The following is a 116,239-nucleotide window of genomic DNA, read 5'->3' as shown; positions in this document are numbered from 1 at the left end:
TTAAAAAAAAAAAAATGTTTTTAAAAGTACATTCTGCTTCTGTTTGTTGTTTACCTTAAGCAACTACATTATTTTTATAATTAAAAAAGCTTCAGCATGTTTTAGCTCAATGTTATGCTTTCATACTGCACACAATTTAAACTGATTTGATTCGGCATTACCACCTCACAGAAAAGATTTGAAATCAGTCATTCTCCTCTCCACTTCATGCTGACGGAAAGTTGGGGGAAGATTCGTAGCACCACAAAACATTTCTGGAGCGTCACAGTAAAACAGTGTTGCAGTGTTCTCCTCAGCAGCTGAAGCAGATGGGTACTTGATTTGAAACATTAAAAAAAGACAACCAATAAAAAACACAAGATGAATCCACACAGCTTGTCTGGCATAATCAGAGTCTCTGCAAGCGCCAAGATCCTAAATTGATTTAAAAGAATGTTATGAACAACCTTTTTTTTTAGGCTGAAGTCTTCACTGTAACTTCCAGTCTAAAAGTATTAGCACACACTCCAAGGTGAGCAGGAACACAACTCCAGACAAATTGTAATGTAACTGTGTGTTCTCTGAGTATGTAAATGAATGACCTTCTGCTACCACGATCACCATATCAACCTTGTAGGCTTGAGGAAATGTTGAATGTCAGAGTTACTTGAATCGCTTGTAACAGAGTGTTTTCACACATTGGTATTGCTTTTTCCAGTATAAATTAACTAAATTCTCCTACCCCTGATTCTTTATTTGCTGTTTAAAAAAGGAAAATACGTTAAATACTGTAACATATTTAAGATATGAGGTCGAATCTGATCCCTCTTGCTCGGGTAAAAAAAAAAAAAAAAAACTAAAGCCTCTTGGCTGTCATTATCCAAAAAGCTTCATCCTCCCAGATGTTTCCTCCCCATGAAGCCCAATCCCCCTCCTTGTCTGCCCTGCCCCTCAGTCTTTGCAGTGGCGAGCACACGTGACAAATTAGGTTTTTCGGAGGCCCCGCTGCCAGAGCCGCTGCACTACTAATTGTATGTCTCCAGATATTCTGCTCTACTTCCTTAATCCTTAAAGCTGTGTCAGGGCTTTTCTCCCCTGTGAGCAACATTCACCGTGGCCGCCGGTGCACATCAGCGCTTCTGCAGGTGTTCACCTAAGTGGGAACAGTTTGGCTGGATTGTTCCCACTTAGTTTTTTATTAAGTTCACGTTCCCTGTAGGCTTTGTTAGCACACTCGCACTGCTTGCATTTATTGCACAGAAATAAAATATTCATATCACTGCAGCCCTTTTTATTGGCTCTGAGATGCCGGTCTGGACCTCTTCAGAATAAAAATGATGTGTTTATTTGTGCAGGTAGACAAATTAAAAATTCATGAAGATGTAAAATAATTTCAGGTGACGCCCAGCATGTGCCCTATGCACTATTCAGTGTAATTTGAAGTGCCAGTGGTGATTTAGCACCTATGCCGCCTCAGAGTGAATAAGATTTATGATGCTACAGTGTGTGTGTGCAGGAGACTGGAGGCATTTACATATTCTGCACCTCCTCATTGATGGAGCATCATTGCTTACGGGCATTGGGGAGGAAAGGGCAAAAAATGCTTAGTCAGCAAAATGAGAGCTCAAATCTACTATGGTGTGGTGCAGAATGAAGTGCACAGACACAGCTGGGTACAGTCCATCATAGGAATGTCTGACTGACCTTTGCTGTTGAGGAGCTGAGAGAACGCCAGGCAACCAGAGACTTAAAGTGTCCAGTGCGCTTCAAGCTTTCCAACGTCAGATCAGCACGGTGTGTTCAACCACGCCTGTTACTTCCCAAAATCAACGACCTGACATTCACACTCAGCCAGCTGTGCTGAGGTGAGAAAGGAGCCACACTTTGAAATGTCACCACCACTTCTGTCTCTTTTCATGTGAGCACACAGGGGCAACACCGTGAGCATCCTCCAGGAGAGACTGTCGAACACTGTAAACCATTCCACCCACATGCACCTAAAAGTCAATACAAGGAGGAAGCTTCTTAAATGAATGACTATCAAAACAATGAACTGCTACCTGGAAATAATGCGAAAGTTTCTCAAACTAATGAGTTAGTGTCTCAAAATGATTAGAAACGTTGTCAAAATAAAAACAATAATGACTAAATATCTAAAAAAAAAACAAAAAAAACTGATGACCTAGTATCTCAAAATAATGATGAATCATCATAAAATTGTTGGAAACACCTTAATGTCTCATAGTAACGGGAAACTTTCTTAATGTGAAACTCAAAATAACATGTCAGTATCACAAAGTAGTAGTAGCTCAATGCATAACGAGATGTCTCAAAATAATGACGTAGTAACTGAAATGAAGGATGCATCATCTAGAATTATTAGACATTTTCTCAAATTAACACATATTATCTGAGAACAAGGACCAAGTGTCCAAAAGAATTATAACTTAATCTCAAAATAATTAGAAATGTATCAGATTAACATTTTAGTAACTCAAAATTATGAAGTAATTGAAATTATTGATGCGGCGTCTAAAAATAATTAGATATGTTCTCAAATAAACAAATACTATCTCAGAATGATGACCAAGTGTACAGGTGCAAAACAATGAGTTAATCTCAAAATAATTAGAAATGTGTCAGATTTACATCTTGGTATCTCAAAATAATGTGAAGCTTTCTCAAACTGAATAATGATTTAGTAATTGAAATCCTTGATGTAGTAACTAAAAATAATTAGAAATGTTATCAAATTAATATAAAAAAGTAGTTGGTATCTCAAAATAATTTTAAAAAATATTCTCATAATAATCAATTAGTTTCAAAACAATAACTTCATTGAACAAAAGTGGAAATTAAAGCTGAAGCTTGACACATCAAAAATAGCCCAGAAAATTATACTTTTTTGGAACTGAGATGTTTATAAAACTTTTTATAAAAATCAGTCCCAAAAATGTTGCCATATCGTTTTGTTTATGATATATTTTTTGAATCACATTCGATACATTGGGCATTTTTGCTCAAAACAATGTCAATTTTAGATAGAAAACAAATTATGCCCATAACATTTTAAGAATATAGTACATTTTTTTACACATAAAACTTTTCACAGCCCTTTAATTTCACTTTGTGGTCGGCACAAAAACAGTTTATGTCCTTGTTCAGGCAAAGATGCACCTTACACTTCTCACAGTAAACAAGTGAGAGGCTGGCTGCAAAATAGTGCTGCTTGTATTGTGGTAGGCATGATGTAGATTACATTACAAAAATGTGACATGACCATTCAGGGATAAAGAACCTTGTATACCTGCAGTTTCAAATTAGATACACACATTTTTTACACAGTTTAACTGTAATATAAAGAATAAATCATGAAGATGTATGCATTGATTCAATACAGAACATATCTACTTGAAAACTGTAAGAATATAAATGTTGTTCTTACTGTAACTTCTTGAAAATGATCAAAGATTTTCCTGCCAAAAGTGTGTGGCTGAGTTAATGACAGCGGCCATTTTGAAAAAGCCAAAAAGGCCCTTCCACTGCCTGCAGTGGAATGATAATCCACTAGTGGGCAGAATACATGTATCAGGTGATATACAACAGGTTTGTAAGGAAAGTATTGATTATGTTAATAAGATAGAGGTCTCAGCAACTTAGGTATCAAATATGATACAAATGGTGATATAGGTGTGTATCCATAAAGTTTGGAACCTATACTTTGTTTATATCCTGGTCTAACAGCAATCAGCCTTCGTCTCAATGAATTCATGAATCTAAAGGACGCTTAAAGTCTCTCAGTGAGTAGTGACAGAGAAGCCACAGGGCTGTTTGTATTTTGAATGAGATCAGTGAAAGTCAATTTTTCTTACACCAGCACCTTTTTGAATCCTTAACGTAAAATGTGTGGGCTATAAAAATCCTCAGTCATCGCATTGTGTGTGTGTGTGTGTGTGTGTGTCCCTTTTATAGCTGGCATATGGCGCCTTCCTCGACCTGTGCCAAGGGTTTCTTAAGGTGAGGCCACTGTACTTCAGGACACTCCATCTCTGCCTCAATCAGTATTCTGTACATGAGCCGCAAATGGTGGAAATTCGATTTCATACATTTGTATGTGTGTGTGTGTGTGTGTGTGTGCGAGAGAGAAAGAGTGTGTGTCTTCATGTCTGATTGTCTCCTCACACTTTTCTCAATTGGATTACCCTCCTTCACTTCCTGCTACTCTTCGTCCTGTCCGACTCGGCAGCTCCTGTTGCACCTCTGCCTCGCCCAGAAGCCCAATGTCTGCCCCTCCCATACAGCCTGGGACTGTACTGCACACACATACACACACACACACACACACACACCCTCCCCAACAAGCATTGCTGCTCTGGCCACGAAACAGACAGGGCACACACTGTAGCTCAGACGGCACCAGAGACTAACAGTGGCTGATTCAGCGGCTCAGTGATAGATAGAAAGGAAAAGAGGGAAGACTTGAGTGACAGCAGGTCTGTGTGTGCTTGAGTGTGTGTGTGTGTGTGTGCGTGTGTGCGTGTGCTTGAGACAGTCTGTGCCCCCAGCAGACAGCAGCTCACAGGTCATCAATGGAAATGTCAGATGATCCAAGGTCGAGGGGGCCGGCGGAGGCTCCCCCAGCACTCCCGCCCGGCGTGACCCCGATGAAAGGCAGCAGCTACAGCGCGGTCCAGCAGCAGGGCTACTCCGCATCCATCTTCCTCAAACGCAAAGACAAGCTGGAAAAGGTGAGACGAGCGCCTCTCAGACATCACGCCGCAGTTTGATCACCTGTGTATCTGTCTTTCGGAGGGCGAGGAGGTGAAATTCAAGCTTTGAGGAGGGGCACAAAACTATTAGAAGTGCGCAAAAAGTTCATTCCGAGAAATGTATTCACCGTGCCAATGTGCGTCGTGGTATCTTGTGAGCCCAGGAGAGGTGTTTTGGAAGCTCATTCATTCTGCATGCGCGCGGTGCATCACTGGAGGATTGCTACAGGAGAGGTGTGCAACTGAGCTCTGCTGCCTCAAATGAGAATTGATTACCACTCGCTGCCACACACCCAGTGCCCTCGCACAAACACAAGAAAGGGGCGCAAAAAGGAGAGCTTAAACAGAAGTTGGGTCAAGAGACTCTGTTTTCATTTCATTTTTAGTGTTAGTATGTTTAAGCATTTGCAAACCCTCTCCTTCACTCCAAAGCATGTTCTTTAAAAGCCGGCATTGCCAACAGTGGAGCAGTCTTGGATGTATGTAAATCATCTTGGTTACAGATACAAAGTTTCATGAGCTAAAGGGACTAAGAGCTAAAGCAGAGCAGAGCAGAAATCATTAGCTTTGTACTAAATTAGTCCAAAGGCAAAAGTTAATGTGCAGCACAGTCGATATAGGCCAAATGAAAAACATTTGCAGGTTTCAGGCTTTGCTGCTTTTCTTTCCTCGAGCGGGACAAACGTAATATCTTTGGGTTTTGGGCCATTGGTCAGACAAAATAAACAGTGTGAATATATTACCTTGTATATTGCTTTGGGCTCTGGGAAATTGCGACAGCCACGCTCTCTTTATGACATCCCATAAAGCAGAGATTTATATACAGTATATTTAAAGCCCGTCTATGTTGTAATCCGGTGACATGACCGGCTGATGTGAGCTCACATGTTCACACCAGAACAATCCAAAAGTCAGACTCTGAAATGGAAAAAATACAATTTACATTTCACTTTTGACTTTGAAGAGATGGAAGGAATGAATACAAGGAAACCAGGCCTGATGTTAAATGTATGCAGTGCTCATGGTATGACTGCATGAGCAAAACGTGATGTTTAGGGTTACTGTGTGGGTCTGTGCATCTACTTGAAACAAGAAGCCAAGACTGTCGCCTTTTTATGCATTTTTATCAATATGAATGTTAAATGTTGATCATGAATAGTTTTTTTTTGTATTAAAGGTGATTTTCCTTCTTTCACTATCCCCACCACAGATGTTATGTTGCAAGACCAGCATGTTTGTTAGTTAAGCTGCTCTCCAGACAACGTCCGAGGTCAAAACTTCCAACTTTTGCTCTCAAAGCGTTCCAGGTGCAAGTTGCCAAAAGTGAACAAATGGTCTTTGCTGACCGTGACGAAATGATGTCTGTCACACTTTGAACCCTCAGCAGTGCAGCCTCCTCGCACGATTAACGAAACAGAGAACACACGTCATGTATCTCATTTTACAGCCCTTTAATACTGGGACATTTCCCAGTATTAAAGGCAGAGACATTTCTGCATTCAGAATTAGTTAGCGGGATGGCTTTAAACTTGCATTACAGAGTTCAGCAATATTTGGTGGAAAGAACTGATTAGTTTTTGGTGCAGGTGGTCGTGCCATGCTGTCGTTCACTTAATGTGCTCATAAATCCTGAACAGCAGATCAGCCAAGTTCACAGAACAAATGATGTTTCAAACATCTTTCTGCCCAAAAGGACCGTCCATGATGAAATTATATTGCAAACATACATGTCTTCCTCCATCACATATATTTGAGGGAATGACTTTATTTCACCTTATTTTATCACTGCTTTTGCTTTCGTTTCTTTACACGTCCCCACCACTTTTTGAAATAGTCAGTTTTGTCCCGGTCACTTTTCAAAAGCATAGCTTGCACCAATAAAAAACTGTAACCCAGGACCTAATGTGTACAGCGTGACGGAAAACAGTTCACATTCATTTAAAAATCCACAGAAGAAAGAAAAAGTTGCCGATTGTGAGGGTTTTCTGGTTGTTTTTCCTCTAGTTTTTTCCACATCCAGCAAGTGCTTAGTCATGAAAAAAAACCATTACCAAACAATCAATTACACGATTCATTCCTCATCTCTCCTTTAGTCATGAGGCCTGTGTGTGTGTGTGTGTGTGTGTGTGTAGAGGCTGAACTCATACTGCTGTGGACTCACTGATGGACCTTTTTAAACGAGAAAACCCAACGCGATCGTTTCTTTCACCCCTGGGTTCCCTATCTGCACCCCATCCACTGTCGCTTTGGCACGTGGCCCAGCGGTCTCCCGTGGCGTTTCACCCAGTAAGCCTTCACTCAGCACATATTACCCCGAGTGTGACGCCATGGAAACACTGAAGTAAAAAAAAAAAAAAAAACCTGTGCACATATGGAAACCTGCTGTTGAGTTTTTGGTGTGAAGGTGAAACACCTACAATGAGGCGTCCTCTATTGGCACTCACAGACGTGTTTGGATTGGGCGTGCACCATAATTCATGCATGACTAAATAGCAACAAAAGGTCATTTGGACTATCTATAAATGTACACCAGTAAGGTCACTGACAGGGGATAATCTAGGCTTCTTCATTGAATTAGGTTAAAAACTCTATTACAGCAGTTTTCATGGAATTCTGCGACTTTATTTCTTCATGAAGTAGGACAATGCTGGACTCAGGATGTTTGAGGGTTAGGGGCAAAAAAATAAAAGTGGCACCTGACGTATGCAGGGGGGCATCAATGTGCAGGAAGTGGTGATACATTTATAGTGAAGAGAGGGCACTTCACCATATATTTTTCAGTGAAACGGCACCATAGAAGGCACTTTATCATGTTTTATCTACTGTATTGGCATACAATGGGGCACTTTTGGGGCATTTTTTTCAAACATAGCGGCACCGATGGATTAGGAAATAATAAATACTGAGATACCGTCACTGAATTTCTGTTGAAATAACCAAATCCAACCTTACTAAAATGGTAAATACATGGATCCAGTTGCCAGTCTCACATAAAAAAAAGTAATACTTGAAAACCAGTGGAAAAAATTTAAACTTGAGGTCCTTTCAGCACCATATTTTTGTCACATTCACAAACACATCAACACTGCCCATAAAAGACTTGGCGGGCCCATCTCATTATGGTTTGCTCATTTTGTCTTTAAAGTCTGCATGTGCCTCGCGGTGCGTCTCTTACAGATGAGGACTGTTTATAATTGGTCCCTTGTGTTTGAGAACTGTGCCGCACGTTATCAGATAATGACGTCCCGAACAGAGAGTCAGGAGGTCGCACAGATAAACTGCGACGGCTTCTGCGACCTTTGAACTGCTCCCCTACACGCATCCTCGCCTGAAAATCGAAAAAGAGCTCCGCGAGAGCTCAACAAAACGGAAAAGAAAACGGACGGCTCAGCGTTTCATACATTAGCATTCAATGTTGCATCACGGTGGTGACTGTGCAGTTGGTGAAATGTTTGTGTCAACAGTTTCCCGGTGTGACCCTTAGCTATGGATCTCGTCGACATTAATAGTCAGATAGAAATTGCCTTGTGGTTATGTCTCAGCTGTATGCGCTCATGATGGTCAGGTGAACAGCCGCTGTCCTGTCTGTCACTTCTCCCCTTGTGTTTTTGCCTGACCCCCATATATGCAGCTGTAGGAACATTCACCTCTCCTGGGAAGTGGTCCAGACATTTCTGTTCCCTCTGTCTCTTTCCCACTCTTTCTCTTTTTGCTCACAGGCGGAGCGACATGCAGAGGACACCTGCGCCTGACAGACACAGCAGGTTCCACCGCCATGACTTTTGTCCTCTGATATCGGCATCTCTCAGGAAACTCAGGCGGTGCCCCACAACTCACCCTTGCGCTGTATCTCCTTTACATCATTGCTTGTTTCATTGATAGAACTTCTTAGTTTGGTAATGAGTGTGTAAAGGAGATAATGTGAGACACTGCCACAGGCTGCAATCTTTTCGCAGCGCAATTACTGTGTAATTTAATATACTGAATGTAACAAGAGCAAGAGTCCATAGACAGGCTAGAGGCACTGTGAGGCTGTACCCGGGAACAGCTCTGCCTTAAAGGATGAACTCACCCAATAATGAAAATTCAGTCAGTATCTACTCAGCCTAATGCTGATAGAACGTCAGGGAAAGTTTCAGAGTTGTCAAAACCTTTGTGGAGCTTCAGAGCAAGGCACCACTGCAGAGGTCTCCTTGATATCTAAAGTAGAGGGGGACTTGTTTTAAAACCGGAGATAACCTGATGAAGGTCTAAGAACAGAAACACTGTAGTCATTAAACCTGCAAGTGAAGTGGACGTGTTTAAAATAAACACAAAATGGCTTCATACAACTGATTGATCGTAATCCAAATCTCAGGAAGCCATGAGAACCCAAAGTGATTTGAAAAGATTTGATTTACACGATTCTCGTATGGCTGTACAAGTACAGTTTCTTTTGCATGGGTGTGAGTTGATAATGACAGAATTTTCATTTGTGGGCAAACTTATCCTTTAAGCTAAATGCTAAAGCATGGCAACAGGCTCACACTGACAATGCTAACTGATTTTTAGCCCGTAAACAGAACAGAAGTTAACACGTTATGTCCACTCCTGTTTTAATAACACCTTCTCTTTTTTTTTTACTTTAGTTGTTATATCAGCTGTCTGAACATTTCTATGGCCTTCAGACTTTTTCCCGCTGGTTACAAAGACATGTCAAGCTAGCCCTCAACTCACTCATAGACACAAGCTAAACCAAGCTAAAAACACCATGTAGGGTTTAGGGGTAATGGTGCTTATCAAAACTATATATATATATATATATATATATATATATATATATATATATATATATATATATATATATATATATATATATTTATTATTAAAAAATGTCTTAATGTCTCAGGTGATGCACCAAATTAGGTAAAACTCTTATGATGTTTTTCTGACATCAAGAATTTGTCTGTGATAGAAAAATCCACTGGTGGACTCGTGCCCTGTTGGATGCCCCTATGTTAGATCAAACATGATGAAGTGCCCTCTCCGGGACCCTTTCAGCAGACAAAATGCAATAAAGTGCCCTCTCTTCATTTTAAATACACACATACATGTGGAGCCCTTTCTGTTTTTTCGCCTCTGCCTCTCAAACATCCTGAGTCCGGCAGTGAAAAAATCTGTTGTCATTTGGTGTAAGGCCAGAAAAAAAAGTCTACTGAGGGCAAACCCCTGCTGATTTAACAGCATGGACAGGGCCAACAGTCACTGAACTCACAACTGCTGGGATAGTGCAAATTTTTGAATCAATCGCGTTCATTTCTGGGGATAACTGGCTGCCGAACAAATGGGTTTTGTGTCCCGAGGAACTATTGGGATTTATGAACAAGGGGCCATCAGAACACTGGAAAGTCTCCTGTGTCACTTCAGCCTATTGAATGCCACTATATATTGTATGTATTTTGTATGCCATAAGTTATAACAAAAGTTAACTTTTAAACAACTCTCCCATCCTCCACCTATCCTTTGCTCATTTCTCTCTGAGGTCCTTCCCTTTCTCCCTGTACGGCGCTGTGATTATGAACAGCAGCAGCTTGCCTGCAGTCAGCAGCATATGTTGTTTTCTGCTGTTAGGCAACACTATATTCAAAAGGGCTTGGGCGAATGAAGCGGCGGAGGAAAGTGTTTGCATATTTCATTTTCCCTGCCGCGGCCCTTAATGTACTCAGCGTGCATTTGGGAGAAGCAGAGCTTTAGATTTTGAAGCTATGAGCAGTGGAGGTGAAACATGAATGAGTGCATCACTGAAAAGCACATTAATTACAATGACTTTAACACACTGGGGATTACAGCAGACAATACTGCTGACTTACATGTCATCAGTCGAAGTTATTAATGGGAGCTACAGGGCTGCTTTAAATTCTTTTGTCTTCTCTGGGCAGAAATTGGTGTGTGTGTGTGTGTGTGTGTGTGTGTGTGAATGTCTGTGTGTGTATGTGTGTGCGCTGTATGAGTTCAGAACAATTTGGTAGTCTTGCAGCAGCTGTCAAACACAGTGGATTACTGGTGGCATGTTTCAGCATTCCTCCCGTCTAAAGTCAAGCCCAAATGCTTTCAGCCAGATGAGGTTTGTTCACAAGCCAGATAAAAGTGGACGATAAAGAGAGAGAGGAGGAAGAGGAGGGTGGAATCGACAAGGAGGAGATGGAGGAGGAGGAGAAGGAGGAGAAGGAGGAGGGGGGTTGCTGGGGCTCGGAGCTTCAGCTCTGTATTGGCCGTTCGAACGAGAGGGGCTGGTCTTTCTCCATCTCTCTCACCACCTCCACTGAGAAGCAGAGAGTTAGCAGCACACATATACAGCTCAGACACACACACACACACACACACACACATACAAACACACACACACACACACTCAGAGGCTGGAGGAACCATGTCAGGACATGGGACGGACCAGGAGCTGAGATGCACACACACACACACACACATCTTCCAGGACAGTGAGGAGGCAGCAGGATGAAGGCAGTGTCAGAGAGTGGAGACATCAGAGAGGGACAGACTGAGGGACGGCTGATGAGAGACAGACGGACAGAGGTGTGTGACTGAGCTGCTGTTTTCCCACCTGTCAGAGAAGTTTGAAGCGCTGCTCTCATGGCGGGACCGACCCCACAGGAGCCCATGAAGGTGACGTTTACAGCCCTCAGCTGCGCTCCTTTCACCCTGCATTCGATTAACATGTGATATTATTCTCACTTTGTCGTAGTCGGGTTTCAGTGCATGTTGGCTCTCAGCTTTTCTTGCCGGCTTCCATCCCATCATTCCTTCATTGATTCATTTGGATCAAGCTTCAAATGTATTCCATGTTTTCTTCAATGATCCACTTGACAACACAGATGTGTGTGAAATAAACACAGAAAGGGGCGACTAATGATTTCTAATGCCAGATGATTTCATTATCCGTTAATTGAGCGACTGTTTCTTTGAATGATCGATTTGAGTCTGTGAAATGTCAGAAAAACATCTGTCACTATTCCCCCGGGGTGCAAGGCGATGTCTTTAAATTGCCTTTTTAGTCCAAAGAACATTGTAAAATTTAAAGATATTGAATCAACAAGCTTATAAAACAGAGAGAGGAAGATAAAAACACAGTTAAGGGGCTGGAACCAACTAATATATTGATATTTGCCTTGTTAAATGAGTGAGATGATTCCACTGATTTTCAGAACTGTAGCTAATTCATTTTCAGTTTATCATTTAGTCAACAAAATGTCAGAACATTTCCCAGAGCCTGAAGGTATGTCATCAAATTGCTTTTGTTGTCCAAAAAAGGCATTTACAAAATCCAATTTTAGATTGAGGGATGACAAAACAGAATTCTTTTAATCATCAAAATTGCTACCAGTTAATTACTTTGTCAATATAACATTACAAAATCGAAAAGATATTCCTTTTACTTGTGTGGAAAAAAATAACATACACGAGGCTCAAACCAGATTCTGTGATCCAATTTATCTCCAGAAAATTTTCACTTACTGATTTATTCTTTTAAATGCCAGAAAATAGTGAAAGAAAATGACCAATTCTTAATTTTCAATGAATGATCAGTCTACAAAATGAAATCAAAGCATCTTTGACAACATAAAAAATCTAAAGATAGAAGCTCAAAGCAGTTTGTCCAAACAACTTGACAAAAAGTCATTTAATTTACCATCGTAGAAGACAAACTAAATCCACACATCTGAGGAAACCAGACCCAATGGCCATTCTCCCTTTTTCTCCCAGCTGACTTTCTTTCAGTCAGATAATTGATTTATCAGTTTGGTGCTACCAGTGGGCTTATTTTGACAGCACTGTAAACAAATGGTGTAACATGTGTCCGGCGTTTTGTTGTCTTTTTTGACGTGAAGGGAATATTGTGTCTTACTGCGCGGGTGGCTGTCGACTGACCCGCCTCGCTCTGTCAGTCACGCTCTGTATCATGAGGCTTTATTTCCGAGCGGCCGTGTACACATCCACAAGTCGAGCACGGTTCCTGACTCTGCTAACTGTGATGAAGAGCTCGGCGGGCTCAGCAGACAGCAGAGGAGGTGTAAGGTCCATCCGGCTGGCTGGCACTTGTGTTTCAGCCTCATTGCTTGAGACAGACAGCGTAGAGACGGCTGACAAACATCCTCCGACCCCCATCTTCTCTCTGACTTGGTGCTGAGCAGTGTTTCCCCTTTCGTTTAATGGTCAAATTTTCATCCATCCATCCATCCATCATCTGTACATATTCTATGTACGCCGCTTAATCCTCTGCAGGGTCGCGGGGGGGCTGGAGCCTATCCCAGCTGACTTAGGGCGAAGGCAGGGGACACCCTGGACAGGTCGCCAGTCCATCGCAGGGCCACACATAGAGACGAACACTCTCACACACTCTCATTCACACCTACGGACAATTTAGAATGATCAATTAACCTCAGTATGTTTTTGGACTGTGGGAGGAAGCCGGAGTACCCGGTGAAAACCCACGCTTGCACAGGGAGAACGTCAAATTTTCATTAAAAAAAAAAAAAAAAAACTTGTAGCCGGGAGTTGTCTTTTTCTTATCAGTGGGACACAACCCATGTGATTGATCAAACGCAACAAAAGAGAATATATAATGTGACGTGATGACAGGCTTGCAAACAGGGCAGGGAATGAGATGTTGAAAATGTGTGGTGGTAAGCAGAACAGAAGTGCCTAACTGCACTTTTAAAACAGTGGAAATCAAGACTCCTCGGGCTGGATCGGGGCAATAAGGCTGCTGCATCATAACCTCGGACCACCCTGGCTGTCACTCCATCCCCATTACAGCCGGCATATACCATGTACTGCACACACATACATGCACAGCAACATGAAATGGAATATTGCTTGTCAAGCGTGCGACGCTGGGTGTATCCCTTATGGCACAGAGGTCATAAAGTATCTTTCAGCTGGGATCTGCTTGAACAACAGAGCCGACAGTACACACAGTTATATAAATCAGAGCCTTCCAATGCTCCCTATAGTTGGGCTTTAGGTTGTGTATCAATTTGCCTTGAGCTGGAGAGCTGTTCCACTTCACTTGTCCTCTGCTCTGTGGCATAAAGTGAGATTTGTGAAGCTTGAGGGGCTCAAGAGTTCTGAATTCCGCAGCAGCCTGGTTGTCAAACCGAGGCTTTCTACTGTTAAAAGAAGACGTACAGTTGTTGTGATTGATCATGGATCCTAACCTCTAATCAATTGGTATTGACTGAGGACATTAGCATTAAATGGCTGGTGATTTCCCTTTTGTGCACCACCACAAACTAAGTGCCACGTCAGGGTCTTCACTGCGGGTTGTTAACATGGTTGACAGGTCGGGCCATTGACTTTTGCTCAGTGCGTATGTGTCACTCATCTTTCCAGAACCAGCAGAAGTGCATCGCCATCTTCGCCCTTCTTTGCTGCTTTGCCGTGCTGGTGGCGCTCATCTTTTCATCCGTTAATGTCTGGGGGGACGATGAGGACGGGATCACAGAGGAAAACTGCAGCAGCGACTGCCGGTAAGATGTTCTGTGAGCGTGACATGAGAGCATAACAAGGCAGGAAAAAAAAGTGAAGTATGCAGTCATGTTTAGCACAAAATACTGTATGTATGAACTAATCCTGACATAAGGATTGATGAATATCTCTAACTTATCGATGTCCACTGCATTAATCCCCAATTCAGAATTATTTAGACAGTGGGAACATTTCTGATTCCTTCCTCACTGGTCCCTTCAGGATTTTGGGTGCGCTATCATAACTTGAATTTCTTATTACATGCTCTACCTAAGCTCACCTATTCACAAGCACTATCACACAATCATGCCAGTGGAGTGGCCATGCAAAGAGTTGGCCTGTCCATCAAGAGCAACTTTGGGTCAAGTGTCTTGCTCAAGGACCATGTGGAAAGAACGAGCCAGGGATCTAACCAGCAACCCAGAGATTAGCGGGTCTGAGCCACAGTGTCACTTTTGTACAAAAAGAACATTCTTCCATTTTAGCATTCCTACATTCCTGTCAGACTCACCCTTTTTCAAAAAAAGGGTCAAAATTGATGTCTTCGTTATTCCACACATTCTTTTGTCATCATCAAGACAATCAACCCACAATTTTAACAACCGAAAGTCTGGTCAGAGACTCGAGTGTGTTTTTCCAGGAGCAGCTTACGTGGCCTTGGCTGTTAAATCTGTTCGAACCCTTCATTCTAACTCTTCACCCTCTGGTTTGTTTCACTTTCTAAACTGTCTTCTTCTTCGAGCAACGAGATCATTAAGGCTCCAGAAACTCAAGAAGTGTTTCTCTTTCAGCATCGTGCTTGTGGAGAACATTCCGGACGACCTCGCCCTCCACATGGACGTCAGACCCCACCTGCCCCTCTCCGCTGGCTTCCACACGCTGTTGGATCAAGCAAAGCACTCGGTCGAGGTGGTGTCACCTGTCTGGGCCTTAAACCCGTGGGACCCGGAAACAACGCCAAGCACTGCCAAACAGGTACGAAGTCACGGCAGGCCGCCTGAACATATTCCCCCCCACGCTCCTGCACAACGTGAACCGGCTGCATTTCCCTGGTGTTCTGTGAGAGGAAATGCAATTATTTTCAAGTAAATTTGTATGGAGTCTTTTAATGAGGTTGGTCCTGCGCGGATGTAAGTATCGCCCTTTTTAGAGAGACATCCAGAAACGCCGCTCGAATGCTCAACTCCGGTAATACAGAACATCACTCTCTTCCTCAGGGTCAGCTTTTGTTCCAGAGACTGCTCAGCCTGAAATCTCGTGGGGTTAAACTGAAGATTGCCAGCAGTCTGACTAACTCTGCTGAACTGAAGACCTTGGCAGCGCACAGTGAGTGGCTGTCAGACTTTCATTTTATAAAAGCAATTTGTTATGTCACCGCAGCCAACCAGGATGAAGATCTGTAGCTCCTAACTACTCAGCTGACAACATTTCCTTTGGCACAAGCCAGCATTAAGGAGAAGTTTCCTCTGTATTCTATGAAGGGCTGCACTAAAAATTATTTTATTTGATATTTCAAATACGATATGAGTTAAAGTAATAAGTGAGAATTGCAGTTAAATTGCAGCTCCGTATTGTTATTTCCTTATTATTTCAATTAATTGTGTTCCCCTTACACTATGGTAATTTCAGTACAATGGAAAGAATGCCACTGCAAAAATAAGTAAAGAAACTATGAATAAAAGGTGTTTCTTGCTTGATATAAATCCACCTATGGAACAAGTGAAAACTGTCTGAAATCTGTTTCCATTGATCTCACTCAAATGCTTTCTAGATTTCTAGGTGACTGTGTCTTATATTAAACATGCACTCTGCAAATATTTTACTTGAAAACATTTTAAAAAATGTTTTAAAAAAAAATATTTAAAAATGTGACGGAATAACAGTTTTTTATGATGACCTCTATCGCGTGATGTCTACAGAAGTTAACGTGCTAACAAGCTAGCCAGGGTCCGTTCATGTCCTCATGGTGAATATACCAAAACTCCTCTGGTGCTACAAGCTCTCAGTCTGGACCAATGGATACAAAGCTAAGTGAGCTAACTAGCGAACAACAGCTACAGTTTCTACTCTGGTGATGCGCTGACCAGATTTCTTTTTGAGTGTGCCACTCCGGCATCAGGCAAATTAGTGTTGTGAGATATCGTGAGATATTTTTGACCGGCTAGTTTTCTGCAGTGCACAGTTTCAAAGCTGTCGGTGTCGAGCCTGCAGCAGAACACTGAACACATCACACATGCAGCATCTCTTGTCTGGAGGAGAACAGATGTAGGCTCATTTACACCACGCAGCCCCGCCCAGCAGCTCCACAGCACGTGTCACGCAACCTTGATGCCTGCCAAAAAAACTTCACAGTGAAGGTCGAATAATCATGAATGTGCAAATGTACCTTACGGCTTTCCTTTCATAGCCTGTCACTCTCAGGCCACCTGCCGACTTTTGCCCACACGTCCGTCAGACAGGCCAGGGCCTATTGGCAGATGTCCACAGTTCTGTCTCATTCTTTCAGACTTTTTTTTTAACACCACCACCGCTCTGTGTCCGTCTCTGTGTCTCGCAATGTCCAGATGCAGAGGTTCATTTCGTTAACATGACAGCTCTTACCAGGGGAAGACTACATTCCTCGTTCTGGATAGTGGATCGGACGCACATTTACATCGGGAGCGCTGACATGGACTGGAGGTCACTCTCCAAGGTAACAGCAAACACCGACAACACCAGTGTGCGCGGTGAAATCAGAACAGAGGATAAATGGGCCTCTGCAGTCAGGCGTGGTCGGTCTGCAGCGCCTCAAAATAGCTTCAGTAGCGTTTGATCTCTGAGAAATAAAAGCTGGACATGCACACATTTAATTAACTGATAACCTTGGCACCCCGCAGGGATTTTAACATAACACAGAGTCTGGATTAGCTGCACTGTACACCTGTTCCTCTTTATGCAGTTACTCCAGCAACACTTCATGTGCATCTGGGATGATTTAAAGATTGCTGTCTGAGGCGGGCCAGAAAGACAAGTAGCGTTTCGCTTTGCATTTAGCGTGTAATTCACCTACAGCGGCGGAACCGCGGAGCATTAGCATACTACTACTTGAAGTGATTACCTGGCGCTTTTCATGCTTCAGCGCTGGCTGGAGGAAGAACTACTGTTCAGTGTAATTAACTAAGAAGCCAGAGGGGAGGAAGGAATGGCCACATGTATGTGTGTGTAGCGTGCACACACACACTCAAACTGTACAGAGTAAATGATTGAAGGGCAGGACAGACAGGAGCGAGGCAGACTCTTCCATACAGAAGCAGCAGAAAAGACAGAGAACCTCTGCCTGCCTCCTTCTGGGTCACTCACCAAAATAGAATTAACACAAAACAAGTTTCTGCTGTGTAATTAATGACCAGGCCAGAATACATTTGGAGCACTTGGCTCTTGTTCTCTTTTCGTTTTGCTGTTTTTAGACGTGCTCGCAGCTGCACAGAAAGTCGGTACGCCACTTTGGACCCTTATAAGATGTACCAGCAACTATCTGGTAGATTGCTGTTACATTTGCTCCATCAATCTGCCCTCAGGACGAATCCTCTGGGCGATCGCTTGACTTTCTCTGCAGCGCCACCATGAGGTTGATATTTGTGGTTCAGAGTGAAATGTCTCGACAGCCGATGAATTTGTCACAAAGTTTAGCACGCATATTATTCTCCTCAAGATGAATTGTAACAGCACTGGTGATCCTTGCTCAGGTCAAAATTATAATTTGTCCAATACAATCGTGTATTACTATATACCTAAAACTAATGACACTGCTAGTTTGCTGATGTCTTGGTAGCAAGCGAACTATACATAGTTATTGTTAATTTGTGCATGTCAGTTGCATACTCCTCCTTTAATTTGAAAAACAGCCTTCGAGTGTCAAACTCTTCACATTCATCACTCTACACAGTGAAGCTCAAATGTGTGAAGGAACAAGGAGGACATATTTCTAACTCGGGGAGGAGGGGCTTTAAAATGATTTCTATTACAATATCTACTCTGGGATCAGCATTCTGCATGTGTATCTAATAAACTAACAAACACTCACTCTGCAACTTTTCGGCTGCATCACCTCTTCCTGTGTGCTCCTTTTCTGACCCCCCGCAGAGAAAAGAACTGGGGGTGGTGGTGTATAACTGCAGCTGTCTGGCTCTGGACCTCCACCGAGTCTTTCTGTTTTACTGGCAGCTTCACGAGAGGGACTACATCCCCTCCATCTGGTCGAAGAGAGTTACAGCCATCTACGGGAGGCACGACGCCCTGGAGCTGCAACTCAACGCCACCCAGGCCACTGCTTATGTGTCTGTGAGGAACAGCTTTGTTATGCTGCAGTATATACTACATGTTAACACATAAATTGACCCTATATACAATGCACGAACCACAGGCTGGGTCTGTAATAAATTGTTAGACTGCTTTATATTCCTTTTAAGGCACCAATTTCCTGACTCCGGACTAGATATCTTTAAAGTTTCATTACCAACTAATAACAGACACAGACAGGGGGTGATTAATCATGTTAATATCACGCTGAGGAGCATCTTGAGGCTGAATATATCAGTACCTCAGCCTAATTTGACAGTAATGAATCTTGTAACCCTCCAAGCGACAAGACGCTTATCAGCTGCATTTAGGACATTTATCATCCTATAGGAACTAATGGAGCCATGAGGTCGCATGCTGCTGGCAACTGCGACCTGCTCTTCTGTCTCACTAGTAGTGATACATGGTCAGAAATGTTGCCAGTTGCACCTTGTTGCTGTTCTTGCCCTTTACCTTTTGGAAAACAGAAGTTATGTTGTCTTTATAGGTGTACAATTTCACTGGGGTGTCAACTAAAGGACAGTTTTGTCAACTTTTCATTATTGAACTGACACAAGCTAAAAGTCGTAGGTATCATATTATGGTGAAACTCGCAGTTTCTCAATTTTCCTTGTGTTTATCTAATTTTGGGTTCAAACTTGGGTCTGAGTGATGAATAATAATCTTTCTCCAGACTTCTCCTGAACTCTTCTGCGCTAAAGATCGCACCAGAGATGTAGATGCAATCTATCAGGTCATCCAGAGTGCAAAGACATTTATCTTCATATCGGTGACAGACTACCTCCCTCTGGTAACCAGGAGTTTCAGAGGAACCTCAGTCACAAGGTACATCAACACAAACATAGTTTCTTCTGACAGATTAGTTTCTTCAAAGTAGACCTTTCATGCTTTTCCATGTTTTCCTTCCCTTCAGTGTTTTATATATGTTCTTGTGCATGTAAAAAGACTAAAAAGGACAAAATCAAGACCTACAGACGCTCCTCTCTCCTACAGCTCCTGAAACAGTTCATAGTCACGCCTTAAATTCTGTGACTTTGTGACATCGCACTATGTCACCATGTCACACATCATTAATGAGAAACGGCTAATTTGGCATGTAAGGATTGATTTAGAAGAGCTGCTCTGTTGCTGTTAGTGGTGCTGGCTCAGGCGTGGGTGAACTGACCATTGAGAGCAGACTGGATAAGAGAGGATCTGTAGAGACAGGAGCTGAAACACTGAGGGGGCGGAAGGGGGAATATTGTACTGCAGCACTGGACTGTATGAGGAAACTTGAAATGATAAACCTTAAAATGAGCATGTAACTGTAGAGAAATGTAATGACATCAACACAGTGTCCCAAACAGTGTCTCATTACAACGGTTGCGTCATCAGGTACTGGTCGCTTATCGACGAGGCGATCAGAGAGGCGGTGGTGCTGAGAGGAATCAGAGTTCGCCTGCTGATCAGCTTCTGGAAGAAGACTCACCCGCTCACCTTTAACTTCGTCACCTCCCTCAAGTCGCTCTGCACGCAGCTGCTCAACTGTTCGTTAGAGGTGGTACGTGAATCAACATCAAATGTGTTTTACGAAAGCCTCCGTTTTCTTAAAGTTCATCTTCACTGATCGTGCAAATATTAGATTTGGATTCTGGACATAGTGACTTTCTTCATCTAATGTTTTGCAGAGGTTTTTCAGTCACAAGGAGCCAAAGGATGATATTCAACATGGACTCAACCACAACAAGTACATGGTGACCGACAATGCTGTCTACATAGGTAGGTGATTTTGAGTTGGTAGTGTTTGAGTGTCCTAATTTATGACATGACACACAACATTTTAAGGAACAGCTTAACATTGTGATTCATGACGTTAATACCACTCTCATAGCTACCAGGAGCTTATCTCAAAGACTGAAAACAGGGGGAACTAAACTGTAGCTCTCAACGCCTTATAAACCTGGAAGAGACTAGAGGGAAATAAAAGAGAGAATTAGAGTTTGTGGGGGGGTTCTTACAGCTTTGCAGGTGCTTGGAGCCATGTTTTCCTTCAGAGAGAGGCAGGCTAGCTGTGCTAAGCTAACCTTCTCCTGGCTGTAATTTTTCATTTAACAGACGTGTTTAATAGTGGTATTTACTTTTTCATCCAACATGCAGCAATAAAGCGAAGAAGCATATTTTTTTCAGATGTGGAACTATTGCTTTAAAATGTCGGCACTGTCACGCATGACAGTGGGCCACATTTTACAGACACGGCGTTTGCTGTTTGTCCTTACAGGTAACCATGACTGGGTTGGAAGTGACTTTGCCGTTAATGCAGGAGTCGGGCTGGTGGTCAAGATGAAAGACAGTCTTCATGAGAGGGGGGTGACGATCCTGGAGCACGTCAAGGCTGCGTTTGAAAGAGACTGGAGGTCACGTTACGCCAAGAGTCTGCAAGGAAACAAAGATCAACATGACAAATACAGACACCTGCACCAAGGGAAGATCCGTCTGGAGAGCAAGGAGGAAAACGAGTGGAGCAACCCTTTATAAGCACAGAATGTCTTTCTATATCCTAAAGCCTCATACGGCTGAATACTTATACGACACTTGTACACAATATGAGAATGTGATTCACACTGTTAGACTTGACCTTATTTGAATAGATTCAGTTACGATCAGCGAACACAAGGTTGAGGTGATACTTTGATTGCAAGTTACAGTATTAGCATCGAACTACTTAATGAATCGTTGACTGTTATATGAGCATGCTATGCTGCATGAATATTGAAGGCAATATTCAAATTCAAACTATATACTGGGACAAGCAATATGCTGATTATAAAATCAATATGCTCCATGTGAAACATATTTAAATCTGGAAAACATGACCCATCGAAGTCACCACAGAAAATCTCATTGAGTGTTTGATGATGATTATGCACTATTTTTGTTGACAGTTTTAATATGCATTTTATAAACTTTTTAATACTTTTCGATTTGCATTACAATTAGAACCTTAATGCTGTTTTTGCCTGCAATGTTAATGACTTCTTCGATGCACACAGACACACACACACAAAGGCTGAGGCAGAAGTTGTACAGATGTGACCAAAGCTGTTAGTCATCTCATTGAAAACGTCCATCTGTCCTAATAAAACATACCTTTTTTTTGCTATTTGTTGTTTTGTTTATTTCAGCATCGGTTCACTGGGGAACACAGAGCCTCCGACACTTAGAGTATACACTGACTCCAACAAAACAAGGTCAGGCGCTTCCCTGACAGACTTTCATGTCTGTGTTTCGCCTCCTCCTTAATTTGTGTCCTGTTTCGCTGAATGTAATCACCACTGAATATGTAATGCTGCACAGCCACTGTTCATATTCTCCAGATCCACTAACAAGCTGCGAGCTATCCTCTTGTTATGTTGGGATAATGAAAGTGAACGTCACATTTGAAACACAAGGAGGCCTCTTTAATCACAGAACCAGCTCGTGTCGGTTGCTTTCAATGAAGGCCCTCGTGGCTTGAATGTAAAAAAATTTAAAAAATACTATGAAAATAAAAAAAAACATGATTCTATATGTGACATGACAGTTATATCTAATGTGTAAAATGTCATCTTCTCAAATTGCTCCCACAACACATTTCAGATATTGCTTAGTTGAGCCACCATTTGGTTAAACAGCAGCTCCATGTAAGCACTCTGTTACGCCGTGTGACAATGCTTTGGACAATCCGGTGCAATACTCCCTCTGTTATGAGCGCAGGCAGAACACACGTGAACCAAATTTAGCGACCGGCTGTTTGCTGGAAGAAACTGTGGCCCACACACCACCCACCACACAGAATAATCAGCCCATCAGAGTCAAAGTCCAGTCATCTAATCAACACATTAAATGGAGGACTTGGACTTAATCTAATATTCAATAACAGTAAAAACAACTGTCTCCTCCTTTTAAACTGTATTCTGTATATGATTATTGTGTGATTGTGTGAATATACTGAATGTAACCAAAACATTCCACATAAGAGGCTGTGTGAGGCTGGCCTAGGAGCAGTGGTGCTTTACAGGATAAATTCACCCCAAAAAATAAAAAAATAAAAATCAGTCATTATGCTAACAATGGTAACAGTCAGGTGAAGTTTTGAAGGTCCATAAAGAAGCACTCCAAGTCTCTAGTAAGTAAGCACGTAAATCCAAAAGATGTGATTTACACCCTTTTTAAAGTTGAAATCTCAAAACTAGATAAAGCTGCTGTAGCTGCTAAGCTAAAATTGCTTGATGTGGGTGCACAAACTCGACAGCTTTGTCAGGCTGTCTTTCCAAATAAATGGGGCTTACTGAGACTTGGATCATAACGGACAAGACATATTGAGCCATTTTACATTTTTTCAGATGTTGGTCTTTTTTCAAGTGTTAAAACAAGTCCCTGCTTTCTTCAGTTGTTTAGAAGAACACTGTGAGGCCCAGAAATATTTTGTGGAGTTCCAAACTTCACCTGACTTTCCATCAGAATGGTGGTAAGCAGAGAATGATGCTGAATTCTGTCACATTGCTCTGACAGGCTCTGTACGGTGAGGGTGAGCTGGATAAACAAAAGGTCCCTCTGCTTAAATCAGCTCAACAGCAACACAATCTACATACTCAGCTACAGTTGTATTGTGGGAGTCACTCCAACAATTTGCATAATTAATTAACTCTTACAGTTGAATATATTCCAACATATGTAAGGATATCAGCCTCTGTGCATCATAATAAACTGTAAAATCTCTATTTCTTATTTCCACAGTATTTGTAAGAGGCATCTGTGACAGATTTACAGATTACAGCTTCCAGTGTTGAACACAAGGTGGCGCCATGGCACCATCACAGACAGTTACTACCTTTAGCAGCCAAAGTTTGGCACGATGACCGGAGGTTTGCATACAGAGGAAAGAATTATAACATTACTGCTGCAGGTCTTGGATGAAATACACACTTTTAAAACGCTGCTTCTTCGGCTCGACCAATTATTGTCGTTTCAAACACACAAGGCTTAATGGCAAAGTAAGGGAATTTACTTGGTAATGAATTAAGGGCGATGACATGAAGGGAAACTCTGTTTTGTCTTTATCACTGTGATGGACATCATCACATCACCTCCTGCTAAGTTAACGTAACGTTGCAGTGGGTGTTCCTGTTGTCGCTGGGGAGGGGAGGGATGGGGGCGCCGTCGTCATGGTAACAGATTAAAGATGTTTCGCCTCTGCTGCAGCGGCTTCAAACTGAAGACTGGGGGTTTGTTTTAAAGGCATTTAGACTTATAAGAAAACACATTTGGCTGATATAACATTTTCCTTTAGTTGTTACACGTGTCTTTAAAATCGCCCATAGGCTGCATCAGGGCTAACTTTTTGTGTGACGAGCAGGGAAGCAGAGAAGAGGAGGAGGAGGAGGAGGAGGAGGAGGAGGAGCGGTGTGACGGCAGATGCCTTTGCAGCAGAGGATCGAGGAGGATGTTGGTGTGTGTGTATGAGTGTGTATGAGTGTGTAAGTGTGAGTGTGTTGTTGCGGGACAAAATGCGGATAGGACTGAGCTTGGACGCCGACCTGGCGACATTTAAACTGCCGGATCGTGTGGATGTAGCTGCAGAGATCGAAGTCCTGTGAGTGGGGGGGACAAAAAAAAACCCGCAGTGTGCCGAGAGGAACATTTCAACTAGTTCAGATCAGATGGATGGGACGACCTGAACGGTGCACTTCTGCAGGGCCGCCTCACTTCTGAATGAGATGTAGCTGCCTGACCAGACTCCCCCTGGGTGAATCAGCTGGGATATTCTGTAGAGATCGATCGACCCCCCCAAACCCCGCTAACGATGGAGATTGGAGTTTTTCTGCCCTGCCTGGATCAATTCATGCTGAGCCCACTTGTCACCTGGGTAAGTAGCGCAGGAGAGACTCTGATTTCCCTGACAGACACTGTGCCATCAAACGTCTCACGCTCAACTCTCTCTGTTGATCAGGTGAAGACGTTCGTGCCACAGGATGGGGACGTGCACCTGGACTTCTCTGAATTACTGGATGGAGTCTTCCTGATTGACATGATGACACAAATGTGAGTCACTTCATGCCAGCTTTGTTCTGGCAGCTTATTGTCACATGTCTAATCTGGGTTGTGAGCGGTGCCCGGATGGATCCTCAGATTAGCAGTCTGTGTTTTGGAGCTGTTGGCTGTCATAGACTTGATATGGCATCATTCATTAAACAATGATCAGCTATGATGTTGAAAGGGGATGACACATTGCTATATTGTCTAATTCCAGAAATTCTCTTGGACTGCTACATATGTGATTTAAAAAAAAAATGTGATATGATGAATGGTCATTTTTCCATTGTTTTTTAAAACTCACGATGCCTTGATGACAGGGTTAGGATAGGATAGGGTTCGAGTTAGTGTTAGGGCTCTGGTAAGGCACGATTAGGGTCCCAGCAGGGTTAGATTTCGAGTTAGGAAATTTGGTGGGGTCAGGGTCAGGACCAGGGTTCAGGTTATTGCGGGGTAGGGTAGGGTAGGTTTAGGGTTCTGGGTCAGGGGTTAGGGTTGGGGATTTAGGGGATCAGGTTAGGGGTTCAGTAGAACATTTGGTGTAGTCTGTACAATGTGAACATGTTTTCTTACATCTGGAGAACAGGGCATCTCTGCAGCACTACAGTACTTCATTATAATGCTGATTTGTAAAATATTTTACTTGTTCTCTTAACATTTTGGATCCCACTCTTGGCTTTATAACAGTATTGATAATATTTTTCAATTATCATTGCAACCCTGAAATCATCGCAGCAAATCTCCTCTTTTTGAACAATTTGGTATCTTCGCAGCTACTGATACAGTATCATTTGCATTCTACATTCTCATCCAGGCACCAACAGTGCTGTCTTTGTCACCCTGCAGTCATAAAGGGGATCTTTGTCGTCTGCAGCAGTCTTCAAATGCAGCGTCCTCATTACTTACAGGTTAGGGTTTCTCTAAAGAAGCAGCGTTAACTAACTTAAAGTTACAGATTTTCAGCCTAACACTGAGGGACATCACCTCAAAGAAGAAGACTGTTATTGGACCAGATCTGCCAAGACAACGAGGAACATCATAGATACTGTCAAGAAAGATGCTACTTAAGAGATTATGATTTGGGTGCCTTATGTTCTGAGGGAATTACCCTCGCCCTTAACAAACTCTAACTTATGGCCCCCTGGTAGTTTGTGTCAAAGACTCCTTCGAGCCACTTGAGCCTCTCTGTCAGGCTGAAATGACGCTTCACGGTGGAGTACGAACTGAATTTGAAGAAGTGCAAGGGAAGGGTAAAAAAGTGATGACCCAGTGGAGTTGTGGATAACGCTGTCTGGCCACCCCAAGTCTACAGTATCCATTCATCCCATTATCCCCAAGGGCCACAATAACCAGCTCTAAATGCAAAACAATGCTGCGCCATGGGGAGGGGAGGGGAGGGAAAGAGGCGGGATAATCTCCTGGATTGGGAGACCCTGGGGGATTAGGGCCTTGCTGCTGGTGTTTAGTGGCACTGGGACACAGATGGGAGGGAGGATGAGGAGGCACAGAAACAGGACAAACAGCGCGGCGATGGCAGAGACGGACAGACGAACACATGTGATGCACTAAGCAGCATCTCTGACCCCCTTTCATCTGTTACGTCTATGTATTTCCAAGGCGCAGAATAAATTTAACACAACAGGTTTCTTTACCTGACAAACAAGGTCAAGTCTGACATGTGTAACTGCACCAAGGCTCATGAATTTTAACTGTAATGTATGACAGTTAAACCCCAGACTACAGTAGGACTGAGCCAACAGCGCAAGAATCCATCTAAAGGGTTCTCCTTTGGGTGGAAAGTCTAATGCGACCCTGTTTGGCTCAGAAACAGTCCAGTTTGTCGGCTGAAAGGACTGACGTCACCCAGGCTAAAGTTAGGAATGAATAGAGACCTCATACATGTCTTCATGGCAGTCCTTGAGCCAATACGTGCGCTAGCTCGCAGCTTCCTGTCGCTCCATTCCACTGACAACCGTTTGTTTGTTGGTGAACAAGAGAAATGTCAAATAAAATGCCTTCATGTTGTGTTTCCCGTTGACAGAAATCCCTCGGCTGCACCTCAGGGTGCGAGCAAAGTGAGCAGGGATGCAAGTCACAGGATCCAGAACCTGAACTTCCTGGTCCAGCAAATCAAGTCGTATTATCTGGTGAGTTTTGATTCTCGACCATATTATACGTTATATGGTGCATCTGAGCTTCGGGCTGCTAAGCTCTCCATCTCTCTCTACATCGGATTATGATATCTGAACATTCGATTTAGACTTTTCACCTCATCCATCACACACGCACTGGCTCACACATGCGCTAAACCAGAGAGTCGGTGGCACTCGTGTCCCAGCAGATCGACTAGTCCTTCTTAAGATGCATGCCCTAAATATCCGCCATGTACACATCTCTGTAATCAGCACAGGAGGGAGGTTATTGCACAGCAGAGAGCCACAGTAAAGCTGCAGTCAGAGCCTGACAGACATGAGATTCGTGGGCACACACCACTGATGTTGAATCTTGGATTTTCTGTCTGTGTCAGAGTAATTAAGTAAAAGCTAAGCTTTCTCCTGTTGAGATCTGTTAAGATCAGAAGAGAAGTCATTTCACCGAGGGCAGGACCATAATGCTGCTCAGATGGTTTTATAGATCTCTTTGTGCTCCACAGATTAATAGTACAAAGGTTATCATCAATGGCTTGTCTGATCAGTGTTTTTGCTGTCTGCTCTTGATAAACTCAAAGTTTGGTTACTTCTTAGTCACGCTGTTGTGACTCACTGCAGCTCTCCAGCCAAGGACATCAGAATTCATGAATGCCTGCTGCTTACTTAAAAAAAACATCATATTTGAGATAGACTGCAGCATGTTATCTATGCCTTAACTATGCCGTACTAACATAACTCTTAATCAAGTACACTTTAGTGAAAGAAGATGTAGGGCAGCTCTTTCTTCTTTTAACTGTGGCTGAACTGCACACCCGTCCTGGTCCTCTGTGGGTTATTTTTATGTTGTCAGGTCAGTTGAAGGACTGGCAGAAAAGAGTCTGCAGCCATTCTAGTGGCACTTGTAAGCTGTAGTTTGGTACAGTTGTGCTTTGACCTACATGCTAATGCCAGCAAGCTAGCTCAGTGCTAACATGATGATGTTTAGCTTGCAGGTTTACCATGGTCATCAGTGGTCACAACATTTGGTAATTAGCACTAACCAGTGTACAGTGGCAGTTAACAGGAAGAGGTATTTGGTCACAGATCAAAGTACTGGACACAACTGAACAATTCTGATTTGATCCTCTCCGTGAGAAGTCAGAGGGTCATCAAAGTTATTCGAGTGTAACCCGAGGGAAAGCATGATTGTATCAAATTTCATGGCAATCCATCCAATAGTTGCTGATAATTGAGTCAGAGCCATCTTGTGGTGGCACTAAAGGGGGATAACCAAAGTCATATCTGCGAACCGTGAATGTCTGCACCAAATCTCCCGGCAATTCATCTGATAGTCAGGATGAGACATTATACTAAAGAACAAAACATCAGCTTCATGGTAGCACTAGAGGAAAAATCAGACATCACAGAAGTCAGCATGCTTCATCCTCTGGGGGGCATGAATGCCCCGAATTGTACACACAGCACACAATAACAGTAGAAGTCCATCCAGTAGTCTTTTTTAGATATTTTAATCAGAGCCATCTTGTGGTGGCGCTAGAGGAGTGTAATCAAAGTCATTAGAATATATTCACCTGGGGACCATGAATGTCGGTACAAAATTTAATGGCAAACTATCTAATATTATGGATAGACATTTTACTAAAAACCAAAAAGTCAGCTTTACAGTGGCTCTAGAGTGAATTCAGGAACCACAACAAACAGTATGTCTCATCCTCTGGGGGGCATGAGTATCTACAAAACAGTGTACATCATAACTCTATAAATCCTCTGAAAATAAGTAAGAACAAAAGTGACATTTAGAAAGAAAATAGGTTCAACTGACAGATGAAGATACAGTACAACTGGTATACTTCATACTGGTATCAAATTGAACCCATTGATATAAAGTAAGATGCTGTTTTAAACCTACTGCAAGGCTCTGAACCATTAACACAGTTTTGTAATACCTCTAAAGGCTAGAGACTTCTGCTCTCAGTTCCACGCTCTTTAATCACACATAAGCTAGGGAGGGAGATGATGATGGGAGACTCACAGCCAGTCAGTTGAACCTTCGTTTCGGGGTCATGGTGGCAGTCACGGGAAAATGTGACTGTTGGTGCAGGATGGACTACTTGACTTCAGTCAAGTGTAGCTTTCAGTGCATGTGGGAATTAGTAATAGTTTCCTCAACTGTACAGAGTCACTTATCCTCATTAGGGGCTGTTAACAATCACAATTACGCTGCACACACACACACTGTACACATACTGTACACACACACACAGGCATGATGGCAATCCACTTACACTCCGACAGAAGGCTGAACCGAGCAGTTTTGGTGGGTTTCACGGCCGCACCGGGGAAACCGGCTCTGTCATCAACCCATTCAGAGCACTCCTCCATTTGTTGGCCGCGTTTCTATACATGTGTTTAAGCAGTGGCTATGTGCTGTACATACATACGCCCCTATCCATTCAAGCACTTTGGCTCGACGTCAAGGAGTGTTGTATTGTGTCCTTGTTTCAGTTTGGCCTAAAATGTGCTTATCTTCCCTTTTTCCTCTGCCCATCTCCCCCGTCCTGTTTCTGTTTCTCTGCAGGATAATCTGAGACAACTAATCATGATTCCCTTGCCAAACGTGTTGCTGCTTGGCAGGACTCCTTACTGTGGTACGTCCTGTTAAAGGAAACTCAGAGTAGTCCTCATCTCTCCTCTGTAGTGGAGCTGCTAAATCAGTGTATGGATGGAAGCCTGATGAGTCTGTTTGTAGATACTCAATAAGCACTGCATTGATTTCCTATAATTGGCCTTCGATTCGGATATGTGTTTGACTTTGTGTCCTTTGCATGCTCACTGCCAAACTAGTCATATGCGAATGAAACTAACATGAAATATTGCTGTTAATATAACTTGTAATTACTTGGCACCCATGCAAAACAATAAAAAAATCAAAAGTATTTCCTGACGGACGGACAGACGGACTGCTTTAACTCTTCCTGATTCGGCTTTAATTCAATTGCACTCTATCAGTCTGATAACCACACTAGCATGTGATGCTGAAGCTTTGGCAAGCGGTGACCCAAATTCACCAGCTCGCGCTCGATTCGACTGAAATCGGGGCCAGCAGCCCTCCCTGCTACAATCTGATAAGTTTTACTTCAGATAATGACATTTCCTTTTATTTTTCCGCCCACAGAGCAAAGTCTGGAGGAAATGAAGAAACTTTTGCTGCTGCTGTTAGGCTGTGCAGTCCAGGTAAATGCCGACTATGTGACTGTTTGTGTGCAGACAACCTGAAACAGCCTGCACGAGCTATGGAGATTTAAATCTGTTTACATTTTTACTTCCAGTGCGAGCAGAAAGAGGAGTACATCAAGAGGATCCAGACGCTTGACTTTGACACGAAGGCGGCCATAGCTGCGCATATTCAGGAGGTACCTGACTTTGTATGACATGAGCTTTCAAATGCCACAGCGAGAAAATCCGTTTGTGTCTTGTCGTGCTTCATCTACATGTAAGCAGGCGTCACAGCAACTACATACTCTTTCACATTATATCGACCCTTACTACCCCTCCTTATTTCCCAGGTGACCCACAATCAGGAGAACGTGCTGGATCTGCAGTGGTTGGAGGCCAGTGAGGTGCACCCAGATGAGCTGGATGCTGCTGCGAGGAACATGGCCTCGCACCTCCGACATCTGCTGGAACAGAGGGACACCCAGCTTAAGGTACAATTGATTTTCTTCCATAATTTATTCAGATGTTTTAAGAAATACATACACACTGCATGTTTGGCAAGTGCGTAAGAATCCATATGATATCTGATATTGGTTTATATGATAAAGGTAATCTGTAATGTGTTTTTATGCAGACTATAGCAGAGCTAATGCAGGAGAAGGACGGCGTGGTCAGCTTGCTCAACAGTCCCTCCAGCCCGCAGTCAGCCAGCTACTCTCCCAGCATGCAGCAGCAGCAGGCAGGGACTCAGCAACACCTGGCGGTGGAGTTGGCCGACTCTAAGGCCAAGATCAGACGACTCAGGCAAGAACTGTGAGTACAAAATGAAATAATGATCCAGCAACTGACGTGATTGCTGGGTTTAATTTTCCCTGTAGTGTAGTGCGAGTTTCTCTGTCGGGCTGTTGGTAAAGAGTTAGCCTGTCCTCTGTGGACCTGCCAGTACAGAGTGAATGAGAGGGAGAGAGAGAGATACTACGGGATAAGAGATGCCCTGGGGAATTTGGCCCACATTACCGCCTGCTTGGCAGGTTCCATGGCTCTGCACTATTACTGACCCACATTGCCTCTGATTTTCAGCGGATACTGCATGCACACACATGCACACACACACACACACACACACACACACACACACACACACACACACACTAACCCTGATCCTATCAAGACCCCATCTTCGCTCTCCATCCCATCGACTCCGCTGTTTTGTCCTCTCTTGTTTGAATGCTCAGATTGACACACTGCTGCCTCTGAGCAAACACAATATCGCTTAAAGCATTAAGTATGGCTTGACTTTGAACTTTTGTATGGCCTTAGAGAGCTTTTTCATATGTATATGTATGGGTGGATCTGAACTTGCAGTAGCTCTTTCTGCATATATATGCTTCTCAATAACGTGTGGGGAAGGAGATCAAATGGGGTCATGGAGCTTAGTGTCAGAATCAACTATTTGTAAGTTTGTACAACTTTAATAGCATAGCGTTGATGACGGTTCTCAGTCATACTAGGCATGGACATGATTCTAAGTGTAGGCAACTGGACGTGTTTCTGTTTCGTGAAGACAATTCACCTCTCATCCAAGAGGCCTCTTCAGTTCTAACTAACTGGAGGTGTCCTTACAGAGTTGTAAAGGCCACATGTGAGCTTGGCATAAACTACATTACTTTGTTTATGCCTGGGTGTTTTGTCCTTAGGATGGACAAGTTTCTTCCTCTGTGTTGTTAGGTTTCTCAAATGTTCCTGCGACATAAGGAATAACAATATTATTACGTTTTTCTGTTTCCTCCTCTCTGTCTGCCCTGAGTCTTTTAAAGGTTTTGACAGCAGTCCAGTTGGGATAGCCACAGGTTTAAAGTGCACTTAAAACCCATGGCTATCCTAACTAGACCATACACAGTGATGTAGTTTATGATGTTCCATGAAGCCAGGACTGCACAGATGTGTACATTAGGGAGACAAAACAACTTCTTCACAAATGAATGGCACAAAACAGCCGGGCCAACTCCTCAAGACCCTGCTGTCCACTTACATCTGTTAAGTGAAAATGCAAAGGACTGTGTAAACAAATGGGAAACTGTCATATAACCAACCAGCTTCAAAGACACAAAAAGAAGAAGAAGAACGTACATCTGAAAGAGAAAAATCATTCCTTTGAGGACAACAGTGTCAACATCTTGGCCAGAGGAGACAGATGGTTTGAAAGAGGAGTAAAAGATTCCGTTTCAAACTGGAATGGCAGTCTTTGAGCAGAGGAGGTGGCCTACAACATCACTTATCACCCACCTACAGTTCTCTCAGAGTTCTCTCCCCAGACAGTTTAACATCCATTCACGCCTGGGCTCACCTAGCCCTAGCAACCCACATGAAAGCTGGTTGGATCAACGACCCACAAATCCAGTTACCTACACTACAGCACAAAGAAATGTAATCGCCTAATTACAGTTTTGGAATGGCCACTCAGCAATTAAAAACAGAATAATAACATTAAAACATTTACAATGTGTGTGTGTATATATGCTCACTTTAGTTCTTTGCAGTATTTAAATATATATAAATTGTAGCACATTAACCACCTGCTTGTCTCTCTGCACTGCACATCTGGCCACCAGAGAGGAGAAGAGCGAGCAGATGCTGGACTGCAGACATGAGCTGGAGGACATGGAGGCAGAGCTGAAGAGGACCCAGCAGGAGGTACGCAGGGCAGAAGAATAGATTGCGGCTCCTTCTAACGGTGACACGCAGTGACCTCCTGACCGCCATGCAGATTAAACAGATTAATGCATGCCATACTCTGCTGCAGAGCAGCGCTTAATGACAGTGAATTCAAACCTCTGAACCTCTGGACTCGGGGACACAGCTAAAGCTTATATGGATCTGTCTGTGGAAGCTTTGGGGCTATACATGTCAGCATGGTTATAACCAACTGGACCGTAAATTAAAGCAGCATTAATAGATTTTTTTAATTAAATTTTTGTTGGGGCACTTTACAGGAACAAGCTAACACAACACTGACATTTTAGTACCTTATAATGTCGGTATGTCATATGTGCTAGCAAATGGCTGCCTGTAGAGCAACATTAGCATTCATTTGGCTCATCTTGTTTGTGTCCACCTGATGAACGTGAATCCAATAGTCACTCTCCTTTTAGATCTGATTTAGTCTTCACCAACTCCGGAGGGAAATATCTGGCCCTGGCCATCGACTTGAAACAAATGACGAGAGACACTCGAATGTTCCAGCTTGGTCGAGGAAGTTTCCCACAGGAAAGACTATTCGAGAAAGATTGTTGCAGAGCTTACTTTTCTATAAATTACACCTCTGTCTGAACCCTCACCAGAACTCCCAGCTGCTCATAGACGCACGCGCAGCCCGCACGTACCGTGACGAGCTGGACTCCCTGCGAGAGAGAGCCATTAAGGCCGACAAGCTGGAGAGTGAAGTGGGACGCTACAGGGAGCAACTGCACAAGATGGAATTCTACAAGGCCAAAGTGGAGGTGGATGCAGATTCTAAATGCTTTCCCAGTTAATTTTGGTGCATACACTTTGATCATATGCTTGCAATTTAGAAAATCACTGAATATTCTGAGGCAGTAATCACATATTTATACATTTTGAAATGAATTGTTGGGTGGGGAGATGAGTCTTCCTAAGATGTGGACAGGGAAAGTGAAAGATGTAATTCGAGGAACAACAGGTTCAAGTCATGTGTGGAACGTAAAATCCGTAAATCTGAGATGTTTCTCTTTGCGTGTTTGTTTGTTTGATTTCAGGAGGTAAAAGAGGATAACAGGGTCTTACAGGAGACCAAAGAGGTGCTGGAGGATCAGCTGGAAGGCTGGAGGGCTCGCTCAGATAAAATCCACCAGCTGGAGAAGCACACACTGCTGCTGAAGGCCCGGGTCCACGACATGGAACAGGTCAGACACCAGGAGCTGTCTTCTGTGCGGCTTTTGTGAACATACAAAACTCAACATGAGCTACCCAAGTCCTATTTTAGATGAAATGATCATTTAGTCCCGTATGCTACTGGAAAGGATCAGTTCTCACATCTCTGCTGATACTTCCTGTCTCCACTCTAGGAGAGGGAGGCAGATCGGAGGCGCATTGAGGAGTTGCAGGAGGAGAACCTGGCTCTGTGTCTGGCTCAGAGGAGGAGCATGGAGGAGTCCCAGCACCTCGGCTGGGAGTTAGAGCAGCTCTCCAAGACCACTGAGAACTCCCAGGGTAAGAGCAGGTGATACAGTGACAAGCAGTCACTATGAAATAATGGATGGGACTGGTTGGAATGATCGGCTAGGTAAGGAAATGGATATGTAAATGATCCAGGTGTGTACATGCATGCATGACTCTGTTAATCTGTTTGCATTTACATCTACTTTGGTTGTTTAGTGTCTATACAGTGATTTATAAGCTGCACTATTAGCTCGTGTACCAGATGTATATACACAGATTGATGATGTCAGTTATCTTTTTTTGTCAGTGTTGGACTACCTATATCAAATGAATGTAACTGAAAGGATTTTGTACCATAATATTTATGGCAAAGGTTAAACATCTGTGGAGTGGCTGCTGCTGATCTTACAGACATTTGAGCAAATCTTCAAACGGACATGCAAAAGATCTTCACAAGTGTGTCTAACTCTGCATATGAAAAGCTTAAAGGACAACTCAATTAGTTTAACAGACAAGTGTGTTTACAGGTCTCTGGGAGTACTACTGCATTTGTGAAATAAAACAGTACAAAGCTCCAGAGGACGCTGCATGTAATCTAAGAAATTCCTCCAGTGATGTCATTCAGCTGCTTAAGCTCTATTGTGGGTGATTTAGGCGGCGGGTTGTGAGAATTAGATCTTAATCATTTGTTTTTTAACTGTTCAAAATGAGTCCAACAGTGTTAAACTGTAGGAGTGGAATACGGAACAGTGGACTGCTGCCTACATTACCCACAAGGCAGTTTGGCCACTGAGTGACATCACTGGCAGCCATTTATCACATTACATGCAGCTTCCTCTAGAGCCATAAAAGGCTTTATACTACTTTGTTCCCATATGCAGCAGTGCTCCCCAAGACCTGTAAACACACTTTAATGTGTAAAATTGGTGGAGTTACCCTTTAACGGCACCTTTAAACATTTACAACTAGTCTTTCATGCTGTCTGTCTCACGTCCTCCCCGCCTTCAGTTAATTGCCATCATGTGTTTGCGTACAGGCCAGCAGACTCTGAGCGAGGAGGTGAGCGAGAGGACCTGCAGTCGGATGCTGAAGCTGGAGAAGGAGAACCAAAGTCTGTTAAGGACCATAGAGGAACTCCGAGCTGCCTCTGTGAACGGCAGCACTCAGCCCAAACACAGCCACCACCTTCAGTGTGAACAGGTGGTGTGCGGCTCCAGCAGCTGCACCTCGTCAACAGATGAACCCACCTGCTCGGATATAGAAAAGTGCACTGACGTATTCCCGGTCAGAATAGTCTCTCAGCCGATGCTGAATGGAGATTCAAACTGCCATCAGCAACTCCACGCCGAAGAGCTGCAGGAAGCCAAGGGTGAGATCCTCCTCACTGGTAGTCCAGACCTTCATGTTCAGGAGAAAGGACAGCTTGAGGATGGAAACGGAGGAGACTGTTTCAAAGAACTGATGTCTGAACTGGAAGTCTTAGAAAACAACCACAACAGGCTCCATTGTGTCGTGGGATCACGTGGCCGCTCGCCTGGCTCGAAGAGCAGCAGTCCCTGCCATGACAGCATCTTCACAGGTCTGCCAACACGCTCCTCCTATGCCAGCAAGCACACACAGCGGCTGGAGGCCAAGTGCAGGGCCCTGGACACAGTTAATCAGCACCTACAGACTTCCCTCGATAACACCGGTGGGTTGTGTGGATCGGGTAAACGTTAGAGATTGCAGTCGTGCAGTCACACAGTTACTTATTTCTTTTTCTTTTTTTCTTTCTTCTATCTCTTCAGATCGGAAAGTTCAGCGCCTGGAAGCAGAGGTTCAGGAGCTGGAGACGGAGAACCAGAGCCTGCAGGCCACTCTAGAAGAGCTTCGGATCTCTGCACGACGCCTGGAGCAGCTGGAAAAAGAGAAGCAAAGCCTGGAGCAGGAAACCACCGTCCTGGAGAGAGAGAAGAGGCAGCTTGAGAAAGAGAATCGGCGGCTCCGCCAGCAGGTGGGTAGGCTTGTTTTTAAAGGGTTAGTGTTAGCTGCTCGCCAAATGCAGGATAATGTTTTGAAGACTCACACCACCCCTGAATAAAATGGCTGCTGTCCTACCTTCCTCTGTCTTAGGCTGAAATCCAGGAAGCCAATTTAGACAGCAGCAATGTCTGCATGGCCAGCCTGGAGAGGGAGATGCGTTTTCTTGTGAAGGAGGTGGAGGGATTGAGGGAGACTGCTGAGAGGGTCAAAGGCCTGGAGGGAGACAACAGAGAACTGACAAAGCAAGCTGCGATCGACCAGAGGACGCTGGCCACCCTCAGAGAGGTCTGTGCTGTCGAGCTTACACACACTGAATGAATGACAAGTCCTGACACTTCACAGATAATGCACTGGTTTGGTTTTTTTTTGTTTTTGTTTTTTTAAAGCAGCACTGTGTTTCACATAGATCCTCACATTTCACCTTTGATAGATTGTATGTGCACACACACGTACTAAAACCGCAACAACACAACACAACAAAAACAAATCATTGTTAACATTTTGTTTCTAACCTTGAGGACACAGTTTTACCACTAATAGCATTTCTGTCATTATCAGCTGACTGCCATGTCGGTTACAACCCAGCCGATTTATTGGTTGACCGATAAAAACCTCTTCCCGAAAGTTAAGTCAGATGGGCTCTGGTTCTTCAAGAAACTATCTAGTGTGATCCATGTTTACTGTCCTTCTTTAGGAGCTGGTCAGCGAGAAGCTAAAGACCCAGCAGAGAGACAATGACCTGGAGAGGCTGGCCCATGAGTTTGAAATGAAGCTCCTTAACCAGAAGAGTGCACAGCAGGCTGAACAGGAGGCACCGGATAACAGGTGCTTACAAACTGCTTGGAGTTCCCAACCTAACTCTTGATGGGAATACGATAAGAAATCAAAGTGTTATAATGGCACAGTCAGAACAAAATTCCTTTCTTTCTTCTATGCAGCCGGTTCAAGATGCTGGAGTCAGAGTTGGAGTCATCGCTGAAGAAATCTCTTCAGATTAAAGAAGACAAGATGGCCGCTTTGGAGGCTCGTCTGCAGGAGTCCTCCAACCTGAACCAGCAGCTGCGCCAGGAGCTCAAGACTGTAAGCCATGTCACCAAATTCACCTTCGCAGGCTTACTCTGAGAAAATGCATTGTAAATCTTTACAGATCCAACTGTTGGACCTCTTTGACCCCGCAGGTGAAACTGAGCTATGAGGCTCTGCAACAGAGGCAGGAGGAGGAGCTGACGGCATCAAGCCCCACCCCTCCCAGAGAGACCGGCAGGGCGATGAGCGAATGGCTGCGTGAAAGCCAGGAAGCCACCAAGGAACTGCTGAAGCTCAAAGACCGTCTCATTGAGGTGGAGAGGACTGTAAGTTTTTGGCCCTTATCCAAGTAAATGATCAAAATGGCAAGTAGGTGGTAATTACCAAGGAACATATTTGAAATTTCAGCCACAAATTACCCCAGTTAGGTGCCTGCTGAGGGGATGTTGGACAGAAACTAGCTTTATAAGTCGCTATGGCATGATAAGCAGCTAGACAGCAGCTGTTTGGAAGTTTACAATGAAATGTGTTTAAGAAATGATCGGCTATTTATTAATGGCTTATTGGAACATAGCAGCAAATTATTATTAAATGATTCAGAGGAAATTTCCATACATTTGGGAGTAATTACTGTGGTAATTGGGGTCATTTTAAAGACATATCAAATATGTTACTTGGTAATTAACACCTATTTACAATGAAATTTGCAAACCTGTAAAGTGAAGTATTATGAACATCTTGTTTTTCTTTTCTCTTCCTTCCTCTCCTCTGCTCTGCTCTTCTCCAGAATGCGACACTGGAGGCAGAGCGCCAGGCTATGCAGGCCCAGCTGAAGCAGCTGGAGAATCAGTCTGACAGCCAGCAGGCTCAGATCCTCGCCCTGCAGAGGCAGGCAGCCTCACTGCAGGAGAGCAACACAGCCCTGCAGACACACAACGCTAACCTGCAGGTGCCTCCACAACACACACTACGCTCTGTGGTACACTTCATTTTACACAGCCTCTGCACACACATAGGTATATTGCTGATAGAGTCCAGTAGGGTCTCTGTTAAGCCTCTGCATCAGTGAGCATACAGACAACACACTCATAAAGCAATGATGCCACATTAACTCCTAATCAACTGGCTGCCTTTTCCTCTCCAGGTGGAGAAATCCACTCTGAACTCACAGAGTGCCTCCCTCATGGCCCAGAATGCTCAGCTGCAGCAGCAGCAGTCGGGGACAGAAAGCGAGCGGGACGGCGCCATGCGGGAACGCGAGGAGCTGCGTGGCATTCACGAGCAACTATTGCGAGATCACGAGCGGCTGGCAGCTCTGCATGAGCGGCAAGCCATGGAGTACGAGACCCTGATGGGAAAACATGGCTGCTTGAAAAACGCCCACCGGACACTGGAGCTGGAGCAGCGCACGCTGCAGGACAGGTGGGGGAAAGGAAAAGCAGCCACATGAACTGTCGATATAGTATATGAAATCTCTGTGTTCATGTGTGTGTGTTTGGTGGTATCTTCAGGTACAACAGCCTGTTGCAGCAGCGGGCCAAGCTGGACGACCTGGAGAAAGCCCTGAAGGAGGAGCAGATGAGGATGGCGCTGGAGAAGGAGCAGCACAGGACGACTGCAGCTGAGTGCGGCCGGCTCCGTGACGAGAAGGACTGGTGAGGAGGATCAAGCCTGGATCCCACTGGATCACATACGCGCGAATACACACCTTGACTAATACATGGATAATCAAATACTGTACATCTTCTTCTTTTTTTTTTTTTGTTTTGTTCCAGGCTGAACCAGACATACCGTCAGCTTCTCAGCGACAACGAGCTGCTGACAGCGGATCACAAGCAGCTCAAGAGCCAGCTGAATGAGGCCAAGCTGGAGCACACCTGGCTGGAGGCCGACTTCTCCAAGCTCAAGAAGGAGTTCCAGCAGCTGGACATCACCTCCACCAAGCTCACCAACCAGTGTGAGGTACTGACATGCAGCAGGTGGAGAAATAAACTTAATAAACCATCTGTCAGTGTTTATCATGTCTGAATAAACAAACTGACCTTAACGGACAGCACAGTTTCATACTGTTTTATTTTGTTTATATGTGGTGGACCCTGCCACCTTTCTAGCTTCAAACACTGTTCTGGGACCTCATTCTCCTTAGTTTGTATTATTATGTTACCTCACTAACATTGTAAACATTCAAATTCTGAGTTTTAATTTCTTCTCCAAAACTACATAGTGCCCCTTTTAACCTCAGCACACTCAAGCTGACTCTACGTATTTGGATTTTTGATTTGTGTACATGCTTACACATCTATTCATGTGTAGTTGCTAGGCCAGCTGAAGGGCAACCTGGAGGAGGAGAATCGCCACCTGCTCGGCCAGATCGAGACCCTGATGCTACAGAACCGCACCTTGCTGGAACAGACCATGGAGAGCAAGGACCTTTTCCACGTCGAGGAGCGGCAGTACATGTAAGCAAACAGGGCGGCATGACAAGATAAGGTAGCATTAAATAAAACGCGCGCTAGACCGATCGGTTAATGAACAAACTTGTTGAACAAGCAGCACAGAATGCAACCTACTCTTGACACTAAAATCCTGCTGTAATCAACAGCTGCCCCACAATTATAACTGATGATCCATCTGTCTGTATTCTCTCTTCAGTGACAAGCTTAATGATTTAAGGAGGCAGAAGGAGAAGCTGGAGGAAAAGATAATGGACCAGTACAAGTTTTATGAGCCATCACCTCCACGCAGGTAAGCTGTCATAACCCTGATTTTTCTTCAGGGTGAAATGACTGCGACGGGTCAAATTTCACAATCAGCAGCTTTCTGCAGTGGGACTTGGTTCGTTGCCAGTGTTGAGTCGTGAGTTATGTAATTTCTGTTCACCTTCATTACAGTTTATCAACAGGGCATATTCATAGTGCAGGCGGTAATGGCAGCTAACTGGTTAGCAGACTGTCCACATTAAGTGATTTTCTTCAGCAGTTTTTTGTATCCACCACCTTCCTGAGAGAAATGAATCTTTTGATGCTGGGCAGGAGGACTGTAGGTTTATACAAGCTTTTGAAAATGGTTACAAATGGTAAAATCAGAACAAAGAGCTACAAACTATGTAGTTTTGGGGAAAGCATTTTAATCATAAGCTGAAGGATTTTTTTAATACCTGAACATACTAAATAAACAAACTTTCTTCATTTTCATGACTGATTTAACTGAATAAACAAACTGACCTAAAAGGACAATACAATTTCATACTGTTTTATTTTGTTTATATTTGGCGGACCCTGCCACCTTTCTAGCTTCAAACACTGTCCTGGGGACCTTATTTTCCTCTGAGAACAGCTTGTTTATTCACTTATGGACAAAATGAATATTTCTGAGTTTGTATTATTACCTCATGAATACTGTACATGATAAAATTCAGAATTTTGAATGTATTCTCCAAAACTACATACTGCCCCTTTAAGGCTTGACTATGGTACAACCCTATCTGCTTTCATGTTAATTTAAATAAATAAATAAACACCTTTTTCTCGTATTGTTTTTTCTTTGTTTAAACAGACTTCCATTGCTAGTCAAACTCACCGACCCCCCCCCTGCATGTTATTCTTATTCTGCTGCACTCTCTCTTTCCTTATGTAAATCGGTCCTTCACAGACGTGGAAACTGGTTAACTCTGAAACTGAAGAGGTTGATTAAATCCAGTAGCCGAGAGCAAGGACCAGACCGCCCACCAACACCCACACACTCAGGCACTGCTGAGTCACGCCACCTTTGTCACGACAGTAGCTCCTTCATCAGCTCAGATGGCTCTGGAGGCTCAGCCTCCACCTCAGCAGGTGAAGCCATGATCTCACCCCAGCGCAACAGCAGTGAGTATGACCTTCTCAAATTAACCAGATCATCTTCCATTGACTTTGCAGGACAGGTCTTATTAAAGTATCAACACTTCAGCCATAGATGAAGAAGTAAGATCATCAGACGCAGGGTGTAAAGATCAGTCAGGAGTGTGTTCATGTAAGGTCCAGCCCACAGCCAGAAGACACAGAAAATGTCCCCTGCGAGTTTGGCTTTTTTAAAGAGATTCAAAATTTTAAATAAATAGATTTTAATTTAAACTGCTCCTGCCTCATGTACACTTCCTTGTTTGGGCATATCCATCACATGCAACCAACACACAGTCTGGACGATAGCGGCAAAGTTGATTTTCTCAAAATGACCCTTTAACTTATACAAATAAAGAATGAGATCATATTCATTTGTGAAAGGTAGAGTTATGTCTCCAGTGGTATTTCAGTGTGTTGAAAAAACTCAGCATACATGTGTGTGTCACGTTCAAAGACTCATTCTTCCTGAAGCATGATGTGTGTGAACTTGCCTCAGCAGTCCTCGATATGTTGTCTTCCCTGTGACTTTCTCGTTGGTTAACGGATTTCTTCACCCCTGCCTTCCTGGCTTCCTTCCTTCCTTCCTTCTCTCCCTTGTCTTTTCCTTCCCTTCCCACCCTTCTCCTCCCTCACACCCTTCTCTCTCTCCTTGCATCCATCCCTTTGTCTACCCCCCCCCCCCGTCCATGTGGACGCGCTTGCTGTTAAATAGCCACTCTGAAAATGTTTCCCCGTATGAGGAACAGGCTGAAGGACAGAGACAAAGTCAAGTCCCTCTTCCGTCGTTCCATGTGTAAGAAAGACCGTGGTCCGGTGTCCGCCACCATCTTTACTGAAGCCTTTCATTTCATGGCTAACCAGATAATACTGAGTGGATCTGTGCTTCTTTTCTTTTTTTTTTCCAACATCTGCTACATGATATAACAGCAAAGTAACCTGAGTAGGTGTAAAATCAGCAGTCAGTCATGTTGGTGCAGTGCCCATCACAACCTCATTTCACAGCACTAACTCAGATTGTTAGATATGTAATCACAGTTTAAGGCATCTGCACTAGTCATTTTCTAACAGAGTGGCTATTTTTGAAGACAATCTGGGGTATTTTGTTAATAGAGGTCAAAGAACTGCTGCATTGCTGGAGGACACACACACACACACAGGAGTTCTGACCTACCGCGGGCTGACTGTACTGTAGGGAAACATTTTAAAACCACAATTCTAGACGTCTGTGTGGTCTATGGAGAAAGCAAACCATCCCTGTCACTGTGTTTTCCACGCCATGCCTCCTAATCTCCATGACCACTTCACCTGTCTGTCCTCCCTTACTCATTCACTCCCCACTTCTTCCACTCCTGGATCCAGCCCTGAGCAGCTTGGCGTACCCCTCGGCCCCGTTCGACGAGGAGCAGTGGGTGGAAGGGCCAGAGGCTGACCCTGAGCAGGAAAGAGGGAACACATTGATCTCATCCCTCACCACATCCACCCTGTCCATCCTCCACCTCAATCACCCCACCATCCCACCATCTGGCCACGTCACCACCACAACCACTGACACCACCGACACTGTCCCAGATGTTTCTGAGCTTTGGGTGACAGGTAGAGGCATTCAAGATGTCATTTTCAGTGGGTAGTCGCTACGATAAAGAGTAGAGGAGAGTTGAGCAAAGGCCATATATTTAAAGGAGCACAAAGTAGTTTTGGAGAATAAATTCAGAATTTCTATGTTTAGAATATTAATGATGTAATAATACAAACTCAGAAATATTTATTTTCTCCATTAGTGAATAAACAAGCTATTCTCAGAGGAAAATACGGTCCCAGAACACTGTTTGAAGCTAGAAAGGTGGCGGGGTCCGCCACATATAAGCAAAGAAAAACAGGATGAAGGTCAGTTTGTTCAGTCACGAAAACAAAGAGAGTTTATTTAGTTTGTTTAGACATAACAAATAATCATTTCTTGTCTGATTAAAAAGTCTGCCCCAAAACTACATAGTGCTCCTTTAATCGTCATAGCCAAAAGTGTAAATTATTCATAACCAGTCAGTAATTTCTTGTTTGTATGCCCCACAGATAAGGTTTCAAACGACAGCGCAGTGCCATCTGGATTTGAGGACAACGACGAGCTGCAGAATCACGGTAAACCGCTGTGGATACTCGTTTAGAGGATTCTGCGAGCATACAGATGTATTACCAGCTCAGGAATTAGAGTAAATCCATCAAATTGCAATCATGACCTTGTTTCATATTAATCTCTGTGCTGCCCACATATGCCAACAACTGCCGTAGAAGGACTGTGCTGCCCCCTGTAGGTCATTAAGAATATCACTGTGTTGGAGCTCTTCTAAAACAGCATCATAATCTCTTTCTTTCAGGGCTGATTGGTGTCCAGAGTCGGGCCCAAAGCGAGAGCAGCGGTGAGTTCAGCCTGAGTCTGGAAAATGAGCCGTGGTCAAATGGCAGCAGTCCGGTCCAGCAGCCTCCATCACGCCGCTCCTCCTCGTCCTACCAGCCACCCAGCGATACCTCCACCCCCCAACACACACTGAAGCTGCACAAGCAGAGGGAGAAGGCCTCTTCCACGCCCGTCACCAGCAGTCAGAACCTGGATACCCAGGTTACACCAAAACATAAAGATTCTCAGGACTTCTGGCTCACAAGGGGCACAAAGAGCATCCGAAGGGGGTCGAGGGGGAAAGTGACACGCCGCTCGTCAGATTCAGCAGGCGCAGTCAAAACAAACCCAGAGCTCAATGGGGTGAATTTAAAATCTAACAAGGCTGAGGTTACTCGAGCCTCGGTATGTTCACCTATCACAGTGTTGTACGTTCAGGGTAAGTCGTCCTCCATGTCTGGCTGCCTCAACTGCTTCTCCACCCCTGTGGGGAAAGAGGGGCGACTGAGAGGGCCCAGGTCTCCCAAAAGTCTCCCCCGAGCAAGCAGTGTCATTTCTACAGCAGAGGGGTCGTCCAGACGCTCCAGTGTAAACAGCGACTGCAGGGTGGCAGGCAAGACTGACCCACCCTCTGTTCATACTTCAGATGAGAGCAATAAACAGGAGGAAACAGCCAGTCAACAGCAACCAGAAGCAGACAGTGATCACAGTGAGCCTGAGCCCACTCCTCCAGTCAAACCTCCCAGAGACCCAACAGTTGTCCCCGCTGACCGCCCAAAATCCCCTGTGCAGGAGTCACTTCTGGGCTCCGCGTTCACTTTCAACTCTGTTTTCTCAAACACAATCTTCAGCGATTCGGTGGTCACGACCACGACCAGTCTGGACGCCCTCGCCAACAACCAGGCCTTCCTCTGTCTGAATCCCGCCCTGGAGCAGGACTGTCCACTTAAGAGCCAGAAGTCTGCTCCTGACATACCACAAACGCTGCTCAACAACACAGAGAATGAGCAGAGTGAAAATGCAGAGCATGCAGCTGGGCTGGAGGAGAAGGACAAGCCACTGACAATTGCATGAAAGCAGCAGTCACATCAGTCAGTATTGTGTGTTTCTACAGCAGGTAGCTGCGAGGCCACGTTTCATGACACTAAGTGAAGCACACAATTGAACTGACTGTAATTTAATGTTTGCACTGTATCCTATTGACTGCCTGAGTGTATGTAAATGTGTAAATAAATGATGTCCCTTTCTCACTGCTGTAGTAACATTACCAGCTTTTATATATATATATATATATATATATATACATATATATATATATATATATATATATATATATATATATATATATATATATATATATATATATATATATATATATATATACATATATACATATATATATATATATATATATATATATATATATATATATATATATATATATATATATATATATATATATATATATATATATATATATATATATATACATATATATATATATATATATATATATATATATATATATATATATATATATATATATATATATACACACACACACACACACACAACTGAGTGATAGATCCAGAGATTCACAGTGCTGTCTTTCCATTCTGGTTGTCTTTTTGCACAAATTATGCGTAATATAACTAAATGACACCTTTTTTTGCCTGGTAAAAAAAATTAAATTGGTGATGTGACTCAAGCCTGTTTATTTTATCACACTGACAATCCAGTTCTGTATATTTGTGTTTGCCAAAACATTTTGTTCACGTCCGCTGTTTGTATTTATGTCCTGTTATCCGGACCGAACTATTAAATTATCTCTAAGTTGATTTCTTCCTATGATTTAGACACGAGCCTGAGGAATGTGTGCTATTTGTGTGTGAGAGGCCGTAGATCTTGTAAAACAGGATGTGCACCTGACAGCTGTTCTCCCCTCATTAAAGGAACCCTCTATGTAGAACAGCTATTTGCGTTGTCATTCTTTTATAACGGTGCAGAGCGCTCGGGCCCGCCCACCGCCCTCATTGGTTGCCAGGTGAGTCACATGACGTAATCCGGAAGCGGACCATTTTCAGCCGAAAAACAAAATTCGTGGGTGGTGTGGAGTTATTCAATCTGGACTGACGTTACCCAGCTGTACTGGAGTGGCTTCGCACACTGTACCGCACTACTCGGCAGTTGTACCCGGGGTTTGGCAAGATGCTGAGCGCCGCCGCCGCGGAGAGGAACAAGGAGCCCATCCTGGCGGTGCTCCGGGAGAGCGTGAACACCGGGAGACACCTGCAGGCGCTGGAGATCTCCTCCGGCACCGGGCAGCATGTCACACACTTCGCTCAGGCCCTGCGGAATATTACCTGGCAGCCCTCAGAGTATGACCGCCAGTCTCTACTCAGGTAAATACAGGTCGTGTGTACCAGTAAGTAGCAGTTAACATCGTCGGCGAGCCTCGGAAGCAGCTCGTACTCCTGTATTTACGCTGTCGATTCATTACTGCGTAGTAAACTTGAGGGGGGAAAAAGCAATGGCCACTCTCTCTCTCCGCTCAGGTATTACGGTAGATATTTTAATACAGCTGATGCAAGACAGGTATACTGTGCTGTGTGTGTTATGTTGGAGGGTCCATGCAGTAACAATAATGTCTTTTGTTCCCATTCTCAGTATAGAAGCGTACAGAGCTCACTACCAGCTGCACAATGTGATGCCCGCCATCCACCTGGATGCTTCCCTGCCCCATCAGTACTGGGGAGGGATCCAGCCAGAGAGCCTGGATCTGGTGGTCAATATTAACATGATCCACATTTCTCCGTTCGCTTGCACAGAGGTAGGACTGCTGCTGTGTCCAGAGATGCTTTCATTCTCACAGTGTTGTCACTGGTCCTGCCTAACCTGAGGATATAAGGGGGCATAATTGGATTGCCAACTGGCAAAGTGTCTGATTTCATATGTGACACTTCATTTGTGGTAATATGATAAAAGCACATTTTTAAAAAATGCTGTACAGACCATTTGATATAAATTGAAATGTTTCAGGCCTCATCAGTACCTGCATCATTACCTAATCATAAGAGGGTCCTTATATAACATCAGGATTCACTGCATTTATTTTGGTGTATATTATTTGTGCACAAGGAACAATTCGGAACAGATTTGTAATAAATAAACTCACCACAATTAATTAAATACTAATGAGGGGCCCGCTGCTCATTTTTGTTCGCCCCCCCCCCCCCCCCCTTCCCCAAACCCAAGTGGGTTAACTCCAGCCCTGATTGTAGTTTAAATCTCTAAAAGAGGAATCCCCCAATGCAAGTAGCAAGACATTTTTTAAAGTTTTTATAGGTGTATTATTTTAGATTTACGTTGAAAACAGAAATTAATCTGACCTGCCCTTCACAATACTTCTGTGCTGGCAGTATAAACATCACAACCCCTTCGGTTCCCCAAGCTCCCAGTCTGGACTGCTCGCTGCTGAGCTAACGAGCTAACATCAGATACAGCAGATATTACATATTGCACCTTTCTAATGCGTTTAAAGGTCGCAAGGTCAGCTACTGCATATTTGAGTAAAACTATTATCAAGCCTTTTGTGCCACAGAGAAAGCGGGATTTCATCTGACAAATTGTCTCCAGTGATATCACTCAGGAGCTAAGTTGCATTGTGGATAATGTAGGCTCCAGGTTTTAAAGAGGAAGAAGAATGTGTGGGATAAAAACGGCGACATCTCTCATCCTGTTGAATCAACTTTGATAATTTGTTTTCAGACTCTCCATAATGAGTCCATCACTGTAATAGGTGTGCCATGCTACACCATTGGGACTGCCTATATTACCTACAATGCAACTTAGCCACCTAATGACATCATTGGAGGCAATTTATAAGATGGCATGAAGCTTCTTCTAGAGTCACAAAAGGATTTATACTATTTTTTCACATATGCAGTAGTACTCCACAAGACCTGTGAACACACTTTATTGTGGAAAATAATCGGAATGACCCTTTCCTTAAAGCAACTTTATCTTAGCTGAACAGAGATTACTGTAGCCTCAAGTGACATGTAAATCGGATATCCTAAAACATAAACATTACATCAGTTAACATTAGCCATCATTGGTCAAACCAGACCATCTATACCGATCTATAACAGCAAAACCTGTGCATGTATTGAACTGAGCAAGAGTGTTTTTATTGCTTATGTTTTCAATGTTACATTTCTAAGAGCAAGACAAAATGCTAATGGTATGGCTTTAAGTTCTGTATAGTGAGTGATCTATTGACTGGTCCTGGTGTTTCCATTGAATAGAAATACTGCAGTGTATGACCCCCAGAGTGTATACAGGATGACCTTGTTGACTCAGTACCCTCTGCTCCAGCAGCCGTTTTTGACCAAGAACAAAAAGGGCTGCTGGGGTTGTGCTCACTTCTTCCATTTAACTCTCCCACTTCATTATTAAGACATCACTATTTTTTATTCTTAGGGTTTATTCAGAGGGGCTGGAGCTGTGCTGAAGCCGCAAGGTCTTCTATTTACATACGGGGTGAGTAAATGAACACTGTTATAAACATGCATGTACCACATTAATGACATGTCGTTATCAAATATCTCAGTATAAAAGTGTGACTGTATAATGCTTCATAACATCTTCTGTTGTTACCCTCAGCCCTATGCAGTGAACGGCCAGATCTCACCCCAAAGTAATGTTGACTTTGACTACAGCCTACGGCAGAGGTGAGGTGCTCAGAGTTTTTTGAATCTTTTTCAGGTCTGTGGAGGTCTGCAAGTGCCAAATTTTAAATTAAGAGACATAAAATATATAAATGTTAATTATATTTATCTGTTAACATAAAAGGATTCAAGCATTTAATGAAATAATTGTTAGTTTAGTTACATAATAATTGTATAATTTATTATGAATTAAATGATAGATTCACTCATTTATTCATTTATGTAAGAAAGCTATTTTTTTTCATAATTATATATTTAGTTTTGGCCTTCATAAATTTCCATACAATGTTTCAAGGCAGTTAATTCTGATCTGAAATTATTCAGTGGTTGCAGTCTTTTATCATCAAAAACAATCATTAATTGTATTGAAAAGATAATCATTCATCATCAGATCTAGCAAGAGAGAGCTGCGTTTTTGTCATCCATACAATAAAAAATGCTTCAGTGAATGTGGGATACATAAACATTGTTATTTAATCTTACAGGAATCCAGAGTGGGGACTCAGAGATATCTCCCTCCTCAGTTCTATAGCACAAAGAAATGGTTTATTCCTGGAGAAGATAGTAAGTGAACAGCTCATTTAACACAACTTTAAAAAAGATTTAAACAAATCTCTTGAATAATGTATCATTTCAAATGTTTTTCTTTGCTAGATGGACATGCCAGCAAACAACAAGTGTCTTCTGTTCAGGAAGGAGAGTTTGGTGTAAAGTGTCCTGTTGTTCCAGAGCAGGATGGTCGACAAGCCTTAACTTACACTTGAAGCTCAGATACGTTGCCAAATTTTCCAGAACTGTTTAAGAATCTCTTCCCCATATTGTAACACTCAATGACATGGACGGAATTTTATTAATCATAACTGAATTAATGTCATCCATTATATAATGTATTCTTCTTTATTGCACACTTGAGTAAAATTAAAAAGGCTCACTTACATGCTGTCTCCGTACTATGTTTACCTTGATCTAGCCATAGATTGTTGTTTGAACTAAGTTAGCAGAAGTGCTTTGCAGTTGGAGATGTGTTCTACATTAGATCTTGAAATCAGATATAACCGAAGGAAGCCTATAAAGAAAACTCCTCTACCTACTGTAAGGAATATGATACAAAATAAACATACTAAAATAAAACATAAAAAACACAATATAGAGGTTATAAATGCAGGTGTTTATATTTAGCACCACAAACTAGGATTTTTTTAAGTTGATAAGCATGTGTCTGCTACCCTGGCTACTATCTTATTTTTTCAGAATACAAGTTTACAGAGGACGAGCAAAAAGAAAGAATATCTGTATATAAAATTATTTTAAAGGCGCATCAGAACTGATGTTAAAGGATAAGTTCTGCCAAAAATGAATGCTCAGTCATTATCGGTTCAACTCTAATGCTGACGGAAAGGAGGGTAAAGTTTTACAATCCATAAAACCTTTTTGGAGCTTTATAGCAGAACGGCGTACTCCTAAACAACTGAAGTAGATGGGGAGTCTTGTTTTAAAACATTTAAAAAAAAAAAAAAAAAAAACATAAAATGGCTCCATACACCTTTTTGTGGCATAATCAACGTGTCTGGAGATCCCTGAGATCCCAAATGGATTTGAAAATACCTATTTAAACTGTTTTTAAGACAAAATCTTAGCGTTGGCGATCATCTGATTTGGAGTAGATGCACATGCTCAGTCCTGTCAAGGATGTAAAGAATGTATTTTCATTAAATCAGTTTGGGATCTCAGGGAGAATTTGATTATGTCAAACGAGCTGTATGGAGCGACTTTGTTTTTTGGTTTTTTGGTGGGTTTTTTTTAGTTTTAACATTTTAAAACAAGTCCCCAGCTACTTCAGTTGTTTGGAGTATGCTCCGACGCCGTTTTGATGTGAAGTTTTTTTTGTCGACTGCAAAACTTTTCCCTGCTTTCTGTCTGCACATGGATGTCTTTATAACTGAATTTTTATTTTTGGGTGAACTTAGCCTTTAACGTACTCAACACACCTGGAATGTAGGATAACCTGTGTTGCAATGAGCATATATTGTACATACAAATTAACTCATAACTTCATGAACATTCGATATTTAACATACACACTTTGTAGATTTAAAGAGTTATTAAATATCTGCTTTTCTTGCTGCAGTTCTGATGCGTATCTTCAGTGCTAAAGGTAAATTTGACCACAGATCATCTGTGACCGACCGAGTCTGAGTCCTTGGACTTTTACGATTCCTTGCAGGACTTTTTATTCACAACGTCACGTAGCCTCTTGAGTCTGCGTTCAGTTATGGCTCTGACATAGCTGTCCGACTGGATGATGGCCATGCCGTCCTGCACCACACCCATCACCAGTAAAGGGTTTTCCTCCATGGTGATATTTGGACAGGGACAACTCCAGTCTATCTTGGCGATAGTCACCTCTAGGTGTTTGGTATTAAAGAAAGTCAAGCCCATCTTTTCATCTCTCAGGACCTCCTCCAAGCTAAAATGGGCTAACCCAGAGTCCAGATCCTCCACCAGCTCTGTCAGCCGCCCCACAATAGCAAAGTCACTCCGGCATAAACTGGGCACCATTTTCGCCTTCACTCGACAGGTCTTACAAGGTTTTCTTTTGGGCTGTGGGCAGTTCGCCTCACACTCCTTCTTGGTGTGGAAGCTGTTGGCGTTCCCATGGCAGCCACCATAGGCGAAGGCTTGGCACTGCTTCGTGACAGAATTCCAGGCCCAACGTGGCTCCCAAGTTTTGCAGGGGCCCTGGACAGCTGGCAGAGCGCAGATGCCCATCCCCTCTCTCTGACAGGAGGCCTTGCACTCCTCATAAGTCTCGAATCGATTGCGGCTGTCGTCACATCCACCATTGCTGAAGGCCATGCAGGAGCCCAGCTTGCTGTCGTAATACCAGTCAACATGGCGCTCACCACTGCACACTCTCCGGTCCACTTCAGCCAGGCAGTCTGCTGGTGAGAATGGCCGCCCCATCGGCATCTCGGGATCTTCGGAGAAGTCATCACCGGCCCGGCGGATGACTGACAGAGGGTAGTCCGCATGAAGAACTCCAACTGAATTCCGTGCAATGCAGGTGTAGATACCTGTATCCCACACCTGGGCGTTGTAAATGACAAGCTGACCGATGTTGGTGATAACCACGTTGCCGTACATCTGGTCCGGCCTCATGACCAGGCGTTCCCGCCGCTCGCTCTGTTTCTCCCACGTCACATCAGGTCTGGGGACTCCAATAACGTCACAGTGGAAGTTAATGGTGCCTCCCACATATATGGACTGGTGGCGTGGGTTGGAGTAAAGAGTGGGGGGCATGGGGTCCTCCTGGGAGGAGGTGGGGGTGGGGTTGGCTGTAGTGTCCTGAGGCAGCGGGCTGGTGGGGGGCCCGGCCAGGTAGAAGCGACAGGTGACCACAGTTAGCGTCACCCCACGGATGCAGGCTTCTCCGTCCATGTAGCAGCGGTTGAAGTAGGTGAGGCCATCTGAGGCACAGGTGAAGTTAGGCTCTTTCTCACACCGGTCCTGGCACTTGCAGATGGGCTGTCCGTCCCAGATGTCACAGATCGCCCCCTGCTGGCTGCAGATAAAGCCCTCACAGGTGGGGATGGAGGCGGGGGCATCACCCTTTTTCCCTCCACCCTGCCCATCTGGCTGGGCAGGGGTGCCATCAGAGAAACGTGCAGCCACACAGCTGTTGAGGCCACACACGTTGGTGCAGCATTTCTCAAAGTCAGCACAGTCCTGCACAGACACAACACACACACAGATCACTGATAACTACAGCATAAACGAGGAAAAACACAACATGAACATAGGAAAACGTAAAGAACTCCACCTCATCGACGTTGCATTCCCTTTCGCAGGTGCTTTGCGCATCGACCCACAGATTGGAATTCAGCTTGTTGGGACAAAATCCCTCGTGTTTGACTTTGGATCCTGCCACGCTCGCACACAAAGACAGTTCTGCTACTTGGCAAACCAAAAGCACCAACAAATACGCACGTATCCATCCTAATAGTGGCTTATTTGAGCTCGGTGCATTGTGCCAACTTTCATTCTTTATACATCTATTCTCCAAAAGACAGATTTTATACATCATTGCTCCTTTGCTCCGAGTATATCCATTCCTCCTTTAGGTCTTCAAATTCGAAATAAGTGTTAGGTCGATTATTATTATTTTTTTTTTTTTTTTAAAGGTGGTCTCCGGTTTTGTGCGCAAACATTGTGTAAGTCAGTTCGCCGTGCGCAAAAAGAAGCGTTCCTAAAGATTAAAAAGGGCTCCCAAACGCTGAAATGACGCAAAATATATCCCAGAGGCTCGTTCAAAAATGCACGAAGTATCCGCCTTGACAATCAAAATAAAACTCGCAACAAAAGGGGGCAAACTCATTCAAGGTCCCCGAACAGCGAAATCGGCGGACGAAGCTGCACAATGAGCGAGTAAGACGCAACATCAGCCTTTCAGAGTGTGAATGGAGGTGGAAAGGGCAGCCCCTCTGACCGCCCCCATGCTCGTCCGGTGTCTGAAACTCTTATGAAGCACCACCATGCGCTAAGCAACTGGACAAACATTGTAAAAACATCAAAGAAACGGTGGGGCCTTGGTGGCAAGCTGTCCCAACAACCGTGCGCACGGAGCCACACATTCCGGTGAGAAATCCAGCGTTAAATGAGTCCAGACAGAATTTATAGAGGTGTCATTCATAAATAAGGCGATGAGTTGTTTTCTCGTCGGCGAGAGGTTGTTCGCTGTGAGTTGCACTGTCACCGTGCGCCGCGGCGAAGCGCTCCCACAAGTTTTACGCGAGCACAGGCGTGAGCAGATCTGAGTTTTCTCGCGCAGCTCACGGAGCGAACTGTTAACAGAGTCTCCCGGAGAGCGTGAAACCCAAACACGGGGCGTGTCGCGTCACGTCTTGCAAAACACGTTGTTTACGTCCCGCTTGTCTAGACGTCGGTCAATTTAGCGCCGTCCCTCATTCACACGGAGCTCAGAGATGCCACGGTCAGGTGGGAAGGCGTAAAGCGCCGCGTTTTCAATAGCGCGCGTCTCCATCTTTGTCCCGGCGCGGCCCCGAGGCGATGAGAAGCAGCACCCCTCATCTTTTCATGCGGGGTGACCCCGCAACCTTTCGCTGACTTTTGACCGCGCTGCATTCATGCGCCGCGGAGATGTGCCCGGTTATCCAAAAGCTGGCCAATACCGAGAGAGGAGCTAATCAATTCAGCAGCACCCTCCCCCCACCCGGGTTTATTGCGCCCAGGCACCGGCGGCCCCGGACTGGACAAAGGCCACAGAACATATTCCCACACTGACCTTGATACATGTCTGAATAAAACAAAAGTAAAACGAATCATTGCAAAGCAGCCTTGTAGTTTTTACCCTTTATTTTGATGGGTGACTGTTTTTAATGGAGACAAACCAGAATTAATCCCACATCCAAAAACCTTTAGACACACAGCCCTGACAGCAACAATCAGTGTCAAACCTTTACACATAGTGCTTCTTTAAATGTTCTGTTGTGCTGCTCTTAATACACCACGGGAAACAGGAACCAGCGTCCTTTGTGCCCTGGATGAGCTTATTCTCACAAGGTGCTCTGCGAGGATTTGAAGGAATTTCATTCAGAACAGAGGGATCTTTTTCAATTTAATAAACAAATTCACTTAGCTTTTCGAACTACATAAACCGAATAAACAAACTGACCTTAAAGGACAACACAATTTCATTCCGTTACACTTTGTTTACATGTGGCGGACCCTGCCACTTTTGTAGCTTCAAAGAGCGTTCCGGGGACCTCGTTTCCCTCTGAGAGCAGCTTGTTTATTCGGTTATGGAAAAGATAAATACTTCTGTGTTTGTATTATCACCTCATTGATATTAATATTAAAATGACGAGTTTGAACTTCTCCCAACACGACATAGTGCCCCCTTTAAAGTGGAAAAACAGCACATGTTCATCAGAGGTGGAAAGAAAACTGAGAATTTATGTAGAAACCAACGTATTTGTGGAGATTATTCAATCATTTAAAAAACCCATATCATGAGTTAGCTTTGCTTAAAAAAAACCAAGACTTTCTGCGTCCTTTCTGAGGTCTCCACATTCATCTGACACCCTCCTTAACACACATTCTGAAGAAAGTTGATTTAACTTAAGCAGCAAAAGTACAAGTACTCAAGACAAGAAGCAAACTACAATAAAAATATCACAGTCTATGTATAGTATATGACTTTCCACCTCTGATTCTTACAGCCCCACGTTACCACCACATGGCCACAGAAAGGTAGCGGATGAATATTGTTTTACATTCATAAGTACATAGCATATACATAAAAATATCCAAAAAAGGCATTCAAATTAAAATATTCCTCTCACCAATGTCCACTGAGGTTACAAATTCCTGTTAAGAACAGAGACTCTATTGCAGCACATTCTGAAGGCGGACCACCGTGTTTGTACAAGGTTTCCTCATCAGCACCATCTCTGAATTGCACCAAGAGTTAGTAGAATTAAATCGATCACAATGTCGTTGGCGGTTTAAGTTGGTAAAAGCCATGAATCAACTGATATTAGATTAGAGGCAAGAGAAAAGAAAAAAAACAGGCTGAGGGAGTCGACAGATGTTCAAAGCGATGACTGATGGAGATGGAGGGGGAATTCATTTGGGGTGGAATTTAGGGGCACCGCAGGAAGTCTTTGAAACCAGACAACTTGGCTCGACTGCGCTGGTCCGTTTCACAGATTAAGTAGTGCTAGACCAACATGGTTTATCAATGGATAACTCTTACGACTTATCCTCGAGTCAATTACTACTGTGTCTAGGGCTGCAACTAACGATTGTTTTCATTTAAATCTATTTTCACAATTACTCATCTGAGATAAGAAATATGTCAAAAGATTGTTCAAAAAATTGGATGCTCGTTAAAATTTCACAAAGTCACATCTTCAAATTGTTTCCTTTGTCTGACTAAATCTGAAAACTCTTCATTTACTTTTTTAAACAACAAAGAAAAAGCAGCAAATCCTCACGTTTGAGACACTGCAGCCGGCAAAGTTTTCTTTTGCTTTTTCTCAGACTAGCTGACTAATCTTTGCAGCTCCATCTGTCTGGTGAACTAGCCCCGCTCTTCTATTGACATTCAATTCAAGCCGGTCTTATTCAAAACATAATTCATCTTGAGTTTTTCATAAGCTGCTCAGCACCATGGAGGCGGCAATCGGAATTTTTCTACGGCAGACGAGGGGTAATAAGACACAGAAATAAGCAGGTCTCCCGAAACATTCAAGACAAAACGAGCAGGAGAAGCGCTTCTGCAGGCTCGATCACCAAACACAGACAAAAACAGCTAGCACATACAGAATATTTACAACTTCCAGTCCAACGTTAAATACAATAAACACTCCATTTCCACATAAAAGATAGATAATGTCCCTCCACTCATTTGTAGTGTTAACAGGCGAGTGATGATCCTTGGTTCACATCTGTTGGTCCCGGGGAAATCTTGTTCCACTTGATCACAGTGAGCCTCTGCAGCGAAGAGAACGGGTACACGGATATCCACAAGATGGCACCAGCAAGCGCAAAGAGAACAGACACCAAACCAGCCATTCAAGGCAGTTCCCCAAAGGTCAATGCCAGTTCACTGCTGTATGTGCTCCTGGTTGCTCTCCTTGCTCTTCTGTGCCCCCACGTGACCTCTTGGGAGCAACAATAACTTTAACACTGTGGCCCTTCGGAGGCAGCCAGTAGTCCGCTCCTTCACTATGAGATCTTACAGTTCCCCTTAGAGGATGCCGACGAGTTCTTTGGAGGGCTCTGCGGAGGCCTGAAGGACTTTGAGCGCTTGAGACTGTTGGCTTTGCTGGCGCCGCTGCCTCCGCCTGATGCCGCGCTGTTGGCCACCGAGTACGAGCGTCCGTGCATCATGACTGCGTTCATGCCGTTGGCCATCGAGAAAGACTTGAGGTGAGACTTGATGGCCACGGGGAGGGGCAGTTTGTCGATGAGGTGCACCGGTGTGCAGGAGACAATCGATCGGCAGCACAGATCTTGGAGGCTGAAGACTGCGGAACAAGAAAAGGGAACGAGGACGTTAAGACAGGATGTCACGTCAGATAATCTCCGGTGTTCTTCAGTCCATCTGTTCAGTTTGTCCTTAAACTGTATAACTTGGACATCACAAAAAGTGGAGACGAAGCTGACTCTAGCTGGACAGAGATTTTCACCCATTGCTTAAACTATATATCTTATTGTGTGTTTATCAATTCAACAAATGATTACATACTCCAGTTTGAAATATATATACAACTGGATAGTCTGACCTATCTTAAGTTTCTGCTGGGCTAATTTTATGTACAGTGGACTAATAGCTGGTTTCAAATAAACTCAAGCTGTTATTTTCTTAAGTTGGAGGCCCAACAGGTAGATTACCTCTCCAGCCTAACACTGGTAAAAGTGTTGTCATTATGAAAGCATCAAACATGCATTATAGATGAATTAGATATATACACTTTGAAATAACATCAAGAAAAAGGACAAGTGAATTAGAAAAGTTGATTTTTGAGTCTCATTCCCTATTTGTCAAAAAATGTCAATTGAGACTCAACAATGTTTTTGTCTTAAAAATATCACCTTTAAGATGGTGATTGGTTCTATTTGAACTGTATATCCTCACATATCCCTTCTATCCCTTCTCACGCTCTTGAACAATAAAGTTGAAAATATCTTTATTCTAATCAATTCAGTATTTTTCAAGCAAAAATGTCAGCTTTTGTTTGTTATTTATGACATGAAATAAAGAGTCTTGAAGTTTTGAATAGTTGGTTGGGCAGAAGAAAAAGTGAGAAGACATCACTTTGGACTTTGGACAAGTGTAATAAGCATTTTTTACAATCTTTGGACATTTTAGATTCAAATATTAACCATGAAAATATTCAGTGATGAAAATAATGACAATAAAAATGATTGCAGCAATCCAGATCGACTATTACTAGACGCAAGAAAAAAGTTATCCACTGAGAAACCTTGAAATCGTGATGAGCATTAGTCACTAGAACATTTTTTTTAAAATAAAAAATAAAATATTAAATGGTTAATCAGTTTAACTTTTTTTTAAATTAACAACAAATTGATCACTAATGAAAATAATCGTTAGCCCTTGAAAAAAATGTGAATGTTATGAAACTTTCTGCCAAAATGCTTTGTCATATATGAGGACATAAACCGACTTAAAACACTCCCGCTCTGACAGGATTAAAATGCAGGAATGATGAACCAGCTCACCTCGGTTGGGCCTCCAGAATTTCTCCATCCCGTGCCTCATCAGCACAATGCGCGAAAGTTCAGTGAAGGATTCGATGACGTTGAAGTTGCACAGCGGGCTGACCTCAAAGAAAGTCATGCTGTTCTTGTCCGCGTAAGCCCTCGCCTGCTCCGTGGGCACCTGCCGCTTGAAAGCCAGGTGAAGTCGGTTGCCCACCAGAATCCTGGGTACACCTGGGGCATGCTGATGGAAACACACCATATTGTTGATTTCTAAAAGCTGTTCTGCATCTCCTGTTCTAAACTGTACTGACTAACAGAGAATGACCTTTCTCAGTGATGACAGGAGACACATGATACACACACCCCTCCCCACGAATGCCCTGTCGTTCTTTGTAAATAAAAATTGAGTTGAGTAAACCAGAAATGGGTTAAACAGGATTACCTCGTCGATTTCCCGGATCCAGCGGTCGATGCCGTCAAACGACCAGCTGTTGGTGATGTCATACACTAGCAAGATGCCCTGTGGAATGAAAAACAACCGTGTTGACATGTAAACGCAGCAGCACAAAAATGAATAAGTTCAGAATTTATCCTGAAATCCTCACCTGTGCTCCACGAGAGTAAGACCTGAAGATGGTGCAGAATCTGCCTTGCCCTGATGTGTCCCTGTTGAAGACACGCACACGTGAGCATGTAGGTCGGCCAGCACGCTGTTGGTCTGATCGTGACCACAGCCACAACTAACATGATAATTATTGCCACAATCACTTACCATAATTCTAATTTCACCCGTCTCCCATCCAGCAGAATTGTGGTGGTCTTGTAATCAATCCCTGAGATCACACACACAATACACACACAGTTACATGACGTTCGTCATTAAAGGTTTTTAATTAATTTAAATATCTAATCGAAAGCAGAGACCGTTACTCACCACTGCTGTAGGCATATGGAGATTCTACCGATCCGTCCTGCAAACTGTCCAAGATTTCTCCCTTTCCGACATCGCTGTCTCCCACCAAAAGGAATTTTAAAAGATAATCGTAACTCTTGACAGGACTACTCTGGGTCCCCATCATCCCACGCATTGGATCCGGTTCACAGAGAGCTTTCCAAGCTCGCCAGACGTCCGCAAGTCGGGGCAAGGGACAAACCAGACGGTCCCCAGTAGTGGTAGCTGAAGGTAGGCGACGTTAACTAACGTTAACCCAGCTAGCTGGATCACTGCCCACGATTCACATTAACACTGTCCTCACGTCACGTCTAACACCTAAACCATCTCCTGTATCGAGTGGACTGCGTCGAACAGATCCTTTTAGAGAACGTTTGCACTGGCAGCTCGGCCCAGACGCCGTGGATGTCACGTTACTGTTCACGTTAATAATCAAAACAACCTCAACTAGTGAGCTGTTAGCTTGTTAGCTAGCTAGCTATAACGCCTTCTAGCACAGACGGAGGACACGCGGCAGGAAAGGAGCCGTTTGGGCCAGCAGTAAACGATACTCTACCGAGTCGAATACAATTGTTGCACTTTGTTTAGACAGAAGAAAACCAAAGAGGGATACTCAGCTTCTGAGCACAACGTCTGACCAAGTGGAATCTGACTGTGTTGGAACTTCCTGGTCTGGACGTCACGGGCTACGTCACATCCGGGTAAGATTTTTAAAATAAATAAATAAAAGAAACACACAATATTGTTTCGCAGGTTTTCGCAATATTGTTTTGTTGTTAATTTACTTATTTCACGTTAGATATCCATCGGCCCAGGTGTCCCGTATCGAAATGATTTTGATATTTTTTTCACTTAGGGATATTACATCTACAATCTAAGCCTAATAATATGCCTCCCAGGAAACCTGTACTTAAAAATAAACCTGTTTCTGAAATAGTTTTCGTAAGATAACTATGCCTCTTGAAGTCCTACATATTTCATATTTATTTCAGATATAATACTGATTAAAGGTACTTTATTGTTTTAAATATTCAATATTAACAATGCCTTGGTTTGGTTTAACCCTTATTCTTTGTATGATACACATTAAATGACATTTAGAGAAATGTACCTCTCTCTCACCAAGGAAGGAAAAAAGAAAACAATGACTATTAAGTAAATATAATTTATTTTCCACATTATACAAGTGAATTTGACTTGGTAAGAACTTTATGATATGCTTCACAATCCCACTTGAAATGCAGTTGGTCACCTCTCATTGGTTGATCAAGATTGGCATTTGCTGCAGCTGTGGGCATTCTCCCCTGAGTGCAGAGTACAAAAGCCAGGTGACACGCTGCTATGACATTCAGTCTGTTTAGTTGAGGCATTAGCCTTGGTGGGAGGCAACTGCTGGAGGGAAAATGGAGCTGAACTGTGCTGGATTTTTACTATTGATGTTTTGTTCTGCCTATAGTTATCAGTTAAGAAGTGGACCCAGATATGGTGCATTTGTGCATGACCCTGAGCTGGAGTGGGAGAGAATGCAGACAGTGATCGGCGAAGAAATGAAACAAGTCCCTGCGCCTGAACCCAAATTCTGGAAGAGTGTGGCACGTAGTCAAACACCAGTACCAGAAGCAAAGAAAGTTCCTGAGTTTCTAATAGTCTCGGCCTCTGATCTCCAGAAAGAGGTGTTCAAGCCAGAAAAGGGTGCCAGACCTCTCCCTTCCTCGATCTCTAAAATGTTACTTGAAGCTACTGCTGCTCCTACAACTGCTGCAGCCGATACCAGACCAAAACTGGTTGAAGTCCTGTGCCATGTTGACAGAATGTATGTAAGAATCAGGAAGGAGGTCTTTAAGTATAAGGATGCATATAAATACATTAAACTAGGCAGCTGTCCTGTTAATCAGGGCACCAAAGACCATTACTACTTCCTATACCTTCTGAAAAATGACTGTGGATTCAAGAAAGAGGTTGGTGAAGTTGTCTTTGTGTAATTTATCTTTTCAATAATTACTGTGTTGTGCTTCATTTTTGACAAACTGCAACCAACACGGAAATGTTTGTTTTCCAGAGTAATGTGAATGATTTGTCCATTCGCAATACCCTCTACTACAAGCCAGATGGTCCGGTCTTAAGGGCAATGCCATTTGATGTCCCCTTGCAGTGTAAATTTCCCAGGTAAGACTTTATGTAGTTTTGGCCAGATTGTATTAGATGTGTTTTAGGTTATGATTGATTATCCCTTATCCCCAAGCATTTACTTAAGGATTTTGTGAAGCACATGATTCAGCAACACATTCATACTAGTCTAGGAAATCTACTTGTTTCTATTAGATGTTAACATGACTCCTCACTTCACTGTTGCAGATTTTTCCACTCCTTCAAAGCTGGTTTCTATCCCAACCTACAGGGAGGAACAATTCGCAAAATGCTCCAACCAAAAAGTAGCTTTACAATTACCCCTCTAGATGGTATGTTCCTTTTTTGTTTTCTATTGACACTATTTCTGTGTACCAGCATACCACCAGAGTAACTGCTAATTATAGCTGCCATTAGTAAGTCAGTTAATTGAGAAGCTAGTGGTCATAATGACCCTGTACAAGGACAGTCTCATTAAACTAAACTAAACCACAAAGTAGACAAGGGTTAGCTGGTTAGCATGCTAACTTCAATAGATGGCTCTCCATCCCAATACAAGAATATCTATGGGAACTTCTTTCCTCACTTTTGGTTCAAGGTCTTATTGCACTTTTCATTTAAATGTGGAGTGAATTTGGGGAAACCGTTCAATAAGTCACACGTAGTGTGTAAGGCACACTTACAAGTCCTTTCCCTCATTGGTAGACTCCACTAAAGAGTCCACCACTGAGGGAAAGGAAACTTGCAAAGCCCTTGGTACAGGGACGACACTGCTAAATGCACTGTAATGGCAACATTTAAATTAACTGAATGCTTGAGACAAATGCATGTGTTGATTTTTATTCAGTTTAATGCCACCATAGCATGAGCTGGCAATCATTTCACGGCAAACTAAAATGTGCAAGTGTACAGTGTTGCATGTTCTGAACATCTCCATACATTTCACCAAGTTTTGAGACTTCACTTAAATGGCAAGCACACACAAGAGCAATTTGTATGCAGAATAGTTCTGTGACTTACATCCCTCACTTTGCCACAGCATCGGGTAATGAAATCACAGGATCCAAAACTTACACCTTGGGCCAGCCGATGTACTTTCAGGCCAAAGGACCAGACAGTTCTGGATCTCAGAGGATGTACATCAACAAGTGCTTCATGACAGCCTCCCAAGACTCGACTTCAAATCCTAAATATACAGTCATTGACAACCAAGGGTAAAGACGTAAAAACATTTCACCTTTAAAAATGCTCATGTCAGTTGGTGGTTGGAGGTAAACATGCACATTCTCTCAAATTGCAGCTGCATGATCGATAGCAAGGTGACCGTACTGTCAAAGTTCCTCACTGGCACCTCAAAGATGGTCCAGAAATTCAGCGTGGGTGCTCTGATTTTCAAGGACACAGCTTCTACCTCGTCAACACGGGTACTGTAAAGAGAGTGGTACAGATCTATGCTTTCTCAGAGAATTAATGTTCCATTGAAACCCAGCATCTTTTTCAGCAACTCTACATGCACTGTGATATCACAATGGGGTCACTTACACCAACTCCGAGTTCAAAGGCCTGCAGTTATGATGCAACTGCCAAAAAGTGAGTAGACTCCGGCTGAAGTAAACCGTCCACAGGTGGTGGAGCTTTCTTAAGGTTTTTGTAGGATAAAAGCTTTAAAGTCTGCTTTTGTCAAACTCCATTGTATTGTGTATTGCCACCTGCTGTCTTATTGTATTTTTGTCTATTGCCAAATTTGCCATATGGCATTTTGAGACCTGATAACTTGTGTGGTTTAGATGGAAGGAGCTGTACGGTGACGACTCCGTGTGTACCTGCTGTGAAACCACCTGCACCTCAGCACTGCCGAAGGGTAAGTTTCTCTTGTTCACACATTTACAGAGGGGATCTTGACAAAACTTGTTATACTGTAACAAATCCTCAAATTGGCACAGAATACTTGGCATCAGTCACTTTTTAAAGAAGCCTTTTGCGCTCATGTACAGGCAATACTAATTCAGATCCCTTATCTCACAAATGGGCCAGCTTGCAAAATCTCATTCACTAAAATGACTCAAATTACTCAAAGCTACTTGTCCACAAATGACCAATTTCTCATTTTCTACTCCGACAGCTTCAAGAACTATGATCTCTAGCCACTCTTGGAAGGTTGACTTGAGCAGCCAGAATGGATATGCAGAGGTCGATCCGCAGATGAAATCCTTTGACACTGACGCCTTCAGTTTGGAGGACCCCGACATGGCCGAGCATATAGGCTTTCTGAACTACTGGGATCATGATTACTGAATTGTCATGTCAGAATTTTAAATACAGTAATTTCTCAAACTTTGTTTCCTTTTTGTGTAATGTCATTACATCATACAACTTAATCATCACTCTGGAGTAAAACACTTTAACACTGATCAACATAATCACATATAAGCATGTGTGCATTTTGAAGCATTTCCTGGAAATGCATCACAGCATTTTTGTAGATACAGTTGTGAACCACAAGGGGATGGAAGAGATTCACACTCTTTGCTTGAGTAAATTCAGCAGGAAGTTCAATAACCCTCTGAGCTAAAGGGTTCCCAATAAGAACATGGTGCAGGAGCTGCTTCTTTAGGCTTTTCTCCATGAAGTCCAGCAAGTCTCGTAGCCTGCAAGCCACATGGTTGGGTTTCCACTGTGAGTGGTCTTTGGTCAAAAGCAGATGCATGAGGGCAGTTTTGAAATGAAAATGCTTGATGGCACTGCTCCCTGACAGTGCCGTTTGTCTCCTGTGAAGGAAATGCGCAATCTCAAGAGTTTGAATGTGGCATGAGTTATTAGGCAGGTTTTTCGCAATGTGCTCCAAGAAGCGATCTTCATAGTTGGTCAGGGAGAGCGCCCAGGACGTATCCAAGTTGTTCGGGGAGCCAGGAGTAATAAAGAAATACGCATCAGTGCTGGTTTTAACCACAGGATTCATACTGAAGCTAATCTTCTTCCCTGATCTGAAACGAACTACCAGAGCACCTGGAGCATCGATATAGCGAATGTTCAGCTCAAATTCGTACTTATGTGAAATGAGCGCCCAGGCTTGTTTGATGGTGCTCTGAAACCACCTGTTGACCTGTGATTTTGACAGGAACTGGGAGTTCTTCGTGCAGGGCAGGCCGTCACGAACATCAGCAGTTTTCTTCACTACTTTCTCAGTCGTGCAGTGCAGCAGGCAAACCATATCATCTGCGTCAGCAGACTGACACGGGCAGCCATTTTGGACTCTCTTATCCTCCACCAGTTTGATTTGACCACAGACTTGCATATCTGGCAGCAGGTCACTTGCCTGGTTGTTCCAGAGCAGGCACTGAAAGCTATACGGATCAGGTGGGCTAATGGGGACGATGATGTCACACACATCCGTCATCTCAAAGTCTTCAACCACCATGCCGCCATTTCTGTCAGTGACAGTCCTCATGGCATCCAACAGATCCTTTGCAAACCCCTCCAAAAATTCATCCTCCCTCCACTTCTTATCGGAGACTTGAACACATCTGGAATGAAATCGCTGCAGAGTGACGCTGTCTGGTAGCAGCACTCCAGCAGCAGTGCAGGTCACTGGGAATGACGTGGCTTCTCCTTTTGTAACTGGGGTTTTTTTCTCGAGGAATTTCCGAAACAAGCGTATCATGGAGATGATGGAGAATGTGTTCCATATGTACCAGAGGTAATCTCTCTCCGAGTCAGTCATTGTCTTCTCTGCAGTTTCATTTTCTGATGTCTTAGTGTGAAGATGTGACACAGGAGATTCTTGTTCTTTGGAGCTGAACGCTTCCTTGTGCTCAGGTTTATCTTGTTCCTCTTGGGATCTGCTTGGGTCACCATCGGAGCCGTCGATCTGGATGTCCTCTCTCTCCTGCTCATGTTCAGTTTGTGAAGTCTTCAGAGTGGGTGTCTCAAGTGCACCTTTGGAGTTGTGTGACTGACTTTGATCCGAATTTGCATTAACATGTCCCTCCTCTGGTAATTTCTGATCTGCACTGTCTTCCTCTTCTTTGGTGACGGTCACATCTTCTAAAACTGACATTTCATCTTCTTCAGTTACATGATCAGACTGATTTCGTTCCTCAGGGATGTTTTGTGCGTCGCCAAGAGGTGCTTTCTTGTCAGCATGTGCCACTTCCTCACTAACAGGTGTCATTTGGTGGTTCGGTTTATCTCCTCCTCTCAGCAGCCTTTCTTCATGCTTTTGCATGCCCACTGCGGTGATATCATCCCATTCCTCAACACCAGGCTCATCCCTCGGATATGTGAGAAGACTGAGAGCCACGACAAACACTCGCACCAGAGTATCTTGCATCGTCAGTCCTGGATGTGAATAAATCAAACAGCAGAGAGAATTGTTGCAATTAATTTCAGCGTTTTGAAAAAGCACTTCAGTATTATATGTAACTTGCAAATACACAGGATTGCAATTGTATTTAAAACACTTAATGCGAAATGTTTCTGCTGGCATATTTCACAATGATGCAAAGCAAGTAAGAGAGAAGCAACTTCCTCGATGGCCAGGAAGCATCCTCTCTACTCTGTGATTACATTCCTCATAAAACAGCTTTTGTCTCTGCACAAAACACAAAATGAAAAAAAAAAAAGATACTCACCAAAAGACGTTATCAGTTAGTTCAATACTGCGATTTTCCGGTAATGTGTGAGTGGGTACAAAGGAGGAAGCAAGAGACCATAACCTTGCACAGGCTCAGCTCTTCCTAATTTAGAAGTGGTTGTAGGTTGTCTTTGGTGACTTATTTCCTGCACACCCTGCCCATATGCTCTGCTGTGACACTTTCCTGTGCAACACACAGCAGAGCACAGACAGCACAGACTTCCTGTAAGTGTCACTGCATATCCGGATTATGTAGAAACGAGCCTCGACACGGTTGATGAATCACACACACTTAAAAACGATTGTATGAATCCACTTTATTTTATTATGTAGGATCAAACGCTAGACCACATGCTATTGTTAAAATCTATGTGTGGAGAATGGTTTATGGCTAGTATAGTAGAGTAAACTCTGCCTTTCATCCTCCTGTGGCCTTCTAACTGGTTTATCCAGGTCTGCCGCTCTCAGCGGCTGCAGTTGAGTTCAAAGGGCCGAGGCAAATGCAGTTAAGAAATAATGATTGTAAGATTTTTCTAGCTATAATTAATTCTCCCTTGTTTTATTTTGTCCCGATTAACCAAGTGGAAACAGAATCAAACCACTTCTCTTAGATAACAACCAAATTTTCATGCCAAAGCCACACAGATTTGAATGGTTTAAGTCCATTTTTGCATGTCTGGATTGTTTGGGCCACAGCTGAACAACACTTCATCCCCGAGGTTCAGATAACTAGGCCTAACACAAGCATATGTCCATACAAGTGAGGAAAAAAAAAAAACATTAACATGAATTTTGAAAGGAGTGCTTTCCGAGCCATTCAGCAGGTTCACTTTTGAGACAGAGCGTGTCGACTGAGACCCTTGTGTTACATCACGTTGTACACCTGCAAAGGGAGGGGCATGATGACAGATGATGTGGTCAGGTTTGAACAGCGCCTCAGAGAGTTCGAGAAACAACCTGTCAGTCGGTCCGTGCTAAAATGCCTCCAAACTTCATGAAGAGCTACACGTTATTTACTGCGGACACACTCGTCATATGAGTTTTTCCTCTCCTTTCTTTCATCCGCTCTAAAGACAATAGGTGAGTGTGTGTGTGTGTTTATGTTTGTGTGATGTTGATTCCTGATCAAAATCTATGACATGCTGTTATGATCATGTTATAAAACTGAAGATACTGAGATATTCCTGAACAAAAGCGTTAGAATAGAACTATGAGCATATGAGATGTTACTCCTTTATATTAAGGTACCCCTTTAAAACTGTTTTCAGTGTCCTGTATAATGTAAATAAGTAATTTACTAATGCTTTATAGAACAGGAATAAATTCTTAATTAGAACTGCTTTTGAATATCCAGGTTATGAAAAATCGCCCTGGCTGTTGAGTCTCCAAACTTTTGGAAAACAGTGTCAGATAATCAAATAAACTAATAAACAAACTTTTACTTGGATCATTGTAAGCAGTCTTGATAGGGCACTTTACTATATTTTGTCCACTGGAAGGGCACTTTATGGAGCGCCTGCTCACCCTCAGCCCACCACTGGCTGATGACGTACAAGCCCTTCTTGTGAGATTATTAGAAAGTGAGAAACTCTTCACCCTGTGCCGGTGACTTATCAACTTTCATAACTGCAGTTTTGAATTCTTAACAACCTGAGGTATTTATCAGTCTGTCAATCTAAAGTTGTTCTTCTTAATGGCTTATAACTGCTTATTCAATTGTTAACATAACATAACACAAACTGATTAACCATTAATAAGGCCATTAGTGGCAACTCATAATTGCAAAAGAGGTTCTTAGCGTAACGCTGTAAAGCAGTTCCTACCAAAACATTTAACACAGTAAGGTAAATGGCTTTATGAAACACTGGTCTCGAATGAATTACGAGCAGGATGATGCAAGAATCAGCATGCAGTGGTGCCTTTTCTACAACTTTTCATCACTTATTCAACTACTGCATGTCTTTTCACAGATTAAATTCCATCCGACCCAAAGATCCAAAACACCTCTCAAGATGGATAAGTTTCGTATGATGTTCCAGTTCCTCCAATCCAACCAGGAGTCTTTCATGAATGGGATCTGTGGTATCATGGCACTAGCTAGTGCCCAGATGTACTCTGCCTTTGAGTTCAGCTGCCCCTGTATGCCAGAGTACAACTACAACTACGGGATCGGACTGCTCATCCTTCCGCCTATATGGTTCTTTTTGTTAGGCTTCGTATTGAACAATAACGTGTCGGTGCTGGCAGAGGAGTGGAAGAGACCCACAGGGAAGAGGAGGAAGGACCCGACCATCCTTCGCTACATGTTTTGTTCGATCACACAGAGGTCCTTGATAGCACCCGCAGTGTGGGTGTCTGTCACGCTCATGGATGGGAAGAGCTTCCTCTGTGCTTTCAGCATCAACTTGGACATTGACAGGTTTGGGAACTACAGTCTCGTGAAGGGGATGTCAGAGACGGAGAAGATAAGACTGCTCGCAAGGATTCCGTGCAAAGACCTATTTGAGAATCAGGAGATAAGAGTGGCAGCATCCCGATACATCAAGTGCATATCACAGGTAGCCAGCTGAATTTTTTTCCCTCACTGTCATGTGAATAGTATTAAACTGAGAGGCCACGTGGTGACAACAAGACACACTTTTAGCAACATGTTTTAAAGACGAAACATCAGTTTAAGGTTCAAGATACGACTGTGGATACTTCTGTATCTTTTGCCAGACTGAGGCGGGTGTTTCAGCATCCTTTGGGCTCTGTGCAGACACCAATATCGCTGCTGGCCAGTAGATGGCCACCAGTGATGTTGGTTGTACAACGGAATAACACAGGAGGAACTCTGCCCAAATTTGGGGAAATATATCTAGATAGAGGTGGCTGCTGCTTTTACCTATATTTAGCATGGTTAGTTTAATCTGGGATCAGTGAGGCAGGCCAGCTGACCCTGACAACATGGCCAGACTGTTTACTTAGACGGTAACAAGAGAACACTTAAAGGGGCTCTGTGGATCTTCTTTGTTATGTTGGAAGCTGGTCGTTAGTTTATGTTAGTGGACTCCATTTCTAAACTTCCGTTAGCTACTGTTGCCCTCAGTCAGCATAGCAGAGAGAGGCACTGAGACGAGGAATGTGCAGAGAGTTAGAGCCTCGGGACTGTCACAAAAAAAATCCAACCTGAGTCCATCAGAAAGAAATCCCCGATCCAGCAGCATTAAACTCATACAAATCGTCCACAAGCTTGTATAGGCAACCACGAGTGACAGGGAAGGTAGCTTTTTTCAAGTTACATTAAACAAAAAAAGCAATGCTGCATGTGAATTGATAGAAAATGTTGCATGGAGCCGTTTTAATATGGGCAAGTTGTCATTGGGGACAAATGGAGCTTATTTTGACATGTCAGGAAATATCATTTCATTCTTCTTTTTAGTACATGGGTAGTGTCTGACAATTGAGGCATTTGTAATGTAAAGTTAATCAATATTTAAATATTTCACAGGCAGATCAAATACAAGGCAAGTGTTACCAAACGCTGGGACACTTTCAGGGAGGGGTTTTTCATAAAAAGGATATGATGAGCAGGCATGATTAAATTTCCTTGCTTTATTCCTCAAAAAACTGTCGTGAACTTAAATCTCCCCAGCCGACTCCAGCTTTGCACTATGAGCTCACTGAAGCTTTCCTATTCGCTTATTAGAGGGATAGATAAGCCTCTAAATGTATTATTCATGGAACTGGGACCTATTTCAATCCATCCAAAAACACCCACACTGTTATTTAGGTCTTTGATCAGCCGTAGGGCAATTATACAGGCTTAAAAGTAGTGTCTCTAGAAAAGTCTATTGATGTACAGATTCTATCAATGAGCTATAAAACTATCAGGAAGCTCCTAGATATGCTTTTTATGATCACACATTGGACTGCTTGACTTCAACTATATTTGTACCTGCAGTCAACACGAAGCAAAACACATATGTGAGCCAGGCTGAAGGTGTCAAGATTAACCAGATTCTCAGTCCAGTTCTTTGTTATCTATATTTAGTTCATCTCTGGGTACTCAAAATGATATCTCTGCTACACCAACATATTTGACATTGTCTGTGTTTTACAGGCATGCGGATGGATGTTTTTGCTCATGATGACCTTCACGGCCTTCCTGATCCGAGCTATTCGACCGTGCTTTACTCAAGCCGCCTTCCTAAAGACCAAATACTGGTCTCACTACATTGACATCGAGCGCAAGATGTTCGATGATACCTGCAAGGAGCACGCCAAGAGCTTCGCCAAGGTTTGCATCCAACAGTACTTTGAGAACATCAGCGGGGAGATGCACAGCTACCACCGCCATCACTCCAGCAGAGGCGGAAGCGATGATGAAGATGACGATAAGAAGAAAAGCGATGAAGAAAAGCTCCTGGGCATCAGGGCCCAGGATGATATGAATAAAGTTTTGTGGAACTGGCACACCTGTAAACCAGCTCTAGCACTGAGAAAGGACAACACAGATGAAACGAATGGTAAACTGAATGGAAAGGCCAACGGAGCAGCAAATGGATTTTTAAACGGACACACCCATGAGGAGATGAAAAAGGAATGGGCGGTGTACTATAGTAAGGTCTGAAGAGCTCTAAGGGACAAAGAAAAGCTTGAATTGGCTCTTCTTTAACTTTCAGACAAATACACTGTTTCATGCTTTCATTTTGTTTCTATAAGCAGGAACAACTTAATGTTTAGTCTTTTGTGGAATTAGTTAGAAGTATGATATTGTGATCTTTTTAATATGATCTTACATTAATGTATAAAAACATATAAACTAATATGAACTGAATTTACTGCAATATATCCTTTAATTGATGATATAATACTTGAACTTAATAAACACAAAATGGAGAAAAATGAGTTCTTTACATATTTCTGGTTCACATACAGTTCAGTTTACTGAAATGTCTAGGACCGGATGTAGCCCAAAACCTGCTGTTATAACTGTTGCCACAACTTTGTTTTATCTACCAGTCATGAAATAGAGGTATGACAGCTCTCCGAGGGCAAAAAACTGACATCTGTCAACTCTGGGGTTACAGAAGTGGAGCCACAGCTCTTTGAAGGGTTTTCATTGATAACGGCACAACTGAATGTTTGTCTTACCCTCAACTGCAAGACCGTCATAATTTTTTCCCGGGGCAAAAAACATTAAATGTAAACATGGGTCATATGAGCAAAGAAGAAAGCTCCATGAGCCCCCCTGTTTCAAAGTGAGTCGATGTAATTATCATAAGTGATAAAAAGAAAATGAAAAGTTGAATCCATAAAGAATAGAAGAAAAAAAAAACAGTTTTGCTGATACAGCCCTACTCAATCTGGTATGACCAGAAGTTTACAGGAGCTAATACTAAGTAATGTTAGCCAAGGTAAAGGTGTTATTGATAACATAAAGACACAAACTCTATCTCCCCCTTCCACCGCATTGACAGCATAACTGTTTTTTCGAATTATAAAGTGGTTGCCAGTTTGTTGCAGCTAACGTCGTAAAACACAAACGTTGCTATCACTAATGTTAGCTACCGTCAATCTCACTAATGCAAGTTCACATAAATAGCGCTAATGCTAGCTAGCTAACACCACATAATACCATCCAAATAAGGTTTTTAGATGAACTACACAGCATTCATTACCATTTACAAAGTATTAAAACATTGGTTGCAACTTTACAATACTATATTGCTTAATAGATGGTTTATAAAACATTACATTGTTTGTTAATATTGGAATAACTTAATAGTGGTTATAATAAATTGTTACCAGTCACTTCAATGCCACATTCATGCTTACAACCTCTACAAGGTCACTCCAAACAAACAAGGGACAATATATCACTACTGTAACTTTCACCTGCTGCTCGCTATACCTTATATTTGCTGTAGCTATCTATTAGCTCAGTTAGCCAGGCAGCTACTGACCTTAAAACAAAGTGGTATTATGGGATAGGGCAGGCCTGGGCTAGGTGGCTAGCAATGCTAACTTTCATGGATAATGCTAGCTCATTTTTTGAACGTTTTACACTAAGATTAGATAAGATCATAGCTTATACAATGCACCTTTAACAGTTTAATGGACACAATCCATTCTGGCACATGTAACAAGAATTTATCAGTCTTATTAAAATAATGCAAAAATCCCAACTAGTCCATTTCAATCAGAATACTTGTATGTGAGTTTATAAATCTTTGCAAACACATTTCAGGCCTTAAACCTTGTCAGGAACAAACCAAACCAAAAATGACGCTGTATTTCAAATCAGGCAAACCTATGATTTATGCAAAAACAAAAGGCTGTGAGAGCAAAAACAATTTACATGTCACGAAAACAAGGTCAACATTTGCATCTCTCTCACTCCCTCATTTTCCCGCTTCATTCCCAGTTTCATCCGTCACTCCCTGGTAACACCCTGTTCTCTGAAGCACTAGGGAATTGTCTTCTGTGTTTGAAAAAGCCTTTATTTTTTTTCTCCAGCTGAATATGTGTAGCCTGGGATCACTTTACATCCACTGAACGTCCTGCATACAGTGGTGTTTTCATGGTGTTTTCATTGTAACTCACAAGAGGGCATGCTGTCACCAAAAACACCATCTTGCAGAGACAACACAACCCTGTGGCTTCAATCATCTTTGACTCTGAAACCTGTCAACAACCGACAATGCATGCAGTGTATTAAGAGCTGTGTTTGTGCTCATGCATCTGTGTGGCCAATCCAGCTGTTCCTCAGTGTTCAGCAGCAGTAATGTCATTACTAGAGCAGGAGGGGAGGAGGGGAGGGTGAATGAAAATGGCATGGGTCCCATTGAAGCCTCTCCCTCCCTCCCTCCCTCCCCCTGGGGATTGGCCGAGCAGCACTCCCCTTGACCGTCTCACATCTCGCCCAGTAGCCCAGCAGCTGTTCTCTCCTACAGCGAATTGGCAGCCAGGGCTGCTGGTGTGGGGGTGGACGTCTTTGTCCAGGGCTGTGATGTTTTTTTCTCTCTCCCTTCGTCTCCCTCCTTTTCTCTCTGTGTCGTTTCCCTTCATATCTTGCTTCCTTATTCTCCTCGCTCTTATTGACCGAGGTTCCTCATTCCCTCCTCCTCCGCTCTACCTGCCTTCCTCTGCAAAAGAGTGACATGATGTTTATATATAGATCACACAAACCAAACGTGAAAGTCTGCCTCCTAAAAATAAGATCTGTGTGTGTGCAAAGGAAGGAAACGGTGACTTGAGGTTGCGTCATGTCTTCTTTCGCTGACCTCTGCTTCACACAAATGGCTTTGTTTTGGTTGTCAGGACATCAGCCATGCGCATGCTACTGACCAAGGCCTGCCTTGACTTTGCTGCAAACGTCTCTCTTGTCTCCCTCTCACATATACATGCACAGGGGTGTGTGCACACAGACACACAGGCGCACACACACACACATCAGCATGCTTGCAGGCGCCCCATTCGTCAGTGTCTGCCTCATTCTGCCTTCCTTCTGCCTGCAGATTGGAGGACAGAGTCAGCGAGGGAGGGCCGAGGGAGAGGAGAGTTGCGAGGCAAAACGGCTGGTCACATGAGCGCAGATCTGTTTACAAACCCAAGGCAGAGCAGAGCAGGAGCAAGGGGAGGAAGGGAAAGGCGAATCGCAGGCTCTCTCTCTCTGAGCACCATTAAGGACTGGAAGAGGAAGAGGGGAAGCCTGCCATGACAAAGCCAGCTGGAGGTGGGAGAGACTAAACACGACACACGCAGACACACACTCGTGCGCACACACAGCCTTTGTCTCAGATTTTTTTTTTTTCTCAATTGAAGGAGCAGATGGTTAGAGGGAGAGTAGGATCTCCCCCCCTCCCTACACACACACACACGCACATACACACATGCACTGACTGACACACAAACACACACTCCACCAGCGAAATACCAGACCCAGCTAGAGGACTGTTGTTGACTGCATGGAGCTGTCCTCACTTTGTTTGGGCTTTAGAGGGAAGCACATCTCTGCCTTCTGCACTGAGGAGGAATACCCACTGCAGGATCAGAGGACTGGAGGAGGAGACAACAGGGGAGAGGAGAGGGGGATGAGACTTGTGAAAATCCTCTGTTAAAAAAGCAGCTTTGCGAGGAAGACAAAGCACGGACTAATGCCAGATAATTACCTTCACTGGACAGGAACTGTCATTTTGATCGGTGGCTGTCATTGACTGTGGCGAGGGGACGACAGCGCAGACGGGAAAAGTGAAGTCAAAGGAGGCCCTTTTCTGCTGGAAATGTAAGTATTTCCTGTTGCCAAGCAGCCCGTGTCTTCTTCCATGACATTGTGACTGAGTGCGATTCTGCTTTTCACAATAACAACACCTGATAAACACATGGTGTTATGAGGCCGCTGAAAAACAATCACGTCTCCTCAACAACATTTCTTTTGTCTCTCCTTCTCCCTCCTGTGATGACATCATTCTCACTGGGATCCAGGAGCACATGAGGTCTTCGGTCCCAGTCCAAACCCCAGTCCCAAATCTCCCAATCTTTCCACGGGGTGGTTAATCCAGATTTGGGAATGCTGGGCAGCACAGACTGCTGAGCCAACAAAACCGCACCTCGCAGGGATTTGTGGAAATCTGTGCAAATCTGAAAAATCTTGATGGTTGTTTTCGGAGGAGCAGCCACGACCCGACAGGAGAGCGATCCAGCCCGGGGTGCCTGAGTCCAGGCTCCAAACAGATACAGTGTCCAGAGCTGCGGCCCACAAGCTTGGCTCCCCTCCAGCCTTCTCCTGACAGGGCCTGAATATACGGCTGCTGCCCTGGGAGTCAAATTTCATGCAACCATTCCAATGGTGTAACGGTAAGTGAGTGGATTCTCTGCCGTCTGCCAAACACACAGGAGGTGGTAGCACGTGTGCTTGTATCTCATAAACTTGGCTACTTAGTTGCAGGCTGTCAGCTTATGGGATCCATGTAATGGATGTAGTTGTGCTATGGTAAATTACTGAGGGAGTGGAGGCCGCAGTTAAAATAATCCACATTCAAGGTCATGTTGTTTGACAGCTGAAACTGAAGATATTCTAATCGCTAACCCTCTTGTTTTGTTACTGTTGACTGATTCTGCAGGGCATCCATGCCTGGTTCATAAGTGCGTCTCTCATTATGCTACCCGAGGTCTTCCCTACACTAAAACCCCTTGTAAATCCTCCCAACCCCCAGCCATGTTAAATTATCCAACCCATACCCCCCACAGTGTGCAAGCTGTACCCATTCATTCACTCGAAAGACACACACATGGACATTTAGAGGCTGGCAAAGAGCAGCCCCGCTGCAAATTAATAGGAACACATGTGGCCTGTGGAAGTGGGGCTTCCTCTGCTATTGTTTTACCAAATGGTCCTTTAGTCCCCAGAGTTCATCCTATCTAATATACTCCACCCCCTGCCACCTGCAACATGCACACACACACACAGACACACAGACACACACACACACACTTCTATCGTACAAATACATGCAGACAGACACCCCCACTGTTCCATCCCCCAGTGCTGTCACACACACACTACCAGTCACCTCTATAGAGTCTGTGGAACAGATGGTGGTGTGGCGGAAGTGCTGTCTGTCCTCCATGTTTGTCTTGTTCACAGCCAATTAACGCACAGTCCTGTGAGCGCTTCAGTTGCCACCACAGTGCCAGTCACAGCTCCCTGGACACACCTGCAGCCAAACAAACAGCAGCAATCACGTTTACGTACGGTTTAGCGTCCAGAGGCCCGGTGGTGCCACAGATTCATGTTGTAGTTAATGATCAACAATCTCCTACTTCACTGCCATGATTCCTCTTTCGCGATAACAACTTAAAATAACCATCATTAACAATTAGTTTTGGTTAATAAACTTTGGTTAATAGTTATTTTACTGTCAGCAAACTATGAGATGCTTTATAAACTATTTATTAAACGAGCACTATGTAGTACTGAGGAAGAAATTTTAATCATAGATAAAAATCTTCATTGGCTGATTTTTTTTATATCTAATCAAACTAAATAAACAAACTCTCTTTGCTTTCGTGACTGAATAAACTGAATAAACAAAATGACCTTAAGGACGACACAGTTTCATTCTGTTTTACTTTGTTTGTAAGTGGTGGACCCCACCACCTTTCTCGCTTCAAACAGTGTTCTGGGGACTTTATTTTCCTCTGAGAACAATTTGTTTATATTAATACCTCATTAATATTGTAAATATTACAATTCTGAGCTTGAAATTCTTCTCCAAAACTACAAAGTGCCCCTTTAAGCAGTGGAAAGGTTCATAAACACCTGTTGCAACTTTATGTTGGCCATCAAATTAATGTTTTTGGATAAACCACACATATATTGAAATATCTTCACACTAAACAATTGCTTAAAGGTGCACGATGTAGTTTTGTAAGTATACAATTTCTTCCCCACAACCTCATAGTGCACCTTCATTGTTTGTTAACAGTGAAATAACTCTCAGCTAAAGTTTAACTATAAATTTACCATTCATCGATGATGGTTATTATAAAGTGTTATTTCTTTCTCTTCACTGTACTTTTTTAATACAGTTTTTACTGCTTGCCAACAATAGGCAAACACAAGGTTTCCTTGACAAAGGAAAACTACTTTCAGTGCAATCGTCTGCACAAATTGCAACATCTGAAGTTTATGCTACAAATATAGACTTGCACTGTCACTACTAACAACTGAATACTGTAGATCTTCAGGGAGCTTTGGTGGTTTTAGTGGGAAGGTAAACAATGAAGTTGCAACACTGGATGTTGTTGTTTTTTTCCAGCAGATCTCTAATTTGAGAAAGAAAATGCAGTTTAAAAGACTGAGGCAGTAAACAAACAGAGCAGAGAGACATCATTTAGGTTTTGAGGTTAACTGCTCTGCTAGTCCCACAGAAAGACAGTCACTCCTCCACTTGTATCCATAAAAGAAATCATAGAGAAAGACCATTCAACTTGTTATTTTGCAAACATTATGGAGTCTTAACCCGACAAGGTCACAGTTAAATGTGTCTTAAGTGTGTATCCTGTGTCTGCAAACTCTCTCTGGTAGGATGCCTGTGTGGTTTGGGTTCTCAACGCTCTGAACACTACTGCAGCATGACGTCTGACATCTATCACCTTCCGCTCAATGTGTATGTCATTGTGCTGGGCATCGGCCTCTTCGTCTTCATGCTCAGCCTCATCTTCTGCTGCTACCTATTCAGGTAGGTCGAGGAAGTTTGTGAGGACAGTGGTCTGGGTGACTGAAAAATGTCAATGAGAAATTAGGTACAAACACAGGAAGTGCGAAAACAGACAGCATGAGGGCAAACCAGTCAGAGATTATCTGGCAGTTTGAACAAGCAATGCAAGACAGTGTCACAGCCTGTCAAAATTCATTTAAAATAACTCAGGTAATAAGATCTTGATATGTGTTGACAGCAGCAATCATGATACAGATTTATGGAGCGTTGCGCTGCAGAGGTGCCAAAGTCGCTGTGTGTAGTCAAACAAGACGCAAATGCTGCAGAAACAAAGGCGAAGCGATTAAAAGATACTGTCAGTATTAGCATCTGTATTATTTTTAGCATTAGCGTATTGTAGATATGTTGCTGTCTGTGTACTGTATATGTTGGTCATAAAGTAACAATATATTTAAGTGCAGAAATGTCAAAGTTATGTTTGATTTTATGTATTTGTTTATTTTATTTGACAGGGACAGTGCACAGCTTCTTAGCTGTACCAGGGTTAGCTAAGAGCTAATTTGCATCTGTAGTCCCTGAGCAGGAGACAGAAATAACATCTCTTTTCAGAAAATGAGTTAAAAAAACTGTGGTGAAACTGTGTCATATGCATATCTTTGCCTCATTTTTATGTAAACAATGCAACAAATGATTAGCCTTTGTGTAATGTGAAAGAGGATGTTGGTGATGATAAACCCAAAGAGTTATCCCAAGCTCTGCAGTTCACCCCTCAGTTCTACAGTGCGCTTTAGTGCCTTTCAGCTCCAGCGTTCTGTTTTGGTTCAGTCTCAGTGCTGCTTTCAGACACAACAGGCAGCTCCTATCAGTAAAAACCTACTTAGAACTGAGAGCAGAAAGGCCGTCTTGAAAGTTAACTAACCTCCTGACCAGCTAGATAGGCAGAGCAAACGAACACGACTCCAACCGCATGCTAATGTCGCTCCATGTCTACTGGGTGTGTAAATAAGCAACTGTTTGCGAATATGTTTGCTGTGTCAACTTTATATAGTCAATATTGTGTTTACAACTTGTTGTGCAAAAAAAAAATCAATAAGTGCATTTTTACCACATCAAAATGTTTCTCATGATAATGTAAATCAAATATAACATTGTCAGCTAAAATGTTGATGATTAACGGCCTCAAAAAACGCATCATCAGTCGATAAAAATCAAAATTGAATCCATTGTCATCCAAAACTACAAACAAGTTTCTATGACAACCAAAGTCAGTGGTTCACAATATGTCTATAAATTCTTCCCAGAATGCTTAATTTAAACAGACCTACAGAGGAAAAGCTATACAATAATTCACAAAAAAATTTGGAGGAATATACAAAATTATACAAAAACAGAATTCTTTTAACTTGGGTGATCACCTTGCATACCCTTGGGTCCCAACACACGAGGGCCATTGCTGAGCGTCCATGGCTCTAGTCTTTAGCACTGTTGACACTACTCTGCCCTTGTCGAATCGGCAGATGAGAGGAATCATTCGGATTGCCTGTTCAGCTCAGCAAATGAGTACATGAGAAGACAATTTAGTGTGGTCGTCTCCCTATTTTTTCACCACTGCCTCTTCGTCAGTGTCATTTGCAACTTTTTGGAGAGAGTTGTGTCGAAAATGCGGCTTTATCTCGACAGCGATTTTTATATCCGAAGTCCTGAGTCTTGTTTTCTCTGTTTGAATGCTGAACACAGACTACTGCCACCTAGTTGTGAGGAGAGGTATTTCCTCTCACGCAGGCACAGAACACACAAGCACGTCGGCCATCAGCTGAAGTCTTTGCAGTGTGTTCAGGTGCAGCTTTTTTGGCCAATACAGCTGTGACGTGAGGCGGCGCAAACATCAGCCTTCGTCGCTGCTAGTTCTCTAATTGGGCCCTCAGACTCACCTGATGACCCGGGTTAAGAATGACTGACCTAGGTTACGTTTGTCACCATGCTGCCACTGTACAGATGTTTGTCGTCTCTCTGCCTCTTTCAGGTTGAAGCAGCAGGGAACGAGGGAGCAGTTCAGCTACAATGAGGTATGTCACTGCAGTAGATGTCACTGTGGGTGAACATGTCACACCAGCTTCTGAGGCAGGTTATAAATACTACTACAGCATTTCATGCTGTGATAGTCAACTGTGAAACCTAACACCACCATTTATAGATGACCTTGAGAGTCCATCCGTTTGTCATTTACCTACTCTGATTGAAAACTGTCCGCCCAGCAGGTAGCAGCCGGCCGTAGGTTTCGGTGACAGTTGGCGACAGTGTCTTGGGCTGCGGGGAAGGTTAAACTCCAGCCACAGCTGTCTGAATTGCCTTTATTTATAATGATTCTATTATTTCCAAGCAAAAAGAGTACACGCTACTCTTGTGGACATTTTTGAGCCAGTCACAGCAGGACACTGAGCCCATCTCGGGCATTTGTTTTACACCGTTGATTATCAACGTAATAGTGCTGACACATCATTCACATGACCCACTACCTCTCTCCTTCCCCTCCCCTTTCCGACTGCAGGTGGTGCTGAAGGGAGCGAGCAAGAAGCTGAGCCTCCTCGGAGTAAGTCGCTCTTTCTGCAAAGCCCTTTTCCACAGCCTCTTGTGCAAGTCAGACGGTGTGTGTTAAAACCTGGCAACTGTGCACAGTTCGCGAGCTGGCTTCGAAGCAAGTTCACAAGACCCATTATACGCAGGGAGGGTTCGGCTGGTTAGCTTAATCAATTTCTCGTCTCAGATGTGATTAACATGCAGCACGCACTTAGAGGAGGCGTCCTCAACACATCTTGTTGCTCAAATCCAGACGTTTAGGAATCATGTCAGAGAGGCCGCTTGGCTCTCTACTTGTGACAGAATTTAGGACTCCAGGAATAACTGCACTCATTTAAAATGCATCACAAAAAAGATCTCTGCTCTGTCTCTTGTGAGTCCTATAAAGATTTTAAGATTTTCCTCCCAGGCTGGTGGTCAGGAGTAATTTTGGCTTTCGATTCGATGTGAAGCAGTCCTGTTACCTCGAAATATAGTCAAGATAAAAAAGAAGAAGTGGTGATTTGCGAAACGCTGGCTCTGAATCTAGGTCAAATTAAATTCATTTAGCGCTCAAATGTTTAAATGGCAATGTTCTCATCTGAGATACAAGACCACTATTGAGTAGAGACTGAGGCCAAGAAAAACAAAAAAAAAAAAACCAAAAGGAAGTAAAACACTAACGTTGTTGTTTTTGTTCTTGCAGCAAACCTGTGCAGTCTGTCTGGAAGAATTCAGGACCAGAGATGAACTTGGAGTGTGCCCTTGCTCACATGCATTTCACAAGAAGTGAGTGTTTTTAAGCTGGAAAATAACAAGTAGACAAATGTTAATTATTAGGGAATTAGTTGGGAAAATACGCTGTCTTTTTCCGGCTGAAAATTAGATGAGAAGGACACTGTCGTTGCTCTGTCTTTACGACAAATAATCTACACTTTGCTTCAGTTTGAAATAAGCTTGGCAATAAGTTCCTTCCTGCAGCACATAACACCTGTAAGGCCACAACTATTCCTATTTAGCTGACAGCGTAACTGAATTTTTACAGACTAAACACATGACATGTAAAATGTTAATCCACTCACCTGTAGTCACATTTTCTTACCTTTGGATGGACCCACGCTGTGTTTCCAAGCAAGCTAAGCTAACTAGCTAACAAGCCGCTAGCTGTGTGTCAACTACAATTGGATAAACAAGGTTTCAGGCTTGTTAAAGACTAGAATCTTACTTTAAAATGTTACAGAAAATGAGCTAATATTATCCATAGAATGTTAAGACACAACAGTATTGATGTGCTGTTTTGCAAAGATACCTACTGATGGTAGCATGACAACGAGCTAAGCGCCATGTCTTGTTATAACGTTAACGTTACCACTTTTGTGCCTTCCCTGTAGTTTTAGTTAGAAGATGTAAAATTTACACACATTTACAAATTTACAAATTTGCTTATTCTAAAAAATAAACACATAATGTAAAGAAATATGTCATCTTTTTAAAGAGCTAGGATATTAAAGGTTATTTGATACATTTAGTTATTCTGTACACATTCACCGATAAGGGTAATAAAGGGCTGAACAGTTCAGTTATTCTTGTATAAAGAGGATTTATGTTTCCTCAACAAAAATATATGGGTTTAGGTATATATAGCCAAATTCTTACTTTAAACACCAGAATCCACCCGAAATTTCCATTGGGTGCATACATAAGTGAAGAAAAAACTTTTTTTCTTTGTTTATTTTTACCAAACTAAGATGAGTTAGTTGCTCCCTTAAGTCATCATAAACACCTTTGCTGAACTCAACACAAATGTCCTGAAACTCACCAAAACACTTTTGGTTTATATTTCCACTGACACCTCTGGTTTGGTCAAAATAAATAAGTTTTAGATGGGAAAATATTCCTGCTCTACGCAGTTTTCATCTTCTGCTGATGCTCTCTTTTCCCCACCCCTGTCTTCTAGTCCCAAAGTCACAGTCCTGGTTAGAGCCGCTGTAAATCGCCTCCATACTCCAAACTGGCATCTGTCAGACTCAGAGGCTGCGTTCAGTCTCAGACCTGTTGAGCTGAACCCCGTCAACAGCGTTGTCTCCTCCCGTCATCTGAGGCTGCAATGCAGACAGACTCCTTTCCACTTAACTCCAAAGCAAACTGACCCTCTTCCCATCAACAGCTAGTTTCTACAGCAAAGGATAGCAAGTCCAGCGCAGTGAGCAGCAGTTAGCGGTTATGCTGCCCCCCATGTTTTTTGAGCTACCCTTGAATTTTGATAATTTCTTACAAATTACACCTTTTCATGTATCCTCCCCTCATCTACAGCAAGAAAAAGCATATGCGTATTTCCCACAATGTCTATTCTTCATGGTGAATTAGTGGAAACAGTATTTTTACATCTTAGTGATCAAGTGAAGTGACAAAGTAAATATAATAGATCTTAAGTTAAAACGCAATGTACAAAAACAAACTCACATTCTGCTTAATTGTGTTTTTTCAAGAACCTTTCAAACACTTCTTTCTTGAGTTACTGTACAGTTTATTCCCGGTTGCACATCTAAGCTAAATATTCCTGTTGTTGTAGGTGCCTGCTTAAGTGGCTGGAGATCCGCAGTGTGTGCCCCATGTGTAACAAACCCATCCTCCGGCTCCACACAGATGCTCCCCAGGGTGCGGAGGGTCCAATGGACCCTGAAGAGGTGTGAGGGTGCTGTGACAGAGGAAACCCCTTGCAGAGAAAACACACACATTAAATACACTAGGGATGATGGACAGCGGTCATCTTTAAGACATCTCACAGGAAATGTTGATAATGATCCCAAGTGGCCGCCCTGCTTCTGACCTTTGAGCAATATGCCTTGCTGGGAATTGGATATTGACAGCACCAAAATACGATTTGGTCAGATCAGTCAGGGAGAGAGTGGATGAATAGGACCTTTTCATAAAAATAACAAAAAATGCTCCTAGTTCTACTTCCATATTGCACTTTTCACCAAAAAACATGACAGGAAAAAGGAGCCACATTAGAGAGCAGGATATCATTGCCACCGTCACTGGACGACTAGTGCAGCACTGCCAGAGACCAACAACACTTGGCATTGAGCAGGACATCAGAGTACAGGATCAGTATGGATACCTCTAATATCTCAGGGGTGTTACCAATACAGCCAGCACAAACCATGTCAGTCACCCTATAACCCCTGTGCCACACATGCATCTTCAATACTGCCAATGTAGGTGAAACGCTCCAGCAGTCAGAGGTAGCCATGCCCTCCGGCTGAAACCAAGACCAGCGGGATTACAACCATGATGATTTAAGTAGACAATGTTGTTACCGATTGTGTCCCAGGCCCTTTCCTTTTAAAGAGACTGATAGAAAACTAGTCTTGCCTGTATGTATTGTATGTAAACATGTCCCTATATATTGTTATTTTGTATTTGTTGCTTTTAAATAAAACGTCACGTAATGTATTGTAATAGTGTTGGATTTATTGAAAGGCTGGCTAGAATAATAGAAATTGCTCCCACAAATGTGTAAAGGGACCTTTAATGAATCCATTTCAAATGCAGTCACATCGATTATTTTCTTCATAGCTCACATTCGCTCTTATACAAAATAGATGAAGATGAATTTGATGAAATGATAAATATAAGCTTTTTTCAAACATTGATAGAGGATCACAACCCACTTTACAAAATGTTTGTTGTGTTCTGCAATATTACAGCATCAAACCAACACTTTCAGGAACTGAAGTCCACAACAATAAAAAAGCTAAATTACAAGTTGATCTTTTTAAAGGGGGAACCTGTGCGAGCATCAGGACCCCTAAACCTTGTGAGGCTCAAACAGAGTTCAGCACATGGCAGTCCACACACACGCAATGTGTGTATATTTGTGTGTCTGGTCCTTAGTTGGCAGCATCAGTGCCTTTAGCCTCAACAAACTCTATGGCCTTCTCTTTGACTGCCTGGATGCTCTGTGGGGTGCCATGCTTCTTCTCGTACTCCAAGTAGCGCTTGAAGAAGAACTTGATCTTCTTCACTGAAACACTCAGGTGGATGACACGATCAAAGAGCGCCCTGCAGGAAACAGGATGTTGAAATATACAGACTTAGTCAGCTCGTTTATGTCAGTTTTTATTATGTACATCATTGAGGCTGACTACTTTATTTGGGATTGCATATTCACCCACCCATTTATGAACACAGATGTTAGAGGAATGAACCAAACTGTGCTAGAAAGCAAAGCAAGCTCACCTGGCGTCCTTCTGCGATCCATGTCTGACCATGAGGTCGATGAAGACGGACCAGAGGTCTGTGCGTTTCGGGTAGCTCGTCAGGACTTTGTCAAACATGGCGCGACCTTTCTCTGCATCACCATAACGGAACTCCAGCTGAGCAAACTTGCCGATGACATCCACACCTGAGAGGAAGCATGACAACATGTAAAGGTTAAAACCTGTGGAGACGCTCAGCTGGGACAGGGAAACAGAATAGTCTCTCTGACATAACACAGTTTCAAGGGATGAGATCTGGCTGCTTTCGGTCAATAGTGGGTGTATAGGTCAAAAATACAAATATAGACCAAACTGTCTGGTGGCATTAGGTCTTCAGTGTTTAAACAGGCCATCTTACTTTCTTTAGAGGGCAGACTCTTCAGCGCCCTCTGCAGGAGAGCACTAGCAGCGTCACTCTGACCCTGCTGGAGCAGGAAGGTGCCGTAGCTCAGCCACACTGCCTTATTCTGACGGAAACGCTTCACCATCGTCTTATAAAGGCCCTCTGCCTCCTAGATACGACCATGAGAACACACAAATGAAACAAAGAAAGAAAGACATTCAGATATTAGTGGCTACAGAGGACAGAATTTCAGTATAAGTCACAACACGAGGGCAGGAAAGTAAACAGTCAGTTGATCGGACCTTGATCTTGTCGGACTTTGTGTAGATGTCAGCCAGCTGCTGGTACACGGGCATGGGCTCACAGAACTGCAGCGCCCGCTCAAACACCTTCTTTAGGCTCTCCTCCGTTCCGTACATGTTCTCCAGGTTCAGCAAGGCCACCCACACATTCAGCTTCTCCTGCTCTTCTCTGGAACCAACATGGAGGAGATTTCACAAAAAATACGACCAACTGTTAATACATATGTCTTCATCAGTTAACAAAACCATGTATGCAAACAACAAAGTAAGCATATTTCGACAGGAGGGGACACACACCTTTACCTCCCACCTCCCGATTTAACTCAGCCCAACAGATTAGGGATGATACACAGGTTAAGGCAGGAAACAGAAGTCAATGAAAACCCCATTTAAATTAAAGCATTTGTATAACTTTTTAAGAGTAAAATTCAAGCTCTCTTAAAGTCTTTAAGTGATTACTAAAAAAGGGGCTTTTAGGTGTAGTCATTTTAATGAGAAGGGAAAACTCTTCATTGGCTGATTTTCTTCATGCCTAAAAAAACAAACAACAAACTCTCTTTGTTTTCTTGACTGAATAAACAAACTGACCTTAAAGGACAACACAGTTTCATGCTGTTTTACTTTATTTTTCTATATGTGGCGGACCCTGCCATCTTTCTAGCTCCAAAACAGTGTTCTGGCACCTTGTTTTCCTCTAAGAACAGCTTGTTTATTCACTTACGGAAAAAATGCATATATCTGAGTTTGTATTATTACCTCAATAATATTGTAAATATCAAAATTCTGAAGTCAATTCTGATTCAAAAGTGCCCCTTGAAAGGATCTCTAATGCCATTAAAACATTTTTTGTTTACATCAGTGAAGAATTTTCAAGAATTGTATTCAAGCATTTACCAAACTTTCAAGACTTTGCAGAAGCCTTTATATAATTTTTACTTTGAGTTTCAAATTTTCTGATGCATTTTGGTGGTAGTTGTAAAATAAAAGTTTCATTTTGGTTACTCTCACACAGTTGAATAACAAAAAAAAAAAAAAAAGGGTCACCTGAAGGAGATGGTTTTGAGGGCCCTCTCGGCCACGGCGCGGGCCTGTTCGATCTGGGTGGCCTGCAGATGGTGAGCCATGTACTGCAGCCACAGCAGGGAGCTGTTGGGTGAAGCGAGCAGCAGGCGCTCGAATGCGGCCGCATCCTCTGGCCGCAGGCTGGGATCCATCAGCTGAGTCTCCCGCTGTACCAGGGCCTTCTCTGCTGCCTTCTTCTCTTCCTCAAGCTCGTGACGAGATTTCTTCTTGGGCTGGGAGACAAAAAAAGATAGCAAAATGTTTAAATATAGATCAGTGATCATCCTTCAGGTGCACACAGAAAAAAACAATGAAAGACAGTTGCATTCCTTTAACAATCATAGAATTAAACTCTGCTCACTTTACTGCTTTCGTCTTGGTCCTCTCCATCACTGGAGTCCCCTCCCTGCACTGCTGCAGAGGCAGGCTTCAGGGCGCTAAGACCCACGTCCCAGGAGAAACCTGCTGCCACCTGCAGTCTGGATGGACCCGCTGAGCTTTGAGTCGCCTGCTGAGAGAGAGAGAGAGAGTGGGGAGGTGGAATCTATTTTACAGGTTCTGGATAATGACATGACTGAGACAAATCTTTAGAGAATTCTCTGACTCGCTTACTTTCACAGAATCAGATTTGGGATCTTCGCCATCTTCCTTATCCTCCTCTTCTCTGAAGTACACCTCCACGCCGCTGTCGTTGTCATCACCCTTTGATTTCTTTGTTTTCTTCTTCTTCTTTGGTACCTGAAAATAAACAACGCATACAAGCGAGTGGTTCAGTGACATCGGGAAATTAAATCTGCAGAGTATGCACAGTTTTAGGATGAGGCCAAGAATCAAAGCAGGAGTTATTACTGTCAGACCAAAGGATAATGAATGATTGATAACGGAAGAAGCCATTGATCTATGTGGAAGTGGTTTGAGCGCCGTTCACCTCCAGGACCTCGCCAAGATTAAATGGCTAAATACCGAGTCATCTCCAGCGTCTTTACTGATTCATGCAGTTTGATGTGAGAGTGAGAAGAAACGGAGGCCGTTTGCTACCTGTTCGCTCTCGGGCAGTGTGCGTTTCTTCATCTTCTGCTGATCATCGTGTTTCTTCTTCTCCTGTCCGGTCAGGCGCAGTGGCAGAGCCAGAGATTCTGGAAGGATGTCCGGCTTCCCGGTGTCCACCGGGAGCAGAGAGAGGTTGACCAGCTCCTCCTCTTTGTCAATTCTGAGGACAAGAACAGAAAGAGACCATCATACTCTTCTTGTTTGTCAAAATCACCTTCTGACATAACAACACATCTTAGTCTTTTCTTTTTCTTAAACCACCGAGCGGAGGCACGTTTTCTTTTACCTGAGGATCTTGGTAGTGAGCAGGGTGTTGGGAGGCAGGTTAACAGAGAGGACCTTGTGGTTGCTGACAAAGTATTGTGTGGACTGCTGAAGTTGTGCTCTCCCTGTGATGCTGGAAGACAACCTGGAAGAAAGATACGCGAAATCAGGAGGTGCTCAGAAGCAGGAGAGAGGATGTGTCACTGAAATATCTACCCATAAGAGTACATTTTCAAGAAAAACATGTTCCTTTTAGTAGTTCATGTTCACGTTTCAATGGTGGCTGAATTTCCTGATGTTACCTGATGAAGACACCCTGCTCTCCCACAGACTTGACGTAGCCTCTGATGAGCTGACCTGCCTTCAGTGTGTCTATCGACATAACTTCAGGGTCCTTCGCTGGTTTGGCCTGCTGTGGGTTCAGCCTGAAGAGCAAAGCTACAGTCAACCACATGTTATGAAACACTTGCCCAAAGCCATCGGAATCATATGGAAACTGTATTACCAGGGGACCACATGTGATTTAGAAATGAACCCCCCTACATCAGTGTTTCATGTCGGCGGCATTCGCATGAGATATGCAACATCTGAATTTAACTTGAATTTAATGAGTTAATCCTCCAGGATAAGATGTGATGGCACCATACGTAACATCAGTGTTTTAAAAACAGTGAGTATGTGTTCTTCGGCAGCCACATCAATTGTATTCTGCACTTGTTTTTTCTATTGCTTTCAGACAGGTGTGATTCATAATATCATCACATGACATCTTAGTTTGGATAAATATGGAGGGTAACAGAAGCAATGCTGGGCAGTAACGCATTACTCAGTAATATGTTACTGTAAAGTCATTACTTTTCCCAGTAAAGAGCAGTGGAAGGGATTAGAGTTTCAATACCAGTAATAATATGAGTTATTATATTACAAGAACATGACTTGTTTGTTGTCCGAGGTAGGTTGTCAGGGCAGGCACTGTCAGATACAAGCCAAAAAGCTGAAGGATGGAGGATGAGGAGAGAGATCTCAGTGAGTTGGTCTCAGTCAAAGATGGAGAGAAAACTGGTCTGATGCAAACTTTGGAAATTAAAGAATCATTCATTTACAAATTACCTTTACAAATGTATATCTACTTGTATATATCTAAGTGTACATGTGTACGAGTGGATATATGTATACACATTAGTTAATTAATGAATTAATTCATTCATTATCCATTATTGCTTAGGTTTTGTTGTAATCTTAATTATATATTCATTACATATTTGCACAGAATTTAGATGACAGACATCCTCTACAATGATCACAGATTAGTAGAAGTCCTGAGTGAAAACAGCTGTCGAAAGACTTTGTTACAGAAACTCACATGTACAATAAAACTCTCTCATACCTTGATGGACGTAGAGACAAGTGCCACTTGTCATTTTCACTCACAAGAAGGAAACACCTGAGGCAAAAGAGGAGGCGAAGAATTCAATTCAAATCTGCATTTCACAAGTAATCAAAACACAGTTTGTGACTCAAATCGAACACCACAAGGAATCAGTCTGGCTGTGTGCAGTCCATATCAAAAGTCTTGACAGCCAAAGGGCGCTGCTCCACCGACTGACCTGATGAGTTGATCCTTGCTGTACCCGTTGAGAGGGTTCGGCCTGTAGGCGTCAGCCAGTTCAGTGACAGCGACAGTCCCCGTGCCGCCAAAGGGAAGTTTGACCTGGAGGCCGACCTGTGGCTGAATGTTAGTCACCATCCCCAAAGTAACGCTGCCTTTCTCCAGCTTGTGGACACCTGGAGAATGACCAACACAAAGAACAACACTGATAAGAAACAGCACGTGAAGTGTGAAGATGAGAAGACGTAAAAGAGCTTCTCTGACCTGTGAGCGACAGCATGAAGCGGTGCGGTTTGGGGATCACTTCGACCACTTTGCCGCGGACTGCTTGACCCAGCTTGAACAGTTTCTCTGGGTGGCCCCCGTCCTGAAAAGAAAGTAGGGTTCATTTCATTTTCTCTTAATTTAAAGGGGCACTCCAACAATTTCACACATGAAGTTCAGCTTCCTCATTATTAACGAGAGGAACTTTGTTGGAGTGCCCCTTTAATCTAAAACAACCTGGATGGATACAGTGGATAGTGTCAAACTTACTTTTGGATCAGTGATCATGGCCAGCAGTTCAACAGTCCCAGTAACACACGGATCAATGGTGACCTCCAAAGATTTCTTCTGTGGATGAAACTGCAGACAGACGCATAAACGGAATCAAAACCTCCGCTGCAGTCTGGCTCCCCTGAGGTTTTCTTTATATACTTTATATTTGTCACCTTAGGATCATTTGACATTTTGTGGAAACCGCCAGGAAGAAATAAAGCAAGTAACTACAAGCCGACGAACTCAACTCACCTTTGATACAAAGCATGTAATTTCTTCCCCGACCTTACAGCTGCTCAGTTTTTCTTTCGCTGTAACTGGTTTCAAATCTTTACTCTTATCCAGTTTGCTGCAGAAAGGAAGGGAAACAAAGAACAAATGTGTCAGAGTGGAAATAACAAAGAAAAGGCAGCAGACAACACTGACTGAAAACTGTAAATTTACTTTAGGTCTTGTGTACTATAACAATGTTAACGATATTTACAATGTACAATGATCTTGACTGTACAGTTACCTGGGTATAAGTGTGAGCTCAGGGATGTTGTATGTGAATTTGGGATGGGAGAAAGGCAGGAATCTGAAATGTTCACAAAAAAAATACATTAAAATCTTCACATTTCTCTTTTTTCATTCACACTGGCTTTATGATTAAGAACAGAATAAAAACAACATGACAGAAGCAGGAACATCCGTTGATACAAAGAGTTTCATCCAACATGTAAAATCAGAATATGTACTTGTGACTGGAAGCTTCTCGTCCTCCGATGACCCTGGCGGTGACCACGCTGCCGACTTTAACCGAAGACGTGGGGAAGGATCCCACAATCATACCTGTGGCCTCCTTCACCTCAGACACGTGCACGCTGGCTGTGCTTCCGTCCTCCAGTGTGACCTGGATGGAGGTTGGCTTCACTGTCTTTACTTTACCCTGCACAATGTCACCGAACTGGTGACCCTTCTGGTTTTCCGAAGTCGTGCGCTGCCTTTTTGGCGCACTGCGCTGCCAGGACACTAGAGGGAGCCCCTGCAACTCCTGACAGCTGGCTTCTATAACATTGACAGACAAACTCATCCCCGGTTTCAGCTTGTTTGACTCAGACAGGAATATCTCGTTCAGGTGGCTCCTGGTCTGGATCACAGTCAGCTGCGCCGTATCATGAAGTGAGATGACAGCAAAGTCTTTGTCGATGTGCTGCACCATCGCTGTGTACTCTGAGCCTTCAGTTAGCTGTGAACATGCAAATGAAAACGCAGGTAATGAAGGTCAATAACTGCAAGAAATTGTGATGATCTGACTCCATATACACGAGTGCCCTAACAGAGTCCTGAGAGGCGAGTAATTAAAACAAAGTCTGACGATCCATTTACAATTCAACTGTTTTTTTTCTTCCCTATGTTTTTCTCTATTAGCCTCTGAGGGCTTTCATATGTTCCTACTTGATTTGTGTGAAAATGTGTGATGTTTGGCTGCTGCAGAAAAATCTGTGCTAGTAAAAGCATGTTTAGTCGAACTATCCACAGTAGAGAAAATGTCTATGTCTATCAATGTCATCGTTTTGAAATAACAACGCTGTATTGAGAAACGCAATACTCACAGATTTCTTCTTCCCCACCAGTTTGGAAAGGATGGACACGTGGATACATGACGACAGGATGTCGATATGGAGGATGACTGCAGTGACTTTCTGCCCAGGAGACAAGTTCACACCTGGAAACATTACAGCCAACGGAAAATTACATCACTTGTGTGTTTTCTGAGGTGTGAAACACTGGTTTCGGTAAGCTCAGAAGGAAACTGACTGTCTAATGACAGGTAAAAAAAACAATACATTACAATACACACGTTGGAGTTGATTTCATAAGGAGCCCCATAGCATCGCTTTGAGATTAAAGGGCCACTCCAACAATTTCAGACATGAAGATCAGTTTACCAGATATAGTCAGTAATATTCATTAATAACCCAACTAGTGACTAAAAGATAGGAAGTGAGTCTCGACTTCATCAAAGTCCCCCAAGCCATATAGAAATGCAATACTTTGACACCCATCTTCAATAATGCAGTAGCATCTTTGACCATATTCTGGTTGATGCAAACGTAACGTAAAAAGCTGATGCCAGTCCGTTACTTCTTTGCTTGCCAAGACACTGCAAGAAGTTTAAGTGATGGCCAAGACTTTTGTCATGGACGAGAGAAATGTTAAAGAATGTCATTCAAATTTCAAATGCCTCTAGTTGGGTACATACCCATGACATGGTGCTTGGTAGCCAGTATGGTAGCACCGCTCAAATCGTCTGACTTAAAGGTGGCACCACTGCCTGCTGTATCTACAGTCAGCTTCAGCTTCTGGCCGACACACAGAGCAGCCAGCTGCTGGCGGAGGTCACTGACATCTGAGGGTGAAGACAGAGATAATGAATGAAAAATTAGGATTTTAAATTTTTGTTGAATCTACTTGAAAGATGCAACGATTCAGCTGTCATACCTCTCATTGCTAACATTTCAGTCACAGCTCTCTTCTCCTGCAGACCATTAATAAGTCTGGTCTGGGCGTCACCCTCTGGAGGAATGACCTCGGATATCTTCAGCGTGACCAGGAAACGCCGCTTCTCCTCATCTAGGTTGGTCACTTTAGCCAGCACCGTCTGGCCCAGCTGGAAGGCAGTTGTCGTGTCTTGGATGAACTTGTCAGCCATGGCCTGAAAGACAAGCAAAGAAGAGGAAGAATTTGAGTCAGGAAACAAACAGCGGGTTAGGATGTAGAGATTTTCAGGTTAGAGGACGCAACACAATGCTCTTTACTCACCGACTTGGGTGCAAGACCAACAAGGCCGTATGGGAACTCTACGAAGACGCCATAGGACATGATGTTTTTGATCCAGCCTACCAGCTGCATTCCAACTGTGACTTCAGAGAAATCCTTGGCAACCACTCCTTCCTCCAGGGACCATCTCACAGTTGGTTTCTTGGTGAGAGCCTTCAACAGAGGAGCAGTTAAGGAAAACAGGAACAACTACCTGGCTGTTCAAGACCACTAAATGTCAGTCAGAGTAAGGGTTGACTATTCAGTTGGGACAAGGTTCACATAAAACTCCACTCTTTATGACCAGGATACAATATTCTGCTTGTTCTTGCTGTAGCAGATGAGGTTTGAGATGTTGTCTCCCTCCTGAAGGTTCTCCCACAGCAGAGGGCAGTTGGACACGTGATCAGACAGGTGCATTGTGGGTAGCACGGCAGGGATCTCATCGGGGAGGATGGCCACCTCCAGGCCGGTGACTGACTTTTTCAGTACCCTCGCCTCCACTCTCTACATCACGTGAACAAACGCGTAGAGGTCAAAATCTGATAAACTGAGATGTGTGAAAGAAAACGAGCTGCATACAGTCAGTGACTTACCTTCCCAACCTCACAGTCCAGCTGGGGCTTGGCAGATTCCCCGGTGTCTCCCTCCACCGCAGCCTTAAATGACAGCAGCATCTTGGCCTTATCGGGGTCACACTGAAGGACTTTAGCCTTTAGCACCTGCACAATCAAGCAAAACAACTCATCAGATGACAAATAGTTCACCAAAACACCTCTGATCGTCTGTATTCGTGGACTTTGATCTTCTCACCTGGCCCACATAGAAGATCTCCTCCGGGCTGATGATGGGCTCTGAGCTGAGCTCGCTGAGCGGCACCAGGCCCTTGACGTTGTTGTAGAAACGAACAATGCAGCCAAAGTCTTTGATGCAGACGATGTAGCCGTGCGACACGCGGCCAGGTTGGGCATCGGCATAGCTGAGGAACAACGGCAAGGTGCTCTCGACAAGGGCCTTCTTTCTGGTCAGGTACAGCTTCTTGTTCTCAGCCTCGACTGACAGCACCTGGAGGAACATGACACACATATGAGAGATGATCTTAGGATCTTATTCTCTTGGTTTTTCTCGGTGGCTTTAAAACAAAGTGGAGAACCAGACTGACCCGACATCTGATCTTCATGCCCTCCACGTACTTCTTCTCTGGGTTCTTAAGGATGATATCAGACAGGTGAGTCCGGGGCACCAGGCCTTTAATGTGGTCAGACAGATGCACCACCATGCCGTGATTCAGCAGGACTGACACTTTCCCCTTGGAGGGAGAGACGCATGGAAGGAAGGCAATGGGAAAGGGCGAGAGCAGAATGAGACAGGAGAACAGAAGCTAAACAAACTGTCTTGCTTTAACCTTTCTTACAGGCTAATCTGCAGCACGGATGTAACCAATGTAACCAACCAGTTTTTACACGTTTGTTCCTTTAGACAGAGCCTGGTTAACTGTTCACCTGTGTTTCCAGTATGAACACATTCTGATGCTATTCTGATGAATTATTTTGAGAAAGAGCTGCAACGATAAGCCAATTCATCGATTAGTTGATAGAAAGAAAATTACTAGCTAGCTATTTTGTAAATCAATTATTTTTTTACAGTCATTTTTCAAGGAAAACTGTCAAACATTTGCTGAAAAATGTAAAAACTATCTGCTTTTTGTGGTCATTTATGATCGTGAAAGATTCTTTCTGTTCTGAACTGTGGGTTGGACGAAAAAAGTAATCTGACAACGTCAATTTAGGCTCTGGGTCATTATTATCAGAATTTTAACCATACTTTTGTTATTTTACAGACTTAATGATTAATGGTTAGATTCACAGGTACTGACAGAAATCATTAGATGTAATCGTTAAAGATGCAAAAAGAAGAATTTTTAAGTAAAAATCTTTAAGAAATCAAAAGCTGGGAAAACCTCCTCTTCCTTAAAAAAGAAAAAAAAAAACACAAGTTTTCCTAAATAAACGTGTGGTGCTGTGCATTTACTTAGTCCACAGAGAGAACTGGTTCATAAAACTTATAAGACCTAACCTAATAAGGGAGGGCTCAACCCGATGTCATATTGTATTGTTTAGTGAGCTGGAAAAGAAGCTTTAACTGATTTTTTAAGCGACGGTCGTGTGTATGAGGGACGCTTGGATGAGTGCTGGTGCTTCTTACCTCTACAACCTGACCAGCCTGAAGATCCTGGTATCTAAAAAAAGGCCTCTCAATAATGCTCCTGAAATCAAGACAAACACAGGTCGTCAATACATCAAAGTAGAACAGTGGGTCTGTGCTTACTACGGAACATGAAGCATGGATGAGGTGCTACGCACTTGCGCAGGCTGGCAAAATGGATTTGGTCCATTGCGCTGAAGTCCAGTATCCTGCAGGTGTGCTCAGGCATGGCCAGCACCCTGTTCTCATTAGAGGGCTCACTAGACTCCTTCATGTGGTTCCTCTGTCAAGAAGAATAAATTGAGTTATTCTCCATTGACTCCAATGCTGACTCAGCGGAGATCATTCATTAGCATTCTCCTACAGTCAAAGTAGGTTGAAATATTTACAGCGTCACTCTGACTCACGTGTACAAAGGCTATCGTTTTGTCGGGCAGCTCCAACATGGCTCCGGACATGTGGTGCATAGTGGTCATCTTGCAGCCTTTCACCACCTCACCGATGCGGTCACCTGCAGCAGGAGACGGGTCAACGTCGGACCCGGCCTGAACAAGGTAGCTGCGCAGGCTCAGGGCCACCAGGCGGGTGGACAGCTCCACGTACAGGACACGGGCTTGCACCTGGGTGGATGGATGCAAAACAGGGTTAGCCTGCAACGTTCATACTCTGCACTGAAATAACACATAGCTGGTAACGTGGATCCCATAGGCATCTCGAGGACATGCCCACAGTCTCAGAAAAACAAAATCAGGTCAGTTTTACCTCGGCTCCCTCAGTGTAGCTGGATGTCTGCTCTGGCTCCATGTGGAGAAAGTCCACGTGGCCACTGAAAGAGGTCAGGAAGCCCAGGATCAGACCATGTTTGGTTACCTGCAATACAAACACGCACACTTTGTTAAAACGACACACAGCAACCACTATAGGTGCGATCGCGACTGTAATGGGGACAATATCAGATCATTCAAGATTTGTATTCCCAAGAGAAGATACACTTACATTATTCTAAATATAACAAATGCAAACAGCATCACCAAAATAAAAGCCGTCTCTACCTTTTTGATGGTAGCTTTGACCAGAAGACCAGGCAGGAGGGTGGTGAGGTTCCAGCCCTGCTCAGATTCAGCCAAGGCCTGGGTGAGGGTCGAGGAGCTGACAGAGAGACGGGCCACGCGTCCATCGTTCTTTACTTCTTCCACTTGAGCCGTCACATACTGACCGACTTTCAGCTCTGTACACATGAAAACACAACACATGGTTGAAAGATAGATCAACACTTCTTTCCATTTCATTGGGAAAAATGCAAACAATGAAACTGAAAAGACGCAGATTATTCTCATAGTTTCCCAGTAAACGAGGTGGTACTTCCTTACCTTTTGGGTCGTTTGGTTTGTCTTTTGCTGCCGTCTTGGGCAGGAAGGCTTTGGTGCCACTGATGCCGATGTCAACGATGTAGCCGTGATCCTCCACACTCTCCACACATCCACTCAAGACCTGAGTTATCATAAAATAACAACATGAATAAAAAAATAAATATGGTTGGACAAAAAATAGAATGTCGAATGTCATAATTTTCTAAACCAAGTATTTCCCTGAAGCTGACTCACCATGCCTGCTTTCAGAGAGCTCGAGGCGAGAGCCTTGTTGATCAGCTTTGGATTGACCGACAGCTGGATGCTGGGAGAGCCTCCTTTGGCAACATCCAACTTGGCGACCACACACCTGATCACCATGCCAGGGTGGAAGAGGTGAGGCAGAGAGAAGATCTCCTGTGAGGGGAAAGCACAAGATCCACCTCTTAGACATCACATGATGCTCTGGAATATTAGTAATCTCTTGACCTAAAACAGGTTAATGAATTAACCTTGGTCTAATGTTGGCCACCATCTGATTCTAGACTCCACCAATCCAATAAAACCAAAACGAGAATGATCGCAAAGAGGGTTTGGACTGCAGTATGGACTATCGCCGCTCCGCCAGCTTACCTCTGTGTCAGCTGAATCCAGTTGCTCGCTGAGCAGCTTGGCGTACGCGTCACAGATGTTCCTGATGCTGAGGAAGCCCTGCAGGCCACAGGGAAGGCTCACTGTCACCTCAAAGTCTGCCACCTCCTTCACACAGCCCAGCATCAGCATGCCCTCCTTCACATTCTGGAAAATTAAATAAAAAACACAGTCAATATCACGTCAGATGCTGTGCTGAATACTCTTCTGATTCACAGTAGTGTTACGGTGAAAATAATAAAATCTGTTAACACATTAAATTACCATACATTGGTTTTTGAGACATGTACTACCTTGACATGTAGAATCTCCACACACTTGGCTGCTGCGTTCAGCATCAGACCATCTTCTTTATCTTTGCCCGTCTTCGGCTTCTTGAGCTTCTTGCCGTCATCTTTGCCTGCTCCCTTTCTTTTCCTCGCTTCCGCTTGTTCGTTTGACTGCAAGAGAAAAAAAAAAACTGTTGTTAACTAAGGTGGACTTTTTACTGATACCTCGTAAGTATACAGTACTTCACTACGTAATATGTGAAGGGAGAGGGTGGTGTGGAAAGATGACTCCACAGTGTGACACTGTGCGATGACGCTCTGTTTGGGCAGAGCCACGTAGCTTTCTCATTTCCAGATGCTCAAACATTTGTCACATTAGCATGGATACAGAAAGATGGGAAGGAGAACTCTACCTGGAACAAGTTGTCCACCTCTGTCCGCTGCACCACTATTTTGCTCTCAGTCTCGGTGGGTTTCTTTGCTGTCCCTCCTCGAGGGAAGTCTTCCTCCATTGATGCCATTTCTAATGTTGTCTTTAAAGTGTCTGAGTCAAACAAAGTCACAGTCAATAAACTGCCTCTCTCAAAACCGTGTTATTAGAAAGTTGAGGTAATGCAAAATGACAGACAAACTCAATCATCGTTTATACTTTGTTGCTATTGTGTTCATGTGTTAGAGGAGCATACGTCTCAACTGTGAAAACAAATGATGGAAGACGCAAACAGTAGCTAGTCTTTCTTAATCAGACCTCGGTTTGATTTATCACATGCACACGCAGCGATCACAACCATCTAGAGAACTATAACCAAGTCCAGTTAGATCAGCTGCAGGACTGCTGCACGTTAAGTTAGCCCTCAAAATGCACGAGACAACCTTAGCTATCGTATTTTAGCACTCAGGCTAAACATAAAGCGAGCTTGCCAGCAGACAAAAGGCATGTTGAGACAGAGATGAAGTCGATGTAGATTTAAACAAATTCTAAACTGTTCTTACGGCGTTTGAAATAAAACGTTTCCTTACATTAAAATCTCCAGCTTGTTGGCATCAAAACTCACATGTTGTTCAGCAACACGCCATGATCGTAACCCGGAACAAGATGGGTGAATGGGCGTTTCATAGAGTGCCCAATCACAGACAAGAAAGAATGACTGGCATTGTCTTTAGCCAATCCCTAGCCGTTTGAGACTTCAACTTTGAGTGGCATTAATTTGGCCCAATAGGAATACAACCCTCAATTGGTGAGACAAGGCGGGATTTCCTTGTGAATTTAGCGTCGCGGCCTCTCCTGAAGGACACCATTCTGTCAGCACAGGGGTCGAGTGTGGCTAAGGTAAGTCACAACACATGTAAAAAAAAAACTGTTAAGCCCATTCACTTTCCATTTAGAAATGGTGAATGTTACTGTGTCAGTGTCAGACATAAAACGCGTCTTCTACGATGTACTGTGTAAGCTAGCGGTCTGAAAGTTAGATGAGATGGCAGGCTAACCTAGCGAGCTAACGTCAACCTAGTACAAAGTGTGCTAGCTAACAAGCTCTGCAGCTTTGACCGATGAAAGTCAGTCTGAATGAAATGCATGCTATTAGTGTATCTGTCAACCAAAACGTCTTTCACTTTCAAGTGGGTTTACCCGTCAGTAACGAATATTGCACAGTATTTCAGCTCTCAGCTTGTTGACATAGTGGATTTTACCAAAGTAACAGTTAGCTAAGTAAGCATATCCAGCCACCGACCATTAAATTGCACTAATTACTGACAATAATGTTACTAGCTTCAGTAGCTCACGTTTAAAAACAAGAAAGCCTTTGTGTTGTTTGACAGGTTAATCAAAATATTAAAACTTTGAAAAGCTTTTTGAAAAACGTATTTCACTGGCTCTTAGTTGAGTTGTCCCGCACTTGCTCCTGTCAAAGGTTAAGCCTTGCAATAATACACTTCTAGGTTGTGACTGTAAGGTGAGCTTGCCATCTTAACCAGGCACTTTTCATTTTCAGTTAAATCCCCATAACGTCGCAAATGTCTTGGTTTGTTATTATCATAGAGGACCGTGAAAAAGACTTAACTGGAAATTCACTGACTTAAATCATGTTAATTTATTGTCTTTCGACATGATCAATCGTTTCAGCAGCACGCGTTTTTGTCAAACATACTGTTCCCAGGGTCAAAAATGAACTTGGTCATACACTATATAAATAGTCACTCAATCATCTTTATTCTCCTTGTAGTAGGACCATTAACAATCCACCATGGGAGGACATGACGCCGGAAGCCAGCACCAGTTCACTGGGATTGCCAAGCACTTCAACTCGTATACAATCACAGGAAGGAGGAATGTGAGTTGTGTCCAACTAAAGTATAGATAAACTGCTTTTTCCACAGCTGTCATGCTTATATGAATTTCTCATCACACCTTTTGTTTTTCTCTTTAGTGTGTTTTGGCAACATTTGCCAGCATATTGGGCATAACCCTTTTCTTCAAACTGAAACCCAAGAAACAGGCTGCCATCACAGCAAAGTGATCATGTAAGTGGATTACAGTACCTACATCATAAGATTCCAGATCTGTGTTCTTTATCAAAGTATTACTCAGTGAACTCAAGTGTCTATTCTGTCCTTACAGGTGTCCATTTTGACCATCGTTTTTCACGGCTGGGAGTGGAGGAAGCAGCTGGACGTGCTTGTAATAAAATATGAGTGTTTGATTTCCCTGTGTTAACAATAAAGAACATCTATGCCCAAAGTATAGAAAACGCTTGTTTTATTTACAATGTAAGCCATTATAAAAGATTATGATACAGAAATGTCAGCCACATGTTGAGCAAAGCTGTACTCATGGCAGTGATTTAAAAAAAATAGTCCTCAATCAGCAATGGCACTTTCCTCAGGCGAGGGGAATTCTGCAATGGATGAGCTTGATTTGGAGCCTGAAACAGTCAGTCAGTGGGCCGCAACACAAATAACCTAATCTAAAATTCAGCTTCATTCACAGCTAGATCACCAGTGGTGATATGTTAACAGTTTTGTTTTATTCCCTCCGCATCCAAAACCTCTTCGGTTACTTGCAGAGCTCGGGAACCAGATGTTTACATCATTTCAAGTTTCATTAGATTATTTTCTCAAAATTCAATCGTGCCTCATGGATTGTAGGCCCCAGCGGCTAGCAGCAGGTTCCTGCGGGTGAAGTGAAGGTGTATAACAGGTGTGGATTTAGACATGTAGGTCCCCAGCAGCAGCTCCTGGGAGTTATCCTGTAGATGGATGTGTCCTGTAGCTGCTGTGAAATCATCCGTCTCTAAATCATCAAACGCTTTCATAGCATCCCACAGACGAACTGTGTTGTCCATGGAGCCTAGACAAAAAAAAAAAAGAATGAAATGTCACTCCATCCGTAAATCTTCTCTACGTCATATTCTATGTTCAACATGCATTCAGTGTAACAAAGTAAATTGATGTTCAACTGAAAAGAGACAGGTCACCCACCGGATGCGAGGATCTCTCCGTCTCTGCTGAACTTGAGGGAGTAGATGGTGTCTGTGTGGCCTTTAAGCTCTCCGATCATGAGTCCGTGACCAATGTCCCACAGGAGAACTCTGCCATCAGTGGCTCCTGAAGCCAAGAACTTCCCATTGGGAGAGAAGGCTAGTGCATGGATAGGACCCTGTGGAAGATACAGTTAAAAGACTGAGTGCCATCTCTACTGCAGTATACAACCAAAAACTCTGGCAAAAACTTAAGATTTTGCAGGAATTATAGAATTTGCCTACCATTAAAAAAAAAAAAAATGATTCAAATTCACAACATTTAACAGCTGGCTGGTTTGAGTTTTTAAAACTTCATCTTATCACTTAAGACATTACTTCACAATATGACTCAACTGACAATTAGTGAGAACTGAGACAAAGCCCTGTAAAATGGGGTTTCTGCTGAATGGGAGAGCACAGATCAAGGTGCTCCTCTGACCTTGTGACCGGTGAAGATGCGGACGCAGTTTCCGGTCAGGACATCCCAGAGCCGGATGGTGCGATCGGACGACCCTGTGACGACATAATTGGAGTTGGGGTGGAAACGTGTGGCAGTGATATCAGCGAGGTGACCAGAAAACATCCGCAGGGGCTGGTAGTGGTCTGTTGCCCACAGACTGAGAGAGGAAGCACAACATACACCAGGTTATTATACTTGAAGAGGCATGGATCTCAAAACTTGACTAAAGGCCCAGATTTAATCAGAAGATTAGGGTTAGAAAGAAAAACTAATGAAAAATACAAAACTGTATTAACTAAGACACCAATTACAGACATCTGCAGATGTGGGGTTGTAACACTAAGAGATACTCTGGTATCTCTGTATACATTATTATGCAATTATTATTATACATACATATATTAATATTATTACTATCATCAGTTTCTGAAAACTAAAGCTTTTACACTCCTCAGTTGGTCCTGCAGTTTCTTACCGGGCGACTCTGTCATGTCCCCCAGAGATAAAATAATAACCATGAGGGGAAAACTGGGTGTCCCACACAGGGTAGTTGTGGCCTTTGTAGCCCACCAGACAAGTAAATGTTTGGAGACTCCACAGCCTGATAGTACCATCTTCAGAACACGACAACAAGTAGTTTCTGAAAGACAAAAGGAGGTTAGTGGGAACTATATGGGATATGTTCAGATGAATATTTGTCCAAAACATCAATGTCAACTTTGTGATATGAGACTGTACAGTGTGTTCAGCGTAATCATTGTCACGATAAAATCTGTAACTGTATCTTCAGGGTTAAATGTACTAATCAGTCCTCAGCTTGTCTTTATAAAATAAGCCATAAAAGTTACCAGTGAAACTATCTGTACCTGTCTGGACTGAAGCTGATGCCGTACACTGGGCCACTGTGTCCGTAGAGGATCTTTGACTCACTGGCCGTCTTCTCATCCATGATCCTCTCCAGCACATCGTCGGACTCTTTGTCAATCAGATTCAAGTCTTGGGAGAGAAGAAAATACTTGAGTCATGTTGAATAAAGTCAGAAATACATCTAGTGATGTTGTCAGACATTCATCGGCGATCACTGTCACACACTGTACCTGCCGCGGACTTGACCTTGCGCAGCTTCTTTGGCGTGACGCTCCACACCCGCACTGTAGAGTCTGCGAAGCCTCCTGCAATCAGGCTAGAGTCGTCTGTGAAGTCCACTGCTGTCAGACCCTGCAGGAGAATAAACAGAGATCATGATCTGCCACTGGCTTAAATGTGTCAACATTTTACACACATGGTGGGTTGCTGTGGTTATGAGTTAATTACCTGGTAAGCGTTAAGAAAAGAGTAGAAGCAGATGGAGGGGAGGTTATCTGGTCCCAGGCGGATCCTCTTGGTGGCCTCCTTCATGTACATGATCTTGTCCAGCTTGTCTGAATCCTTCAGTTCTGGTAGAGGTATCCTGAATAACAAGAAACAACATCATCCGTGGCTGACTGGTGAAGATGAAAACATGACACATTACATGCCGATGATGCGAGGTTTTGAAGGAACGCCATTAACTGTATTCTACTGTGTAACTGATTTAAATTCAGAAGTCTACATTGATAAGCAGTATGAGCATGGTTTCATGTGGAGCTGGGTATCCCCCACTGACTTCATGAAAAACACTGGATGCTGATTTACAAGATCTGATCTGAGTTGACTGACTGCACATTTAGCGCTTATGTACCGCTGTATCTACCTAGTCTGTGAGGGGGCATTAGGATCCTGCTTCTTGCTCTTGGAGCCCATGCTGTCCTTCTTGGGTTTCTTCTTCTTGGGTTTACCCTCCTCGTTCTCCGCCTCCTCATCCTCATCATCCAGAGGCAGCTCAATCTCTGGTTCCTTCAGCAGGCCGTAGTAAACCTAATTGAATGGTAACGAAACAGGAAGACATTGTGAATTCAATAAAGTTGTTGACAAAACGATGGCAGCATGTACTGTGAGTGCGTAGTGTGTGTCCAACCTTAGCCTTATTAGCCTCCCGCTTAGCCTCTCCAGCCAAGCTGCCAGACATGGCGTCGATCTGGCTCTTGCTGCGTGGCATGCCATCGAAGATGTCGATGTAGAGGTGCTCCTGGATGATGTTCCAGATCTGGTTGTTCTGACGCTCCTGCAGGTGCCTCTTGAGCAGCTGGTAAGAGTCGCGGGAGATTCGCAGCACAAATTTGCTGGTGCGGAAGTCCAGCAGGGTCTCGTTGCCTCTCATGTGCTCCTTCTTGGTCAGGCTAGACAAAACACGCAAGTCGTCTTCGTAGTAGCACTCTTGATCCCCGCTGAACCTGGGACGCAGGGAAATGAAAGAGGTGGGTTTTTATTGAGTGTGCGATGATTTAGGTTTTTTAGACAAAATCAAATGAGCTATCTGTAGCTGAACGGATATAAAATATGTGGAAAAAACTCACTTTTCAAAGAACACCTTGGCCTCATTTTCGTGATTGTTGTAGACCAGCTCCAGATACATGTGCACAAACAGTGGGTAGAAGACCTGGGACAGTTCTGCCCGGTGACAGTCCAAAACCGATTCTATGAACCTCTTCAGGCCACTGTAGTAAACCCCGTACAGCGCCGGGTCTCCCTGCTGGCTGTAAGCTGACAGCACCACGTTGACATCCGGCTGATCCTCACTGGGAGCTACTGAAAAACAATACTGCAATTAGAGCTGCAACAATTACCTAATTCATTTTTTTAAAAGAAACAATATTGACTATTTGCTGGTTCCAGCTTCTTAAATGTGAGGATTTGCTGTTTTTGTTTGTGACTGCTGGTTGGTCAAAAGAAGGAATCTGAAAAGGACTTTTAACTGATAATGAAAATAATTATTAGCTGCAGCCCTTACTATATCATTTGTAGCCGTTTATAAATGCTACCTTACTGTTTTTTTAAGGTAAAACATGTAAACAGCATTAAAGAGAGAGTGAGATGTGGAAGAATATCTCAGAGAAGCTCGTAAATGGAGTTTATTGTCAAACTTTCTTGACATGTTTATGACAATCCTGTCTAAGAAGCACAATTCATTCTGTGCAATTACACATAAACGGAAACACACACTGGTCCTTGATGAAAGTTCTTGATAATTGTTTTGTTAAGCATCCCTACGCCACAGGAAAACTACTGAACACATCAAAAGTTGTACACTCAATGACCTGTAGAGACAGGAGCAGCAGCTACTTATTATTTTCATTGTCCAGCTGCTTTTTGTGCTATTAAATGTCAGTGAAAAATGTCAATCAGTATTTCCCAAAGTTCAAAGTGACACCCTCAGAGGTCTTGTTTTGGCCATAACCCAGAGATATTCACATGACTGTCACCGAGGAGTGAGGGAACCTGAGCATTTGAGAGGCTGATATCACAAAAGTTTGACTTATTCTCTTCATACAAAGTTACTCAAACCAATTCATCTCTTATCAAAATAGTTGAAAATTACTTTATTGGCTGACAAACAATCGATTAATCACTGCAAAGTGACCAGGAAGCATTATTTCAACACACACTGCCTTTGACGGACTTGAGTGGAGGAGAGTTACATTAACACACAGTCCGGTAGTTTGTGGTACACTGTGTATTTTCATTAGGAGTACAGTAGTAGTGACTCTACTGTAGTCGTGTGATAGTTACGATACTTGTGTCACAGTAACAGAAACTTTACGGTACAGTATTTCTCGTCTCGGAACAACAGTAGCCCGGTTCTACCTTTGGTTGGCGCCTGAGCTGCAGCGGAGGATGAGACGGTCACCCGGCTCAGCAGAGAGCTCGCATCTTCTCCTTCCAGGTCCACGGTGTCCCCGGCACCACCCGAACCGGCCCCCGAGGAGTCACCTGCCTTCAGGTCCAACGCATCTTCCGGTAATCCCGCTTCACGGCGCAAAATTTCGACGGACTCGGCCAGATTGTTCTTTTTGAGGAATTGCAGGACCGCCAACAGCGTCTGCTGGTCCTCCGGGGCTCCGGCCGGGGTTTTGTTACCTCCAGGGGCCGAAGCGCTGGAGCCGGGGGGCGGAGAGAGGATTCTGCCGTCGTTCGCATTGTTATTTCCACCGCTATCTTCCGATGGTTCTGTTTTTATGTCTTTCTTTTCAACCGCGTCGACCAGACCACCTTGTACGGCCGCCATGTTCAAAATGAAATGCGCATGTGCGAGGTTCAAAAACGGAAAACGACGACCGTGCAAGATGAGCTCACCTGATTGGCTCTTAGTGATGCGGCGTCATGCTGTGTAGAGCAGAAGTCCCGCCTCCCTTGACGCCAGCATCTGTAAACTGGTGCGCTTATTAAATGACTGTAGACTAAATCTACATCATTTTATTTTCAGCAGGTTATATTCTGCTTTGATAAACCTCAAATAAGAGTTTAGTTTCATGTTTACCAGGGACAAGGTTACATGTGATGTCATTTTTATTCGAATTCGGCTCAGGCAAGTTGTGTGAGTTTGAGCAGTAAACATCAATTGTAAACCCAAAAGTCATACTTAAGTAAAGTAAAAGTAATGATATTGTGTTAAAATATTAAGTCACCCATACGAATAGTACTTGAGTGCAAGTCTGAATGTATCAGAGATTTAATGTGCACTGTAGTTTGGGGGAAGGAATTATAGTCATCAAAGAAAAATTTTCATATGTTTATATCTGCAGGACCCCTCTGAGGAGCCACCTTTCTAGCTGCAGACAGTGGTCTGAGGACCATATTTCCCTCTGAGGACAGCATGTTTATTCAGTTAGGGAATATATATTCATCCAATAAATATTTCTGAGTTTGTACAATTACCTTATCAATATTGGAAACATTACCTTTCTAACGTTTTCCTTCACAAAACTACAATGTGCAGCTGTAAATGCACTTGAATATCAAAAGTGATTTTTGGCAATAAATGTACTTGAATGTAATGGTAGATCTAAATTATACATGTTGTATACATATTTACATGTAAGCACTGTATATACTATGGGTCTGCCAATTATCTGATTAGATATTCAGCATTTTTGCTGAATATTGGAGTCAGTGTTTTTATCTGGTTGCTAATACATTTCTTTCATTTAGAAATATGCAGCGTCTGCTCTGATGCAGCATGCAAACTGCAAAGTAACAAGTAACCAAAGTTATCAATAAATGTAAAGGATTTGAAAGTAAAATAATCATCTCTAAAATTTAGTGGAGTGGGAGTATAAAGAACAGAAAATAAATACTCTAGTAAAAACAACACATAGCCCTCTTCAAACTGTACTTAAGTAAAACACCTGAGTAAAAGTACTTAATTACATTTGGTCACTAGTAATCTTTACTGTCATTTAGGAAGTGAAGGAGTTCTATTTAAACCTATCTTGCATGTGTGACTTAAAACAGGATTGCCCCTTTTGTCTATTTAGTTATATGTACCATTTTGTACCAGGTGGTGGCACTTTAGTCCCATGCAATCATTACCCAGTCTGGAGTGTCTCAGCCCGATGACCTCTTTTGACAATGTATAGCAGATGTTATAAAATGTAAAGGAAATTGCTACAACAAATGATTATATTTGCTTTGTCGAGTAACTGATGATCTGTTTTTTTTAGTATTTCCTATCACCTTTTCCTCGAACTCATGATGGCACCATCATATGCCTTGTTTTAATCATCAAACAGTTGTCAAATACACAAAAATATTCAGTTTACTTTTATACAAGAGTGAAAGTGGTTGTTTTTTTTGTTTTTGTTTTTTGCTGTATTAGTTTTTTTAGAGACAAATATCTGTCATGTATCTCTAACCTGTCAGCTTAGTTAAAAGACAGATCAGTTCGTTCAGGACAGTTCCTTCATAGTTCCACTGCATAAAACAAAAACAAAACAAAAACTATTCCCCTCTTTATTTGCTATACAAATTCTTAAAATAGCATTGTGGTTGTGATCGGTCAAAACTGTAGTTCTGTACCAAACAACTTGTAGCAGAGAGGGTCAACACAGGAAGGACAGAGAGCGCATATAATATCAGCAGTATTCACTTTGCAGTCTGCTGAGGCTGCATTTCTGCCCATACAGACTAACGCGCCGTCTTCCGTTTCTGAAAGGTCTGACACACTCATATACTGCTGAGTGTGCATCTTTTGGGTCAGCACAGCATCTGTTTTCATCTCCAAGAGACTGTCACTAGAAAATCAGAACTTAATAGCATTCAATTTTTTTTATTTTTAGAACAGTGATGGCTGTGTTTACTCACTGTTTTAGTACGTTGCACAAGATCTGTCTTCAGACTGTTGTATACGCTGAATATTTTTCCCTTAGGCCCTTTAAAATCATGTGTGTTAACTTGCTGTTGGAAAGAAAAGAAAGGTGTGGTGTGTTGATGAACCTGAAAGGGTCCTGAAACCATTTAAAATACTCAGAATCCATATGTATCAATTGTTTTGACACCGCCTGTCCATAGATAATAGTCCCAAAGATGTCTCTTCAGGCTTGGTTGCACTTGTAGGAGCTGCTCTCTTCTGCTCCGGTTCATCCACACTGGATATTGTCGGAGTGAAAACTCAGCAGCAGGTTTGACGTGCAGACTGAGGTCTGTGGAAAGGGCTGGGACAAAAGAGGGGTGCACAGCAGAACAGCAGGGCGTTGTATAACATTGCGGTGGCATTGCTCTGTGTGCAGGAGAGATGGGGGTGGGGTGGGGCTGCTTGGGTGAGAGAGACATGTTAACATCAGCAACGCAGGGCGTGGTCATCTGCAGGCTCATTGTCACGCCACTAATTAGGCTCTCAGGATACAAGGTGTCACCCACCGAATGACAATGCAAACGTACTGTATGTGGCGTGGTGTTACACTAGCATCAGCAGCGTCACTGTAAATGGCTGATGCAGCTCTTTACTTGTGTTCTCTCTCCAGCCTGGTAGGTATGCAGATGATCAGGACTGAAACACATGTGTCAGGCTTAAGGTTATTGATTTAAGTTCTATAAGTGTTCCCTACATATAGCGATTTAAAAAGAGCCTGCTGTGCTGCACCGAATGAGTTCAGTGTTGAGCACCTGCACCAAAGTGATGTGTGCTTTTGTCTGTGCATAGAACCACTCATCTTTGCTGCTGTGTTAAAGTGTTTTTATTTTGAAATTATTGAGTAATAAAATATATAATGTCTAATAAAATCAGGAAAAGCAGCCGCCTCTAGTTCCTTTAATGTTTCATGGCAGCCCACATTGATTTAAAATAAAACTGAGTGATTATGTGTCACAATCAGCTGGTAGCTACTGAAGGATATAACTGTGTGAATGAGAGACGGCATTCACATTTGGAGGTTCTGGTACTTTAAAGGACATATTATGTTCATTTTCAGATTCATGCTTTTATTTTGGGTTACTACAAGAATAGGTTTACATGTTTTAAAGCTAAAAAAAAACGCATCAGCTTTCCTATACTGTCCCATGCAGCAGCACTGTACTCCCCCTCTGTTTGACTCCTGTCTCCTCCTCTCCCAAATACCCAGTCCAATCTGATTGGTCAGCTCACGCAAGCCTGCGCCAGCACCACTCACCTTGTCTCCAGTCGGCTCCTTCCTGTTCTAGCTTCACGTCTACCGTGAACATGGACATGAATTGTGCAAATGTATGACATGGTGAAGTAGTGTGATGTCAAGAAGCCACAGAATTAAAGGAGAATTATGTGGAGTTTCAGGCACTTGCAGGAGCAGTGTGAGCAAGTAACTTTTACCTTTCAAGATCATTCACATGCACAAGAAGCTTTATAACACACCGATGGAAAGAATACATTTATTTGATGGCTGTAGCTTCTAGTTTTATTTGCAAATTGTCAAGTTCAGAAGAGAAGGACATAAATGCATGACACCGAGGCAGGTTGGAAAAAAAAAAAAAAAAGCAAGCACTGATCAAATAAAGCTGAAATCTAAAGAACAAAACTGGCAGCTACATACCGTCAGGGACAGATTAAACAATTAGGGCATCACAAAGAAGGGAAAGGGACAAAGACAGGAAACAAAGCACATGAGGGTGAAACCTACACAATAAAATATAAACTGACCTAACTTAAATCCAAAACATTAACACAGATGCTACAAGCCTATAAAATATGATGCATCCAGTGCCATCTGGATCATTTACAATACTGCTTACACAGTGAAGCACCACACTTTTACGCTCTTAAAGGGACCATGCATTACTGTAAACAGTTATCACATTTACCTTTGGTTCCCAACTACACCTTCCACAGAGAACTTCCCCTCTGCTGCAACAGTACGACTGCAACCATGTGCAACCTTTAATTCTTTCAGGGTTCAGGAAACTGTTACTTTTTAAAAAATACTTTAGGATTTAAAGTAACCTTTTGTCTTTCGAAAACTGTAATTTCCTGTTCAAACTGCTCGCATGCTGTCAACGACACTAATGAAATGGATGAGTGGGGAGAGTATTCAGTTGAATCCTCCTGTCACACCTCAGTGATGCTCTGGAGGACTCTCCCAAACACCCCCACCATCACCACCGCTCTCTTTCTCTCTCTCTCTCTCTCTCTCTCTCTCACTCTGTGTGTGTGTGTGTGTGTGTGTGTGTGTGTGTGTGTGTCAGGAGGCAGCAGGGTGTGGCTTCACCCAGCAGAGACAGCTTCGTAGGAGCTACACACAGACCTTCAAAAGAACACTGTTTCATGCGCACTCAAACCTCAGAAAAACCTGTATTGCTGCAGAGACAAAAAATAATACTTTTAAGAGCAATACAATCAAAACATCAGAAAAAATTTTTGTATTCATTTGCATTATTCAGTGGGCATGCCTTTGTGATTACATGTCAATTGCTGCCATCTCTGCGCTTGTTATCAGAGCATATGGTGCGAAACCAGTCTTATGGGCTGCTACGGAAGACGCGCACCGCTGATTTAAATTAAAAGGCTATTGCTTTGTGTCTACATGGTTAAGGCGTACCCGGAGATGATGTGCTGTTATGGATGTCCGCCCAGGCTGTTACGCTTAAACGGCAGTAAAGCTGTCCACTGATGAGCTCGGAGGGAAGGTTTATAGCAGATGTGCTGATTGGTATTAGCGGCACACTGTGGATTTATAAAAGAAATTATAGTTTTACTCAACTTTTACTTCCTCATGTGCAATGAATCCTTACAAACAATAAATGGGGAAGAAGCTTTTGTTTTGCGGGAAAGTCTGAGTGTGCCTGTTCGTCTGTGAAGCAGACAGAGAGCGATGTAGTCCTGGGAGAGCAGAGTGGGGTGTGGCAGTTTTACAGGCGCTTCAGTGTTTTTATGTTGGATTTTAGTGCGCGCACATGTAGGTTAGCGTTTTTACCAGCTGCGGGAAAATGGTGCAGTTGAGCCGTGTTTGCCGATTACTTGAAAAATATTCACCGTCTCTGTGAGTCTCTGGAGATGTTAGAGATTTACAGACATTGCTACAAAAGGTTGAGAAGGTGACAACTACGCCCTAAATGCTGCCTTCGCACATTTAGTGTATTTAACACTCAGACAATGGTTTTCCTGGCTTCCTGTCTTTGTTGGTCCTCAGTCTGGTATGGTGGTGTGATGGCTGTCCAGGCAGGGGCGCGCCAGAGAATGAGCACGTGTGGAGAAGACCTGTGATGCTCACCTGCACATTTACAGGGAAACCTGCGTTTTTGCCTCCCAGAAAACACTTGCCGAGTGGTAAACGGTCAGGAAACGCAGCAAAATCCCCTACTGAGATGCACAAGTAAATAATTCATGAGGTGTGACACTCAGAAGAGGTAGAAAATGCCCTAGGAGAGGCAAAGAGGAAGGGGTGGGAGAGGAGTGAGGGAAAGATGAAGGAGGGAAAAGAGAAGGGCGGAGGGGGGAGGCTGCATGGTGGGTGGGATGGGGAGCGGGTCAGGGAGCGGGAGGGGTGGGGCAGTGCACGTGGAATGGTAAAAAGACAGAGCGGATGGTAGCTTTAACTCCAGAGGATGTATGGTCGGTAGGGAGGCAAGGATAGGCGCTTGGAGGAGGTGTAAAGGAGGGTGCGAAACATGTGAGTGAAACAGCAAATGAAGAGCGCTGACAGTAAAGCGGATTTTTTTTTTTGCAGCGATGCAAGAGGTGAGCAGAGATGGAAAAGAGTGGTGAGGATTTCTCCTCCAGTAGCCATCAGCAACAAGGAAAGAATTACACCTTCATCCACTTTAATCACACTGAGGTGAAGCATTACAGCAGATGTCTGTATGATTTCGAGTTACACACTCGCACACGGATTTAGATTTTATTTTGCAGCAGAGCCACAAGAAACTGGAGCTCACACCTTTATCCAACCTTACAAATCCCAATTTACACCAGTTGCATCAAGAAACATACACATATTGAGTGAGGTTGCCATCGAAATCCCCGTCTTTATGTTACCAAAACTCACTGAAAGCTCCAAGGTCGACTTATTTCTGGTTAGCTTCCATCCTGTCAATCCTTGTCGTTTAGAGGCTGCTCTTTTTCTCTTCTGTGAGGTGTGTGTGTGTGTGTGTGTGTGGTGCATTTATGTGCGTGCTTGTGTGTGCGTGCATGAGTGCATCTTAGAGACTTTTGCCCATCCAAGTGGAATAATGGTTGTGAAGGCAGAGCTGTGGCACTAGAGATCTCCATTTGGGGGGGTGAAATCTGGGGAGCCTGCATTATTCAATACTGACCTAACTGGAGAGCCGGATCCTGCACGCAGTTGTCGGCTCTGCCGGCCTTACGGATGGGTGGTGGCAGCCGCATGGAAGCAGAAAACACAGACCTGCAGCTGCAAATCTGGTGTGAGTGAATGAAATGCTCTTTACATTGTCAAAGTGCGTGGATCCCTACCTGCTCACAGGCAGCTGCTGCAGTAACCATCAGTACAGGCTTGAGGGAGTCCAGAGAAGTTACACTGTAAAAAAAGTTTTAATCTATTATAGCCATCAAAAATAATGATGTGGGTGGATTAAAGAAGTAGTTTTGTACATATTTGAAACTACTGTTATGTTTCCTTTGCTCTACACCAGATTTCATTTCATTTTCAGACTTTCATGTTGGTACACTAGGTACTGCATAAAGTTACAGCCAGCACCAGGCTAACTTCATTTTGACAGTTACATTTTTATACAGATTAAACAAACGAAAAAAATCATCTTTTATGTAATGTAATTTATGAGCCTCAGAATTACTAGTAGGTGGATTTTCTTTTCCCTCCCCAGGCTAGCTGTTTGAGGCTAAACTTGGCTAACCTGGATGTTTGCTTAATACTTGTATCATGTTCATGCGCTTTGGAGCATAGTATCATCATTGCCACACAAAAGATGGTCAAAGCTACATAGCCTAATGTGATGTTATAAAGCACCATTATATTTGGCGTAGCTAGCCTTTGACAATGGATATTTTTGGGCGGCAAAATGTTATTTCTGAGGTCCTGCTTAAGTTTAGGGGTTAGGTATGAATTGAGGTTATGTTAGGGTTAGGGTGAGGCGTAAATTGGTTATGTTTAGGGTTAGGGTTGTTTAGGGTTAGGCTGTTCAAATGAATGGAAGTCAATGTAAAGTCTTAACAAGAAAAGCTGCACAAACCTCTGTGTGTGTGTGTGTGTGTGTGTGTGTGTGTGTGTGTGTGTGTGTGTGTGTGTGTGTATACGTGTGTCTCAAATCCCTGGAGATTTTTTGATGCAAGAGCTAGGCAGAGATTACATTTCTGTACCGTGTGAAAATAGATGGATGTGTGGTTTGTCACCATGTCACAGCTTGTAGATGTCTTCATTATCCAGGAAGGACATCCTATACATACGTACGTCTGTCACCAAGTGGTGTCTGAGATCTTTATGATCTTGTTTTTTATGACGAAGTTGTTTTCACTCTCTGCACAGCCTCTCCTCCCTCCCTCTCACTCTCTCTCTCTCCCTCTCCACTAGCTGTTTCTCTCAGTTCCCACCCACGCATTTTCTGTCACTGGAGATCTAACCAGGCACTTAAACAACCCCCCCATTGCGGGTCCTTCACAACACAATATGAGCACCGCAGTTTCTTTATCACTATAAATAATGCAGGACCCATCTAAAACTAATAAGGCAGCATGGCACAGTGAGGCGACATAACTAATCTAAACCGAGAAACAGGCAGAGTTCGATTGAAGCGTCGAGATTCAGCTCGTTACTTGAACGTGAACACTAAACTGTCTGTCTCTTTATCGCACAGTGCGTCGTTTATTGCTGTTTGCTGTCGAGCCACGTGGTGTTGTTACATGCTGAAGCTTTAATGTTGGACACAATTCACCGCATGGATGTCCTTTGTTCCCCGCCATCAGAACCTCCTCAGATAGCCTCCCTGCCAAATTAGCCTTCTCCACGGCCCAATGAGCATGTCTAAAGATTATCACACACGCGCGCACGTACACACGCGCACACACACCCTCTATGACTGACATCTGCTGTGAGGATAAGATAAAGAGGTGGCCCTCCAATTTGCTAAAGGTCAAAGAACCAGTCCTGAAAGCCTGAATCAATAATTCTAATTTTGTAACCAGTGGCAACATAAACATTTAAGAGACGCTTAATATGTACATTGTACATTCATATGGCATCATAGCATTTGAGGTACCACCTGCATTACAGCGTTACCTGTATAGTCTGCTATTTTATGGTCAAGTCCGCTCTGTTAAGCCATCATTCAACACCTGAAGAAAGAGAAATGGTTCCATTAGTAGCTCCTTCTGTCCCTGTTACAATTCATTTTAGAATTAGAATAATTTATGGAGAGATATCGCGCCTCTCCCACCTAGTGTGTGTCGCATTGGCAGGGAATCCAGGACAATGCACTGGGCTGAAAGAAAGATCCCTCCCTCGCACGTAGCCACCTTTAGGTCTAAATCCTGATCTGATCTGTAAGCTAGAAGTGTTCAAGAACATCTTTTCATTGCAGGTTACACGTTAATGACTCAGAGAGGATACATTGATTTCCATTCAGCTGCCTGTCATCGTGGAGGTGAGGGCCAGAGTGTAGTCAATCATTCTCTCTCTCGCCATAGATACACACATCAGAAGTGAAATACAGGCAAGTGCACAAACAAATCTGTTCATGGTGAAGCAATGCTCTTTGTTCTCCTTGAGGGTGTGTGTGTGTGTGTCTGTGGGTCTCGGGCACGAAATAGAGGATGGGGGGTGGACCAGGTTTTCCTTTGTTACCACCGTTTGATGTAACCAAGAGGGGAGGGTGGACAGGAGGCTGGGAATGTCCTTGGGGAGCGACCGACCTGTGCAAACATGACAAAGAGTTATGTGGTGGCAAATGCACAGATTGGTATAGTCACACGAACAGACAGAAACACACAGCTTTCACACACAGATATTCTTTAATGCTTTTACTGTGTGTTTGCATCGGCTCAGAATCCACCGCTCTGTGTCTCAATTTAGATTTTAGACAGCAGACTTATGGCACACGTGCGAGGGTCGCTAAGTTATTCTGGAGGCATTTTTTGTTTTATTTGTGAAAATCATCTCAAAGCCCGAACAGCAAATGCTCTGTCAAATAAAAGGAACAATCCAGTGTCTGTGACCTTTGCAGGCCTCTAATGAGCCCATCACAGCATCTCATTCAGCTGGTATGAAAAGATCTGAAAGGCGACCTGTCTGTACACTGACGCACCCGCCTGCACTGCCTGTGCGATCACTGGAGGACTGGAGTCTCCCACAGGACTGTAGGGAGATGTGACGCTAAAGATATTAGCAAGCTAGTCGCACAAGAATGAAAGAGGAACTGCATCCAGAGTTTCCCAATGCTGACGTGCTAGCTTGACAGCGGTGAGTGCTTATGAACGCACATATGTTGTGCATGTTCGTGTTGCTTGTATAAGGTGCTTCACATGTGAGTGGGACAAGTGAATCCCGTAGGACACGGTTAGCGATGGCGACATTGTTTCCGAGCCTGCTGCTCAATTGAGAAATGTTAGCACAAAGCTAACATTGAGGTACGTTTGAGGTGGCTATTTTGCTTGTGTTTCTATGGTTGCGGCATTTAACGCAGTTGTTATTGAAGTAATGAATAGACTAAAAAGGCTAAAAGAACTTGTCGAACGTAGCAAAGTAGCTGCCAGCAAATATCTCTTCTGGTGGACACTTTTGAAATGTACCTGGCCCCTGCTGGTTTCCACAGTAGACCCTTTCCACGGCAGACATCTTTACTTATTAAAGCAGGAAGAGAACAGGTGTGACTAATAACATTAACGTGACCTGGTAAGTCACCTCAGTGATCAGGGATACAATGAAACTAAGTAGATTTACTCGAGTGCTGTTGTACTTAAGTACAGTTTTGAGGTCCTGGTTCTGGTAGGTTCTGTTACTCCACTACATTTATTTGATAACTTTAATTACTAGTTACTCTGCAGATTGCAAAGCATTGCATCAGAGCCAAAGCAGTGCAGTTCTAAATCCATTTGTTTTATTGGCAATTGAACAAAAAACACTCTGATAATAAGAAAAATGCTCAATATCGGCTCCGATAATCAGCCAGGTTGGTAAACATGCAGGTAAATATATATTTAATTTCTCTTTTACTCGTCCTTTTGATACTTACGTACAGTTGATGTCAGATACTGAAAAGCTTTTACCCAACTAGTATTTGTATGACTGACATTCCTTTTTACCACAGTGATATTTTTTACATGATATCTTTCTATATTTTACTTGAACTAGCTCACCTAAATGTAATGCAGTCATAATTAATGTTAATTATTACACCTGTGCTTATCCTGCTTTGACAAGTCAAAATGTCTGCTGTGAAAATGCTGTCTATTTTTACCAAGCCCAGCTTTAATCACATCTCCAGAAAGGCTTCAAAATCTTCACTTTGCTGTCTTCTGCTGCTCTCGCTAGAAATACAGTAATCAGTGATGCCTGAAGAGTATAAACAGATTTGTTGTGGCGGTCACTTCCCCTTTCATTTAAACTAGGTCCACAGGTGGACTCCATAATTGTTTGGAGATTGAATGTGTTAAGAATAAAACAGCTGTTTAGTGAACATAAATTTAGTTGTTGTGAAGAGTTGGACAAGAAACATTCGATGTAGATTGCATTTTCATTATAAAGCAGTTTCAAAAGGAGGAAAATTTGAAAATCAATAGAATTTCTTAGCATCATCTAACATTGCCGCAAGAGTATAAAGCAGAGGAACCAGTTAGTTGCGTATTTTATATCTATCTCTAATGGAATCTGAATGAGTCTAATGCCCATTTATATCGTACAGTGGCGCGGCTCAGCATTGGAATGCAAATTATTCAGTGCAATTAACATTTGTATTGACATCTCCACGTTTCTCCCTGAGCAATAACAAGATGTCTTCACCCTCAGAGAGCCTGTAATTATGCTATTTGATGAAAAAAGATGTGCACGGTTAACACTGGTTTTGAGAGTCAATTAGATAATGTCCTCATCTGCAAAATCTGCAGATCCTAACCTCACGGCCCACGGTGACATTTTACACCCTGCTTAAATCTGCGAGTGCGTGGCAAACACATACATCAGTACGCCAGCAGATAAACTGTGATCAGGCCTGAAGAGATTTATGCAGACCAGTGATGTATGACCTCTCAGCCGGCTGCGGAGCTGACCGTACAAGCCTCTAAACTGCCTTTTAATTAATAGCTGATCCTGCTCCATCGATCGGCTCTCTAATTATGGGGCGTAAGCTTTCTATAGATCAGCGGCCCACCACTCAGCTGGATGTTTTGCTGTAGCCACTTCATTGTGGGAGGTAAATATTTTAACAGTTTACCAGGAGGAACACTGCCGGAACGAGTCCTCAGCCTCAAGTCCCAGAGGCTCAGAATGAGACGACAGATTTTAATTATGTTCAGCCGGGATAATTGAATGCTTTTGGATGTTTTCTGCCCGATCAATAGCTGTTTATGTGTGTACAGTGACACAGTATATCAGCCGCCGGGCAGACTGCCAGCAGGTAGGGAATGACTCCAGTCAGCACTTTGGGAGATGGGAGAGGAGGGAGGGGAGGAGAAGAGGGAGGGAGGGGCAAACGTACACACACATATGCATACTGTAGGCCCACAGATGGGAGGCCTCGGTAGTGCATGTATTTGCCGTGTTGATGTGGTGCAGCACAGAGGGTGGAGCTAAGGGTGCCAGCCTTCCTCGCGTCATGGCTTTAAGAGCCGTTTCTGATGGATCTGCAAACTGCAGCGCCGCAGTGTGCATGCGAGATGGACAAGAGGAGAACTCCGACAGACGGACAAGAAGAAGAACTAAAAGACAAAGGGAGGACGACAGGTGAAGAAAACCTGCGAACATGAACACATTTTTGATACAGATTGATGATGATGACTTGATTATGTCAGTGTAAAGTTTAGTAATTTCATTCAGACGTGTGTGTTGGTGTATTTCTTGGAATTAATGCCTCATTTAATAGATGTGGTAGAGACTTTAAAGGAATTTAATAAAAGGTATTAAGTGTTGGCAAAATGTAAATGATCACCTTATTGACATGATTGATTTCAGTTAGTAATTTCCAGTGAGAGACATGCAGTCTTCACTTCGGCACTACTTTTAGAGAAGACAGCAGAGGACCAAGGTTTTCATCACATGGTGCAACAACAGTCACCTGAAGCT

At 43.2% G+C, this 116,239-nt stretch overlaps 12 protein-coding genes and 1 long non-coding RNA gene across 27 annotated transcripts; 7 read left to right on the top strand and 6 right to left on the bottom strand.

Moving 5' to 3' along the window:
* Positions 1–4,568: 4,568 nt before the first annotated feature.
* On the top strand, positions 4,569–21,724 carry pld5 (phospholipase D family member 5). 2 transcript variants are annotated; one of them, XM_037100167.1, is made up of 10 exons: positions 4,569–4,727; positions 14,136–14,272; positions 15,062–15,245; positions 15,488–15,596; positions 16,835–16,962; positions 18,393–18,590; positions 19,282–19,433; positions 19,983–20,148; positions 20,276–20,366; positions 20,866–21,724. In XM_037100167.1, the coding sequence occupies exons 1-10, from the start codon at positions 4,569–4,571 to the stop codon at positions 21,120–21,122; spliced, it is 1,581 nt and encodes a 526-aa protein (XP_036956062.1). In that variant the 3' UTR covers positions 21,123–21,724. The 2 variants fall into 2 exon arrangements, with proteins under 2 accessions (XP_036956062.1, XP_036956137.1); XM_037100242.1 differs by lacking the exon at positions 4,569–4,727 and adding an exon at positions 11,331–11,408.
* Positions 21,725–23,817: 2,093 nt separating this feature from the next.
* Positions 23,818–44,773, top strand: LOC119025652 (girdin-like). 5 transcript variants are annotated; one of them, XM_037109436.1, is made up of 30 exons: positions 23,818–24,219; positions 24,322–24,492; positions 24,577–24,668; positions 26,701–26,806; positions 29,388–29,457; positions 29,985–30,043; positions 30,139–30,222; positions 30,376–30,516; positions 30,660–30,838; positions 32,638–32,719; positions 33,367–33,525; positions 33,802–33,948; positions 34,111–34,255; positions 35,241–35,894; positions 35,992–36,197; positions 36,317–36,511; positions 36,921–37,051; positions 37,165–37,306; positions 37,405–37,578; positions 38,040–38,201; positions 38,397–38,674; positions 38,764–38,907; positions 39,028–39,214; positions 39,566–39,711; positions 39,905–39,997; positions 40,904–41,118; positions 41,846–41,926; positions 42,493–42,726; positions 43,201–43,266; positions 43,503–44,773. In XM_037109436.1, exons 2-30 carry the CDS (start codon positions 24,430–24,432, stop codon positions 44,594–44,596), a joined length of 5,529 nt encoding a protein of 1,842 aa, XP_036965331.1. In that variant the 5' UTR covers positions 23,818–24,219; positions 24,322–24,429; the 3' UTR covers positions 44,597–44,773. The 5 variants fall into 5 exon arrangements, with proteins under 5 accessions (XP_036965331.1, XP_036965323.1, XP_036965340.1 ...); XM_037109428.1 differs by having other exon boundaries at positions 23,818–24,492; XM_037109445.1 differs by lacking the exon at positions 41,846–41,926 and having other exon boundaries at positions 23,819–24,492.
* Positions 44,774–45,571: 798 nt separating this feature from the next.
* On the top strand, positions 45,572–49,189 carry mettl26 (methyltransferase like 26). The gene is made up of 6 exons (XM_037096151.1): positions 45,572–45,924; positions 46,190–46,352; positions 48,005–48,064; positions 48,188–48,255; positions 48,738–48,816; positions 48,907–49,189. The coding sequence occupies exons 1-6, from the start codon at positions 45,731–45,733 to the stop codon at positions 48,961–48,963; spliced, it is 621 nt and encodes a 206-aa protein (XP_036952046.1). The 5' UTR covers positions 45,572–45,730; the 3' UTR covers positions 48,964–49,189.
* A 137-nt stretch (positions 49,190–49,326) lies between these two features.
* wfikkn1 (WAP, follistatin/kazal, immunoglobulin, kunitz and netrin domain containing 1) lies at positions 49,327–53,567 on the bottom strand. Its single transcript, XM_037096118.1, has 2 exons — positions 52,073–53,567; positions 49,327–51,978 (listed from the first exon to the last, which is right to left on the bottom strand). The coding sequence occupies exons 1-2, from the start codon at positions 52,334–52,336 to the stop codon at positions 50,461–50,463; spliced, it is 1,782 nt and encodes a 593-aa protein (XP_036952013.1). The 5' UTR covers positions 52,337–53,567; the 3' UTR covers positions 49,327–50,460.
* Positions 53,568–53,835: 268 nt separating this feature from the next.
* Positions 53,836–59,158, bottom strand: LOC119018457 (ras-related protein Rab-40C-like). The gene is made up of 6 exons (XM_037096140.1): positions 58,439–59,158; positions 58,277–58,337; positions 58,110–58,170; positions 57,947–58,024; positions 57,523–57,745; positions 53,836–56,303 (listed from the first exon to the last, which is right to left on the bottom strand). Exons 1-6 carry the CDS (start codon positions 58,590–58,592, stop codon positions 56,002–56,004), a joined length of 879 nt encoding a protein of 292 aa, XP_036952035.1. The 5' UTR covers positions 58,593–59,158; the 3' UTR covers positions 53,836–56,001.
* A 632-nt stretch (positions 59,159–59,790) lies between these two features.
* zp3c (zona pellucida glycoprotein 3c) lies at positions 59,791–62,922 on the top strand. Its single transcript, XM_037096128.1, has 8 exons — positions 59,791–60,414; positions 60,516–60,622; positions 60,812–60,915; positions 61,623–61,797; positions 61,884–62,007; positions 62,085–62,173; positions 62,371–62,444; positions 62,706–62,922. Exons 1-8 carry the CDS (start codon positions 59,860–59,862, stop codon positions 62,876–62,878), a joined length of 1,401 nt encoding a protein of 466 aa, XP_036952023.1. The 5' UTR covers positions 59,791–59,859; the 3' UTR covers positions 62,879–62,922.
* On the bottom strand, positions 62,769–65,602 carry LOC119018434 (inositol 1,4,5-trisphosphate receptor-interacting protein). Its single transcript, XM_037096106.1, has 2 exons — positions 65,215–65,602; positions 62,769–64,921 (listed from the first exon to the last, which is right to left on the bottom strand). The coding sequence occupies exon 2, from the start codon at positions 64,911–64,913 to the stop codon at positions 62,985–62,987; it is 1,929 nt and encodes a 642-aa protein (XP_036952001.1). The 5' UTR covers positions 64,914–64,921; positions 65,215–65,602; the 3' UTR covers positions 62,769–62,984.
* A 1,539-nt stretch (positions 65,603–67,141) lies between these two features.
* LOC119025348 (calcium homeostasis modulator protein 1) lies at positions 67,142–70,536 on the top strand. Its single transcript, XM_037108833.1, has 2 exons — positions 67,142–67,774; positions 69,319–70,536. Exons 1-2 carry the CDS (start codon positions 67,229–67,231, stop codon positions 69,826–69,828), a joined length of 1,056 nt encoding a protein of 351 aa, XP_036964728.1. The 5' UTR covers positions 67,142–67,228; the 3' UTR covers positions 69,829–70,536.
* Positions 70,537–70,662: 126 nt separating this feature from the next.
* On the bottom strand, positions 70,663–81,543 carry LOC119016600. Of its 5 annotated transcripts, none has more exons than XR_005074205.1 (6): positions 80,289–81,543; positions 80,062–80,154; positions 79,664–79,783; positions 76,359–76,483; positions 74,774–74,917; positions 70,663–72,346 (listed from the first exon to the last, which is right to left on the bottom strand). It is a non-coding gene; the product is annotated as an uncharacterized LOC119016600 (long non-coding RNA). The 5 variants fall into 5 exon arrangements; XR_005074206.1 differs by having other exon boundaries at positions 80,082–80,154; XR_005074204.1 differs by having other exon boundaries at positions 80,082–80,154; positions 80,293–81,543.
* On the top strand, positions 72,612–82,436 carry zgc:175214 (uncharacterized protein LOC557610 homolog). 3 transcript variants are annotated; one of them, XM_037092541.1, is made up of 8 exons: positions 72,612–72,936; positions 73,386–73,485; positions 73,686–74,057; positions 76,291–76,444; positions 78,447–78,489; positions 78,972–79,013; positions 79,686–79,768; positions 81,552–82,436. In XM_037092541.1, the coding sequence occupies exons 3-8, from the start codon at positions 74,033–74,035 to the stop codon at positions 81,670–81,672; spliced, it is 468 nt and encodes a 155-aa protein (XP_036948436.1). In that variant the 5' UTR covers positions 72,612–72,936; positions 73,386–73,485; positions 73,686–74,032; the 3' UTR covers positions 81,673–82,436. The 3 variants fall into 3 exon arrangements, with proteins under 3 accessions (XP_036948436.1, XP_036948426.1, XP_036948416.1); XM_037092531.1 differs by having other exon boundaries at positions 73,201–73,485; XM_037092521.1 differs by having other exon boundaries at positions 72,612–73,485.
* Positions 82,437–82,498: 62 nt separating this feature from the next.
* Positions 82,499–96,846, bottom strand: pdcd11 (programmed cell death 11). Of its 3 annotated transcripts, none has more exons than XM_037092488.1 (36): positions 96,708–96,846; positions 96,101–96,231; positions 95,712–95,858; positions 95,401–95,565; positions 95,023–95,184; positions 94,789–94,909; positions 94,471–94,646; positions 94,181–94,288; positions 93,826–94,038; positions 93,577–93,701; positions 93,419–93,479; positions 92,376–92,522; positions 92,027–92,278; positions 91,810–91,935; positions 91,526–91,720; positions 91,217–91,387; positions 90,896–91,109; positions 90,657–90,803; positions 90,007–90,119; positions 89,149–89,639; positions 88,926–88,988; positions 88,664–88,760; positions 88,409–88,498; positions 88,139–88,241; positions 87,873–88,050; positions 87,653–87,709; positions 86,568–86,690; positions 86,288–86,410; positions 85,990–86,161; positions 85,564–85,689; positions 85,313–85,459; positions 84,934–85,184; positions 83,890–84,058; positions 83,603–83,756; positions 83,225–83,390; positions 82,499–83,047 (listed from the first exon to the last, which is right to left on the bottom strand). In XM_037092488.1, the coding sequence occupies exons 2-36, from the start codon at positions 96,206–96,208 to the stop codon at positions 82,876–82,878; spliced, it is 5,433 nt and encodes a 1,810-aa protein (XP_036948383.1). In that variant the 5' UTR covers positions 96,209–96,231; positions 96,708–96,846; the 3' UTR covers positions 82,499–82,875. The 3 variants fall into 3 exon arrangements, with proteins under 3 accessions (XP_036948383.1, XP_036948364.1, XP_036948371.1); XM_037092469.1 differs by having other exon boundaries at positions 85,313–85,462; positions 96,708–96,845; XM_037092476.1 differs by having other exon boundaries at positions 85,313–85,462; positions 96,743–96,830.
* Positions 96,847–96,878: 32 nt separating this feature from the next.
* On the top strand, positions 96,879–98,432 carry atp5md (ATP synthase membrane subunit DAPIT). The gene is made up of 4 exons (XM_037092554.1): positions 96,879–97,017; positions 97,913–98,020; positions 98,117–98,210; positions 98,308–98,432. The coding sequence occupies exons 2-3, from the start codon at positions 97,934–97,936 to the stop codon at positions 98,204–98,206; spliced, it is 177 nt and encodes a 58-aa protein (XP_036948449.1). The 5' UTR covers positions 96,879–97,017; positions 97,913–97,933; the 3' UTR covers positions 98,207–98,210; positions 98,308–98,432.
* taf5 (TAF5 RNA polymerase II, TATA box binding protein (TBP)-associated factor) lies at positions 98,429–103,952 on the bottom strand. Of its 2 annotated transcripts, none has more exons than XM_037092502.1 (11): positions 103,392–103,952; positions 102,104–102,335; positions 101,665–101,980; positions 101,401–101,564; positions 100,983–101,118; positions 100,766–100,886; positions 100,535–100,664; positions 100,144–100,308; positions 99,648–99,825; positions 99,168–99,345; positions 98,429–99,036 (listed from the first exon to the last, which is right to left on the bottom strand). In XM_037092502.1, the coding sequence occupies exons 1-11, from the start codon at positions 103,810–103,812 to the stop codon at positions 98,822–98,824; spliced, it is 2,256 nt and encodes a 751-aa protein (XP_036948397.1). In that variant the 5' UTR covers positions 103,813–103,952; the 3' UTR covers positions 98,429–98,821. The 2 variants fall into 2 exon arrangements, with proteins under 2 accessions (XP_036948397.1, XP_036948404.1); XM_037092509.1 differs by having other exon boundaries at positions 102,104–102,332.
* Between the last annotated feature and the right edge of the window lie 12,287 nt (positions 103,953–116,239).

This window comes from Acanthopagrus latus, chromosome 1, assembly GCF_904848185.1.
Source record: "Acanthopagrus latus isolate v.2019 chromosome 1, fAcaLat1.1, whole genome shotgun sequence".
Taxonomy (NCBI): domain Eukaryota; kingdom Metazoa; phylum Chordata; class Actinopteri; order Spariformes; family Sparidae; genus Acanthopagrus; species Acanthopagrus latus.
This window is presented reverse-complemented; position numbering and strand designations above follow the sequence as displayed.

Coding starts and splice junctions, on each gene's coding strand:
- pld5 (XM_037100167.1), top strand. CDS start 4,569: ATGGAAATGTCAGATGATCCAAGGTCGAGGGGGCCGGCGGAGGCTCCC. Junction 14,273..15,061: donor AACTGCAGCAGCGACTGCCG/GTAAGATGTTCT, acceptor TTTCTCTTTCAG/CATCGTGCTTGTGGAGAACA. Junction 19,434..19,982: donor AGAGGAACCTCAGTCACAAG/GTACATCAACAC, acceptor TTGCGTCATCAG/GTACTGGTCGCTTATCGACG.
- LOC119025652 (XM_037109436.1), top strand. CDS start 24,430: ATGGAGATTGGAGTTTTTCTGCCCTGCCTGGATCAATTCATGCTGAGC. Junction 30,223..30,375: donor TAGCTGCGCATATTCAGGAG/GTACCTGACTTT, acceptor CTTATTTCCCAG/GTGACCCACAATCAGGAGAA. Junction 37,052..37,164: donor CAGGAGGCACCGGATAACAG/GTGCTTACAAAC, acceptor TCTTCTATGCAG/CCGGTTCAAGATGCTGGAGT.
- mettl26 (XM_037096151.1), top strand. CDS start 45,731: ATGCTGAGCGCCGCCGCCGCGGAGAGGAACAAGGAGCCCATCCTGGCG. Junction 45,925..46,189: donor GACCGCCAGTCTCTACTCAG/GTAAATACAGGT, acceptor TCCCATTCTCAG/TATAGAAGCGTACAGAGCTC. Junction 46,353..48,004: donor CTCCGTTCGCTTGCACAGAG/GTAGGACTGCTG, acceptor TTTTATTCTTAG/GGTTTATTCAGAGGGGCTGG.
- wfikkn1 (XM_037096118.1), bottom strand. CDS start 52,336: ATGATGTATAAAATCTGTCTTTTGGAGAATAGATGTATAAAGAATGAA. Junction 51,979..52,072: donor GGGAATGCAACGTCGATGAG/GTGGAGTTCTTT, acceptor GTGTCTGTGCAG/GACTGTGCTGACTTTGAGAA.
- LOC119018457 (XM_037096140.1), bottom strand. CDS start 58,592: ATGCGTGGGATGATGGGGACCCAGAGTAGTCCTGTCAAGAGTTACGAT. Junction 58,171..58,276: donor CGGGTGAAATTAGAATTATG/GTAAGTGATTGT, acceptor TGTCTTCAACAG/GGACACATCAGGGCAAGGCA. Junction 58,025..58,109: donor CTTACTCTCGTGGAGCACAG/GTGAGGATTTCA, acceptor TTCATTCCACAG/GGCATCTTGCTAGTGTATGA.
- zp3c (XM_037096128.1), top strand. CDS start 59,860: ATGGAGCTGAACTGTGCTGGATTTTTACTATTGATGTTTTGTTCTGCC. Junction 60,415..60,515: donor ACTGTGGATTCAAGAAAGAG/GTTGGTGAAGTT, acceptor TTTGTTTTCCAG/AGTAATGTGAATGATTTGTC. Junction 62,008..62,084: donor CTTCTACCTCGTCAACACGG/GTACTGTAAAGA, acceptor CATCTTTTTCAG/CAACTCTACATGCACTGTGA.
- LOC119018434 (XM_037096106.1), bottom strand. CDS start 64,913: ATGCAAGATACTCTGGTGCGAGTGTTTGTCGTGGCTCTCAGTCTTCTC.
- LOC119025348 (XM_037108833.1), top strand. CDS start 67,229: ATGGATAAGTTTCGTATGATGTTCCAGTTCCTCCAATCCAACCAGGAG. Junction 67,775..69,318: donor ACATCAAGTGCATATCACAG/GTAGCCAGCTGA, acceptor TGTGTTTTACAG/GCATGCGGATGGATGTTTTT.
- zgc:175214 (XM_037092541.1), top strand. CDS start 74,033: ATGCAACCATTCCAATGGTGTAACG. Junction 76,445..78,446: donor TTCTGCTGCTACCTATTCAG/GTAGGTCGAGGA, acceptor TGCCTCTTTCAG/GTTGAAGCAGCAGGGAACGA. Junction 78,490..78,971: donor AGCAGTTCAGCTACAATGAG/GTATGTCACTGC, acceptor TTCCGACTGCAG/GTGGTGCTGAAGGGAGCGAG.
- pdcd11 (XM_037092469.1), bottom strand. CDS start 96,208: ATGGCATCAATGGAGGAAGACTTCCCTCGAGGAGGGACAGCAAAGAAA. Junction 88,499..88,663: donor TTACATGCTTTGTATCAAAG/GTGAGTTGAGTT, acceptor GTCTGTCTGCAG/TTTCATCCACAGAAGAAATC. Junction 85,185..85,312: donor ACCAAGACGAAAGCAGTAAA/GTGAGCAGAGTT, acceptor TTTGTCTCCCAG/CCCAAGAAGAAATCTCGTCA.
- atp5md (XM_037092554.1), top strand. CDS start 97,934: ATGGGAGGACATGACGCCGGAAGCCAGCACCAGTTCACTGGGATTGCC. Junction 98,021..98,116: donor CAATCACAGGAAGGAGGAAT/GTGAGTTGTGTC, acceptor TTTTCTCTTTAG/TGTGTTTTGGCAACATTTGC.
- taf5 (XM_037092502.1), bottom strand. CDS start 103,812: ATGGCGGCCGTACAAGGTGGTCTGGTCGACGCGGTTGAAAAGAAAGAC. Junction 100,887..100,982: donor CTTTTCTTAACGCTTACCAG/GTAATTAACTCA, acceptor ATTCTCCTGCAG/GGTCTGACAGCAGTGGACTT. Junction 100,309..100,534: donor ATCAGCTTCAGTCCAGACAG/GTACAGATAGTT, acceptor TTTGTCTTTCAG/AAACTACTTGTTGTCGTGTT.